The sequence below is a fragment of the Tympanuchus pallidicinctus genome, unplaced genomic scaffold (assembly GCF_026119805.1).
Source record: "Tympanuchus pallidicinctus isolate F22 unplaced genomic scaffold, pur_lepc_1.0 scaffold9, whole genome shotgun sequence".
In the NCBI taxonomy this organism is placed as follows: Eukaryota; Metazoa; Chordata; class Aves; order Galliformes; family Phasianidae; genus Tympanuchus; species Tympanuchus pallidicinctus.
The window spans coordinates 6268394-6412572 of NW_026294813.1; the positions used below are offsets into that span (position 1 = coordinate 6268394).

Below are 144179 nucleotides of genomic sequence, written 5' to 3' on the forward strand. Positions count from 1 at the left end.
TATCAAACACTGTGGGATTTAATTTACAGTTCAAAGGTCTTCAGAGTTTTGTGATGTGATCCCCAGAAGGAATGATGCAGCTGGCTCAGCTTTTGCAATTCCTTTCCTTTACTACCAGTCATCCTTGGAGAAAGGAAATTGCACCACATATAACCAACCTAAGATTCATCTGTGTGTATTTGTAAGAGAGATTTGAAGCATTTCAGTTTGCTCATTTGCTGAAATGTCCCAGCAAAGCTGAAAATTCTAATGCTAAATGCAAAAGCTTAAGGAGACTAAAATCTACCACTTTTTCAGCTGATCTTTTGTCTGCATTTGGCCATTCTGTGATTCTGTGGTTCTCCTGTCTCTTGCATGGTTCTCTCATCTTAAATGTTTTAAAAAAGTACAAGGAGATTGATGGTGCTAAAGACTGGGAAACAAAGTCAAGCACAACTGAAATATTTTCCCAGATTTCTCTTCTGGAGTATCTAATGCTCTTTTCCAGATCCCACTGAACAAGCTTCACAGACTTTTATTTTGCTCCTTCAGAATTGGAAATTAAGAGAGTTCTGACCGGACACTTGTCCAACATAAGCAATACTCACACTCTTACACAGTGGCATTTTCGCATGCCACTATCAGAAACTCCTGGTATAGTAAAAAAAGGGGAGAATGAGTCAGAATGTTGAACTGCTGAGACGCAAACTTCAATCTACAGAGATCACGCTATTGTTTTACATCAGCATTTTCTTGGTTTGGTTTTCACTTCTGCCATTAATCATGCATCAGGCTTTGGCTGGATTTTTCAACCATTCTGTACCTTAATTCACGTATTTGCAGGATACAATTACTTGTTTATCTTTGTGAACTTTTTGAAAGATAGTGATGCAGTTTCTCATAAATTTGGTAATTATTGTCTGTTAAACAAAATCGGCAGAACAAAAGTAGTGTGCTTCCTGCACAAGAAACGTTCCTTCTTATTCCTTCCAAAACAAGAATAACTTTGCCAGAATGCCTAGTAGCATTACTTTCATAAATAAAATCAAGTTTCCTGCAAATATTGTTAAAATCATGGTGTCTGTTATGGCTTTGCTTAAAATATTCTGTGAGATACTGAAAAAAACCAAAATGTATTATTTCTTCTTGTAATGTGACAAATCAGCTGATGCTATGGAATGAAAATCAGCAAGGTGCAATACTGTTCTTACCAGGAATTGTTTTCTGTCATGCTTTTAATTGTTTACAACTTAATCACATCCTTACCTTCTCCTTAAAAATCTCCTCCTTGCCCAGCAGTAAGGTATATAGGGGAAGTACTTAGTCATGTTTTTCTACACGTAGCTGGCTAAGATTTGTTTTCAGTTAGTTCACAAGTGAAGTCATATGCCAGCATGCAGACATGTTGGGCTGACCACAAAATCAGAAAGCTGCCTTATTAAGAAGGGTGGCTTTTTTGGGGAGATCAAGGCTCTTGGGATGCATGAGGCTCATCCCTATGCTCATCCCCCCATGGAGAATGAAGAGTCTCATCACAGATCCTTGGAGAAGATGGAGAAGGTTTTTCTGTTTGGGGCAATCCCAGATAAAGGAACAGACTAGGAGAAGAACTCATTAACAGCAGTGCTACCAGAAGGACCTGGGGGCCTCCTGGTAGATGAAAAGCTGGACATGAGCCAGCAGTGTCTGCCTGTGGCCTGGAAGGCCAACTATATCCCAGGTTTTATTAAAAAAAAAGAGTGGTCAGCAGGGTGAGGGAGAGACTTTCCCACTCTGCTCTGCCCTCATATGGCCCCACCTGGAGTACTGCATCCAGGCTTGGGGCCCTAGCACAGGAAAGCTGGTGGAGTGGCCCCACAGTGATGATCAGACGGCAGGAGCACATCTGTGAAGAAAGGCAGAGGGAGCTGGGCTTGTTCAGCCTGGAGAATAGAAGGATCCAGAGAGACCTCACTGTAGCCTTCCAATATTTGAATGGAGCTAATAAACAGGAGGGAGACTGACATTTTATGTGGTCTGATAGTGATACAACAAGAGGGAATGATTTTAAACTAAAAGCATGGATATTTAGATCAGATATTTGCAGAAAATTCTTTACTCATACTGTGGTATGCACTGGCACAGGCTGTCCAGAGAAGCTGTGGATGCCCAGAGAAGGTATGGACGAACATCCTAGGAGGTGTTCAAAGGTAGACTGGATGGGCCCCTGGGCAGCTTGAGCTGGTGGTGGCAGCCCTGCCTGAGGCATCATATAGTGCCAGTCTTAGAAAAGGATGGCGAGAAGCTCCATAAGCGCTGCTGCTCACCCTGCAGCATTGGTAAATCATGCAAGGGGAAAAAGAAGAGGTTCATGGGTCCTGCAGTCAAGGGCAGACAGAAGCAAAGAGGGGCAAGATAAAGAGAAATACAGAGAAGCGAACTTAGTTCAAAGTCTGGGGCAGACAAGCACAGATGAAATAGTTTCTAAATGAATTCTAGGTTCAGGGGATGATGATAGTCAGCAAGAAGATGAAGTAAGTCATCAAGAAAGAGATTATTTAAGTCCCACAGCAGGACAAACATGGAGGAGGGCTCTAAGGATTGTAAAGACGCCTTTGAGGCAGGCGGTAGGACCCAGCAGACCAGTAATGGTAAGAGTGTTATTTTCAGTGACAGATTTATAAGCATGGAAAGAGTTGGCAGGAGAGTACACAGAGGATCCAGATAAGCTAGATAAAGTGATGGACACTGTCATTAGAACTCAAGATTGGAGTGATTTGCTGTTATTGAATGTGCTGCTGACATCTGAGGAAAGAAATAGTTTTGGTAAAGGCAAAGCAGAAAGAATCTATGCTCAGAGAGCAGACCAAAGAGCAATGGACAGTCGTTTTCCCTCAGCTGATCCTAAGTGGCACTCAAATAATCAGAGTCAATGAGAATTACTAACCAAATATCAGAGATTGATCTTATTCAGGGTGAGGCCTGAATTCCTACCATTCCTAAAGCAAAGAATATGTCTGAAGTATAACAAGTGGTGCAGGACAGGAATGAGATCCCATCAGTCTTTCTCAGTAGATTAGTTACCATGTTAGGAAATACACTGATATAAACATGGAAAAAGGAAGAGATATGGTGCAACCAGCACCTATTTCTGTGGGGCAGTGGAATTCAGATGTTAGATGTAACTTAAAGAAAATAGGAGAGAATTCCCGATCTCTTAATAAGTTACTGGAAGCTGCATGCAAGGAATGTAATAAAGAGAGGAAAATGAAAGTAAGATCTGGAGAAAAAATTTGTGATAGCTTTACCACAAAAGATGTAGAGATGAAGACCACAAGGAAATATGTGAGACAATGAGCAGGGACAACCACTGAGGCAGCACTTAGAAAGGGATTAATGTGCTAGATGCAGGAATTGGGGTCACTGGTAAAGGAACTACCCAATCAGCAAATACAGCAGCAGACATGAAGAACTTTCATGGGGCTTCCAAGCCAGGCAGAAAAAAATATTGACTTCAGATGAAGATTGAAGGGGGCTGGGGATGGATTTGAAGTTATCCCCAAAGAGCCCCTGGGTACAGGAAGGATGGGGAAAGCAGATTTAAAATTTCTTATAGATACAGGAGCAATGTACTCAGTTATTAATACTTGTAAAGGGCATTTAATTAATCAGAGAAACCACAGTTGTTGATGGTGCCACAGGGTGCCAATCTTTCAACTTTTAAAATTCAGGATCGGGGAGAGGTTATTGGCTTATCAGTTTTTGTATATGTCTGAATGCTCTGTGCCGTCTGTAGGTAGAGTTATACTAAGTAAGATAAATGCTCAAATTACATTTGTAGTTGGAAAAATTCAAGTACGTATTCCAGAGGATAAGGCCATGGAGGCCCAGGTCATTGTGTTGCAGGAATCATCTCTGGAATTTGAAATAACTGAAGAGGTAGAGAACACAGTAACACCATTAATGTGGGCTGCAGGAGTCCTCAGACAAACAAGGAAGGCCAAACTAGTCATTATATATCTGAAGCCAAAAGCCTGACTGGTAAGAAAAAAAAATTGAATTGTTTGTGCATGAACAGCAGCACATTGCCCTAGGAGTCCTGGCACAGATATTAGGACCTTGAAAGAGACCAGTAGGGTACTTTTTAAAGCAAGTTGGTGTCAGCAAAGGATGACCATCATGTGTTAGGGCAGTGGTAGTCAGTGACCTACTGTTGATGAAGGAAGCTGGAAGCTGACTCTAGGAGAAAAGATGACAGTATTTATGCCACGCATGGTGACAGCTGTCCTGAAAAAAGGAGGCCATTTTTTTCCCCCAGCAGAACGCTGAAATACCAAGCTGTCTGACTGGAAAAAGAAGACATGGAACTGAAAGCTACTAACCTTTTGAACTCTTTTCAGGAAAGTGACAACAATGTCCTAACAGAAGGCCTTTCTGTTGCAACTTTTGTTGCAAACATCATTCCCGCTAGTACATCAGGAATAGATGTGACTACACCTTGAGCTGTTGTACAGTTCGGAGATATCTGAGTTGTTTATATAATTGAATTGGAGGAGACTCAGCAGTGTAGCATGTGACAAAAGTTTATTCACACTTTTTCTGGGAGCAACAGGTACCAGCAGAATAAATAAAGCCACACAGAATTCCACTACTTAAATACTTGAATTTGTTTGGGTTCTCTGCAGTTTGCAAGCCCAGCTCTCACTGCTCTAGTCTGTCAGTAATAAGCAATAGAACATATTCGTTTCCCATTGTTAGGTCTTGTTTTGCTTGTGATGGCAGTTGGTGAGTGATCTCCGTGTCCTTATTTCAAATCTTGAGCCCTTTTCCCATTGTCTTTTCTTCCCTGTTCCTTTGAGGAAAGGGAGTGAGAGAGCCAGGCGGTGAAGCTCAGCATCTCATCAGTGTGAAACTGCACAGTCCTTTTCAGCGCCCAGTGTGGGACTCAGTTTGACATTAGGATGATAATTGGGAGAGGAAATTGGTAAAACATGGACTGGACACTGAGAATTAAACAGTTCTAAAGAATTTATTATCTAAGAGTTGAACATTTGTCGTTTCTTTGGTGAAGGGACATGGGCTAGAGTTTGTGATCTTACAGTGATTTTGGTGTGAGGAATTCTTTTTTGTTGACGTGAGTGAAGGTTGTGATGAATGCAACTTTTAATGATAACTCTTAAATAATCTTACCACAAGGTTGAGGGTGGAATGTATTGGGTTGCATGGTGAGGTTTCGGTGGCATGGGGCTGTAGGAGGGCCTCTGTGTCTAGGAATTATTTTTGGTTGACGTGAGAGAAGGTTGTGATGAATGTATCTTTTAATTATGATTCTTAAACAATCTTACCACAAGGATAAGGGTGGAATGTATTGGGTTAAATGGCACAAGGCTAATGGTGGAACGTATTGGGTTAAATTGGGTTTAGTGGGGCTGCGGGGAGGCCTCTGTGAGTAGGAGGTTCACTTCAGGGCCTCCTGTGTGCTCAGGATGGGATTGAGACCTGGAGCTCTCCTGCAGCCCTCAGGCAGACCGTTGCTCAGTACTGGTGTGGCAAGCACTGTCCTGGCTGGTAGCAGAGACGTGTAATTCCAAAGTTAAAACATTTCTCTCTCACAGTCAAGCTGAGGGTGGTCAGATTCTCACTTGTTGTGTAACAGGACAAAACATATCACTAAGAATGGAGTAGATATTCCTTTGCACATAAAATACATCCACTTTTAAATACGGAAAACCGTACAGTAAATCACGTTGTATCTTTTTAAGTCTCGGCACACGAACAAGAGCACGGTGTGGAGGCTTCGATGCCTTGCTTCCTAATTTGAAAGTTTGAACAGAAGATGCATGAATAACCACTCATCCTCCGTTGGGCCGGACACGGAGACAGCAGCAAGTAACGCAGACGGGTACCAAACGGGAACAGAAGCCGGGGCGGCTGTCGGGCTCCCGCCGCCCGCGGAAGGGGAGAGCCCCGCACAAGGTGCCGCGCCCCCGCAGCCGCGCCCCGGCTCGAACCGAGCGCGGACACCTGCCGGGAGGCGGCGGGAGCCCCGCACGGCCGCGCCTCTCACGCCCCGGGCTGCAACAGGCGCCCAGCGCCCCCCTCTGGCGGGGCAGGGCCGGGGCGCGGCGGGCGGAGCGCTCTCGGCGGTCGGGGCGGGAGCGCCGCGGCACCGCCGGAGGTGGGGTCCCGGGGCTGCTGCGGCCCCGGCGCCGCCTCCTCCGTCCCAGCCCGGTCCCGCCGGTCTCTCCGCTCCCTCCCGGCCGGCTGCGGCCGGGGCTCGGCGGCTGCCATTGGCTTAGCGGCCCCATCCGGGCACTCGGCGCGGCGCCGTCGCTCGGCCCGATCGTCCCAATATGGCGGAGGTGAGCGGGGAAAGCGGGCCGGGGCGCCGGGGTTCGGCCGGCTCCCCGCAGGGCTCCGCGTCCGCCCGGCCCCCCGCGTCCGCCCAGCCATCCCTGCGAGGAGGCTCCGGGGCGGCCCGGCGGCGCGGGGGGGCCCGGCGGGCCGAGGGGGCGGCCCTTGGGGCGGCCGGCGCCGGGGCAGCGGGAGGCTGCGCGAGTAGGCCGCGCGGCGGGCGGCGCTGCTCCGTGCCGGGTTCGCAGCCCGCGGGAGGCCGGCGGGGCCCGGCCCCTAGAGATGCGCGGGCGCTGCGGTGGGGCCCCGGGGGGGGAAGCGGGTCCGGCCGGAGCGGCCGCAGCGCGGGCGGAGGAGAAATGCCCGGCGGGAGGGAGGAGGAGCGAGCCCCGGGCTGCGAGCCGGGGAGAGGCGGTGGCCGGTCCGGCTGTCTCCGCCGCCGCCTGCCGCTGTCAAGTCCCGCCCGGGCTGGGGACGCGGGCGGCCGGAGCGCCGAGTCGGGTGTCTTGCTGGGCGGCTCTGGCCCGGGGGTGGAGGGATGGAGAGAGGCAGGTGGGGCGCGGCGAGCGATGGAGGGAGGGCTGCGGGCGGTGGGATGCAGGGACCGCGGGTGGGAGGCAAAGGCCGGCGGCCTGCGCGGGGAGAGTGGCAGAAGGGGACGGAGGGGAGAGGGGAGCGCGGGGCGGAGAGGAGAGACGCTGGGGCGTGGAATGGAGAGCTCGACCTGCTGTATGGGATGCGGACCCGTTCTCACCCGCTCGCCCGTCTGCTCTCCCCGCAGGCTTCCTTTGGGAGTTCGAGCCCAGGTTCGTCCTCGCCAGCCCCGGCCCGGCACCCCGCCCGCCGCCACACGCCGTGCGCTCCTCATGCTCCTTCCCGCAACCATCCCCTCTTGCCTCCTAGCCTTTCTAGCGCTTCACGTTCACGTAACTAATCGTCTGCCTGGTTTTAAGGAGAGGGATGCGCGCTGTGGAGTTCTTCCCATAACTCCAGTCGCAGTTAGTAATTGGCTGCTTGGGGCCCAAAATGAAAACAAAGTTTTATGCGCTTTTCAGTCAGCATCTTAGAAAAGCTGTGCAGTCATGAGAGACTGAGAGAGCAAGTGCTTATCACTGATAATTGCGAGTTTATGTGAATTTTTGCCTTCTTTGTAATATCAGAAAATGTTTAAAAGCATAATTGCACACAATATTGATGCTGGAACCACCTTCTAGGTTCTTTGGAATACTTTCCTTTCCGCAAGTGAATATGTGTAATGTCAGCTGGGCTTTTCATGAATCCTTACGTGGGGAGTGCATTTGTTTGCATCTAACTGCTTTCCACATTAGTTCTTTTTTTTCTGTTTAACTACTCTAGCTTAATTTAATGACTTAATGTTACTTGAGTATGTTCTTAAATTGGATACTGAGTGTTAGAGCTGCTGAGTGGGAGTTTTTTATCTGAAGTCTGAAAGTTGTGTCAACGTTCCATTTCAGTTATTCAAACATAAAATGAGTTAGAACAGCAATGAGAAAGAGCAATCATGAGCATATATGTATGTATGGGTAAATATATTTAAATAGTAGATAAAGATAGCTGTCAGTTCTTGAAAAGCTGCGGGATCAGGATGTAAGAGCCTGCAGAAATATCCAACATGTAATGTATTTACTGTAATTGCATTACTACTATCAGCTGTGCTGAGTGATCCATGAGGCCATAATATGAATTGCATGTGAATAACAAGCATTTGGGGCTTGAATTTCCTTATGGCAAGGTATTATGAACTTGCACAGTATGGTCTTGATCAAGCTAAACTGACAAAGCGTATATTAATTACTTGCATGTAAGCAATGTGTGCTGAGCATAATTACTGAAAAATTAAGTAGATGCTGTAAGACTCAGAAGTGTTAGTGTATTCAAGAATCTCTTTGAAGGCCAGAAGCAATGCACTGAGAAATACTGCTTAAATTTTTTGAACAAGAAGATTGAAGATTTATTAATATTTCCTTGATTCTCTAAAGATCTTCTATGGGAATAATTCTTACTATTTTTTTTTCCACTGCTCTTAAGCTGAAGATTGCAGCAGAGCAATAATATGTAAAAACTAGAGGAGGAAACTAGAAGTGAAAGACTGATTTCCCAATAATTTTGTTTTCTCCAGCCCTAAAGCTATAAGCAAGTGAATGTTAAAGAAAAAGACAACCTAATATTTCGGTAGTTTTTACTGCAGAACACTGACTTTGTGGTCTAGAATATGCACATCTATAAAACTTGAGTGTTCTGTGAAGTTTTTCAGCAGTTGACAAAAGGCATTACAAATGATAGCAGTACTTTTTTTTTTTTTTTTTTTAATGAATATCCTGTTGAGTGCTGACCACAGAAATATCACAGTGACTGGTTGGATATTGGAATCTATCAGAAACACTTTGTTATATCCATTATATTTTACATTATATTTCCTGAGATTCTGACATGCTTGTTGTTTCTTTCTAGATCAAGTGCTAAGAGTTGAGCTAGTTTTAACAAAATAACTCATCTGTGAGGCTTAATTAACCTGAAGTGAATTTCAGTCTTTATTTTGCAGTTAGTAGGAAGTTGATTTGGAGGCTAAGTTAGCCATGTATCAGTGAAAAACTAGACTAGTTAGTTACCATACAAATCATGATAAACAGAACCAGAAATAAAATATCAGCGTCTTCAATTTGTGAAGTACAGCTGACATGCTTGCAGAATCTGGAATCTTTTAGGATAACTTCAAGGATGCTCTGAACAGTCTCTTCTATATTTTTTGAAAGTTTGTTTCAGTTATTTGGATAGTTTTTCCAAATATTCACTCAGTATTGCTAGAGGAAAAAAGGTACCTGTTCCTTGTAAATATGAGGAGGGAATGCCAGCTAAAGCAGCTGAATTTGTAAGGCAATTAGGAGTTTGCTCTAATTATTTTGCTGAGAATTCTGACCTTGCATATAAAAGTGCTTATGTAACCTTAATTTTTTTCTGTGATGTAACTTTGTATGTTGTAGAAGATATGTCTCATATTAGGCTTTTTTGATAGTTGGCTCTTTATCATCTGAAGATCATGACTTTGACCCTTCTGCTGAAATGCTGGTACATGATTATGATGATGAACGAACTCTTGAAGAAGAGGAAATGATGGAAGAAAGTAAAAATTTTGGTTCTGAAATTGAAGATTTAGAAAAGGTAAGAGTAACATTTTCAAATGTCATGGTGTGTTGTGCTTTTTTTTTTTTTTTTTTTTTTTTTTAAACTTAAAAGAACAATCAATCAATTCCTCAGTTTGGGTTGTGTAATGTAGTGTCCTGCAGAGTTTATCTGCAGCTTGTTTAAAAAAAAATAAGAAAAGGAAATCATAGTTAGGATGTAGCAGTGTATCCTCACAAAAAGGCTGAACTAGTTTTTCAAAAGTTTTGTGTTAAATTCAAGTTCTTCTTTTAAGAATGCTTAAACTTTAGAGGGAAATTACTGGAACTGGTTTTGGAGTCATATTAAGTTCATATTAAGTTTTTGGAGTCATATGAAGTTGGATGCATTTTGAGTAGTAATAAGTGACAAGTAGCTGTATTTCATTTTGCTGTTCAGTTGTGTTTTTTTGGTCTGGAAAACATTCATGTTTCAGGCATGATAGATCGTGTTTGCCTGCTGTGTAAATTTCTGCCTCAGTTTCATTGGTTTGGTGTTCAGTGTTGTACAGAGTAACCAACATGCATGTTTGCTTTTCCTGTTGTATTTTATGCTGTTGAATTATGTATTTTTCCTGTTTATACCTCTTGTTCATCTGCATCAGTGGGTCACCTGTTTTAAGTGTCTCCTGAGTGCTGAACACCCATAAATTGATGCTACTTGCATTGTCATTCAGTGACCCACTTAAATCACTCAACATAACTGCAGATTTTGATAAAGAACTCTGAAACACTGTATTTTCTGGGTTCAAATACAAAGCTGTACTAGGTTTTTTTTTTTTCCCAACTTAGAATTAACAGTCTTTATATTACTTGGTTTTTGTTGTGATACCTTTATAATTATATTCTTACTTACTGTGAGCTTGCAATTAAGATAATTAAGCAGCTTGCCAAGTCTAACGGTTAAACTGGAGTTACTACTCCACAAAATGGTCTTATTGCCTCTGTAACAGAAGGAAAAAGAATCAAGAACAACTCATTTTAAACACCATTACTGTAAGTGTGGATCCCGAAAGACTTGGACGTGTGTTTATGTGTGTCTCTTGTGAAAAGTCTTTGCAGGACTAAAACCTAAACTGACTAAAGAAAGTAACTTAATCACCGTATGAGTTCACCAAGAAAATTTTTAAGATAATTCAACTTTTAAAGGTATATGAATATCGGAAAATATTCCTAATTCTTTCTTGGCTTTGATAAGGCAACTGTCTACAAATCATTGTTTTATTGTCTTAGGAAGCGCATGTAAAAAAACACATTATAAGTCCAGCCTTTCTCTTGACATTTTTTGCCTTTTGAATTGTTAACTGCGTTTCTCCTATTACCTTCTCAGTAGCAGTCATTATAAAATATGTCATATAGGAAATGAAGAGTAAAAGATTGGTATTTTGTTTTACTTCTGTGGGGTTTTGAATGCACACATGCATTTGTAAGTAGTTCGTAGTACTAAAGTGTGTGAGTTTTACAGCAGTTGTCTCTTCTATGGGAGTTGTACATCTAGTATATTGAAGAAATACGGGTAAATCATGCTGTGCAGTACGAGTCAAGTTTGGAGCAAATGTTTAATAATCAAATATTGTTTAGTTTCATCTACTAAACATGTTTTATTGGATAGCTTGATGGCAAATAATGAAGTCCCAACAGAGAAACAGTGATAATTATTTCAGTACTGTGCCTGAAAATATTTTAAATCCTGAATCTATCAGAATACATCTTTTCCTTGCAGGTCTGAACTGTTCAGAGGTATTTGGTAACATGTTGAAATGTTTGTAAATCCTCTTGTATTAGGAAGGAAACATGCCGTTGGAAGATCTGCTGGCATTTTATGGCTATGAACCGACAATTCCAGTTATGGCAGGTTCCAATGCAGAAAGCTCTCCGAGTGAACTTGCAGATGAACTTCCAGATATGACTCTAGATAAAGTAAGTCAGAGCGATCTTCCCCAATGTTACAGTACAAAAGCAGAAATCCTAGTGACCTCCGATTACGTTTCACTATCTCTTGATGCTATAAAATATGTATCTTTGTCAATTTCTGTATACAATCAATAATTACTATATTATTCTGAATTTACTAATTTTCAAGGATGTTGAAAATCTGTTGTACTTATTGCACTTAGAAATGCACAGCAACTTCAGTGGTAGTGTATTCAAATTAAAAATACGTTAACTATTACTTTATAACACATCAAAAAGGCTGCATTTGTGTGTGTTTTTGTTTATATTTTATGGGGAAGAGAAGGGATTTTGTGGTTGTTTTTTTTTTTCAGTATAGAAGTTTTCTGCAGAGATACATGTAAGTTGCTCTGAAAGCTAAGGCTCCTATTTATTTCCACGGAAATGAGAACAGATACAGAGAGAGTGATAATACTATATGATAGAGCAAATTCCCACCTAGAAAACACTGTTTTTCAACTCAGTCGCCACTATTAGCTGTGCATTTTCTCCAGCTATGAGCAAATGCCTGCATGCTGCAAATAAAAATCTGCACAGCCATCTGTAATGCAGCTTATCTTTCACACTGCTGCCACCACTGCTGAAATGCACCAGCCTCTGCCTTGTGGTACTCGCATCCACTCTTTGGTCATCATAAATGTTCAGCAAGTATTGATGAGTGTCAGTGGGTGCCATTTTTTCCACGTGGAGAAATTCAGTGAATACTTTTGCTTCGGATGCACTTCATGTCAGACTGATCACTTTGTCAGACTGCCTCTCTGCTGAAGTCTGTTGCGTGGCAACAAAAGCGGTGGTAAGGTTCGACATGTGCTGCCATACCACAGATTTTGACCTCTGACAGCATGGGCCAACGTAATGAAATAGGAGGCAATTAGTTTTGGAGCAGCCCTCCAGCGTTTTATTTTAATGTATGCAACATGCAGAAATAATAATTCTGGATTCCAGCATACGTATGCTGTATCAAAATATACGTGGGTAACTTGACAACACACTTATGGATGCTTTGGAGCATCCCTTTGAGATGTGCATCATTCGGACAGATCTCAGCTTCTTGGCTTTCTTTTTGTAAATGTTATGTAATGGTAAACTCCACAGAAAGTAGGGTTTAATGATGGCTCTGTGCATTGGATTCTCATCAGGATTCAGAATCGTGTTGAAGCTAAAAAATGCACTTGTGTCAAATGCAGTTCTTTCCCTTTCTAACTTCTATTCAGAGCAGTTCAAACAGGTCTGCTGGTGGAGGAAGTGAGCTTTTCCTTCCTTTTCTATTTTTTGGTCTTTTTTAACTGATGGATACTTCCATTTTTTTGTTGTATTTTTGGGAAGATAACAGATTGTCTATTTTCTGTAAAGTATGCAAAAGTGCCTGTCAGCTTTTTTCTTTTTTCAGAGTTCAAGAGATATCAACCTCTCTGAATTTCATTGTGACGTAAAGAATGTCAAAATTCTGAAGTTTTTTTGAGGCAATTTTGGTGTTTTCCATTGGAAGCAGTTGGAGAGACATCTGAGATGAATCTAGATGCTTCTCCGTCTATGCTTATAGACATTTCAAATTTTGGGTTATTTATCTTTAATTTTATTTTTCTTTTAATGATACAGGAAGAAATAGCTAAAGACCTCTTGTCGGGTGATGATGAAGAAACACAGTCCTCTGCTGATGACTTGACACCATCGGTTACTTCCCATGAGGCTACTGACTTCTTTCCTCGGCCACTGCGATGTAGGAAAACTGATTTTATGATAGTACTCAAAACAGTCCAAGTGTTGCATACAGCTTACTAACTTAAAGTATAAAAATTGTGGAGTACCACTGATTTTACTGGAAGTTGAGAAATAATGCTTTGTAGGATGTTGTACATGAATGCTATCTTTGGTTGTTATTACTAATTACTTGAAAGACCTGTACTTGATACTGTATTTGATACTCTTTTTTTTACTCAAAGCAAGAAAGACCAACTAATAGCTCTAAAAAAGCCATAACTTTTTGCAAATACTTATTAAAGTGATGTTGAAGAGCTCTGTGGTTTTTCACCATTTTAATGAATAACATGAATATAGTACCAATTCTTTTAAGTTAGTCTTTCTCTACTAAAATTTAGCTGCTGTTTTTAAACTGAGTCTTCCATTCAGCCTAAGGATGTGAGTAAGGCTGTGATTTCTTTGTTATTATTTCCTTTCACACATAACAGCACATTTCTATAGGACTTCATAGGGTGAGTGAAAGTGGTTTTATATGGGATGGGGCCTTTGAACGCTTGATCACCAAAACTGCATTAACTACTGAGCAGTGATGGAAAAGATTTGAGAACCAGTGATTCAGTTATCCAGCCTGACCCAGGTATTCTTCACTGCTTACTGCAGTTTGTTTGTTTGGTGGTGTTCTGGAGTTAGAACAATGTGAAGAATTTTATCATGGTTTTAATTTAGCTATCTTAAGCTATTTCTGGAAGAGTTCATCTTTCTAGAGGACGGTGATGTGCTTGCTCAGTCACTTGCAGTTGTGGTTCTTAAACTATAGCATCAACAGCACTCATGTTGGAAGAGAGATAATAAAACCTTAAAAATTATAACACCCTTCTAAAATTAAATTTGCTAGCATTTAAACGTAGGCAGTAAGGTTACTTGTGAACTGTTAATGAGTATGATACTGGAAATGTGGCAGCCTTGTGGGAAAGAATAATGATCATCTTGCTCAGGATTAAAAAGCAGTCATCTTTGTTTTCAGCTACCAACAAGAGGATGTTACTCTTTCTGTATTTGAATTTTTTGATTGGACATTTTAAAATCAAATGCCCGCTATTCAGGATGGGAAGCACTAGTTTTGTGTACAATGGAAAGTTTCATCTTTTCTTCTGTTTTCTGCCCATTTCTCTAATAGTAAGATAATATTAATTTAACATTCCTAACACCTAATTTGGATCAAATGGAAGCAAATGATTTCAAGTCATCATCTAGGCATATCGCTATTTCTAACAGTAAAAGGAAGTAGACTCGTGATAGTAATAATGACCGAAGATGAGCCTCAGTCTGTACGTTGTTAGGTATGTCTCTGCTGATGATTCTAGTTATGTATGATGAAGTTAAAATTACAGACCTGTTTTAGAGAACGTTGTACTTTGAGAAGACAAAAGTAGCTTTTGTTTTATAATGGTAGCTTCCATTCTACCAACGGTTATACAGCTATAAAAAAAGAATTACTTCAGAACTCAGTACCAAGATCTTTTCCAGATCCTAAAATATGATTTGTTCATCAGAGTACTGTATTTGAATTATATAAAATGCTCTGCTGTTGTTCTTCCCGGGAAGGGGGGGAAGTACAAAACAATAATCAGAGCTGGCTTTTTTTTTTTTTTTTTTTTTTTTTTTTGCTTATTCTATTTTGCGTATTGCTGCTCCATCTTCACTACTTGTTGTGACATTTTTGTTGTTTTGTTTAAAAGAATATTTTGAATGTGTGCAGTTCAATTAAAACTTCTGATTATGGACTTTGCTAGATAATGGATACTTGCCTAGCTAAAACCAAACTTTTTTTTTTTTTTCTGCTTGAAGCAAACACTACATGTGATGGAGATAAAGAATCAGATGGTGAAGATGTAGAAGCAGACAATGGTAATTCATCTGAAGATCTGAGAAAGGTAATAACTATTTCTTCAAGCAAACAAGAAGTTAAAATAAAAACTTTATTATTAAGAAAAATGTTAAGATTTTTAGTACGTGCCTAAAGTAATGCATTTAACTCTGTAATTCTCTGCTGAATGCCAAGTTAATAGCTTTTTTTATGCTTCCATATGAAAAATGTTAAGCTAATATTTTTCTCCTTTTCTTTTGTTACATCTTCAGGAAATAATGGTTGGTTCACAGTATCAGGCTGAAATTCCACCTTACCTTGGCAGACACAGTGATAATGAGAAAGGTGTGTTTTTCTTACTATACTATTTTTTATCATATGCTTATGTACAGCAGTTGATGGAAAAAATAGAATTTACGTTTTGAATGTAGTTAACGTCTTAGTTAAAATCTCAGAGATATTCAAAGTACTGAAAAACTGAGGTTATGCAACCACATATTGATTTCTCAGATGTGTGATTTTACAACTCCAAGATGACATACTCAAGAGTATACAGGAAGGGGTATTACAGTGTTTGTTCTGAAATATCTAGTAAGTGAAGGAGACAACAAACACTAGGTCAGGAATGAAATACTTTCCTCAGATTATCCTAATTGGGCCATGAGTGTGTAACTTAATTAACATTTTATATGTTTCAAATGTTGTTTTTCTTCACTTGTGTTTTTTTGATAGGCAAAATAATGTGGGCAATAGAATAAGAAAACAATGTAGTTTGTGATATATTTTGCCATCAGTGAGATGTGATGTTTTCAGTATGATGCTATTCTTTGCACGTTTAGGTTAAAAACTGTAGTTTTGCTAGAATAAAAAAAAAAGTAATGAAGACTTTTATTTGGTATCTTTTAAAGTCTTCCCTGTGAGAAAAATGCAGCAAATGCAGCTGTGAAGTTAAAAATAAAAACAAACCTGTAGGTTTTGAAATAAGTTAACTCATGTGTGAAACAGTTGTGAAATTAAGTAACCATTTAGTAGGTAAGATGATAAATGGAAGGTGGTTGGTGGTTTGTTATTTGTCGTGTGTTACATGGCCAGTAATGAAGTAGCACTCAGATTGGAGAGCGTAAGGGCTGTCTCCTGAGAATATTAGGCATGAAAATGCTGCATTATTGTGGCTGATTTAAAAAAAAAAAAAAAAAAAAAAAAAAAAAAAAAAAAAAAAAAAGGTTGAAACTGAGCATCAGCAGAATTCTGAAGGGTTGGACTTGACTATGGTCTGTCTGGAAGTGCTCTGGAACATTGCATGTACTGTAATAAGTAGGCTTCAGAGTTTTGGAATACTGCAGTAATTCAGAAATTGTTCCCCACTGTGTAAAAAGTCACTCTGTAAAAGCCCCATCTGTACTCCATGAAGAAGTGGTAATATTATGACAAGTAGGATTATGTCTTTGTTTCGTCATCCCAGCTAGTGGGGTCAATAAATAGAAGTTTGGTTCTTCTGTGAACATTACACTTGTAACATATCTCTGTGAAAGCTTTTTGTATTCTTACACTATAACAGCACTTTCTGAGCTGGGGTGATTCTGTTTCTCACCTTTGCATTGTCTTGTTTCCTGCAGTTTTATGAGAGATTTGAGAATCCTCTTTGCCTCTTCCGTAGTAACAGCCACTGTGCTTTTGTTTGAATAACTCTGATTTTGCATTGCTAAGAGAATGCATGAAGCATTAAGTGCAATGTTAGTCTTATGGAGTATAAGATTTATAGCTTAATCTAGAATTTAAATGTGTGCACAGACTGGCACAGTTTCAGGCCAACTCTTTCATATGGCCATTAAGCTACTCTCTGTCAAATATGCTACTTAAGAAGTGCTTATCTGATTTCAGTGTACTACGAAGGAGGACTGTACATATTGTTTGCTTGTAAAAGCTGTTTACAGTATTTGGTTGTTAGTAAACAGAAAAAGAAATTACAGTCTTTAGACCTGAATTCCATTCTACTAAATATACTTTGACAAATTTTAGTTAAAAATGACTAGTTTGTTACCTCCTTCTCTCTTTTTCCCCCTACCATATAACATTCAAAATGTTAAAGTATTATGCTACATCCTTTTTTTATTAAATACAGATTACTTGTTGGAAACAGCTTGTTGGAAACAGTGCTTTGCACTGATGGCTAGCTAAATTTTACTTCAATGTTCTCTCATTTCCCCTCCTCAAAGGATGAGGGGAAGAAAATAGGATGAAAAAGGGCTTAAGAATTGTGATAAGATAGGGAGATCATTCAGCAATTGCCACTGCAGGCAAAACAGACCTAGCATGGTAAGGTGAATATTATTTATTGCTTGTTACTAACAGACTAGAGCAGTGAGGATTAAAAGCAAGCTGCCAAAACCTTCTACTTCCCTGCATGCTGTTCTGCTGCCTCCTCCTTCTCCTGAGTAGCACAGGGGAATGGGGACTAGGGGCATCAGTGAGCCCGGAACACTTTATTGTAGTTCACTCTCTGACCCTGTTCCACTTGGGTCTCTCCAGAGAGATGCTGTTCTTCCCCAGCTGGCTGCAGCTCTCCAAGCACTGTTCCAGCACTGTACAAGGCCTATCCTTCAGGACTGCAGTGCTCCAGCACAAGTCTCCAGGAACAGTGGTTCCCCAGCTTTCCTGTCCTAGGGCAGGGTCCTCTCCACAGGCTATGCTTACAGCCTTGGGACAGCTCCTTTTGAGGTCTTACAATGGGCTGCAGCATCCTCTAGTCAGCATCTGCTGCTGCACCACTGTGTGATCCACGTGGTGTCCATGGACTGCAGGGGGACAGCCTGCGCTATCATGGGCTTCTCCTGGGCTGCAGAGAGCTTCTGCTCCGTGCGTGGAGCACCTCCTGCATTGACCCTGGGGACTGCAGGACCATTTCACAATCCTCTCTCCCAGCTGCTGTTGTGCAACAATTTTTTTTTTCCTTTTTTAAAGTCTATTCCAGAGTGGTGTTGCTCATGGCTCAGCTCAGTGTAGCAGCATGTCCCTTCTGGGGCAGCTGGAGCTTCCTCTGATCTGATGTAGGGCTGCTGTGGGCTCTGCCCAGAGAGGGCACCCTTCCAGTCTTTTGCTTGCAAAACCTTGCTACATAACTCCAATGCGTTCTGCCTCTCACCTCTATGAAGAGCAAGTTTAAGAACTGTCATTAAAATATACTGTTAGCACATTCATCATAATCTTCAGAGACTCCACCTTCAGTAAAAATAATTCCCCACACAGAAAATGAGCATAATATCTTCACAACACCAACAAGGTGAACAGTTTACACACAGCCCACCCATTGCCCCTTTACCCCATTACAACAGATATCACATAAAAGTTTTGAAGAATAAATTCTTCGCAGCAATTCTCAGACAATAGCCAGTCAGTTTTGCCTGCTAGCTCTCAACTGTCGTAGAGTTGTTCAGATTAGAAAAGACTGAAATCATGAAATCCACCCATCAGCCTAGAACTATCTAGTCCCACTAAATTGTGTCTCTAAGTGCCATATCCACAGATCTCCATTGCCTCCAGGGATGGTAACTCCACCCTTTCTTGGGCAGCCTGTTGTAATGCCTAAATAGCCTTTCTATGAAGAAATTCTTCTCAATGTCCAATTTAAAGCTCCCTAGAATTACTCGAGTCCATTTCTTCACATTCTTTCACTTGTTCCCTGAGAAAGAGACCAGCACCTACCTCACTATACTGATCTTTCTGGAAGTTATGAAGAGCAATGAAGTCTCCCTTAACTTTGAAACAGCCCCAGTTGTCTCAGTAACTCCTTATATATCTTGCTTTCTAGTCCCTCCTTACCTCACATTCCTTGAAGAGTAAGAATTGAAAGCAGATGCCTTCTTCCTATCCATCCTGTTCTACCTCATCCCTGCAATTGGAATAAGGGAATGAACAGTGGGGCTGTGATTAGTATATAATGCTTTGTCTCTGCCACTGCCTGCCACTTCTCCACATGGGGTCCCTCTGGGACTTCCCGCAGGCTGCAGCTCTCCAAGTACTGTTCCAGTACTGGCCTGTACTACCAATGTGGGGTTCATCCTTCAGCAGAATGCTACTCCAGCATAGGTCTCCTTGTGCAGCAGCTCCCCAGGATCTCCTGATCCACCATATGCCCCTCCATGGGCTCCTGAGGAACTTCTGCTCTACACATGGAGCATCCCTTCTTCAGTCTGTAGGACTGTTTGTCTCACATTTTATCAGTACTCTTTCTCAGGTACTGCATACTGTTTTACCTTTCTTAAATCTTCTCCCCAAGTGCACCCAGTGCACTTCGTGTGCACCCAGCATCACTTATGTCTCAGCTGTGGCAGCGATGGGACCCCTTTGGAACAACTAGAGCAGGCTCTGATCTACCATGGGGCAGCTGCAGGGCTCTGCTCATAGAAGCCAGCCCTACAGCCCCTCACTACTAAAAGCTTGCCATGTAAGCCCAATATACATCTGAGTAAAACAGGGCAGGCTTGCTGATTTGTGTGAAGATGATGTATATGCTTGTATAATTTGACTTGATCATCTATCAGTCAATAAGCAAGGCCTCTGTAGACTGAAGAGTTTTGCTCATTATCTGATTTTCATAGAACCTGAATCACTTCACCATACCATTCTGCGACTATCTCTTAACGGAGGCTTTTGGGCAAAAAGTAATCCGTAATTTACAAGCAATGTGATATTTGGTTTCTTCTGTATTCTCTGTCTTTGCACAATAGCTTTTGATGTTACAGTCTTTAAAATGTCATACTTGGTGTTAATGGATTTGTGTTTTAGCAGCGTATGAAAATGAAGACCATTTACTTTGGAAACCTGATGTGATCTCAGAAAGCAAAGTTAAAGAATACCTTTTTGAAACCTCTGTAAGAACAGGAAATGAAAAATTAATTGGCAGAATTCCTGAAGGACTACATACACGGGACAACGAACAAGTATGTTTTGTATCCTGTTCTATTTGTGACACATTGCTTTGTAATTAACCTGCTTTTCTTTATCTGTCTGTATTGTAAAGGTATACTATTCAGTTTCTTTGATGCGTTGTTTCTGTGTTTTATTTTAGTTAGATGTTATCAGGATCTTGTTTGTCATTTTAAAAATGTGTAATTACACAAATTATGTTGGCGGTGGTGTAATGTTTCTGATTGCTTTTGACAAATTCAGATTTTCTAATAATTGCTTCCAACATCTTGTATTTGCTTCAACTCTTGGAAGGTTTTGTTTTTGGCTGTTATTTTAATGTTTTTATCATCTATAAAGACAGATTCTCTTTGACATGAGATGTGCTCACTGAAAAACTAGTTTTGTGAGTTTAGATTCAATGTTTGCAAACTTTTACTTCTTTTATTTTATAGGCATTGTATGAACTTCTCAAGAGTAGCCATAATGTTAAGGAAGCAATTGAGAGATACTGCTCAAACGGAAAGGCATCCCAAGGTGAGGAGAGAGTTCTTGATTTTTCAGAAAAGTGTATTTGAAAGAAAGAATTTTAAAAGCTGTGTAGACAAACGTGGAGGAAGAAACAGATTAACAGGCGTTTTTATTCCCATGATATATTTAGCACAGACAGGTGTATTCTGACTGGTCATCTGGAAATTTCTACTAGAGAAGTTTGCAACTTTGTACAAGTTTGCAAGATCAGTTTTTACACCTTCTATTTCATTCTTTCCTCTGCTCCTATTGGAAGAACAGCACAGACTGAGGGATGGGCAGGAAGCTGCAATTTTTCTTCCATGAGGCTATTCTCACTCTTATGATAGTACCTTTTTGAGATCATGGTCAACTATAATCTGATGTTGTTTATACCAGATAAGGCACAACTGAATGGGACTATAAGGAATATGAGAGCACTGCTTCAGAAAGCTCATGTACAAGAAGAGTGCTAAACAATGTCATCCCTCACGTCTCCGGGATTTGATTTCCTCTTCTGGGACTGAAATACAGCTCTGCCTCCTTGTGATTCAGAAGCTCTGTTTTGTAAGGACTAGTACTCACGCTCCTCACCCCCACCCAGGTCAAATGGGACTTAAGAGTGCCCTCATTAAAAATAGCAAAGAATGATAACACTCTTAGTTCCTGACTTCTAGGGTTAGCATCATGGTATGACCTATACTACTTGCTGATGTTCACTGCTTGTTCTCCTGATTAGAGTTAAAATCCACATCTCCCGAGATGTTTTCTTAACTGTGAGACTTTACATGGGGATTTTCTCTTCTCTTTGAAGACTAAGAACTCTGTAGAAAGTACTGGAAAATTAATGGGGTGAGAAAGAAAGAAAACAAAAACAACTTTGTAGTCATATACTTACAACCTTCATGTGGGAGCGGAAAGGTCTTTGTTTTAGTGTTTGCTTCCAGAAATGTTTTGAGATGTGATTTTTTCCCCGATTGACTTTAAAGGACAGCCGAACCGAAGCTTTCTGAATTATCATTATGAAAATCTCTCCTTTTTTTCTACTTTTATTTACCTAGATCCAAAGCCATAATCAAGATAGGAAGGCAACAATATTTGAAACTGATGTACTCAAATCAGAACAACCTTGCTTAGATCATATATTAGGAAAAATATAGAGAACCATATTAACCCTTTGCTTGCGTGCTTTTTTTTTAGCAATTTTATTTTTACTTTTAAAACTAAGTTCCGTTTTATAGTCTGCAGGTTTTTGAAACAAAAAAATTGTTCCCATTTTTTCCAACAATCACTGCTTTTTGTGTTCTATGCAAAAGAAGTACTTCAGAGGAATAATCTCACTGATATCTTAGTGATACTTCAAAGTTTTTGTTTTTTTTGATAACACATTTCTTAAGAAATAACATATCAGAATTTTTGAATGTCCTTTGCCATCAAGGATGAAAGATTTTAGAAATCAAACTTTCACGAGTCTTTGTAAAAAAAGAGATTTCAGAGAGGATATCTAAATAGCATGTTAAAAAATGAATCCAGAGAACTGACCTATAGTTTTAGAGTGCATTTGTGCATTATCAAAGCAGTTATTTTGCTCTCTGTAAAAAGTTTTTTGAGCAAAAATAAATTCTTTGTGTTATTTTTGTTACTGACTAGAAGAGATGACAGCATGGACAGAAGAAGAATGCAGAAGTTTTGAACATGCACTTCTGATTTATGGTAAAGACTTTCATCTCATCCAAAAGAACAAGGTTAGTGTTTTACAGTTAAGTGAAAGAGTTGGAAGATGATATGATGCTGAGCATCTGTGACATTCATGCAGGAGTGTGAAGAAGTACCATGTTACAACCAGCTTGACTTTTTTGTTTTAGCTTTACAGCAACTATCTTTGGAAAGGCTGAATGAGTCAGTGTATCTCTGAAGTCGACTTACATTGACATCACTTATATTTGCGCATTTACATTATATTTTAGTTAAAATGTCTTCTCTCTTCTAGAAGCATAGTACTTCTGTATTAAGGCCGTGAGAGGGGAAACTGCGTCTTTACTTAACTCTCTTTATCCTCAGGAAGGTGTAACTGCACAGCAACAGGCTTAGCTCTCTGTGTTTTCTGAAGAAAGTGATGGCATCATCCATCAGGACTCTGTTTTCTGACTAATGAAGGAGCTTGAATCTTGATTTGGATTACTTATAATTGACTTTTCTGTACATGAAGAATGAGATTTTTTTTAAATAAAAAAATAGTATTTTGTGGTACAGGATATTTCCAAACTTTATGTGTACCTCCTTTATAGTTTGATACTATCTCGAGGATATTTTTTTTTAATTGGCTGGGGTGTTTGCAATATCTTAGGTAAACTTTACAGCGTTGTGGTTGCTGTTGAACAATAATCAGCTAGTCCTGCTCGGTATCTGTCTTCACCTGTCCTGTGACAAACATTTGGGCAGTTCAGACTTTAAATGCACCTTATCAATAAATAGTAATTCACTAGAGATACGAAGAAATCATTTAAAAACACATATTTTTAATCGTTTTTACAACATGTAGCAGGGCACATGATTTGAAGAACTCTTCAGGAGAAAATGTCTGCTCATGGCTTTGATGCGTGCACACTTCATTGGGTGTAAAACTGTCTGAGAGGCTGGCCCCAAAGAGTTGTGGTGCAGATAATGCCACCCATGAGTGTTCATTTGCTTAAGGGTAGGAAAGATCTGCAGAGGGATCTGGATTGGCTGCATTGAGGGGAACATCCAGTTGTATGGCATTAAACAAGGTGAAATGCTGTGTGCTGTACTCAGATTAAAATAACAACCCTATGCAGCAATGCAGGTTTGAAGAGATTTGACTGTAGAGCTGTGTGGCAAAAAAAGACCTGGTATACTGTTTGACAGCCAGCTGAATATGCAGCAGCTACGTGCCCAGGTTTCAGAAACTGTGTGGCCAGTAGGCCTTTAGAAGTGACTGTCCTTTCAGACTCAGCCATGGTGAGAAAGAACCTCAAGTACTACATTCAGTTTTGGGTCCCTCACTGCAATAAAGACATTGAGGTGCTGGAGAGTGTCCAAAGAAGGGCAGTGAAGCTGGCAAAGGGTTTGGAGCACAAGTCTTACAAAGAGCAGTTGAGGGAGCTGGAGAAAAGGAGGTTCCAGAGCAAGCTCATCACTCTCAGCAGCTACTTCAAAGGAGGTTGTTATGAGGTTGGAGTCGGTCTTTTCTCCCCAACAACAAATGAGGACAAGAAGAAATGGTCTCAAGTTGCACCAATGCTGGATATTAAAAATTTCTTCAGTGAAAAGGTTATGAAGCATCAGAACTGACTGCCTGGAGAAGTAATTCTTACCATTCTGGGAGGCATTTAAGTGAAATGTAGATGTGGTGCTTAGGGACATGATTTAGTGGTAGATTTGATAGTGCTAGGTTAACAATTGGATTTGGTGATCTCAGAGGTCATGTGCAGCCTAAATGATTCTATATTTTGTAAGAATATAGATAGAAGTAGCAATTTCTTTGAGAATCTGACTTTGCATAGCAGTTGCCTATTTTGGTGAATAAGATGAACGGTTAACATAGATCAAAATGAGTTTTGCAAGTCCTTAATATCTTTTCAACAAGGAAACAATTTTTGTTGTTGTGTAAGTATTTACTGTTGCGCATTCCACTTTTCAAGGCTTCCGCAGTTCCTGACTTTCCTAAAAGGAAAAGTCTTTACTACCCAAAGTCTTTACTATGTCAGTTCTCTTAAGTCATTGATCTGATGAGCTTTTTCCATCTTAAGAGAGTCTGTCTTACAGTTTAAAAATTGTTAAATTGGTTGCGAAATGAAATGCTTCATATTTACTCGTGGCTTCAGTCTATTAAAAAAAAGCCAGCACATGACAATGTAATGCAGTAGAACAGATAAACAGTTATTTGAAGCTGCAGGTCTCTGTTTGATCTCTTAGTTGGTATGTTCCAGACAATAAGTAAAGCTAACAGCATTTCAGGGAAATGGGAACTGGGCAGATGATAAAACGGCTGTACATTGGTCTTGTCAATTTTTCTCGCCTCCCTTCAGGTAAGAACCAGAACGGTTGCTGAGTGTGTGGCTTTCTATTACATGTGGAAAAAGTCGGAACGTTACGATTACTTTGCTCAGCAAACAAGATTTGGAAAGAAGAGATATAACCATCATCCGGGAGTTACGTAAGTAACGTGTTTTTGGAATATGTAGCTGTTGCAAATCTTGAATGTAGAAGATTTTTTCCCCTCCCATCGTTGTAGTGTGATGCTGCAGTAGCTATGATAACTGAAATGAAATCCTCATTCTAGGCCTTGACTTCATGTTAAATAACCCATGGTGAATGTATTATTGTTCTAGAGATTACATGGATCGTTTGGTAGATGAAGCAGAAGCCCTGGGTGGAGCAGTGCATTCTTCAGCCCTAACATCTAATAGTCGAACAGAAACCATTCCTGATCAGCAGCTAAGCATTCTGAACTCCATCACTGCCAACGAGCTGACAGGTAAACCAAGGACAAAAAAACCAAAATCTTTTATCTTGTGATTTCATAAGGTACTATTTCATTTACATCGGTTTCATTTTTTTCCCCAGCATTGACAAATAGTGTAGCAACAGTCTGCCACACTTCAGATGTGAACTGCCTGGATGATGCTTTTCCTTCTATGGACAGCTTACCTCGAGCACCAGTTAATCACGTGCCTGTTGGAACAGAAGAACTGCTTAACTTGCCAAGCAATGGTGAAAGCGATTGTTTTAATTTATTTGAGACTGGCTTTTATCATTCAGAGCTAAACCCAATGAACATGTGCAGTGAAGAGACAGAAAGACCTGCGAAGAGATTGAAAATGGGACTTGCTGTCCCAGATTCTTTCATGAATGATGTCTCTGTAAATAACCTTGGTGTGGACTTTGAAAACCACACACATCATATTACCAGTGCCAAAATGGCTGTTTCAGTGGCTGACTTCAGCAGTCTATCTTCAAACGAGACAAATGGTTTTATCAACACCCACACTCTTCACCAACACACTGCCCTTCATTCAGAGTGACTGTGAAACAAACAGTGGGTACATTATGCAGTAGTAGTAAACTTGATGGGAGCTATCAGGTTTGCTTAGTCTTTCACTGGAAGTTTGAACTTTATGACATCAGTGATGTCTTTGTATGTATAGAACTATATCTTGATTTATCAAGAGTAATTTCTTTTTTCAGTCCATAAATGTGGAAATGTTGTATGATATTTGGCAGAGTTTGGGACTAAGAGAACTCTGTGGTGCAGCTTTAAGCTCTGCTTCAATTTTATTTTATTATTATTTTTTTTAAGCCTGTAGACAGAGGCCACCAATTCAAAACCAGCACAGAAGTTCTGAACTGATTGGAGTGGCTTTTTAGCCTAAGTTACTTTTGCTGTAACAAATACAGTGGAATAACAATGTTTACAGGTACCTATCCTGATCCCTGTGCAATGTAGCATTTTTTTTTCTTATAAAGGCAGGGATAGGCTTCTTTAATTTAAACTGCACAAACACACAAGGATGTTTTTTAAATGGAACCTTCTCTCATGTGATACTAAACTAGAGCACTTCAGTTTACAAAGCAGCAAGTTCATCTTGGTGGAAGCTAGCACAAGGAACTTACCATTAGTAAAGTATGAAGACCTACACTTGGATGCTGTTGCAAAATTACAGGCCATGGCTACCATACACAAGTAATTATACTGCCAGGAGTGTCTGTGTACTTTAAACTTACTGGCTTAAACAGAGAATGTGTTTTAGGCTGTTGTTTTCTGGTGTGTTTTGTCCACAACTTTGAAGAATAGTGTAATTGTATAACTTTCCTGAGGCAGCTGATGTTGCATAATGCTACAGTCTGCACAGCTTAGGATTTACCACTGAGCAGTCTGTTTTGGAAGACAAACTATTTGGAGCACTGCAGTTCAAAGTGTTAGAGGAACTGTCTAGTTTGTGTAGAAGTATTAGAACCTTGAAGTGTATATTTAAAAGCCTTTCTTTAGTGTGGATTTCATTTGTTTGTTTTGGCAAGGTCATGGGCTGAAAAAAGGCACTTTTCTACTCTGGTTAAATAGGAAAGGATGAGGAAAAAGCAGCTGTTTTACTTCAGTAATTTTTTGTTTTCATCATGGAGTGTGATTCACCATCCAGAAAGTTTACCTTGCAGCAGCTTGTTCTAATTCTTGAGGTGGAGTTGAACCAAACCAAGTAAGATATTTGTAGCATAAAAAACATGCAGTTTTAATGAAGCTCAGAACCTTATTTCAGTAAGATGGCCGCTTTTCCTCATGTTACAAATTTAATTGCCACTAACTTGTTTTCATTATTCAAGTGGTTAAGTTTGCCTTGTTGATATTTGTAATAGTTGCTTCAAGGTCACGCTGAGTAACTAGAAAATAGTGACTTTAATATTTGAAAGGGAAGAGGGTATTTATTATGCATACTGTGAACTGCATTGACATCCGGAATTTTGGATGCAGAGCATGGAGTTCTCTTTACAGCATTGTAATGAAGATTGCTTTGAAGTGTTTACACAATAGCACATTTACCATATTAAAAACAAATTAGTTTAGCACAGTGGACAAAAGTATAGAAAATGTTGTAATCCGTTTTTAACTGACACATCTGAAGTATGTAATTCTGGTGAGTACACAGTAACTAATAGGTAGCCCAGGCCCTGTGTTGTACTCTGACATTTTTTAGCCAAGTTGTCAGCTTCTTGTTGCTGTGTTTTGTGCTGAACCTTGTACCTTGTTTCCTTCTGTTGATGAATCAACACATTTTATGTAATTTTGGAAAATACTGCCCATAATCCTTTGTTGTTATACATTCAAGTTTCATGTATGGGTTTACAGTGAGTGGCTGGTGTGTATAAAAATCATTATAGAGAGATGACTGAATGCTTATACCAGTTGCACTTAAATGAACATGCCCATTCTCATTAGCTGATGCAGTAATATATTCAGTTTATCTATGCATTGCTGGGATCTTAATGTAGACAGAGACTTGTCTAAGGTATGGATTGTCAGCAAGTTGAATGGACACTTTAGTTATTTAAATAAAGACTTTTGACCAAAATTCAGAAAATGGTATGAGAGAAAAATGAATTCCAGCTAGTCTGATAGGTTTTTAAATGCTGATCTTTTTTAGCCTGTTGGCTAGCTAGCTGGTATCGTTTACTTTTAATTCCTTGTTAAAATGAGGCAATAATTTGCAAGAGTTTGTAAATATGTAAATTCTTCATATCTTTTTAGATATCTATTTCAATATTTTCGACTACTTCTGTGTATAGGAACATTTTTGTGCATGCTTGATGTGACATTCATAAATTTGTACCACTATGACTTTATCCATGTAAAATAGCTATTTATTGAAATTTTCTTTTAAAAGCTGGACTTACTTATTTTTCTCTCAGTTTAAACATTTAAATGGAGAACTTGTTACTGTTTATTAAAAGAATTGTGTTTTGGAAGTCAGCACAAAGATAACTGAATTGCAAGCATAGGAAGAAATTGTGTTGCCTTGTTTCTTGGATGGTGGAGCACAATTCTTATAACAAACTGTGATAAATTCCTTGTCCTTTGCCACACTCTGTCTTCGAACAAACAAACCAAAAATCCATAATGGCCAATTGCAGTGTTGGTAAATGTATCCTTTTCACACACAGGGAGCCTGACGAGGATAGCTGATTCATTTAGAAGTGTAACTGGTGCTATGATTATAGCAATACCTTTACTTTTGTTACTCATGCATCGTCTTCTCATGATAGATTTTTAAACGTTTAGTTTTTCTCTTGTCACAGTCAAACTGCTGAATTACTTGAAGGATGTACAATACTGTCTGAAGAATACTAAATTGTGTACAATTAGGTCAATGAATTGTGCAATTGTTTTGTTTTAATTTTTAAAGCCAAGGGTCAAAAGTGTATGAGAAATTCAGATTCAGTAGAACATAACGATACTACGTAATTTAACCAAAGTCTCTAGAGAATACTTTAGCTTTGAATGTAAAGTAATGGATCAACTGACCAACAGGGTCACTGCTTGCCCAGCATCACAAGCACATTGCCTACAGATGGGGAAACTAAATACAGTATAATTTATAAAATGATTACCAGGTTACTATTTTTTTTCTTTCATTCCTATTCTTCACTGGAAAAAGGAAAATGCTATCAGTTGTAAAATAGAGTCTGGTCATAGTCCTCTATGATAAAGCAGAGATCCCAGTTATTCTCAAAGTGAGTACCCTGTGCATAACAGTAAACTTAGTGACAATCGGAACATGCTGTAGTATCAGTCAGATGTTCAAGAAGAAGTCGCTATCGTTGCATTGGTTTTAATATTTGTACATAAACACTGATTTTTTTGAGCATTATTTTGTATTTGTTGTATTTTAATACCTGGTGTACAGTTCCAGAAATAAATGTCTGGAAACCTTTCTTTACTTGTAAAGCTTTTCATGCATCTGTCCTTAAAGTGAGTTTCTGATCTTAGGCAGCTGCTCACTCTGGCAGGCACGTTTCCCTCTTCTGTAGGCCTGTTTCTCCAGAGCACCTGCAGCTCTCCTGCTGGGTTTGTCAGCTCAGCTCCTCTGATTTTCCAAGCATTTGAACTTTTCTGCCATCCCAAATCAACAGGGAATTCAGGGAGCAACTTAAGCTCTTGGAGAATTACCACTGCAGCTGTTACAAGCTTCACCTTTGCAGTTAAGAAGTCAAAAGTCAGAGCTGAGCTGGCTGACCTTCCTCCAAAGGTCCTGCTGAGACTGGCTGCGTGCCTCTTGCTGGTAATGCCCTGTTAGGAATTCCAATGAGATTAAAATAATCTTTCAAGAGATACAGCTCACTCCAATAACAGGGTATTGGCTGGTAAGTGGCCACTCGGAAAGCGCTGGTGCTGTACCTGAGATGGAACAATGCTGGACACAGGCACTGATGGGAGGCTGAGCTGGGGAGCAGCACAGCAGAAAAGTATCTGCAGGAGCTGTTGCCAGTAGCTCAGCATGAGCCTGCAGTGTGCCCTGGCAGCCAAGGAGTAAACTGCATCTTGTGGTGCACAGCCAGATGGGCAGGAAATCTCTGAAGACCCCTTCCAACTTAACTATTCAATTCTATTCTACAACCACCAGCAGGCAGATAACGATAGCTGATGCCAGTTTCAGGCCAGATTATGCTTTCTCATGCGTATGATCCATCCTTAAAGCAGGCTGCCAGGTGTCAGTATTTGAGCAAGGAGAAACCAGTGCCACACATCCTCTTAGGTGCCGTGCAGTCTGCACTTCATCTCTGCAATCCTCCACTGCTTTGTTCACATCCAGAGGGCAGCCACTTCAAGAAAGCACTCTAAACAAAATAGTTGTAAAACTAAGTTCCACAGTCATCACATAGGAGCATACCTTTAGATAATTTTAAAATTATTAACAGGTGTGGATTGAGAGAGCTGAACTAACCTGCGCCCTTGAGCAACAGCATCTCAGCCCGGAGAAACATGAAGAGTGCTGCATTTCTAGTATACACAGAGCACTGCTCCCCACGTAACCATGAACCTGCTCAGCTCTGCAGCACTGCAGAGCTCTACAGACTGAGATGAGGAAGGGGCCCTGTTCAGCAGAGAAGGGGTCTTCAGAGCGATGAGCAATGAGCTGCAGACTGGAGTTCACCGATAGCTCTGACTTGCTACCACACCACAAAGTCACAGTAAGAGCCACCACTGTATCTCAAAGTAGTCACAGCTGAAGGGAGAGGCTCTTCATGACAGCACCACAACTATATATTAACAGTTCTGAAAGGTTTTATAAAAGGAAACTGCCTACACTGAAACACTTTGTGAAAGGAGACATGCACCAAAGGGAGTGAAATCAACTCCATGAAAACCAGAACAAGAAACTACTGAGAATTATTTGGGGAACGCTTGTTGAGAAGAATAATTTTCAGAAATTGTGCCCATTGTAAGCATGGGAAACAAAACAGAAAAATATCAAAACTGCGTCATGGTGAGCACTGCAGTGGTCTATCTTCTTCCTGCTAGGTGACATGATGCTGTATTTGGATGACCATGAGAACACCAGTGGTAACACTGATGTTTCAACTGTTGCAGAGTGGTGCTAAGACAGAGCCAAGCACTCCTCAGCCTCAGCAACGAGCTGGGAAGAGACAGAACCCACACAGCTGACCCAAACTGGCCCAATACCCTGCGATATCCCACTGAACAATAGCTCCAGAGGACTTGGCTGGGAGGCAACTGCTGGTTGGCCAGTGATTGGGCATCCATCAGCAGGTGGTGAGTAACTGACTGTGCATTACTCATTTTGTATATCATTTTCTATTTTTTTTTTTTTTCCCATTCTTGTTCTGTCTTACTGTATAGTCTTTATTTCAACCCACAGATTTTAGCTTTTTCCCCCATTCTTTCCCTGATCCTGTTATGTAGCCTGCAGCAAGGAACCACAACACCGTTAGAGACAACTGTGTAAAACACAAGATTAAATGCCATTAACTTAACATTTTCACTTGCTGAAGCTATTGTACAGACAGTTGAAAGCAATAAACATACAAGTTAGCTGCAAATCCAACAAGTTGAGCCTCCACCACGGCATCAGTGTGGAGAAACTCAGGGAAACATAGGCCTGCAGCCTGATTTCTAAATGCTGAAATTACAGCTCATTGTGCAAAAATGCTTACAAACTTGAGGTACACAAATGGTATTTTACTGACTATTTAAAATTTATTACTTCAATTGACAATAGTGTAGTAATTAGAAAAAAGTTCTTCTCCTTGCTTGATGTCTCTGAGAGTGACAAGCACTACGCACCTCAGGTGACTGAAAAGCAAAACATGGAAATACACAATTAGATACCAAGGAGGGTATGAAAACAACTCTGAAATATAGGCAAACAGATTCAAAACCAACGCCAAGAAAAAGTGCAGTCAGTGTGGGTATGCAAGTAAAATTTCTATTTGCACAATTACTCAGAAAAAAAATGAATTAATCAAGATAGAGGAAAACCTTATGCACCAAAGTTAACGTAGCAGAAAACACTCTATTAGATGTGCACACTCACACGTACCAGTCAGCTAAAGCCACTCTCACTGACACAAAACCCAGAAAGACAGCTCTGAACTACAACAAATAACCTGCTGGGATGCACAGCAATGAGTGAACTTTCCAAAAACCCCAAGATGAAATCAACGGCTGCTGAACAGTCTTCTCATAGAACAAGTTAGAAATCTGTCTGTAATTTCCTGCAAGACTCATTAAGAAAATGATCATGTCCTGGAGCTGAAAAATCTGTTCTAGGAAAGAGGGTACATTCTTCTGAGGAACATTAAAGCAAAGAACAGCATCATTCCAAATAATCTCCACTGTTAAAAAAGTGAGACCATTCTGAAACAAATTAACCAACATCGAAGATAAACAAGTGCTAAGAACTCTTCTACAATAGGGAATGGTTTAGAAATTAGATTAGCAATGTCATTAGAACTGTATTTATCAGCATCAGATGGAAGAACGCACAGAGGAGAGGATGGGATCACTTCCCTAGTAGCTGGGCACCAGCAGAACTGATAAGACAATATTTTCTTGGACTGATCACAAAGAGTACAGCAAATTTCCCCACCATGAAGCAGCCCAATAGCTTAATTTTCCTCACTGTGCTTTCACACTTTAAGTACAAAACCCATGGTTTCTTAAAGTTCGTATCACCTCTTCTTTTACTGGCATTTCTTTATTTATCTGCAGTTTACAAGTGCACATTTAGCCTTGGCTCAATAAAGTCTATGATCAGTCAGAAGAACCATTTTTCCAATATGCACCATAACTCTCAACAACCAAATTTCAGAGTTTTAAAATAGAAACAGAATTAGATTAAAAGGCTGAAATGCCTACGAAGTCCTTACACAATCTTTAGATAAAGAGAACTGTGGTTCCCATAGGAGCAACTGGACCAAAAAGGGCAAATTCTTTAGTGTTCAAATTCAGAACCAACATTACGACTCAATTCTTCACAGCTTGAAAGGTATTCTTGACTATGTCATTGTATAGGACACTCCCTTCCACAGAGCTCCATATCTAATTGTCACTTTTTCCTCACAGCTCCAACCAAAAATCTGTCAAAGCTTTCAAAATATTTTAAGTTCCAAAAGCGATGGGATTTCAGTTTATACCAAGAATGCCTTAATTGCATAATATAACCAGAAGGCATATGCCTTTATGCTGCACAGCATTTAATTTGTCTCACTACAAATTCCTTTCAGATTCCTCAGCTGTTCCATAAGCAGAAGACCTGGAGAACAGGAGTGAGAAGCTCAAGTCTCAGCAGCCTTAGAAGAGCTTTGACTGGTTGCAAGTTACTAACTAAACTTGAAACACATACTGAAAAGCCTCATTTCTGTTACATAAATGAAATATAAGTAGAGCTTAATGGGATTCTGGAAAATCCCACTGTAGTGGTAAGATCACTGCTTGTAAAATAGTGCAGTCAGAGCTATATTGGTCTCTTCTGCAAACACAGAAAAAAAAGAACAGAAGGAACAGCCTTGTAAGTTACTTTGAATGCATCTATTCAAAGAGCTAAATCTTCCTTACCATCTTCTCATGGTCTAATATTCCCTTCAAACACGTTTTCCTTTTTCACACATGCAGTATGCTTTCTATCACACAAATCTACGAGCTCTTTGACTCACTGCTAACCTCTCTATCTCGTGGCTGTAGAGGATGTTTGGAAGGTACTGTTTCAGTTCTATAGGAAAATGTCTTGGCACATCAAACTCCTGATAACATACATTGGCTGCTTTTTCTAGAAAAAAAAGAAAAAATTGATTTTATAATGCTCAGTAAGTCTTAGATAGGAGTAAGAGATAAGTAAATACTGCAAAGATACCAGATGCTTCACATCATCTGAAAAGCACGCCCCTCACAAGAGCTACTACACTCATCTGGAGTCCTGCTCTGAATTTGCACAAAAGATACACAACCAGCTATTGAAGGTTGCCTTATTCTCACCACAATAAACAGGATGACTGACTTAAGGATAGAGGTGAGGGGGTAAAGCACACACAGCACCAGGGACAGTTTACAGTGTTGATGATATCTATGACAATATTTACTGATAATGTTAAAAAAAAAAAAAAAAAAGTATCTAGGAGATGACGATTATTTTGACAAATTATGTTGCAAAGACAGTCATGGAGAAAATCACTACCTGTGCAGAAGCAAAAAGGGAATTTTCCTTACACGAACACGGGGCACAGAAAAAACGGGTAAATGTGAGAGCTTTGCCTTCATGCCAGTTAGTCTGTGGTTCATAGCCCAGAAACTCTTCTCTCTGTTGCATGGGCAGCAGTTATAATGCAAGCTTTGAAAGCCTCTTACAGACTAGGGATAGCAGCCATTAAACTTTCTGTACCCCTTGATCATCTGCATGAGTCACTTGTTTCAAACCCCCAAATATGTAAGGGCCAACACATACTGCAAGGCAGAAAAAACAACATAAAAGCTCTCTTCACGTCCCACTGCTGTAACACTTATTATTAGAACTTGTACACTCCTTTCTTATGCTGTTCTTCTTAAACAGCATAAGTTTGCCAAACTGTACAGTTTGCCAAACTGTACAGTGACAAAAGATGTCACTTCATGTGTGGTTTTCTCAGTCAGTCTCATGGAACGGTACTGAGGAACTCCATCTGTAACTCTGTGTACTGCCTCAGTCCAGAACTTTTTTGCCAGATATCCTTTCTCACTGAGTTGCATTTTTCACTCTGCTTATCCTTACGGAGACATCAGGGGAGTCAGCAAGAAAAGCTCACGGATGTTTGAAGGGTTATTGCACTGAGGGATTCTGATGCCCAGATCTCACAAAAGACCTCCTAAACAATTTCCTGAGTCTTAAGCAGCATTTCTGCACCCCATCACCCATCAGTATCTGATTCTGTGCACCAACTGCAAAATAGTCTATTCCCACGCAAACAAAGCCAACCCTTGCAGTGACTTACCATAGGAGCAGTTGTTCACATACTGTCCCACCGCCAGTGGGTTTTGTGGAGCAGCTGTGAGCCAGCTTACGTCGCTCATCTGAAAGGGGCCAAGCTGATCCCTCCAGCTGCAAGACCTGAAAGGACCCACAGCGTTAACATGTTTCACCACTCCTTCCTTACCACAGAATGTGTGCTTCCACCTGTAGAAACAGCCATCTGGAAGCAAGGGAGAGCAATGCCTTGGTCACACCTTTAAGGTACATTTAAACCTCCCACCAGCACACAGCAACTCTCAGATGCCAGCAGAAAAAGTGTGAAAACACCATACCAGAAATGTACATCACGCTTCATCATCACAGGAACAGCAATACATATTGCTGATCTCCGAAGTTGTGAAGGCTCATTACAGCATCAACAACAAATTTGTTCTTGGTTTTCAAAGCCGATATCAGCTAGCCCTTATTTTAGGTCTTTTTTTTGCTTGTGACTAAGTTTATCTGCATGCTGTATTAGAACACAAAAACTGCTCCACAAGAATTCTGCAAGTTGCATTTAAGATAAGATAGAGCAGTCCAGTCAGCTTCATGCTTACTCCAAAGGCTGCTGCTCCCTCAACGTGCTGTCCATCTGCAGCCCCAACATGGAGTTGCCAGATTCAGCCTTCTGTTGTTACCAAGTCCATACAGAAGCTGTTTTTCTCCATCCACTAAGCAGATTTTATTGAAGAGAATTTTTAAAAAAAATTATGCTATGTTCTGTTTCTATTAACTCTTTTCATTATAAGAAACTGCCTCTTTAAGACCCCTTTCATCAAAATGCTTCTTGTTGGTATTACAGATGGGACCCAGGTACGTAACATCACAAGCAGCAGCCCTTACCCTTGTGCTGTTTGTTTCAAGAGATACACAGAACTGGATAACATTTCAAATAAAACTCAAACTAGGGTACGCCAAGAGAATGGACACTATCTGCACTACCTTTCAAAATTCCATTTTGAATACCTTTCCCCTATTTGAGTGCTTACCTGTACACTGATCTTGACAGTCCTTTATCATTCCCATCAATAAGAATACCATCTATACACCTAAAAATAAATGGATTGCCAAGCGACTGGAAAAAGATGGGCTCATGCTTTCTGTACACTGTACCTGTTGCAAGACAGATATGATTATTTCAGAAGAAAATAAGAACAGATCCAAACGTCTTCCGGCCTCCTCTGTACAGAAACTCAAGAGACACTTCAAGAGGAGCGTGAGATCAATTCTCCCAGCTGAGACTCTAAGACATTGCCTTAAAGCCTCCAAGCATTTAGATACATCTTTCTGCAGTAAGAAAGACCTGCGTCAGAGGAGATAATCCAAAGGGAAGGCGTTGTGGGAAAGCATGAAGGAGGACTGTGCACAGTATTTGTGAGTGGCAGATAAAGCACCACAGCCAAGCGACCTGCTTCAGAAGGTAATGACAGAATTACAGATCATTTTCAGACATGTAAGCAAATAAAGTTCCAAGGAATGAGCAGCAGGAGCGGAAGAGTGCATGTTTGTAATGATGCTTATGGCAGAGCTCCAGTAAACGAGAGCTTCAGTTTCACTCTCCAGGAGGTACGTGTCTGCTCATCTGTCAGGACACCTCTGAGCCGTCTTTTTCAGACATGCATACAAAATAGAAACCCCAAGGAATTAACCTACGCTGCTCAAGCTGTTCCCACCCATTTGTGTTTAAAGAATCTAGAACAACTTATCCAGCAACGTTACGACCTGGAACAACGAAAGGCCGTTTGATTTTCCTACAAATAAAATTCCCTCCCACCCCTGACACACTTTGCTTTCTTCAAAAACCTACACGGAAATACCCTCACCCATCCCAACCTGCGCTGTTGTTACAGAAGCAAAACCTGTGAAATAAAAGTCAGTACAGAACTTCGGCATTCTGGTGAGATGGCTGGAAATGACGTGAACTCAATCAACCAGAAAGCCTCATTACCGGGATACATGGCCACAACCGCCCCTTTCGGCACAAAGCCCTTGCTAACGAAGACTCCGGTCCCGGCAGAAAGCAGGGAGCTGCGGTCCCGAGTGACGCTGAACCCCAGCGTCCGAAACAGGACCTCCTCCGGGCCGAGCAGCGCCTGCCGGCTCTGGCGGCTCCGCGAACTCCCAGCGTCCGGCTGCAGCTCATCGGACCGTAACTGCGCGTACCTCCGCCTAACGGCGGGCAGCAGGGGCAGCGCCGGCACCTGCCTGCCGAAGTCGTTCACAAACAGCGCTGTAAATACTTTCAGCAGCGTTTCTAAGACGTCTTCGTCGGGGATTATTTTGTCCTGGGAGCTTTCAGGAACGTACCGAAGCGTCCTGTAAAGAAACAAAGAAAACGAAAACCTTATGAGACTGCGCTTTTCTTAAATAGGATGCAGAACGGCTGTCCGCACAGCTGCTGTAAACAGACCGGCGGCCCCGGGCAGCACCGCCTCGGCCGCACCCCGCCCCTCCTCACCTGCGCTGGCGGCGGACATTGAAGGCCAGCCAGGGCACGAAGCGGTACTTGTAGGCGTTCCAACGCCGCCGCAGGCCGCGCAGCACCACCATGCCGGTCCCCACGCCTCCCACATCCGCGCTCTGCCGGCGGAGCCCTGCAGCGCGGCGTTATTTGCACGCGGAGCTGCTACCGGCGGTGGCGCGGGACGGTCAGCGCGCTGAGCGCGGCCTGGCGCGGGGCGGGACGTGCGCGTGCCGGAAGATCTCGGCGCGGTGCGCGAAGGGAGGGCGGGGAGACGGAGCGTACGTCCGAGTGCACCGCTAGCGTAAGGGGTGGAACGGCCTGTCCTCAGGGGAAACGCGAGTCACGAGAAAACTGCGCCGTGCTCTTTCCTGCCTCGTAAAGCACGAAGGCCTTCCTCTGGAACCGATCTCCGCGCCCGGGTTGCGAACGGTGGCTCCTGCGGGGCTCTGCCGCTCCGGGGCTGCGCTGCCTCCGCCTCCTCTTGCAGCGGCACGCGGGCTCGGCCTCCCTTCTCTCGCTGGGGGTCTGCTGCCCCGAGACCTGTCTTCGGATGCTGCTTCCCCCCTGCAGCTGTAGCTGTGGGCTGCTGCCGTCCAGAGAACGCTGACGAGGAGCTGGCGTTGGGAATTGCTTTTGGGCACTGCAGAGAGAAGAAAGGCTGCCGGGACACGCAGCCCCCACGCCCGAGGTCAGGGTGCTGCCAGGCCCAGCAAGAGACAGGCAGAACCCGCTTCCCATGGCAGAAGCTTGCATGCATAAATACGTCACCTCTTGCTTTACTCCGCATGGCCTTCAGTTCTGTTTCTGGCGCTGCAATTCTCTTCGAGCGCAGAAACCGCGCGAGGGCGTTACGCGGACTGAAACGAGGCGGCCAAGCGCCGCGAGAGCCGCCCTCGTTGTCTGTGCCGAGCGCTTCTCTGCCATCTTCTGGGCTTCCTCGGCAACGACGCTGGAAACGCCTCTCGCCCCCTGAAATTCAAAGCCGTGTGCCTTAATGGGAGAATAATACACGGACACAGTATGCTGCGGCTCCTAAAAAAGGAAGATTGTCGATTCGCTCAGCAAGGAATGCTGCCCGCTGAGCAGGCCGTAAGGGGAGGCGTGTGTGCTGAACAGCCCTGCCTACCTGCAGCCGTCTGTAAAATAGCAATTCTAGCATCATTCTCAGCAAATAAACCACAACGAGCATAACCTACTATTTGCTGCTGGAAGAGCTGAATACAGCTTTTGCAAACGAAGACGTTTCCTGGCAGTAAATGCTGCTTCAGCTCCCTGCTGAAGTTGTTGAAAAGGAATGCAACACTCAAAACTTACCTGTTACTCCACTTTTGTCATATATTTTCTTTCTTGACACATCATTTAATGCATTTTCCAGCTTTCAAAAACCATAATTTAACAGAAGACGACTGCCAGGTTTTTCTGGAAACAAGTGATGAGGAACAGAGAGACTGATCAAATTAAACATATCTGGGGGGAAAAAAAAGGCAGCTGAAACAAGCCTTAGCATTGTAATGCATTGTCATACATACATATCAGCCCATACTCGTTCATATGCTTAATTTAATATTAGGCACTGTACAGGAGATGTGTGTATAAACAGATGGACCAGAAACACTTTATTCATATTGGTAAACTCAAATTAGTTAAATTAGAAACAACGAAAGACAAAATTTGTTCAAAAACTTTTATTTACTATAAAGACAAGAACACCAAAATAGGTACAAATTATACTATATAAAATTGGTTCAATGGGGTAAAAACTTTTAATTAAAATATCTTGATATATTTAAAATAACAAAGGATACAATGAAGCCAAATTTCTTAACCCAGAGATTTCTGTAAAATTTGCTTGCACAGTAAGGTGCTAATAGAAGTTAGCCCTTAAGCCCTGGAAATCTTAGGAATCAGACACATAGCAAATATAATTTCATTGTGAAAGTGAACTTTGGTAGAAGAAAATCTATAGGACACCTGAGGTAGTAGAAAATGGAATAAACAGCAGTAGACGTTATTTACAACTTAAGTACCAAATAACATTAAGAACACAAAAAATAATTACACAATACAATTTTCAGTCCAGCTTTGATCCAAAGAAAATAAGAATATTACATCACATCTGCATTTTAAAAACACCACAGTTACCAGCAAGCTGAGGGAAACGCAAACAAACTCAAACAAAATGCATTTGGACAGCTAGAGGCAGTTTGAGTTTGAAATGTGGTAGGCATGGTGATCTACAAAGTAATACTGATTAGCTGAGGTTCATCAGTTTATACAGTTTACAGATCTGCCAGAAACAGGATTAATCTGACAACTGATCTTCCAGTACATGAATTGGCAAGAGTGCATCCTTTAAAGCTTGCACATAAGAAAGACTTGGAAACAATCTTATTAGAATGAGAAATTCTAAAGTGGTCAAAAAAAAAAAAAAAAAAAAGTCAAGTACAAAACAGTTAGAGCTACCAAACTTCACATTTCGGTATTATTTTTTTTAACTCTTCAAAGTCTGCCAATCTTCCAAAACAAAGGAATGTAAAATTTCCAAAAGGAACACAATCACAACTAATGACACTGCTTTCTTTTTTTACTGTTTAGAATGAGCACTATCATTCCTGTAAACTTATCTTTAAGATGTTTCACTTCCAATTTGTATCGTACATTTTTAAATGTACTGTAGCTTATTTAGTTTATCCTGAGTCTTTGAAAAATAACCAATTCTGTTTCAGCCCAACAACTTAACTGGCTTCTGAAGAGTTAAAACACGAACAGTATTTTTAAAGAATTAAACACAATCAATATTCGATTTAAAAAGATCCCCATCATAAAAAAGCAAAAGAAAAGCTGCCATTTTCCTTCAGAATTACATGCATCAGAATCTAAAAACCTGCCTTAAAAATAGTTTTAAAAATCTGTTTTAAAAACACACCTGCTAAAAACACAAGTTTTGCACTACAGGTGAAGCTTTACTTCACATTTTACTTTATCTTGCTTTTCAAGTCCAAGATCATTTCTTGATAAAATAAATACCTTTCTTAGGGTAATATTTTTTTTCCAACATTTTGAAATAAAATTATCACTAACAGCTACAGTAAATAGATGATGTATGGCAGAAGGAAAACAGCAGGTAAAACTTGTTATCATTGAAGAACTTGACCTCAAGGTTGTTACAGAAAGAATGAGATCTAGTGATAGCTGGCGCCTGCTCCCACCGAAGTACAGAACATCTGCAAACCTCAGTGGAAACAGAGTCTGGCACCTTTGACATAACTTCTGCATAATTTGCCATATGAAAAGAAGGCTCAACGACTTTTCACATGATTCAGAATCTAAATTGTTTCACGCAGAACAATCTTTATTATTTTTTAAATGAGCTATACCGTCAGAGCCTTAAACACTGACTTGAGGATGGCATTTCAGATTTCCAGCAAATCTGGTTTTAAAACTTGTGTCAGCAAGATGTTCAGTGACAGTTTGCATCTTTCTAAAGACTATTTTAAAATATCCCCATTACCTGAAAGTTAAAAATACAATGAAAACAGAAAACTTTAATTTCAAAAGAAATTACACAGCCAGCAGTAAATGCACAGTGAAAGACAACTGCCTGCTCTTACTTTAAGGAAGGCTTTTTTTGTTTTTTAAAGTATCCATCAACATTTTGATTTTTACACAGAGATTTGTATAGTCAAAGAGACAGATACAGAACTTCCTAGTTGCAGAATCCTCTGCTTACATCTACATGATGTGAAGCGGAACAGTGATTGTTATATTAAAATAGATCCTGAGCCCCTCAGCTGCTAATATTGCTGAAAAAGTGCTCCAAATAAAATAAAAATCACTTAAGTTGCTAAATAGTCATGCAGACTTAAAGAAAAATGCTTTTACATTGACACAGAGCCACGTGTTTGAAAAGGCACAGTTTACAAATCTCTGCAAAGTTGTGAAATGTTGCATACTGAGTTTAGGTAAAGATCTCCATTTGTCAATCACATATTTAGGTAGGGTCCTCCACTGGCCTTGAGTCCGGGATGTATCTGTCATCAAGGCCAGCAGAACAATACCAGTTGCTGTGCTTAGCTGCACTGCAAGAGAGTTATTCTATATACAGTAGCATCTTCGGTGTGTCCGCCTTACACGTAAGTGGCTACCATGTAGTACGGAAGACTGGGTGTTTCAGCAGCTCCCGCGATGGGGGTCTGTCCTGAGGTTGAAGTTCTAAACACCGGAGAGTCACATCCCTCAAGCCAGGAGACAGGTGCGAAGGGATTGATGGAGCAGTGGTTGCACTAGCAATCTGAACAGAGAGAAAACTCCTTTCAAGTCAGTGACTCTTCAGAGCCCCACCTCTTCCCCAGACAGTAAAAAGCTGGTCATTTTCAGCTGTTATGCTACACGCTTTTATCCGCTCAGCACAGTTCCCACTGCAGTTTATAGGGTTACATTAATTTCTGCCTCTCTATAAAATGGGTCTCAAGTTCCTTTTATGACTCTTTCCCCAACAACATGTGCTTGTCACAGACTGCCTCTCTCCTTGTACTCTTCTCTCATTTTTCTTCTAGCAATATTCTGCAGCAAACAATTGCAGGGCAGTTCATAAGAAGTGGCTCTCAGGCCACGGGTGTGGGTATTCGGAAGTCTACTCCTTGCCATTGGTGTTAACTGGCATAGCAGAAGCCAGCATGGAGACAGATTGTCCTTCAGGGTGGCAGCAGAAATGCAGTAAGGACAAAGAGAACATAACTAGCTTAACATATTATGTAATATCAGTTAAATCTTTCTGAGATGGAAGCAAGTTGCTCCCTATCATATTGATTTTTACCTTCTCTAGATCAGACTGAGAAATATGATGGAGAACACTTGAGTGTCACCATCAGATTCACAGACATCAACTCGTTAAGATGATTATCTCTCTTATTTAAATACTACCGTATTACTTCTGCTTCATGGAAACACTTTCTTTACTGATTCCAGTGGAGATGCTGATCACTTTCTTTACTTCTGTCAGTATTTTCTTCACTCATGCCTGGAGCTGAACTAGATTTTTAACTAATGATATATACATATGTATGTATATGTCTACATATGTCTATTTGGCTCTGGGCAGCCTGGTTTGTTAGTTGGCAAACCTGCACATAGCAGGGGGGTTGAAACTAGATGATTGTTTTGGTCCTTTTCAACCCAGGCCATTCTGTGATTCTATATATCTAATTGGTTTTACTAAGAAATGTGGATAGACTAGAAAAGGGAGGGACAACATTTTTTTATAGAATGGCATAATGGTAGGCAACTTTCAGCAAAACCTGGTCATGGAACACATTTTTCTGAAGGATGTTTCTCCCCTATGAAATATGAATATAAACACAAATGTTCTATAGTAGAAACACTTATTTTGCTTCCATATTTTGTAGGATCGTAAGAAACAGTTCAAACGCTTGACTCTAGGAAGATTTGATTAACTCTACTCCTATATGTGTGTTTTTTCTTTGCCTGTTGCATTAGTTATATTAGAATAAAGCTTTTTCTACATACTATTGTAGATGGCTCAGGAAGAAAAGTCATTAATCAAAATGATTAGTATGATGATATTAGTATTGCTTTTAGACAAATTGTTCAGCCCACTGTAGCAATAAAGAACCTTACCTTAAAGATCAGAGCAAGATGATTGGAGTGTTTCTCTGCGTTCCAGGGAGGTTTAGCACAAGCCATTTCTATAACAACACAGCCAACGCTCCACACATCACAGCTCCTACCATACTGCTGACCTCTCAGAACCTGCACAGAGAAATCATAGCCCAGTTTATCTACTGCAAAGTCTCCTAAGTTCAAGAAAAATAAATAAATAAATAAAAGCAACCACATGCATTCTGATCAACATTTTATTTTAACAGAGTGGTCAGTAAATGCCACTAAACTTACACAGAGAGCCAAAAATATAGTGCCTGACTGAAGGACCAATCAAACAATCTTGCAGTCTTTTGACCAAATGGTCATTTGTGCTTTCTTAACAATAATCATGAAAGGTCTTTCAACAAACCACTTACAACGATTTTGATAAGAAGGAGAAATCACTATTGCTATGTTGAAATCACTCCTACTCTTTAGAACTAGTATATTTAAAATTAACTAGAAGCATTTATAGCAGTTTCTATGTACTTGGCTGTATGAATCAGCTAACAGAACTCAAACAGCTTTTTGAAGTAATTTGCAAAACTGATTTCTTACCTCTGGGGCCATAAATGCAATAGTTCCCAACAACTGTCCCTGGAACTCCCCAGCACCAGTTCCTTTTGATGCCAACCTGGCTGCAGCTCCAAAATCAGCAATTCTTAATCTATGACCTGTGCTGTCAATTAGCAAATTGGCACCTGTCAACAGCATAATAAAAACACTGCTAGTTGGTTTTCTGTTAGGAGGCAAAGGCATGCACAGGCAGTTTTCCAATTTCAAGACTACGGATGTTCCTCACCCTCAGAACCAAGGAAATCTTACAGTCAAGGGTAAACGCAATATTGTCACTTTTTTGTTATGCACAAAACTGCTGAACACAGCTTGAGGCCAGATGAGATTCAGAAAAGCAGTCAAACTTTCAAAGTAGGGCAAACACAGAATTCTGCAACAATGTCTGGAGCACAAGCAACAAAAGAAAATGTCAACTTAGAACTCTGGAAGTTTTCACTGTCTGCAGCTATCTGTTGAAATTTAAACTTATTTCATCCTTAGCTAGATTGGAGATGTCTTAAAGAGAACTAGACAGCAAATAAAAGTTTTCCTGATTCAAGGAAGAATATTAAAAGGCAAGAGTGTTTACCCCTGTTATGTTGCTACCTATCTGGATCTGTTTCTTGTTTGTGGACAACTGTAGCAACATGAAAGGCAGAATTTTAATAGAACTGAGATTTTCCAATAAATTCCAAGTTGTGTTCAAACAGCACAACTATGTTTATGTTCGATTAGGATGACGAAAGAGATCCCAGAATGTTTTTATACATTGAAACCTGACTACTTCTGGCTTGTTCACAGACTGTAATGTAAATATTTGCCTTAATTTAACTAATTGATCTCTAAAGCTATATGGCAACTTTATATTTTATTTGAACAAATATCCAGAAAGCTGATTTCTTCCAAATAATTGGCACAAATAGCCAGCATCCCTAGGAATACTGTGAATGTTCTGATTAATTTCTGTTACAGTTTTTAAATACGATCAGACAAACCCAACAGAGATACAACTCTTGAGATGGCATCCAAGAGAAACAACAGGTCTCAAGCAAGAGACTTGCTTGAGAAGCTGCTTTCAAAACAGTATGCTTTAAAAAAAGTTTTAAGTAAATCTTACCTTTGACATCTCTGTGAATTATCTGATTCTCATGGAGGTAAGAAAGGCCACGTAACAGTTGTTCTGTGTAATTAATAATAACCGATTCTTTGAAGGCTCCATATTTACTCAACAAATGAGCAACTGATCCCCCTAGAAGAACAGAATATATCAACACTTCTATTTCGTGATATAGGAATGTGGTACTGCTTCCTAAAATTTGAGTTCTCTAGGTAAAAGAAACATGATTGACAACTTAATTACTTTCTGCCTGAAACTGTACATTCTATTATGATAGAGGTTTTTACACTTCCTGAAAAAAGAATTTTATTCTTAAGAAATGTACCAATTCTTTAATTATCAAGTACTGGCATGTAGATCATCAAGGATTTGGATTTTCCACTGTGCCCTTCCAAGTAATATAAAATAACTCAGCACTGAGCGATGTAAAGACAGCTCCTGACAACTCATTACCGAAGTAATATTATTTCAGGAAAGAAAATTTACAATCAGCAGTGCAGAAAATAACACATACTTGAATTTTGCTTGTTAGCACTCTGGTATTGCTAAGTGGTTTATGTGAAAGAAAGTAAGTTAAGGAGCAATGCTTTCTTTCATGAGAGAGAAGCATGTGTAACACACTAAATGTATTCTTGATAACCAGACTGTAACAATTTAATTCAAGTCATAAAATAAAGCTCCTTCTCAAAAAAAAAAAAAAAAAAAAAAAGATATAAAACTTTTTCCATGCTATATACAATAGCAAGAAGAAAATACTACTAAATTAACACTTAACAGATTTAACATTTGAATGTTTTTTTTTCCTGAAGCATATTTACTTGCTGCCTACCATTAGAAATTTACTGTAGGTTCGCAAATGCCTTTGCATTTTCCTCACACAATTTTAAATAAAGGAAAATGTAATAATATTTCTTAGGGGCTCTCAACTGCAAGTTAGTCACAGAAAATTCCCAATTTAAAAAAAAAGATTCCCGGTAAGAATACTGCTTAATCTGTATTATACAAACTTTCCTTTTCAATCAGCACAAATCTTTAAATCAATAATGAAAAAATAGTTTTGCAAACTAATGCAATCCATGGAATATTTTGCGGTATGAAAGTATTTAGTTTCAAGCCATTCAATACTTTCATTATTTTTTCACATGTAGCTTTTTACCTGCCATCCATTCAATAAAGAGGTTATAGTTGCTCTTCTCACATGTAGCACCCAACATGCGAATAATATTAGGATGGTTTAGATGACTCATCATCCGTATCTCCTCCCTGAGTGCTTCCACTACCTCTTCTTGCTCAGATGATGTGTTCCTGACATATGTCACCTGTTTTGAAATACGACATTCAGATTTATCTTATATAACTGCCAGTTCTGTATTTGTGCCCCGTCCTCCTGCCCACTGGTAAAGCAATGAGAGCGGATGTCTTTCCATCTCTGCTCAGTACCCAAAAGCTGCAAGTGTTCTTTTAAAGAATTTCAAGTCCCTTCAGCTGAGAATAAATCTCCATGTGAGACAGCCATAGAGAAGTAAGACCAATCTTCTGGTCCTACCAGCAGAATCCCTGCAGTGGAGAAATTTCCCTCTTCACTTTCCTGCTTGAACTAAGCTATATATTGCAAAATGTGTATTAGAAAGTACTGTATTTCTTAAAATCAGAATAACAATAATAAAATGAAAATATTATGTTAATACCATGCATAGAGTTTGTATTATGTGTTAGGTGACAAATGACAGCAGAAGACACGAGCAGTTTGTGAGAGGACAAGGATTTAAAATATATAAGGTGAATATTATATCAAGAGAGCTGGGATTGTTTAGTCTGGAGAAGAGGAGGCTCAGAGGAGACCTCGTTGCTCACTGCACTCTACAACTTCCTGAAGGGAGGTTGTGATGGAGAGGAGTTTGGCCTCTTTTCCCAGGCAACAAACAGGATCCAGGGAAATGGCCGCAAGTTGTGCCAAAGGAGATTTAGCTTAGACATAAGGAAGAACTTTTTCTCTCAGAGAGTGGTCAGGCACTGGAATGGCTGCTCAGAGAGGTGGTGGAGTCGCCGTCCCTCGCAGTGTTCAAAGGCATCTGGATGAGGAGCTACACGATACAGTTTAGTTGCTTATGGTAGCAATGGTAATGGGAGGATAGCTGGACTCTTGTAGATCCTTTCCAATCTTGTGATTCCATGGTTCTATAATATCCCACAGAAACACTGAAGCAGAATATGTTCAAGAATGTGAAATATTTACCTGTTTTACAGCCATTAATGTCCCTGTTCCTACATCTTGAGCTTGGTAACAGGAAGAGAAAGCTCCAAGACCAATTTGCTGACCTTTAAGCCATTCTGCATCTTCCCTGTAATGATGCTTTGCTTTGGTATGTCCAGGCAGAGTTTCTGGTGTCTGCAAGTTACATTCCAAATCATTTACTTGTTTATTAGCATGCATCTACAATGTTTATGTTCTTGAAGACTATTAAATACTCAAATTTATAAGCCTCTCCTCTCCCTTACAGTTACATATATTGCAGTATTATACATACTTTGGATGAACACATCCTTCCACAACCCACACATTTCTATTGTATGTTAGAACATAGCTGCTCTTCTGCATTACTAACTTAAAGTGAAAAGCAAGATATAAAAACATGAATAGGACCAAGACTTTTCTATTCCTTATCTCATTTCTAACAACCTAACATAAGCAAAATTACACTTTCCATTTAATTTACTTCTGCTTCACCTGTTGTTGTCTTACGCAAGCAATCACAAAAAACAACTATTTCGTTCATTCCAGCAACACTACCAATTCTGCTGCCTTTCCTAGGCATGTAGCCTCACAGCATCTTACTTCCTTCAAGTCAAAATACTTGACCATTTTGTGAGCTTCCATATAACTTCTTTCTCTATTCTTATTTCTTGTGCTTTTGCATGCGTACAAACAATGGCCTTTTGGGTTTTAGCAGTACCTTAGGTATCTTGCAGCTTTCCTCTCAATATGTGCTGAAAGGAAGATCTCTTCCTACTCTGCTTATTCTTTCAGAAACTAATTTGATACCATGTGATGGCTTTTAAAATAAATCAACACCAAAACCCAGTACAGTTTAATTCCTAAAAACTTCACTCTCATTTTCTGCTTCCCCCCCTTTCCTTTACACTTTCTTCTTCGCTATTTTAAGGAGAGCTACATATCTCCTTTCCAAACACCTTCTCTAAACTCGTTAATAACCATGGAAGGATTCTGCAGCACCCTCAACTTGTAGACTGTTTATATTCCAACTTATAGGAGAGAACACTGAGGCAATTCATGTTTGTACAACTCTGAAAACACACCAGCACCACCTTAAACTATGCAACTTCAATTCAGATGTTTATTCTGAATTCCCATGTGCATACTTACATCCTGCTGAATAATTATGATATCTTCACCATTTTCGACCTGTAGTTGGGGAATTATCGGCAGGGCATCTTGAGATGCTGACATTGCCATAGCAATAGCTAAAGCTTCCTCTTCTTCAGCTTCCATCTTTTCCTTGCATTTTTGATTATGATTTACATCATCTTTGTAAGTATCATCATTTTCTGCCCTCTCAGGAGAAAGAACTGCAACTTCGGACTTGAATGTAACTGTGCCATCGCTTGTTGGCATGGAGGCCTCAAGTAGGTCCTCAATACTAGAGTTGAGCTCTGCACTCACATCCAACCGACATTTCTCATCTACTGGTGTGAACACCGTCTCTTCACTTGGTATAACTGCACTACTGTTACTACCATTGCCATCACACTGAGAAGTATCATTCAGGTCAAGAGTCATACTGTTCTTTGAAGTTTCTCCCTGCTTGTTCATATCATTTGGAGTGGGTCGCGATGGCTTTGGCCTGTGTATGTGACTAGATGGCAATGGCCTGGCTTGGGTAAAAATTGGAGAAAGCTTATCTGGTTCTTTATTTTCAGAGCAGCTTCTCTGAAACTGGAGGGAAAGCTTCCGTTGTGTTTGAGGAGAAGGTGAGGAGATTTTGCAGGGAATGAATCCCTGAGGTCTGAGTTTAGAGACATCTGTTACAGTGCCAGCTGGTACAGATGGGTTTGAAGGAGAGAGAAGAGTTGGGAATAGTGACTGGGAATGACTGGATGAGGGAGAAGAGTTCAAACACTGACTGTAGGGTTTTCCTTTTGTTTGAACAGCTGGCTTTGGTTGCTCAGTGGTTACTGATGAAACAGGAAGTCCCACAGCTAGGCCAGCCAGTGTCTCAGAAATGTCCTCTGGACTGGCACTCAGTTTTTTGTCACTTAATCCTTTCCCACTTTTCCCTGATAACTGGACAGTATTGTTAGGAGTATTATTTTCTGTAGCTTCTGGAGAATTGTCTGGTACAGGTAGCTGCAGAAAGTCTTCATGTCGACATTCCCCAGACTGTATTTCTTCCATGCCTAGCTGGATGGCTTCTGCAACTTCCATTTCATCTGCTATTGCCATCAGACGTCGACGCATCCTTGTGTAATGAGTTGAGCTTGTCACACTCAGCATTTCTAACAGCTTTACAAACACGTGAGGCACTCTTGCCACCATTCTTGCTGAACTCAAAAATACTCTCCGTGATAGTTTACCGACCATTGAGTGGGAATTGTCAATTGACAGCAAGGCGAAATTTAGAAGGGAGAGAAGTTTCTTATACCTGTAATTAAAAATAAATACATTTTAAAAAAATCTGTTTTATGAAGTGATATGCTCTGGTTAGCCTGTACTAAGAAAGCCGTTTCAAGACCATGTATTTAGCTGTTAGTTCTGCAGTAGCAAAAGGACTTATTGCTTGCACTGCTGTTTCAGAATTGTTTGATAGGTCAGAAACAGAAAATGGCAACCAGTTACTCTAAAGTAGGTGCACTTTTACATGCAAATATTTGTTTACAGGAATTCATCATCCCACAATTTTTTGAAGAGATCACCAATGACACCATCAACCACACAGAGCATTAATTAAACAGTGTAAGCAAGTACCTGCCTACTATGGTATCAGCCTGTAAAACATCTCCACAGACAATGTGAGGATAAAATTCACCAGGAAATTCCAACAGAAGTCTGTCTATAAGACAAAGTCTCCCCAGTAGCGCTTGCCAGTTGCTAGGTTCAATTTCAGTTGCAAGAATACAATTTAAGACATAATCAACATCCAATGGACCAATACCAATGGATCCTAAAAAAAAAAAGGTGATAAAAATAAGGATTAGATATATTCATAGTTCAAATTCCATAACGATCAAAAGTTTTACATGGAATTATATCTGTGCCCAAAATAACTCCAGCCCCAAACTCCAAAGAAAAACATTTTGTCTTATGTTTTGGATAAATTCTGTACTTAATTAAAAAAAAAATAAATCAGTATATTTGCTTGGAATGATAACCCATTTATATATGAAGAACTATTATTACCTGATTTAAGTATTTCTCTCCCAACTGCCAACTCTCCTGCTTGGCCTTTACACATCTCCAATAGTGTTGAGACTGAAAGTTGACTTGTTCGACTATAAGAAATTCAAACCAGAAGTAACTCCTTTAGCTGGTGGTTTTTAGAAAAAACTTTATAACATTTCAATAATCATTAGCTGGAAATTGTATTTGGATATCGACTTCACTTTATACCAATTCATTTGTACAATGGCTGCTCCGAAAATAATGCCTCTTAATTCATTATGTTGGTCCATGATGTTAGAGGCAGATGTTGGTGGTACAGCAGTAGAGGTTGAACCTTCCCACCAATATCCTGTTGTTGCTGTGCGACAGATGGCAACACAGGGGCAGTCTGACAAAATGGTGTCTGACATGGAAGCGCATATGAAGCAAAGGTGTCACTGAGTTCTTCCATGTGGGGGAAAAAAAAGTATCCATTGACATTCACTGATGCTTACTTAATGGAGATCAATGAATGTGAGCATAGTGAGGTGGTGGGTGGTGTGCATCAGCAGTGGAGACAGCAGGTCACCTCTATTGGTACAGATTTTTACAAATACACCCTGCAGGCATTTGTTCATCACTGGAAAAAATGCACAGTTAATGATGATAACTATACTGAAAAATAATATTTTGTTCCTAAGAATTTGCTCTGTGAAATGCAGCTATTATGCTCTTTTTATCTGTTGTAGTTTCCATGGAAATAAACAAGAGGCATTAGTTTTGGAGTAACCTACATACAATAGTGTATCTGCAAGCTACAAAGAGTTGTGCTGTATTTACAAGGACATTCCCAGAAACTTCATATATATCACCAACAAATAAATAAAACAGATAGGAAGCAGCTTCCTTGTTTCTCAGTACATTCCTATTTCCCAAGTTCTTAGAAACCTTAGGCAATAATCTCTTGCAGAAGAAATCACTCAGGTGCACATTAGGACCTTCTCCTCTTGTAAGCACAGGCTAAATTCAGAAATCCAGCAGCAAAAGAAACGGTTCAATTTCTTTTCTTAAATTTTACATGCTTTATCATTAGACAATTGCTGGTGGGGGAAGGGACCATTGCTAGCTGGTTTTAGAAGAAATGCTGCTTATGATAAATTAAAATGAAAGAGACAGTGATCATGGTGATTATGTTCTGCAAATAGTTCACTGTACAGCTGAAAAAATGGTTGGCCTGGCAGAGCATATAGGATAGTTCAGGACAGGAAGACAAAGCCTAGCTGATGATTTCACCCAACGTATCTTCCTTAATTTTAAAGGAAAAGGTCTTTACGAAAGCAAAGCATCATTTAAGATATCTAAATGCTGGACATACATAATCAGATGCGCTCAAAACCTACATCCTTCAAGATCAAAGTTGGTTGTAGCAACTAAACTAACAAAACCATATATCATAGCACACTTACACTTATCATCCACACATTTTACTTCACCACATCTTATAAATGCTCTTATTGTTTCACACAAAATATCAACAAATGAAGATTCAAGATATTTCAGTAACAACCCAAAATAAATTTGAAGTTAATGAGACCATACCTGTTGGCATCTGCACATTTAACTAATATTGTCTCTACAACTGGCTTCAGAAGTCGCTGTAGTTTAGTCTTTTCTGCCAAGCTATGACAAGGAGTATAGACCAGCATGGCTCTTAAGGTTTTCTAAGAGAAATGAGGAAAATCAGTAAATATAAATCAGGTCAGTTATAGAATTTTTTAATTAATGTGAATAACTTCACATAAATTGCATTAAAAATATTACAGAATTGTTAAAAGGATAAGGAGCTAATCAGGCATCCGCAGTCGAAAGTAGTAATGCATGTGGAAAGGACAAGAAAGGAAATTAATATAGTGAAAAGAACACAGACATACCATTACTGCTAATAATAACCATTTCCCTGTATTTGGCCAGTGGATACATGCCAATTCACCCTTGCTAAAGACTATCCATTCTGCTTTTAGACGATAACTAATAGTCAAGTCATGAGTAATGCTTAACAACAATAATTAGGATTCTTGACCTTACACATCTCCTTCTCCTATCCCTTAAAAAAAAAAATGAAGTAACTAGAATACAATGAGTAAACAACTACTTACTAAAGCAGCAACATACACTTTGTAGACAGGGTCAGCACAGACCATGGATAGCACACTGCAGCAAGATTCCACCACAACATCTCCTGAGACGGTGGTCTGAGATGACCCACTCGCTACTCCCAGAGCTCCAGCACTTGTGTTGTGTCCATTGCCATTTCCAGAATTTCCAGTGCTTTCTCCATTAGCCAGTAATAGAGCACCACTAACATCATGGGAAAGACGTCTAAGTGCCATCTCTCGTATATTCCAGTTTCGAGAAAACAAGCAGCCGACTAACTCCATTCCAAAGACCTGCCAAATAGAAACCTTACATGAGTCAAGTTGAATAACATCACAACTGATGAAAAACCACCCTAAGACATCTGTCAGCCAGAAGTTATATGCCAGAGGTTATACTATCTTAAAATACATAAATAATTTTTAAAAATCTATGATATAAATTAACTGTCATAAATAACGAGTCTTCAGCTCTTCAGAAACTCTGCTAGGCCAAGTGGGGGTGGATAATTTCATTCACTATACTTCAGTTACTCAGTAATGCAGGTTTTAGACAATGATTTAAACAAAGCTGAAAACTAGGTCCAGCTATTTTTGACAAAAATTGACAGCAGAAATATAGGGCAACAAGTTATCCCATTCTTCTTTTCAGCACAAGATCCCTACTCAGTTGAATCCAACTTCAGCCTAAGGAGTATTTAGGCTGTTTGTCTCTTGCAACCCAACTTAAGTAACAATAAGTGCCAACTTGGTTTTTATATGACACTTGCACAATAAATTGCACAAAACATTGTGTAGACGGACATGGCATAACAAGAACTACTGCTGATTGGTGAGTGGCTGGATTGGATGATCTTGTAGGTCTTTTCTAACTTTGGTGATTCTATGACTAGACTAAAATTAAGAATATGAATTTTGTTACGAGAATCTTCAGTAGGAGGCCCGGGATGAAGTCTGAATGATAAGGCACTAGAACTGGCTGACCAGAGAAGCTGTGGATGCCTCCATCTCTGCAGGCATTAAAGGCTAGGTTGGATGGGGCCTTAAGCTGCCTGATCTGGTGGGTGGCAACTCTGCCCACAGCAGGGCTGCAGGAGTGATATTGTCTTTAAGATCTCTTCCAATCCAAACTGTTCTATGGTTTTTATGATAAGATACAAAGATGGTCAAATAATGTTTTGCTAGACTATCTCAAGAAGCTTAAAACATACAGGCGATCAGTCCACTTCAGGGCCATTTTTTTTATTTCAGGCAAGTAATTTAACCACAGTATAGCCCAGTTTGGTGGTTAACCTAGGACTAATAAAATAACAACACAGACAAGATACTCAAGATTAGTTGCTTCCAAATCCTAACACAGTATCTTTTATACCAAGATTTTTCAGAAGAAAGCTCCTTTGTGCCAGTGATTAATAACAGCAGTAGGAATGAATACTTAGAAAGTACTTCTTTGCTGGCCATTAAGCACAATGATCATAGCTTCTTCTGAAGAAAATGCAAGTAGTTTTGCATTTATGCTGTGCAATATTATATTCACTAGGAACAAGTTTAGCAACATGGTTTAAAAATCAATTTTTACATTTGAAGCTCCTTTTACACTGTAAAAATTACCTGAATCCATGGCTCAGCTAAATCTTTATAGGCAGAAGGAATCTGCTGGACCCCATAATGAGTAAGGTTAAAGTTAGTATCCTGGGTTCTTCTCTGTGATCCAACTGTTGACTGCTGTTGAGTTTGTTGTTGAACCACATGGAGAACAGAAGAATCCACAGGGCTTGGCAATTCATGACTACAGATTAACAGCAAAGAACAAAGATTAAGAAATGAAACACTGACGAAGTTAAATATTTTACCACATTCAAGAATGTCTCTTCAGAGCCAGAAAGATACACTTACATTCAGACTGAATGCCTACCTGTAGAAATCATGAGACCTCCATTTAGATCTACACAGAGGACATATAAGTGGCTCTCTGTTTCTTCTACACTCTTCTGCCCCTGGATAAAAGCAACAGGAGAACATTTTCCAGCTTTCCAGTGCATAGACCAGATGTCTAAGAACTAATATGTCTTAAGTTACACTGAAAAAAATTCATTTTCTAACTGAAACTTCTAGACTGAACCATGTGAAGCATTCTGACAAATATGTGCATTTAAACATTTCTTCACACAAAAGTGCTTCATGTTGGCTCTGTAATTGACATTGAAAGACATGAACTGAAATATGATTCTTTTTATGCCTCTAATAAAAGTAATATCTTTTTTGTGTACAAAAATACAGGAGACTGAGCTTTATTTGTTGAAGTTATTTGTTGAAAGTATTTACACACTTTATTTAATGTAGCTTGTACAAGTACTCTTAATTCACTACATAATCCAAGGTTAGAGTAGACAACTTTCATGTACTCTCATGACAAGTCACAGTAAATCTGCACCTAACCTTATTCTAATTGTTTAATAGTCTTTTCAATCAGGTTAAAAAAAAAAGTTCTAACTTTTAGCCCTGCAGTTAACTTTTTTCTCAAAGCACTAAACTACAAGCTTGATTTGTGAATAACTGATAAAAACAGGTGTATCGGTGGTATCTGAATGCTGATAAGGTGTCACAAAATTCTACAGTCATCATCTAGGAGCAAGTTTCTGGTTTTGTGAGTATTTTTTCTCCACTTTTAAATAAAAAAATCTACAAAACCCACATTGGATTACACTAAATTGTAGTACTTTTGCATACCTAGAGTCACAAGAATTTAATGAGACAAATATGAAAACATACATATTGACATGCAGTGGTGGTGTAATTTGTTCCTGCAGCCATCTTCACACACAGTCAGGCTCTCTTCATCCAGCATGCCTAACAAACAAATGGGGCACATCTGCTCTTCTTCATCTTTCATACTATTGAAAAGAATATATATGGATTTGTGATTTTAAAATAGCATATCGGAATTCAGAACAGGTTTTAGCAGTTAGAAAGATTAATTTACAACTACTTCTAAATGACTATGCGCTATTCAGAATAATTTTCCTAATCCTTGGTATCAGTAAATAAGCAAACAATTTTGAATGTGCAAAGAAAAGACAACAGCTTGCTGAAATGACATCTTTTATGACATCTTTTCAAACTAGGTCAGATATTAATTAAGAGACAGAAAGGTCCAGCACTTACATTTTTATCTCCATAAAGGCTTCTTTAAACAAAGTTTGTTTTTTCAATTATTATTATCAGTTTTGAAAAATTAAGGAAGTTCTTGATTTTGAAATCTGCATACATTTTTTTCCCATCATAACATTGAGTTGTAAGATAGTATTTACAGATTTCTGTATTGGTCTAAAGACTACGTGATAAACATACGTAAAAAATAATACAGCCATTTGAGTCCTCTGACAGAAAACAACGTAGTAGATTTGCATAAATGCTAACATACCAACACTGTAGATCAGTAAAAAAATCACCTATTCTGCATGTTAATTACATTTTATTTACCCCTTCTTTTAAGTTAATGTAATCAGAGATTTCGAAAGAAAAAGATATTTTAAACTTAGATAACATTTAGTGGAAAACAGATTTAATATTCTGTAATATTTCTTGAATGTACTAAGCTGATTATCCATACTACTGATTTAAGTTATAGTTGGTGTATGTCTAGAAGTTTGCAGAAATCCTGTATTTGTTCAGCAGCAGTGGTTCTTACAACAAAACTATATTGTACATATTTGTTTCTATTTCTTTGCAAACTGGTGACATAATTTTTTTTCCAGTGTAAGGTTATTTTTGTGATTTTTCAAGGAAAAAAATAACCTCTACAGAACAACACATGTACTAATTTAAAACATATTTTTGAAGAACTAGTACTAAACTAAATTTAACTCAAATCATAGCAAGCATCAGAACTGAATGAAGTTTTATCTTAAACGAATCTGATGCTCAGTGTTCTCCAGTATAATACAAACACAGACCCACAAAATGGCAACCTATCTCACTGCACCAGTAGTGGTAGGAGCTACCTGATGGCTAGGAGGTATACTGGCAAGCAGTTGGAAAATGTTTTTTCCTGTCAATAAAGACAATTAGTGAAGTTCACAATCCAATGAAAGAAATACATCTTTCCAGACAAGGTACAGAATTAAAGAAACTGACAAGACAAATGGTTCTAGAGTAATTTATGTATTTAACTGGTTTATTTATCTTATTTATTTATAATGACCTAATTTGGAAAAACAGATAGTGGGAAACTAAGGTCGTAGTCTATAAATCAGAATTATAAACCTGTCTGAATATATTCAGCTAGCACCATGGGAATGATCACTAACATATCACGGTAGTTCTTATATTAGCTTTCACTTCACACATAAGAAAGCCTCAGTTCTGACCGCCGTCTGTAGTTTGGCGTCTCTAGAGGATGTCTAGTTCACTCAACCCACTAATTCAACCCACAAACTACTTGTTTAAGAAGTAAGATCTCTGCAAAACCAAGAAAAGGACAAGCAAGAGCACCCAAACTGTACAGGCTGAAAAAAAAATAATAATCACTAAAAACTGAAATAAAGTCATTTTAACATAGTGTAAAATAGAAAAATCATACTAGTTAGTAACTCCCTTCACTATAACCATTCACTTTTCATGAAGAGTTTTCTTCAAAACATACTTGAACATGTGAGCATACATCTTTTATTATGTGCTTACATGCACAGTGTACACCCAGAAAATTTTCAGTGTATTCGCATGTGCACAATATCTCAAAAATAGTATCAATTTATTAGGAAAAGAGAAAAAAGTGAAATCCTGTGTCTTGATTTGTCAACATCTGCAAACTGCTATATGTGAACAAATAAAAGTGTCAAATAAAAACAAATAAAATCAGTCTTACATATAAAAACATTTTTCAAGTTTGTTTCCCAAACCAATGAAGGGTAAAAGTAACTCTTCTCAAGTCAGTAACTTTCAAACAGAAAGATATAAAGCAAATATACCCATTTGGTACTGCAGTGACAAACACATGCTTAAGTTTGCAAATATAAAGATTTAACATGGCCTGAAATGAAAGCAGCTTTGAACAAAAAGAATGTATGTGATTCTAAACCTGCAAAATCAGAAAAAAAAAAAACCCAAAACACTACAGAATTGAAGCTTTTAATTCTTTTAGAAAAATACTAACCTGTTTTCTGAACTAGATGTAGAAGTACTAGATGACAATGTATGAGAATTTGACATGCGTGAGACAAACTTCTGGATGGTGTTACGAGATGGAGCTTTGATCCTCGAGCTACGCCTACTGTGATATTTCTGGAACAAACTCTCAACCTAACATCAGAAAAAGATAGCAACAGTCGTATTTATGCTATGAATAGCTTGTATTTAAAGGCAACATTATGGAAGCTTAACTACAGCTGCAAGAGATCTACTGACTTCCACAATAATGCATTAGCAGCAGAAGTATAAGGAAATTTCTAAGTCTTATTATATAGTTCACAAGAAACATGGTTTACAGCAAAAATCCATTTACTTGTTAAGAGAAACTGAAAACTTTAAGGATACACACATCTATAAAGATCTCTGCTCTGCTTACATTTCAGCTAATCAGAGATAGATATAAGTAAGCTTGACTAGAAAATCTGAGATATGAATAATTCACTGAACTACAGTTTCTACTGACATTTTTAATTACACCTTTAATTTGTACATTCTTTTTCTACCCAGACTTAAGACTAAATTAAAAACAAGTAAAAACACAATCTTGTTGCTTAGAAATACAACAGTTTTTAGTATTTTTAGGATAGCATCCTAATGACTTTTAACTGGAGCAATATTTTATATCTGCCATTAGATTCTTATGACATTGATTACCTCAAAGTTTTTCAGTGTCTTTCTCCACAGCATTGGGTCTGAGGGCTCAAGCTGGAACACTCGCAGCATAACGAAGAGCAGATGAATACAAAATGTTCCACGGCCACAGCTACATGTCTGCAAAGAGAAGCACGTGCTAGGACATCACTGACCTTATAGTTAGATGGGTCATTCTTCCACACTGAGGTGCATTATGGAGGGGTATATTACATTAGGAAGGCCCATTAACCCCTTTTGTTGTTGTTGTTGTTTTTGTTTTAAAAACAGATAATTTACTGCAAAATAGTATTTTATATATGGACATAAATCCGAAACATTCAGGACAACTGTAGTATCTGTTCTTTCTTTCTTTCTTTTTTTTTTTAAATGAACTAAAAATTATACTTTTACTGCTCTTCATACAAAAAGGAACTTATGCATATAGTCATAACACAGAAAACTTACATCAGATTCTTCTGTTTACACAAAAACCTATATGTCTCCAATGTAGAATCACAGTGGTACTATGAAAGTCTCTAAAAAGAACCTCTTTATGGATATTAACAATACCATCACTCCACTAGAGGAACTGTGATATTGCTTGTCATTAATATGTACTCCACAAATAAAGGAAAGAATGCTTTTCACTTTGAGAAACTAAAACGAAATTAAGCGGCCACATTTTAGCAAAAAATGTTTAATAAGACATTTAATAAGCCACTTGCCCTATATATTTCTTATTCCTACATTAGTGAAGACTTTTTAACTAGGCTTTTTTTAAAGAGGATTCTGAACAAAAACAGTGCTTGGCACAGGTTTAACAAAAATGCAAGCTGATCATTACATTACACAAGCACAGATTACAACTTTCAAACATTATTTTACAGAACAATTAGCATGGTTTGGTGACTAATTTAACTTGCTTTTGTACAGTTTTTCAATATAGACTATAAATTAGTAAAAGCTACAGACAGCACAAACATTCTTTACCTGAGGTCCAATAAACACTCTGTATTTATTATCAGGGCTATCTCCTCCAATTAAGAAAGAGTTGGGTCCTATCTGCTGCAGCAAGTACAGCCTGGCTCGCATAACTTTGTTGACACGACGACTTGTTTCCTCAGGGCTGTATGGAGAGAAGCCATCTGGAGATGGGGCTCTTCGCGGTGGTGTTATTCGTCCACTCTGAAACTACACAAGTGGTTCCATCATATTCATGACAACTGAAAGTTTAGCTATGTATTTTTCCAGAATGATGAGCCCCTCTAGACCGAAAAAACTATAACCTGATCAGATTACAGGAATTTAAAGAGGACAATCTTCTTCTGAACAGAAATAGAGCACAGAAGAAAAACTAAAATTTTGTAACTGAAATTTTGTTTGGCATTATGTCAGAATAGGAATCTCAAGATGCTTCAACATATGTTCTCACCGGTAGACTTACATTATTACTACTAAATTGTCAGGTATAATTCAACTGGAACATCTTAGGTTTGCGACTCAATATTAACAAGTTACTGAATAAGTTCATAATGCTAATATATTTAATAGGTAATGAAGTCATATGAGTACAGTGTACAAAACAAATATTCAGTCAATGAGGAGTTGACTTTAAGAAATGCCAGTGAAAAAGAAAAGGAGTGCAGCTCCCTATTCTTTACAACACTGGTGCAACTATTGGCTCAAAAGATTATTTTTGATTATGGAAAAAAAAAATCACTGGTCAAAATTTTTTAATTAAAAGTGTCTTCATTTAAGGTCTTCACATTTCTAACATTATGAATGCTTTCATGATTCTATCCAATTTCTAAATTTCTGCTTTGATATAGATCCAATCTGAATTATAAGTTACAATGCAGAAGGTCACAACTGTCTGAATGAAGTAAAAGATATCTTCCAGTTTCTTTCATGTGAAAAGTTAATAACAAGAAGATGAACAACTTAGCATCTGAACTTCTCTCATCAAAAGGAAAGAAGTTGTTCTACAGTGCTGTGCTGTGTGATCTTCATCTCTAAATTGAATGGAATAGCAGTACACATTTCAGCGATTTTGGAAATCTTGTTTAGAGCAATTGGACAGTGAAAGCTATTGTTCCTTCTCTAATTATATGAGTCAGCACATTCAGCTGTGGACAAGTATGCTAGTATTATCTGTTAAACATCATTCCTCAAAATATTATATTCTCAAGCTTCTCCAATAAAGTGAGCTTTTAGTTCTTGAAACATTCCATTCCGTATTTTCATTAACATAACAGTACAGATTTTATTTTCTAAGAATGCACACCTAAAACTTCCCCAACCTCTGTGTAAACATCAGTCCTCAAACAAAGGATCACAAGTAACATACTGGTAACTCTTTTCTACAGAACTCTAACCAACAATTCTACCCTCAAAGGAATATTCCTATCTGGAAAGCTGAAGAAAAACTAGAGAAAGAACAAACTCATGGTACCTCCTTGCTCAAAACAAGCTAAGAGAAAAAGAATATCTGCATTTCCTTATTTATTTCCTACAGAAAAAGTCCTTAGAGGACGACAGAACTAAAAAGAAGAAACACCCCTTAAGAGCAGAGAATAAAATTCCACACATAAGAGAAATGTAACATGATACATGCTCTGGGTATCTCTCTCTCTCAAGTGATGCTGTGTCATAACGCCATTACATCAGCATCTTGTCCTAATCACTGAGGATGATGTACTAACTGCCTCTTTTTATGCATAAGGTTGCAGAATATACTCAATTCAGTCATTACATCACACTTGCAACTTACAGGTACTGGAGATACCCTTTTTCTTCTAACACCTGGTGACTCAGATTTAACAGTCCGAGAGGATGATGAAGAAGAACTGCTAGGAGAAGGACTACGCCGTCCTTTCTGCGTAGGTGAAGAAGCAGTGCTTTGTCCTTCAGATTGAGGTTCTAAAGATAGCTTGTTCATTTCAGATCCATCTCCCTTCACAGGGATAGGTTTCACCACCTTGCAGGAATTAAACCATAAGGTTAGAATTATTTAATTACATTAAAACAGTACAAATACATCAAAACTTCTTTTGCTAGCATTATACAATTAGTGGCCTTGTGCTGCCTGAAAGAGTAAAGGCCTATGTTTATACCCCTGATCTGATCTGCCAATACACTTTAAAATGTCATCATATTGAATGTGTACTGCTTGCAAATCAGGACTTTTTAGAAACCTCTTTTGTGCTGTTTTTAAATATATTGCAATTGGATTACAGAAGTAAACAGCATATAGAAGTATTCAAAAAGCAAACTTTTCCTATAGATTACCACGTTTTTCCCTTCCTGGAAGGTCAGAATGTAATTCATGGGCATATGGACAAATTACTATTATCAACAGCTACAATCTGAAAAAAACCCTAAATATTAAAGTGGTAGTAGCAGAATCTGGAGCTAGAAAGTTAAACTAAAAAAAGAGATGCCTCAAAGGAAGCAGGTTAAATAGTGAATCCATTTCAAGCATTGCAGTAACCATGACACAAAGAAAAAATCCAAATTAAAAATTATTTTCTATAAGAAGTTTTGAGATATTGCTTTTTTTTTTTTTTTTGGTACATTAATTACCAAATACCAATTACCAACACAGTAAACTTGGGTAATGCACAAGATGGCCTTCAACTGTGCATTCCCACCAAGTCACAGTGTAAGTCATATTAATGCAACTACATTCATATGCAACAAATTACTATAAGCTAGCCAGCATTAGTTAGCTTCAGAATTACCGCTGCGATGACTGAGTTTGATTTGCCTGCAATTTCTTAAAAATAAAATTCCTTGAAAGAGGACCTGAGTGAACAGCATGGAGCTGTGCCAGGGGAGGGGTGGCCGGGGGGTGGGGACAGGGTCTGCACCAGAGGGTGGTCGGACCCTGGAACAGGCTGCACAGGGCAGCGGTCACAGCCCCGAGCTGCCAGAGTTCAAGGAGTGTTTGGACTGCGCTCTCAGAGGTGGGGGTTGGATTTTGGGTGGAGCTGTGTGGAGCCTGCAATTGGACTGCATGTACTATGAACCCCTTCCGTACTACAGGGATATTCTATGGTTCTATCATTCTGGAATTACTTCTGAGCTATTAATACAGTTATTAATACTGAAAGAAGCTAATACAGATGCTCTGGCAAACAAAATTTAGCTGAGTTGAGACTTACGTAAAGGAGTTACTCAGGTTTGTTTGCTTTTTTTGTTTGTTTTCAGTACACTTGCAGGGTAGTTTTTGTTTTCATGTAACAAAAATTCCATACAATTACATTACAACACCTTGAAAATTTCTATTTAACATTTTTAAGCTACAGAAATACAAATTAATTAAATCTTCAAAAAGGAATGGAGTGCAAAACACTATTGTGCAGTTCTACACTGATGTTTTCATGTAAGGAGAAAAAGCTACAACAGCTGCTGACATTAGAGAGCAGTACTGCCACAGCAGTTTTATAGTACAGACTCAGCAGCTACAACAGCTGCTGACATTAGAGGGCAGTACTGCCACGCCACAGGACTTTTATAGTACAGAATCAGCAGCACAGCTATATGTTGTGGTTTTTATTTTTGTTGTTTTTTAATAGTTTAAAAACATGTACATTTCAGAAAGTCAGCCACAGCTTTCTATCAAAGAAAAAAATGAATAGGAAAATCACTATTAAGAGCTCCAAATTCTCACGATAAAGAGGTTTCTAAAAGGAAAACTTCAGGAACTCTTATTTGTAAGTTACAGACAATGTCCTTCCTTCAGCATCACTTACCACAGGCCCTCTCCTGCTTCTTCTTTCCAGCCATTCATGCTTCCAAGCTGGCATACACGTTGCCTTGAGTTTCTCCCTGATCATGCGCTCTTCTGGGCGGTCATCCATCTTCTGCAAACCCCTGAGGGTTTCTTTATTCTCCATGTCACGACTACAGCAAAGAAAAAAAATTATAGTCATACAGTTATTTTTATTTAAGTTATAATACCATACCATAGCATTCTTAAATATTGTGCCATCCTATTCTCCATCTCCTTTCAACACACCTTCTAAAACATTATTTTCAACCCTGCAGATTATTATGCAACTGTTTCAGAAGTGTTGTGATGGTTCTTGCATGCACTGACAATTCAAAACTTGCCACTTCTATTTTTAAAATGGCTTACAAAACAGATATAAGTGAATACTGACAAACTTACATCCTCACTTGGTGCGCTAGCATGCAATTCATAGTGCCTCTTCCCATACATAAACACCTCCTCAAAAAAAGGGCTTGTGAAGCAATACACAAAGTATGTTTAAGCCAGGCACAGAAGTCAGGAAAGTAAGGCTACTGCCCCTGAGTGTTGCTTTCAGTGACTAATGACTCAAAAGTGCTGCCAGTCAACTATAATTACAACAGAATTCACAGCAAGTTCATATCTGTAAAATGAAAGCGTAATTCATCTGGATTGTACTTTTTTGACCTACAGCAACGTAGTTACTTGTGATTGCAACAACAAAGAAGCAAAAAAAATTATCTCAGCCGCTGAAAAACAAACATGAGCAGTCTAGAAGATTTCCTGATTCTGTTGAGCTATCTGCTAAATCACCCAGAAAACCACACTGTTAAGCAGTAGCACATGATCCCTGCCCACCTTCTTGATGTTAGATTGTTTTTATGCAAGCTTTATTAAGCCAATTCTCAGGATGAAGTTTCATTTCAAAAAATAAAGTCAACTTGAAGAGGAAGATAGCCCTAGATAATTTAGCTGCAGTGAGAAGCAGCTGCATATTTACAACTGCTGCTTTCACACCTGCAGTCTTCAACATCTAAAATAATTAGCTGTGCAGCCAAAACTACATTTATGTACTGCACGACGCATGACCTACAGCACATTCCCTACGACATTCCCTGGAATCAAAAGATGTGTTCATGAGCAGTATATTATGAGGTTCATTTATTATAAATTTGGACTTAGAAGAATGAGAATGTTTTATTGGTGAGAAAGAGAACCCTCTTGTTTTTTCTCCTCTTATTGTAGAGACAAAGGAAACAAAGTATTCTGAGACAGGAAATAACTCTTCCTGTTCAGTGCTGAAATGTAATAAGCAGATGGATACTGTAAACAAAGTACATTTGCTTTCAAGCAGCACCTCAATCTGCCATTAAAAACTGATTTTAGACACAGAACTGTGTCTAATGATTAAAGACTTAAAAGTATTTATAAGTAGGAAAACAACCCACCAAAGAATCCACTCCTCATCCCCAAGTGGCAAACCTTACATTCAAAACTAAAGCAAGTGACATACAAATTATGTTTGTTCCTGCACTGAAATTATGCTATTGTTTTCAAGAAAGAGACATAAGAAGTGATTCATGATTAACAAGAGAGATATCACAGCAGAAAGAAGAGTCCAAATGTGCCTAAAAGCTTAGAACAGGGGAAAAAAACAACTGTTGTCTCATCTTTCATAGGGCTGATTTCACATTTTTATCTTCACCTAATAAGTAAATAAATAAAGTCCAAAGCAAAGCTAAAAAAAAAACAAACGTGAATATATACAGACATATATTTATTTATATGTGTAATAGGCACACATATATATCTACAAATTTAAAACATATAGTCTGTTTGTTTTTTTTTTTTTTTTCTATGAGCTGGAGACCGTTTCACTTGCATGAATACATTGTATACAAGAGAGAAAACACTACTGCAGCAGGGAAAGAATGGCACAGTATTTCATTTGTCTATATAGGCACGATTAACTTCCCAACAGATACAAAAAAAGTCTTTTAGAGGCCCTTGGACTCGAATTCATGAACAATGTAACACAACAGTGAAGGCCTCACAATCTGCACTTGTTCTCCAAAAGCAGAAGCAGCTATCTTCCTCTCATGTGACAGCTAAACCAATCTGCTCTTGTCTGCACAAAGACCTCTTGTGCTTTTCCTCCACGCAGGTGGGAAAGACCAACAGAGTCTGAGAGCCCTTGCTTAGCAAACTGAGATTATCTTTTGGCAGTTTACAAAGTGTTCTGGAAAGTATTCATATTTTAACTCAAGCTTGGCTAATATTATCATTTAAATATTCTTACACTTTTGCATCTGTGCAGTCATAGGAAAAAAAATACTTATTTCATAAAGTCCCACTGCATACTGCAGCACATCCTCATTTTGCAGCTTGAACGTACAGGGTTGTTTTTTGGTGGTTTTTTTTTTTTTTTTTTTTTTTTTTTTCCTGTTGTTTTTCTTTTATTTATTTTCAAACCTAACACAAAACCTCATCTATTCCAGTCCAGCTGAACCTGACAGTTCACCAGGTTGTCAGTCCTCAAATCAATGCATATTAGCACAAAATACAAACAGTAAAAAAAACCACACCATATACAGCACAGAGGACTTCAAGGCACAGGGTACCCTGATCTTCATATAGAAAAACCCATTCTTGATACAAGAACACAACAAAACCTGACTGCCAGGTGGTACTTGATTTAAATAGCTAGGACAAACAAGGGAGCAGTCAAAAAGTAAATCTTCATTTTACAAGAAATGTTGCTCTGGAGAGCCTGACATTTCTTGACATTGAGATTAATGCAGTGTAAGGGAACAGACTAATGTAACGCTTTGTGCAGCACAGGAGGCAAAACTTTGTCCTTCGCTGCCATCTTGATTTTGAAGCCTTGCAAACACTAATTGAACAGTTAGATTATTAACAAGTAGATCTCTATGGATCAATGATTCAGTATTTTAACACGAAATATGCAATACATGCTGTTCAGCAAACTGTTGTGAAATACACAAGTTTTACTTCTGAACAGATCAGTGAATTTCACACCAATTCTTTGCAAGTATTTTTCTTGCAAAGGGCATATATGAAAATGCAAAACAAACAAACAAACAAAAAACAAAGAAGCAAAACAAAAAAAAACCAACCAGCTGAACTGTCACTCAAATAAATTTTCCTGGGCTTCTCAATACTTAGGAAAGCCGTGGCTTCCCTGCTATTTTGTTTGGGAGACTTTATCCAGAAACTGCACTGGACCAGATTTTCTCATCAGCAGTACCAGTGAAACAGGAAAGAGGTCTGGAAGGAAAGATCTGTCTGCTGTATCCACAAAAGCTAAATTGCAGGGAGGGAAAAAAACAAAAACCAAAAACAAACAAAAAACAAACAAGCTGGTAACTTTTTTTTTATTTTAATATTTGTCTGAAGTAAATTATCAAATATAACTTGTATTACCAGCGCGGTCAAATGATGGATGACCACAGCTGTAGTAAAATATTTAAGAAAAGAAGTGGTCGTGCAGCATCTCTACCAGAGAGCAATCTAAACAAAGGAAAAAATGAAGTATGGCACATTGCACTGAATTGAAAAACTTCACAGGGAACTTTTTCAACCTGACACTAAAGGACAACTGCCACAAGACACCAATAAACACTCTACGTCACAGAGACTAATGAATCTGGCTTCCGAGAATAGCTATGGGGATTTCAGCCAAATGTTATTTAAGTGTGAAATGAACTTCTATTCTTCTCTTAGCGTAGCTGACAAACACAGAAGGAAAAACAATAATTATTTTTTTTTAATTTTTTTTTCCCCCCTATCTGCCTTGGCCTTTCCAATAGCTGTTCTCCCTTGGGAACAATACAGACTCTCTTCACTTGGCCAACACACTGTCCTCTGAAGTTCACAAGAAGAATGTATTGAGTGGTATGCTGTATCTAAGGTTTGCCTTCCTCTCACATTAGGAAGAATGTCTCTTCTTCTTGTTTGTGTGAATCACTGATGAATATTTTGCTAAGCCTCCCCTAGTCTGGCAATACTCATGATTTACTCAGTTTAACAAGACCCTCATCTTCTCCCCCCCTAAATCCACTTGCCCTCAAAGGGAACTACAGCCAAACATATCTCTGACTGACATGTCAAAAACACGCATCTCTTGAAGAAGACATATCACTGCCAATAAGATAGTATTTGCAACAGAACTCTACAGCTGAGCCATCAACTTCAGCCGAGTTCCACAAGCCCTCTTCAAGAAGAATCAGTGATGAAGACTCAGATCTTCAGATGTCTAAAGCTAAGGAGGTATGCTATCCACCTACATTTTCTAACTTGTAGAAAGTCAGATCTATGTGTTGAGAGGACAAAAAAAAAAAAAATAATGGCTGGACAGCATGTTCTGAAGCCACCTAGTCATAGGAACTATTCAGAATCACTGAAAACAAATCCTACAATCCTTCTGCAGGCTTCCTAAGAAAGCCACCAACTTCTGACATGAATATGACAAGCTCAAAGGTCTCTCATCCCTTCTGCAGTTATTCAATCTCACAATACCAACTCAGACACGTAAAGGTATATGCTGTGCTAATTTCAAGATGTAAAAATGGCAGTTCTATTACATTATCTCTAAAACTTTTTGCTTTCATACCAGTGGGTTTGCAGAGCAAATTTAGTCTCTTAAAAAGCTTATTCCATGATTGAACACAATTTCTAGAACCTACGCACAATTGTAGTGGGAAACACACAATTACGTATACTGGTCAAGATGCAAGGCCATTAGATTGTGCAGCTTAATTCTTTACTTAAAAGTATATATTTGGACATAATTATACAGCAAACTCCAGATGCTCAGCAAGAAAGATCCAGTTCATGCCTAGTTCATATTGGGGCAGCAAAAGAGAATCATGAAATCATAGAATGCTTTAGGTTGGAGTGAGTCCTGCACAACATATTAGCAGGCATTACTCTAGGAACTGCAGAAACATTGAGAACAAAGATCATAATTTGAAGTTTACAGTCAGCTATGCAATTGACCCATCTACATACAGTTATAGGTTTGCAAGCATAGAGTATCAGAAAGGGATTCTCCCCTATGTCGTTCCTCCAGAGCCTCTCTTGCTGAATACAACCAAGTATTTGCTCATCACCAATCCACTTTTGACTATCATGTTATTTGCTCATGTTACAGTTTAACCTCTTAAACACTAAAGTGAACTTCAGCTTCAAATTATTTAAATCCATCATATTCTAACCAAGAAATGCATTTGGTGAAATGTAATTGGCTAGGACATAGAAAACATCAGGTCAGAGCATATGTAGTCCTTGTTAATGTAGAAGTCTGAAATCATTAGCAGAAAGATGGCACAAAAGGTATGAAAACTGAAAACAGACATCAAAGTTCTCGATGCACATCATTTATTACATGTCTATATATGAAGTTCATGGGAACATTCACTCTGTTTTGAGTCCATACTGGTCCTGCTTTGGAGCTGAGATTGTTTATTGCGAGTTTGATGGCTATCCCATGCATTCTGTACAAAGTTTAGTGAATAACCTTGCATCTCTACCCCAACAGACAACAAAATCAGACATTTTACAGAAAAGCTATACTTTGAATCAGTTTAAGATAATAGGGGTAGGAAAATAATACATTCCCACCTCCAAATGTTTTGGGAAAATAAAGCATTCGTGTAAGTAACTTGGATAGGATGAGCTGCACAGATTTTTCCAAAGATATAACCTATTAAATCATTTCTGGAGGAGTTATAAACAAGAAAGGGCATTCAGACCATTCTGGCCCTGCAGAATTATCAGATGGTATCAGTTATTCCAAGATTTTGCTACAACGAGAATTTTAAGGTTCTCTCAGCAAAAGAAGATCATAAAAATAAATCATGTGAGACAGCAAATAATTAAAAAAAAAAAAAAAAGCATGTAAACATGTTATATCTAGCAAAGAAATGTAACAGTCTAATTTTTATAAGTCTTAATGACTAGTTAGGCTGTGAATGGTAAGCTAGGCAAATGGAGAACCGCAGAAAAACAACAAATCTTCAAATGACTTTAAGCTAAGTTCATGAAGTTAAAAAACCTAACCCAGGCCTTGCCGAAGGAGGAAATATACTTTGAAAGACTTAAACAAGTTCACTCTTGTTTTTTTTCCATGAAGAAAAATCTGAACTCCACGATTCCAGAGCAAAAATGAGGTTTCTATCCAGTCGTATTTGTTTCATGGTTACATTCTCCTGGCAGTCATAACAAATTGTTATCTACTAGTTGGTCTAAAGCAGTATTTGGGAGGCATGAAGAAGAACTCCATTATGCTAATCGTCCCAGTTTACTTTCTTATTTACATATCTTGCCTGTGTCTGCTTTCATTTCTTGATATTCATTTCTTGATATTTTTCAAGTTTATGCTCTAGTCTGTGTAGAATAGGGACAAGAAATATGAAAGAGAAGAAAAAACATGAGTTACACTGGAATTACTATCACTGAGTTTATTTCTATTTTATACAAGAATTCAGTATTAATCTCTATTAAATAAGCCCTAAAACTTGCCAAGAGCTGCCTGTGTTACTGATATCCACCATCAGAGGCTACTCAAATGTCCTTGTCTTGCAAAGACTTGTGCATACACTGAACTTTCCTCCAATATCTAAAGCACACTAGACAGTACTACATGTTTCTGACTCTGGCATAAAAAGCTTTCTTGGAGCACAGAAGTAAATTACAGAATTCCCTGCCAGTTTATTCTGGGTAACTGTTAGGTGAAGAAACACTGGCATGCCTGTGGAAACTAAACATCCTTATGCTCAATCCATCACAGACCTCTTATTTCTGATCAGCAAAAAGTCATAGGTAAAATGTGCTCCTGCCATGAAGACTGAGGATCTTCAGTTCGGAAACTCCTGCATGCTCTACAAAATACCATGTGCTATATGAGAAGAGCACTACCTTGCTATGCAACAGGGAGGGACAATTTGGGGATGTCTGTCAACCAGTCTAGACACAAGCCAAGCACACAGTAACTACACCCATTCTAACAATGGCAGCTGCTATTAAAAATGTTTATTTTTGTAAGATAACAACAGGCGAGCATGACAAAAAATGACCGGAAAAGGCATTCAAAGCTTCTGCAGGCATATGGCTAAAAATGGTTATGGTCTCCATAACTCCTCAGCTTCTTTAAAATCCAGAATATAAAAAGAAAATAAGAATGTGAATGTTACCAGATGATGGATGAGAATACTTAGCAAGGTTAACTCAAGCAACTGAAATAAAGAAAAGAGCAATAACCAAATACACCTATGACAATAAACCAAGGAAGTCAACTATGAGACAGCAAGTACTTGGACCATTCCTTACCAAAAACACACTTCTTTTTCTTATCCTCAGTGCATTTCTGATGGAGTTTTTTATTTAGAAACTTTGCTATTAAAATGGCATAGGAATGCAATGTATTTATGTTTTTAATTTTTTTTTTTGTATGCATACTTCTTTAGAAATATAACTCTTGAGAGTAAATAACATACTGTCAGAGTTAAAAAATGCAGTGAGTTCACATCCCTTCCACAAAGGCTTGCACAAATGTGTATCTTCAGGACTTGCTTAAAAATTGACAAAAAAATGCCAAAGCATTCATGAAGTGGCATGAAAGCATACCACTATAGAAACATCATTTTACAATGGTTCCAGCAACTTGAGGAGCAACGCAATGATCCATATAAGAAAACTTGATCAGAAAGGCCCTATATGCAGTTTTCAGAAAAGCCACTCCCTTCCAGGATGCCAAACATAATACATCTTCTTGCAAGTTAAGCACCTGGGAAAACTTTCACAAATGACGAGCACTTCGCTATGGAAGTAACATTACATACATCTAGAAAGATGCATGAGCCCAGACATACACTGCACTTATGAAACGCACACTAACAGATGAAGAATAGTCTAGCTCCCTGAAGACATACTATGCAACAGTAACTAGAAACAGTACTAAACTTTCAGAGAAATTGATAGAGGATTTAAGAAGTCAGAGGTATTCGGTCAGCTGACTGCAATTTTTTTTTCTTCGCTGTGACACAACATTAGTAAATGCAGCAAGCACAATTTCTTTATCTAGCAAAATGTATACTACATCTACATTCATGACAAAGCATTAGTACTTGACATGAAAGTGTCATGCCTTTGTTTAAAAGAAGATATTAGTCGAATTTCTGTAAGTAAAAATGCCCTCATTACCTTCAGATTTAGGTTAAGACAGTGACTTGCAATGGATAACTGCCAACATTCAAGAAGTCTTGTGAGCAATCAATTGCCTCATCATCCCTTTGCTTCCTGAGACTCTGCTCAGTAGAGGTATGGTTCTTGATGCTGGCTCCACACTCTGTGTTTGTCCAGACTAAAGGCTTGTGAACCAAGGGAAAGTTATACATGAGGGAAAAACAACAACAACAACAACAAAACAAACAAGCAAACAAACAAACAGAAAAAGCAAGCCTACATGTGCTGCAAGAAGTCAGATAACAGGTTGGACTTGAGCAATGATCTGAGCTGTGCAGTACTGTCTTCAGTTCTGTCTGTCTACCAGAAAACACTTCGGCTGCTTCTCACTTCTTGCTTTTCTTTTTGAAGCTCTTTGAAACAGCAATTTCTAATTTAAAGATGGCTTTTTCAAGATTTCCATGCTTTCCAGCTACAAGAAATCTTTCCATCAACAGTGAGCAGTGTTCATTTTGTAAGATCTTGTGAAGGATCACCACCCTGATTAAGCCACCACACTATTCTGAACATTGAAAACAATTCTGTATCTAAGGAAGTACAGATATACACGACCGGTGCAACAACACAAACCACGATGTGGAGCAAAATGCTGCCTCCCAGCTGCTATATTACCCAAATATTCTGGTGTATATATCTACACGAAAGTTGGATCAGATCTGTCCCTAATTTCATCTGGAATTTTAAGGTGATAAAATATACTGAAAATAATACTGTTGTAAATAAGTAATAAACTTCAGATTGTGACCACTGCAGAAACATTTGGCAGAACCATGAGCAATTTCTTATGGCTACCCAAAAAACTCTTTGAATAGGAATGGAGGAAAGTATTTCAGAACTGGAGAGTATTGGCAGTGACTCAAACTTTCAGATACTTTACTGTTAAATAAAATCAGAGTAGCTGAATTTACAGATGTTACCTTTTTACTGATTAAAAAAAAAAAAAAAAGAGTTGTGAAAAAAAATGAAGTTTTTAAACAAGCAGGCAAGCAAAGAACATAAGTTCTCTGGACATACAAGAGTGTTCAGAAAACTGTGTAACTGGAAAACAGTCAAATAATTGCAAGTAATATTTTTGACAGAAATCTCAAAAACACTTATTTCACCTGCAGCATTCAGGTAGTTTTTTTGAATCTGATACTAATTTATAGCAGTAAAGTGACTTATATGGAAGCTTTTTCATACAGCCTAACCCACAACTGAAAAAAAGAAATGACTGTTCTGTCTTAGAAAAAGAAGCTGAAACTACATCCATGTATAACTTAAAAAAAAAAAAAAAAAGAAGAAGCATTTACTTGCTTATTGAGAGAACTGTTTATAAGATAAGCAGCAAGGGTATTTTCAGTGAGATGCACACCAAGCGTATAAGACATTTGGAGCACTGGTACAGAAATATTTGTCAGATTCTTACCTCAAATTACCTGACCATAAAATCATATATAGAGTATGATAGACTGTTTTCAATCATTCTGTAAGCAACCTCATATTTTAAGATTCACAGAGCATTATTCCATCTTATAATGAAACCCTATATCTTAAATTTCAGGAGATCCTGATTCGTTAGTACTAGAAAAGATATTCAGGGCAAGTGATGACTGTATATCTGTCTCCAGCATTACTTTTTATCCATTTTGCTGCTGTACTGTCACATATCTTTGGCTTCCACTACAAATGCATAAATGCTTTCATTATAATTGCCTTTGTCAGCTTTTTATTACATTTACCTTCTCTCCTCATAACGTGTACTACTTCATACCTGTACTTGTATTTATGATGCAGTCACATAACTTCAATAGAACAGATAGTTTGTTTTGGACAATTAACAATACAAAATCAATTTTAACTGGCAAGTAAAAGAAGGATATTAGATAGGGGTAAACTGGGATAATCCAATAAATGTGCTTCCTTTCCCATTCATGCTGCCATGGGCTGATGACAGCCTCCAGTGCTGGTAGACACACATGGGGACATTGTAAGCAAGGTTGCCTACTAGAGCCCCATTCATACTCCCACAGAAACGTAAAGGAGCAAACCCAAACTTCTGATACAGCAGTAAAATAAAACTTCCTTATTCAGAATTTCTCAAATCACCATTTATACCCTTGCAGAACATCTTTTGGGAATGTATTTTCTTTGCCCATTCTGAAATATTGTCAGCTATCCAGTGGATTTATTACGTCCTGTGTTTTATGTGCATGGTTCAACAGTTCACAACTGTGAACATAATACCAAGGCTTCACACTGAATTGAGAAAAGCGTCCATGTTTAAAGAATATATTGCAAAGATACTTAGTCAGAATTTTTATCCTTAGTCAGATACTTATCAGCATTCAAGCTAATATCCAGTATGTTATTGCTTAATTATCAATTATCATTTAAGACCAGTGACATTATAGGGAAAACAAAATGGTTTTAAGAATGGCCATGCAGGCAACCCACGATAAGGTTTGGATAAGAAATAGCTATAAACCGCACAGCGTCCTCAAACATTACTTCAGCTGTGACAGCAGCAGCATTCAGTGAAGTAGTGAAGTCCACAGCATCAAAGAAAAGGTATGAACACAGATGTGCTTTCAGATTTTTAAATGGCTCTTACACAAAGCTCCCCCTACCTCACATCTATCCTTTATCTAAAAAAAAAAAAAAAAAAAAAAAAAAAAGGCATTTTCCATCAGTAAGTGTGTTAGTACTCTAATAGCAGGAGTTTTGCTTCTGTGGTTCATTTTGCTCATTTGTATTTGACGTTTGAAGCCTTTAGCACAGATGTCCACTGTTAACAACACACTCAACTGGAAGCACATCTTCATTCCTATTATAATTTTTTCCCATTTCTCACTGTGCCTCCCTAAAAAACAGCCTTCTCAATTACTGTCTTTGTGGAATCATGTGATAAAGACATAAAACCAAAATACAGATATTCTTGTATTATACTTAAAAAGCTTTAGAGAAACTTAGATCCTGACATTTTATTCAAATTATCCCTGCATGCTTTTATAAAGCATCAGCTTTGACTTTCAGTTTCACATGCACAGCCTTTTTTGATTTTTTTACTTTTTGTTTTTAAAGCAGCAGCTTACAGGGCAAGTTAAAGCTATATGCAGTGAGTAAGCTGACAATGTCAGTCTCTGTACGATGCACGTTTTGTTTACCCAGGGATCATGAAGAAGCATGCCTGCTACACAAAATTCGGTGTAAAGGCCAATATTTTCTTACTCTGCCCCTTACTCTGCAAGCTCCCCAAAAAGACAGAAGAATCAGAGATGCTGCCGTAAGCAGCATCATACACTGTGTGTATCCATCCTGATGAACTTTAACACGAACAACACGAACAACACACGAACAGATACACTGCTCATAGAATTGCCCACATATTCAACTTTAATGCTACAACACTGCAACCACACAGGATTTCAGGGAGTTTGAATACACACAAATCAATGCTACAAATCCTATTTATAGAAGGACAAAAGATAAGAAAATTGCGTATTGCTTACAGCCGCACATACGTGGTCTGGAGGGAAATACCACTGCAGCCTTTGCATGACCTCCTCTTAGAGAAGCTGCCAATGCTATGGGTCCCTGCTTCTGTGAAATGCCTTAATGAAATGACAAAATACAGTTGCAGTGGAGCCCATCAGGCACTCAGAGGGATGAGGAGTGCTCTGTTCCTTCCAGGTATGGGGCTCTGTGATACATTTTAGGCAGTCAGCTTAGTACAAGCAAGTAGATTTCAAAGAGAATCTTCAAGTGATAACTGCTTTCTACACAGTTCAGTTCAAGAAAACTACTTTTCTGATGACAGTTTTTAAATTTGATTTCATAAAGATCAATTTATTAAGAAAATATTAATGTACAGTTAAAGAAGAATCTCTGTATAACACACGTTTCAAGAAATCTGCCATTCATAGCTTAACCAAAGATGTAATATTTTCCCTACTCAGTACATTAGAAAATACAAAAATAGCTGAATAGAAATACTGAATTTTAACTCTGCTTCTAAAATAAAGTAGACATTATTTGCCATATAATCCTAATGGGTGTTACAACAAAAGGGATGTCAGACAAGTCTATCTGTACTTCAGCAGTTGAACAAAATAAGTCAGTTATGACCTTTAAACAGAATTGGCTTAAACAAAACATGCATTTAGTGGCTGCATGCACCACTGGGGACCGAGATGATCTGGGCTGGTAAATTCTCATTTGTAGTGAAATGTTATTGGCAGACTCAAATAGCAAGATCAATTCCATCAAGTCTGCTTCATCTTGGATTTGATTTTATTTCATCTCACTTTAATATCCTAACCAAGGGACTTACATTTCATCTTTTATCACTCCCATATCTGCAATACCATATCCACTAAAGAAAATATACTGTTGCTATGGGTACTCCAGGTTTTTCAGTTTTGTTACAGATCTCAATGTCAGCCACAGTCTACAAAACTTAGAAGTGTTTAAGATGCTTTTAAATACAAAAAGCAACAAGAGTATTTTTTTTAAAGATCAAACAGTAGAGTGTCCATAAAATACCGTACATAAATAGTATCTTTGCTGCTAGAAATTTGCTGCTTGTATATCTGCCAGAATACTTAAATCAAGTACCAAAGTCAGAATGAGAGTGATAATAACCATGGAAACATACCAGGTAATTAAATACCTATGCTCAGAATAAACAGAGGAAGAAGGGATCTGAAGCTGTCCTAACATGGGCAGGTAACTTATGATGACCAATCTTACACCATCTTCTCAACAGCAATATCAGTTTAAGCACTTCCTGCTCCCCATCTCAATTATTCATTTATATTCCTTTCCACTGCTGTGGATAAGACTTTAAAAAACATTCAAACTTGAAGATGGAGTGGGAAAAGGAAAAATGTATAGCAATGAACATGATTTACTCTCCCAAGTAATTTACCTGTAAGTATTTCCCAGGAAAACAAACAATGTTGTTCCCGATCAACAAGCTTCAGTTATACCTGCAGATACAATCTCTTACTCTTCTGTTTTCACATAGTATGTACACACTGTGATGCACTTTCTAGTAGATAACATGCCCCAAACACAGCAACTGAATTTAGCAAATTGGAGAACACTCTTCTCATTGGATGGAGAAAGTTTTATTACAATAGAGAAACTGTAAAAACAGATATAACAGCCCCTCCCAAAAACTGGCCTTTCAGCCTGTCTTTATTGCACAAGACAGCAGGATTGCAACCTGCAGTCAGGAAGTTAGGTGTATTCTAAGACAATAATACAAGAAAGACACTGAGGCCCCGGAGTGTGAAAAACATTCTGAAAGCAGATATTTTTAAAATATAATTTATTATTTATTTATTTCTTACATTTCTATTCAAGAGATCACCCCTAAAAATATCTCTTTTCTTTGCTCAATGCAAGGGAAGAACTGTAGGAAGAACTCCTTCTCAGGGCAGAAAGGAAGCGTGATAGTATGATCGAAAGACAAACATAGGAATCTGCTTACATGCAATTATAGTTACTGCAAATTCACAGGGCTTACAACTGCAGCCTGTGACTTCACAGGGCCTCCCATGACAGCATTTTTATTAAAACTATTCTATAAGAGCCAACAAAGTCCCTCAGCCTAATATCCTACATCAAAGAGCAGCTACCTGTGCACAGCATGCTAAAATCACAAAAATTTGGAGCAATCGCCCCCTTTACCAACAATTGGTGGCTCCACAGGGGTATCAGAGGAGGATGCCTCCGCATGAGTTTGCCCAAAACTTGATCTCTGATCTGCTATAAACTTTCACCTCCTTGTCTGTATGTAGGCTGTATGCTAAAAACCCACAGCACATCACATGTGGTGACCCAAGATGTTAAAAGATTAAGCTGACCTCAGGGGAAAAAAAAAAAAAAGTTCACTTCGCACACCATAGAACACAAAGATTGCTGTTAGCCAAGATTAATTGTAGTACATAAAGATATGTTAGATACATATGCACACTGTTTATTATTTCACGCAGTTTACACAATGGTTTGCATTTAAGTGAAGGCTGGAGAACAAAACCCCACAGACAGCAAACAGAAAATGGGAGATCTGCAGATGCAGTAACTTTGAAGAATTCCCACAGACACATACAGCTTAGCTCCCAAATAGATCTGGGGAGGAAAACATAAGGTACAGGCTCTGCTTTCCTCAATGCTCAGAAAAGCTATTAAGCACAAATACATTTAAACTACAAAAACAAAACAAAACAAAACACACAAAGAACCAACTACCCCGAAATAACAAATAAAACCAACCCACAACATAGTTAACTCACTGGAGTCAGTAGTCCTCCACACTTCCAGAAGACATACAGACAGCACTACCCAGAAATGTGTATATATACATATATATACATACGTATATACACCTATATATACGCATATATATATACATACACGAATATACACATATATATACGTATATATACATATATATATAGATATACACATATATATACACACACACACACGCATATCTGACCACCTTAGTTTTCCTCCAAGTTTTTTTCCCTGTAAAGCAGAGGTGGATGAAGAGACACACAGTACTTACAGTTAGGGCATCTCATATATTCTGAATCCAATGAATGTTTCACTCAACAGATCAAACCCACAGTGAGGAATTCTCCTTACTTTTTGGGGAGCAAATATGTACAGCTCCAAACAGCAGAGCAAGGAATGCAAGTTTTAGTTCATGAAGGCTTTTCTCTATGGTAACTATACTATAGCAATGTAGTCTTCAAAAGAAGGTTTGATTGCTCCATGGCTTCTGAAAAGACATCATACCTGAACTAATCAGAAGATGTGTATTTTTGACAGCTTACAGGAGTTGCTAAGTTTACTGCATTTTTAAGCCACTTAAACCAGTTTCCTTACAAGTGTTGAAACTAGAAGGGAGACACCATGTGTTTTTCCCTTGGAACACATTCTTAGGGATCTTAGCAATTCTTCCTGCTGTAAGCATTGAAGTTACTGACAAAGCATAAGAGCCCTGTAATTTCCTGCCTTGCAAAACTATCTAAACTATTAAGTCACTTTCTCAACATGTAATAGGCTGACAGGAATAGATTAATGTACCTGGATGCTGATATTGTTTCATTATCACCCTGAAAATGGTACCACAATTATGAAGGAAAGTGTACATCAGAATTAAAGATAATTAAAAACATAACCCAAATTCCTGAAAGCATAAATAACAAAAAGCAGTCTGTTCCCAAAGCCTGAACAGAATAGATTAAATGCATCTTTCCTGGTGAATGTCAATTCTCTCTGTGAAACATAAATATTGAAAGGACAAATGCAGAAGGTTTGATAGACCTACGAAAGTTGTACTTCAGATACAGAACGCATGAAGACAAATTTACTAGTGGAAGTTAATGAAGGCTTCAGAAGGAATTCCCACCTTGTGGAAGTGGAAAATGAAAGCTCACTGTGCAGGAGTCAGCTGCACTCATTCAGATTCTCCTGACTAAGAAAACCCCCCTCTCATTCCTGTGTAACACAAGATCTCAGCTCATGGGAGGCAGAAATCTGGGAAACAGTCATTATTTTTATCAGCTGCCTTGATGCCTGAGCACATTTTACGTAGCAATGCCCTTTCTATGGATTCTTACATTCAAACTACAACAGCAGAAAACAAAACAACAAAGTGGTTGGTTTGGACAATGCAGAAATACAGCTGCTTGTTTTAACAACTATAAGAAGGGAAATGTGTGTGACAAACAGCATTACGTGACTTTTACACTGAATTGTTATGAACTGCACAGTACACAGCTGACTCGAAGTACAAACCAGTTTAATAAAGTTAATACATATGATCAGCACAGACCTGTGTTTTGCTATATGGCACAATCTGTTGCACTCCAGCTTCTCCTTGAAGACCTGCTTAAGTGATGAACAGTTTACTAGAGCAGAGATATTAAGAAAACAGCAGGAAATATTAGGATGGAGATCCGCACTTTGTTTTCTCTCACAGAGCACATTCATAGGAAAGTGTTCTTTACAGTAAGCCTTCAGTCCCCTTGCATCAACTCCATGGCAAACTCAACAGGAACTAAAAGATTCAGCTGCATGAGGAGAGCTCAAAGTACAAGGCACTTCTTGTCTGCAGTTTATCTTGTGAGACTTAGAGTGTTTGTGTTTTTTGTTTTTTTTTTTCTTAATAGCTCATTTAGGAACAAGAAATTCAGATCTGCTTTTTTTCAGTGGAGAAGGATGACTTATTTCACTGTTCATAAAATGCAAACATTTACCTTACAAAATTATCCTCTTTACAGAAGAAATCTAGTGTCCAAAGCATCCAGACAAAAATGGCAAAGGAAAACACTAGCTAATCTGAGAGATGCGAGTTACAGTGCAAGGAGCAGCAGGCTTCCATGTGCTAACCACCACCTTTAGGTTCATTGGACATCACATGCAGAGCAAACTACACACACTGATCTCCCGCTCCCCATCCTCATTCCAAGAACCCATAAGCAAACAGAAGCATTCACATCTACGTAACAGCATCAACTTAAATTCAATATTATCACAAACAAAGCAGGATGAAATTTAGCCAAAGCAACAAAACCAGCGATCAATACGATAAATTAATTATCATTTCCTTCAGCACTTCACAAACTGATTTCTTCATCAAAAGCAAGTCCTCTAATATAAAACATATATAGGACTTATAATGAAATCAAAAGACAGAGCTATCCTAATATGCCCTGCAAAGCAATTAAGCAATTTTCTAAGCAAACAACACTAAATATGGAAAAATACCAGAGAAAGTTAAAGGAAATCAGTCCAGCATTTGAATTTTTGTTCAAAATCCTATACAGATTCTTCCTCTGCATGTTATTCCATGAAAGTGCACCCACAGTTTCTAACTTACAGTAGGTTACAAAAAATGGTCTTCAAATTATTGAACTATCTTGTTACTGTCACTAGTTCCATAGCAATGCATGCCCAAGCTGGACGGTAAGCTTCGTGCTTGTTAATAACGCAATGAAATAAGCTGAGGTAGGAGACAGAAGCATAGAAGCTTTTTTTGGTGTGAAGTTAATTGCCAATACAGGCAAGTATGCCACCCTATCATCATTCTTACAACTTCATTCACTCCCCTGAGTTGGAGCTGAACCCCTCATGAAAACAACCTACTCCACAGGTTTAAAAGACAATCCTTACTTAACTGAGCCTGAAATTTTCTTGATAGATATCAACTACGTCACTGCTCAGGAACAAGAGATCCACTCTGATTCCTCTCTAGCCATTTTGATTGCAATTAAACTTCTCAAAGATTTAAAAAAAAAAAAAAAAAGAGGAACTACAATGCTGAATCCACTGAGCAATGGAAATTAAAAACTGTTCTTCTTTCCCACTTTTCTTTTTAACCTTTACTCTTTAAAAGTGGCCTCTAGAATTTTCACTTAATGGCAAATGCTGTGTTTTCATGCTTGTATAGCCAGGACACCCTTCTAACTCAGACATGAAATACAGTGCAAATGGTATCTGATCAAAGTCACACAGCAACCTGGAGGCTAACAGTTCTACATCTATAATGAAAGCAAACTATGATCCCGCAATTTTTTCAACTCTAAAAATTTAAGAACTCACCCCCGAAAATAAACCCAGATACTTTATAACATCTCCTGACAGCAGATACTATTAAAAATATTTTCAAGGGTAAGGGATTAAAAATGACAGGTACTAAGTCTAGAAATTAATAGAATTAAGGAAGAAAATATATATATATATTTTTAAATCTCACATTTCAAAATAATAAAGATGGGTTCCATCTAGGGGCTTCATTTATTAGAAGGAAGTTTTCAGTTTATTTTGACTGCATTCACAAAACAAGATTTAATTACATCTTGCAACTACAGAATTAATTTAAAAAAATGTATTCCTTGAGGGTCTGTGCTTTCAGTTAAAAGGAAATGGAAAAAAACATGAAAAAACACTATCCTCTGAAAATCTAATACAGATCCCAATTACAGAAATATCTACCCTCAACTTTCACCCTACTGTTTCACATAATGAAGAATAACAGATGGAACACACTTGAAATGTATGCCTACAATAAAGGCAAAAAGAGAATAGAGCATAAAGGACAATGCTGATCTAGCTCCAGAGTTTCAGTAAAGCCAAGACCTTTTTCTTTCTCTCTCCACATCCTGCTGTCAGAAACAAACGCATAACTGCATAGTATACGTTCAGAGGCTGTCTGTGAAACCACTATCTCATACAGGAAGTACAGAAGCCTGGTAATTTGTAGATTTTGACATTTCACTTTGCTAGTATGCTGAAAGAGTTCCTCAACCACTTCACAACATAAAACTCATGAAATAATTCATTTTCTGTACTGCTGTTTTAAGAGGATTTTCTGAAGCTAGTGCATATGCTCCTGCAGTACGTTCCTGTTTCCATTTAATAACAAATTATCATCAAAACTCCTAGTAGTTTAAACATCATGGTATCATAAAACTAGAAGGACTGAAATCTGTGCTACTAAGTGTGTCTTAGTCTGCCTTCTGAAATTACTCTGATTAATCTTAATTCAGTGGTATAACAGAAATTAAACTAATGCTGATTGAATCTTGTATGTCTGTTCAAAGCCCTGTCATAACTTTTTAATAATCTGGCATGTGAACAAAAAGCTATCTAGTCCCTTTCCAAATACAGAAGGTTAGCAGAAGGCATCTCAAGCAAGTTACACTTTTGAGACAAGTACGATTCTGCCATTATTCTTGGAAGGCTCTTAATCACTTCCAACTTCAAATTCAGTGCAAGCACATTAATTTTCTTAGAGTTGAGTGCTCTCAACTCTATATAACCTGTGTCACTTCAATGGAACCCTCAGCAGCACCAACAGCTTTTGAAATCTCTATCAGGTTTAAGTAACTAACTGTACCATTCAGATGTACTTGAAATCTTAACCTTCACCTTCTGCATAAGCAATTCTAAATAGTGCTCAAAAAAGAAAACATTGGAAAATTCATTCATCTCGAGAAAAACGTATAGCTCAATTATCAGCAACAGAACTGCAGAACTATAAACCTAAGTTCAAACCAAATGTAAATTGAGCAATTTATTTTGCATGAGCCTTTAGCTATATCCTTGACTGTCTTCTTCCAGGATGACACCCACCTTTAAAAATGACAGTACTGATTTGTGGGGGAGAACATGACAGTTACTTGGCAAAAAGCTGAGATACTGAGTAAATGACATTACAGTGCATAAAAATCCAACTGGATATGAATAAAATGAAACAAGGAGCATTAACTCATAGAAGTTATATTTATTAGGGAGTAACGTGAAAGCAAAACATTTTTACCACTTCTTAGGGAGAAGAAATACTGTGGACCTCCACCATTTCCAAAACAACAAATCTGTTACAAAAAATTATCTTTCACAACATCCAGCTCACTCTACCCTGAAGTCAACACCCAGATTTTAGTGGCCAGCAGCAAACAGCCATAGCTATTTTACTTAAGGAAAATGGAGATAGAAGCTACTTATTTTCAAGAACTTGCACTCTTGTTTGGAAAGATTAAGTTTTCAGATTTGCCTTATAAGCTTTCCTCCAGAAGTTTCATAAGCATTTCTTGAGGGAACAGAACTGAAGTATCTCAGTGCATAGCATGTTGCCCACTCTTGGACAATCTATGTGAGAACCCATGTAAAAATCAGTAGCAGACTGAAGATTAGAAGTTAGCCAGAAAGTTTCTTTAATATGTCACACAGACACTTTCACAATATAGGAGAAGACTTCTTAGGTAGTTATCTATTACATTTCCTTAATAAACATCAACTAAAACCTTAAACTAGCTTCAGTGCAACCACTCTGAAAGAAAACATAGCAAAGATGAAAAATCTACTGTAGCTGTTCTCATTCCAAAGTTACACATTGTGGAGCATTTAAATTATTTTTTAAAATGCAATACTGCTCCACGTCCCACTGAAATCAAACTGGCTGTTAATATCATTCTTTGGGGCACGTTTTCCAAACAGAGAGAGATCACCAGCGGTTTTGCCATGATTTTCAGTGGTGCCACAGGTACATAACATATTAACCTGGAAACAGAGAACAAAAATTTTAAGCATGAATTGCTCATTACCTGTTGAAACAGTGCAAAAGACTATGAGACGTTACGCAGATGGTCCTTCTCTGCTTTTACAATTATGAAGTATACTATCTGATTTTGGGGGGAGACGAAGAAAGAAATTAATACCAACAACTGAATCTGAATTTCCAGAGGTGCCACAAAGACAGCTTTTACTCAGCTGTGCTTCAGCATATGAAAGGATAAAGAAGCAACAAACCAAACAGTGGATTACGGAACGCTCTGGGATGTTCACAGCTCTATTACTGTAGTTCTGTCTGTGACCACCCTGCTCTGTTATGACTCTTCTGAAAGGACTTTCAAACTTAGAGTTAAAAAAAGCAATTCGTGTTATCATGATATATCAAGAAATTTACCCCATCATTTGTCCAGGGCTCTTATTAGAATGTCATTACTCATTTTCTATACTTTGCTACGAAACAAAAGTTCTGTATCAGAAGTTGTTAAAAGAAGTGCAAAAAATAAACATCTCTTACAACTTTGGAAGGTGCTTTAGTATTAAGCAACTACAGGAAGAATTTTGATAAATCAATGCATGAATAGAACATGGAAACATTTACTGTCACCAAAGCACCTCTGAAATATGCTGATAATAAAATCACTCAAAAACATACTATTCTGAAAGACATTTAAATGAGAAAAGTGTACAAAAAAAGATACAAAAACATTTCTTTGATACAGAGTAGATTACTTATTAGGATTAAGTAAAGGTTTCAAAGCTAATGCAACCATTCTTATGACTAAAGACAGCTTTAACTCACTTTACTTCTTATCTTGAGGACTTGTACCACAACAGCAGCCTCTCAAAAATGGGATAATAATTGAGAAAGCAGCAGGCTCATTTCTCTTAACAGGTGCACAAGAACTTTCCAGATCAATGCAAAACTACACCACATATATAAGAGCAGAAATAAAAGCTAGTTTCCAGGAAATACTACTGGAACCAGAGTTGGGGAAGTCTGTGCATGAAGCAAAGTCATGCTCTGGTGTCTCAACAGTAGATTGTTTACAGAAATACCTTTCCTCCAAAGGTTAATCTCACACTAGTTGCTGAAAGTGGCCTGACCGTGAGCTAGAAGCTGAAGACTGATGTCACTGACTGGATTAACTGCTACACTAAATCTAAGACTAATGTGACTGACCCCAAGCCCACTCAGATACCAGAAGGAAGAAGTAGTCTTTGAAACTAAACTGGAGCGAGGCTGACTTCAGTCCAGATCCTACAAAAAAAATGAAGGTTGCATTGTCAAACAATTATGTGCTGGAAAACAACAGCACAGACAGCTTAAGTTATATTTCTAACAACAAACAAGACCCAAGCTGCATCTCTGACCACTGCAAACAGGAAAGGCCAACACCTTCAAAAGAGAGCTTTTCCATCTACTTGCTGAGGATGTCTGGATTAAACATTAGCCAGCCAGCCACTCATCTACAAAAAAATTAACGCAAGATACCATATGATTACAGAATAGCACAGTCCTCACAACTTATACCGACTGTCCATTCATAACTTCTGAAACCAGAAGAGTTAAGCATTGTAAATCACATAATTACAGATTACTTTAGTGACTGCAAAGAAACATACAGTATCCCAACAAATCCTTATCAAAAATTGAAATGCTAAGAACTATTTATACTGGCCACTTCCTTCTTAAGAGCCAAATTTCTCCCCTCCCAGTTATAAAAACATGTCGTTTATTTGAACATGGAAAGGAGTAACAGTGCTAGACCTAGATTGTATCATTTTCTACTTCCTCTTAGGTATCAAAATGCCAACCTCGCCACAATAAGGCTCAGAAATGCAACAAAGCAGACAGTGAACATTCAGGAGCAAAAGTGACATATTGGCTCTCCAAAGGGAGCTCACAAGAAAGAAAGACCAAGTCTTCACAGAATCACAGAATGGCCCAGGTTGAAAAGGATCTCAAAGATCATCTAGTTTCAATCACCCTGCCATGTGCAGGATCGCCAACCATTAAACCGGGCTGCCCAGAGCCACATCCATGACTGTTCTATTATCTAAAACTGTTTGTAAAGAACGAAAAGATCGGACAGACACTCTATCCCTGAAAAACAGCAAAATAACCACCTAAATTGGCTAATAATAACTGCAACGAGAAATTCAACTGCATTTATGCTTACCTGCTAGATACTTGCGGCTTCAAACAAGAAAATCTAGTTTTAAGCATTTCTTCAGGACAAGATCCATTGGCCTGCTTTGTGCCTCCATCAAGTCATAAATTTGTCATCGCAGTGGTTACATAAAAGTATTTTGAAATCCAGAGAGGGGAGACATGGCATCTTCTGTCCCAAAGATTAAACAGAAATTAAAAAGGCATGCCCTGTTGAAGTACCAGCTCCTGTAACATGAGCTGTATTTCTCCCCACGGAGGGGAGACAAAGCTCAGCTGGTCCCACCAGTAGAACCAGAACAGCTCTTCCGCCTAGACGGTTTCTCTGACCTGAACATGCAGCACTTGCTTATATTGGGCTCCCAGCTATTTCCGGCTTTGTTTTAAGCCAATTCACCAGATGTGCAAATCAAAGAGATGTGTAGGTGCTTCAGCTTTAAGATCAGAGAAACTCAGTATATATTTTGTAAAAACAGTAAACGGGAAAATTAGTGTGTTCAGTGGTCTTTCCCTTACAGTCCTGAACTGGAAAAGAGTGTTTTCTCAAAAATCCTATGACTCCTAAAGTATAATTACTAGTAGTTAAAGAAGCTGTAGGCATATCAAACTAAAAAAAAAAAAAAAAAAAAAAAAAAGAAAAAAGAAAATCATTTTCTTCCTTTGTTGTAACTTTTGAATTCAGGTTTTTAACTGTGATACAAATACACAATTTATAGATTGTTCTCAAATCACCATGCATCCAAACACTACTAACAAAAACTAGACAGCCATCTGTAAGTGCTAAATACACTCAAATTTAAATACTCATTTACTCACAGAGATTCTGCTAGACAAGGAGGGCTTGCTTTCGTAACACGTACTGCAGCAACATCTTGCATCCTTCCTTCCTTCAAGCTCTATAGGTGCTTTCCTCTCAAATTTTCTTATTTCAAGCACCCTTTGAAAACTCTCCCAGCTCCCCAGTCATAGATGCACAAGGCTTTGTGTGTACTTCCATTTCCTCTAAGACTCTGTGGAGTTGTGTTCTCAGTCCTTAAGCCTTCACTCCATATCCTCTAGCTCCTTTCCTCCACTTTCAGTTCCTCTCAGGATAACCAACTGCCCTACTGCCACCTCTCTCTAACTCACTACTTTGCTGTTTTTCAGCTTACTTATACACTCCTTTATTCCCTGGCTTTCAGTTAACAGCTTCTCCTTTTTCAGTCCCTTTTTTTTTCATGCTAGTATCCCATTAACTGACGTGTTACCTCCTCCACTTCCTTTCATTTTCTTTCAGTCACGCTTCTGTACTCAAGCCTTTGCTTCTCTGCTCTTTGGAGCTATTCTTGTCTGAACCACAGACAGAGCACACAAAGCTCTTACCACCGTAAGTTCTCATCTTCAGATAGCAGCCACCAAGAAACATCTGAAAGATACCTGAAGCATCAAAGTTCTGTCACCTCTGATAAGCCATAAAAAGGCACCTCTGATAAATCTTATAAACTCCATACAAAGCTTTTATGCAGCTGGGGAGCACAACATGAACAGCGGTTACTGCAAACACAATAAGTATCATGCTAGCAGAGCCCTGCTGACAGTAGCTTGATGGTGCTCATGAGCGGAGAAGTTTCACTTAGAGCACTGCAAGCATCAAATGCAACTCCATGGTGGACACGGTGATAACCTGGGTCCTGGTTTCCATGAGTTGGGATTCAAGTTTTGAGTGAAACCCAGATTAAAGAAGCATCACCTACTTTGTGACAAACACTGCTTTACCTCTGCCTAGTGCACCAGTATCACAAACCAGTTAGATACACAACACAAGGACACTTGCTTACAATGAATCCCACATGGGCCTCTAGGGCACCACAATTGCATCGGGGTTTAACTAGGAGGTTGATCATAAGATAAAAATCTGTGTTTTTCTTCCAGTCCCAGCTGCATACAGTTATTTAGCTCTTAATATATTTCTACATTCGTGAGTATTGCTAAAGGCTATGGAAATACTTATGAGAACAGCTAAGTTGCAGCCTGGAAAGAAATACTTCCTTTTTAAAAAGATATTTATCAAGTAACAAAAAAGTCAGATACCCAATTTGATGAAGTTCCATAGGAACTTAGTTGACATGGCAGAGGCTGGCAGATTTCCTGCTGGTTACCCTTTCTAGCTTCTCAGCAGTCTACTTTGTGGGCTGAAAGGAAGCCAAAAGCCTAAAATCTCTTGACTGTGCTCTTCCCAGCAGTCTTGATTCCCAGGGTCTGCAAGTGGCCTGCCCTGGCACTGGATATTTATTCCATTTGCAGTAACTTTTAAAATATATCAATGCGATTCATACATAGCTGATTTCAAAATACTGAAGCCATTGTTTTTCCCCACTTGGCTTCACTGAGCACCTTTACTGGTAGCAGAACTAAAATACCATCACACACACACAAGTCAGAACAAGCAAACAGCACAGCATACTAATTTTCTGCTGAGGTACTAAGGGGAATGATATGCTTCAGCATATTTGCTGGGACAAGACGGTTTACCATTGTACCTGAACATGCAGGAACTAAGCTACGTGAATAGAAGAGATGAGTGAAGATTCAGCAATCCTGCTCTTCTTATAATATGCAGGCATACTGTACAGAGCTAATCTATACTTCAGAATTTTGCAATGTAAATTATCAATTATATTTGGTAATTTCAAGGCCAAGTGTAATTATACTTCAAATGAGTTTAAAAGATGACTATCAAACAATGTAATTAGTTTCATTTTATTTAATTTGAGAAAATAGAACGGATCTGTGTAAAGACAGTGCTCTTTTGAGGAACACCAGCCTTCCTAAAGGCCCATAACATTCTCACTAAAACTGCTTTATATACAGAATAATGGGCAGGGAAAATCACTAGCATCAGTATGAGAGTACAAAGTGCAAGCACGTGAACAAGATGGCATCAAGATCTCATTGGGCAGCTTTCAGCTAAAAGCTTTCACATTTCTGTTTCCTTTCAGAAAGGGAAGTGTATCTCCCTCTGAGGTGGTGAAACAGGATTTGAAGGGTAGATTAGGACTGCAGTCAGCAAACCTTGACTTACTTCTCATTTGGACAGAAAAAAAAAACTTGGCATAAAGTAGTATGGGTCTCAGGTGCGTGGAACTAGCTCCTGTTTATTACTTCTCTGCTCCCTCTGAATTCTTCTGTCATGCTCTCCAGTTCCAAGACAGTCACTTGGACATATCTGCCCTTGTAATACCTGTACAAGGAAAAAGCTTTCTTCTGCTAGGAATCAAATCTTTCACTGCAAACAGTAAAGCTGAAATGAGCAGTAACATTTTTCAGTGGAGCCAAGAAGTTCTCTGGCATCTGAGACAGCAACCAGACGATAGAATTTCCGAGTTAGAAGAGGAGAGTTTCCTTAATACCTGCTGATCCTCTTCCATCTGACCTGCTGTTCCCTCACAGAAAGGCACATCAACCTCCAGCAGAAGCCAGATGACCAGGCACAGCACCGATTCTGAATCTGTGTCACCTGAACTAAACACTTTGTCAGTCCTTAACATTTCTCTCCCCTCAGCAAGCTAAGGATGTCAGTGAATATCTGTTTACAATACTTAACACATTCCTACATGAAGGCACTTTCCAACTTCGCACAGATGGGAGGCTTCTTAGTTTAATCTAAAATATTTTACTACTCAATTCACTACTCTGCTCCCCCCCCCCCTCCCCCCCCCCCCCCCAAAAAAAAAAGGGCAGTTTCAGTGTCAGTCTGCATATCAAATTTCACAGTGAGAGAACTGAAAACCACCAGTCATTCCATCTTTTCTGTATCAGTTTTGGCACAACATATTCCTACAATGACAACCCTGCAGATTATCTACACTACTGTCTGCCAGAGATCTGCGTGGCTTAAGGAGATTGGTCTTGTGCTTTCATACACAAGGCGGGGAGAGAGCTCCTTCCCCTCCTTCCTGTAATGCAGATTTAAAACAAATACAGAAAACAATCTGTGTGGCTTCAGGACTTCTTCCTACCATACCCTTGTTCTTCAGGAACAGGAAACACACAGCTCTAGCTCTGAACAAGTTTTTGTCAGGGGACCACAGGAGATCCCAGTTAATTTTAGGAAAAGGCCTGGTGGCGTGAACAAGGCAACACGGAGTGGGAGAAGTGGGAGAGGAAGATCCTTGAGATGAAGAGAAAGCCTGCTCAGCATGTTCCAGCAGGCACAGCTGCAGGGCAGGCAGCTCTGCAGGATGGAAGAACGTGTTTCCACACTTTGGTTGGAAGCCATGTGCTCCCTGCAGGCTGGGGCACCTGGTGTTCCCCCAGAGTGCAGCGTGCATCGAACCGTTCACTGCAAATGAACGCACGGCTTACAGCTAAATATACCACAGCAATGTCATGCCTGCTCCGCACAGAAAGGCTTGTTTTCCAGAACTACAAGATGCTGTTGATAGATCTTTTTAAAAATTAACTTATGCATATTCATATTTACATTGGAGTTCTAAGAAAAACTCCATCCAGGCCCGCTGTTTAAAAGCCAGTTGTTCGCATTTCCATCTCAGGATCGAAATTCCTCAGAAAGAACCTCACACAATCATAGGCACCATCACACATTTTATTTCTATCAAAAATCAGCATAATTTGCAAGAACTACAAATCCTTAAGATGGCAGATATACTTCCCAAATTTTTAAGAACACATTAACACTATTAAAGTGAATTTCCACACTAATCACAACTGCAATATTTTCACAGATCAAGCAAACAAATCCTTAGTCAGGAGCTAGGCATCTGTATCGATATTTACTTTAGTGAAAAAACATTTCAGATGTATTTTACAGGAACATTTACAATTCTGATTACATATCTGGTGGCAAACTTAACTTGCAACAAGAGAAAAAAAAAATTGAATATTAGTGCCAAACATTACAACTCAGCAGTCTAAAAACGGGAAAAAATTGCAAAAGAATACTGTAATACATTGATAGAACTGTCCCTGACTACAAATGAGCTTTCAAAGTACAACATTTAGTGAACAGAAATTACTCTGTCATGATTCAAAGCAATTAGAATATTGTCTTGGCCATGACAATAAACAAACACTTGCCTGCTACAGTGTATTAATCTGACAAGGTCAGTAAACTCTATATGAACCACAAATGGGAGGTCACAGCACGAATCATCACACACTGCAGATATTTGCATTTTATGACTCTTTGGATTCAGACAAATATTACCTGAAGGTACTGGGGAGACTGTATTATTAAGTAGCTTATGAAGTTCCATGTTTAAAGAACTATGAAAACAAAATTCTATACGCATTTATTATTAGCAGAATGGGAGGTAGCACTAATAATTTGTTTTAAAACTCAATAAATTCATTTCTCAAAATACTATTTTCACAATTTTGATTTGTTTCCTTCAGTACTTCCAATTCCTTTCAGTATCCAAGAGGAAAAATCTTGCAGAAAAACATGATGGTCATATAGGATATTCAAAAAAAACCCTCAGGGCGTAAGAGAGTATTTGACAGAAACGACTAGTGAGATGCAATGCATATTTGTGGTTAAAGTAAGGAATATTAGTTGCATTCCTTTGAGCTTTAACTAACAGCTCACAAAGGGCCCTAATCATCACTGCTGACAGCTGAGCAAAGGATCAGTTCAGTTTGCTCAAAAGAAAAATGACAGGATGTTCAAAAAAGGATGAGGAGAGCTCAGAAAACAAGACATCAGATTTGGTCTGATGTCAGTCTAGTCTAGGAGACAATGCACCTCTCCAGTGCTCCAGTGCCACCTTCCGCAATGACCCCAATATGTTAAGAGGCAGGTGGGTCAGGCATCAACAGCAGGTTAGTAATAAAAGCTGCACAAAATATGGGTGAGGCACTAGGAAAGAAATGAAGTCCCCTGGTGCAATAATTCCATTACATTCCAGAATATTAGGACAAGGCAGATGAAAAATATACATGAATTATGCAAACAGTTCACACTTCACAAAAGATATGCTCAGATACTACGAGACACAGTAATTCGTGTTTCACCTCATACTCATACTGCTGTTCCTGTTTCACCTCATAGCAAAAAAATGGAAATACTCAGTGACACTCTAAGTTCATAGAAAAAGGAGGAAAAAACATTTTGCAAACACCTTGAAGTCAGATGCTAAGCAGCACTGAAAAATGAGAAAATGTTTCTGCAAAAAATACCTGTGATTAAAACAATTCAAAAGTTCTTTCAGACCCCGGACAAAGGGTAAAAAAAAAAATACCAATTTCAAGATGATTCTTAACCATTAGAGATACTGGGTAGGGTTTAGGACATTTTTCAGACAAGATCTAACAGAACAGATATTTCAAAAACAAATGAAACACTACATACCCAAAACACCCCAGAGAATCCTCAAGCTTATCTTACGGGAAAAAAGCCCAACAGGATTCACCACAGAGCAGGGTTTTCAAGTTCTGATCAGGCAGGAACTAGAAAGCATTTGAGGCAATATGCAGATGCTAAGTTTGAGATGAAATGGGACGGAAGCAACAGGAAACGATATACCATTTAACAGCCTTTTCTCAGTCACCTAGAGACAAGTAATGAAGCCCTCCTTAAAGGGTTTCTGTCCACTATGCCTCAAGCAGAAGAATAAACTGTAATTTCAGTTTCGAGTGAGAGCAGAGTCGACAAAGTAAAATAAGATGACCCTTGGGTTTTCACAGAGAGCTCTCAGAGAACACCAATATTAGCATTAGGAACTCCAGAGCTCACAGCAGATCCATTCTCTTATCATCACTGCTAAGTACAAGCTTTGAAAGCTTGTTTGAAGGGCAATTATGTGGCAATGTATAATTTCTATTTTAAACAAACTGGAGCCAAATTTCACAGATACTGGAAGGCAGCAAAAGCTAACAGCAGCCTTCCTAGCACCATCCCACCCCAGCTGCTCGCTTCCACCTCCACACTCCAGGATATGCTCCGGCACAGCTGCACTGCCGCCTTCACTCTGACCTCAAACAAAACAAGTATTTCAGCACAGTCAGATCTTCATCTGCAGAAAAAAAAGGGATCATTGGGGTGTTGAAACTTCAGGTGAGGTGCATACATCTACACTCAGGTATCTCTGTAACAGTACCTGGACTCCGCCAATGACAGCAAAGACTGAACCTACAGCATCACTAAATCCAACCAGACAGAAAGCTCCAGATTAGTTAGTTACAATCTATTTACTTTGCATAGGAACAAAGAAACTGCCATAGCAGATCAAGCCATTTAAGCAGAACCCCACCACTTGCAATAACTAAGAGTGATAAAAATCAGACATGGGTGAGGGTGACCCTCTTCCTGAAATACTTTCAAGCTCAGAGCTGTAGAGATAGGAGGTAAAATTCCACTCACTGTATGATTCAGCTTAAATCAGAAGCAGAGAACGTGCTGGCTTACTTAAGCAAACAGTGAAAAATACCTAGCACTACGAACTGCAGTTAAACACACATAATTTTATTTCACCTTAGTTGAAAATAGTCAAGTTAAAAAAGCTCTCTCTCTCTCTCTCTTTGTCTCTCTCTCTCTCTCTCTCTCTCTCTCTCTATATATATATATATATATATATTTACTGAAGGTACATTTCGAGAATACGAAACAAGAATGTTGTCATTTCAGAGGAAAGAAAAAACCACAAGTCAGACGTTGGCTGTGTTGTAACTGTACTTGCTCTCGCTGTCCCCAGTCCACTGCCCCAAATCCAGATTGTTAATGTAGTCATGCACTCATTTAGAAGTCACCAAAGGTGCTAGAATTTACAAGCAGATCCCAAACTAACAAGCTTTATCAAGTACTCACAAGTACGTAGTCAGAACTCAGGTTTCACAGTGTGTTTTTACTGTCTCTAGCAGGCGCCAAAGAGGAATTGCAGAAAACAGTACAGATACCTTCACTGGTTTTCCTGCAGCTGAACTGACACGTTTGCTGTATTTGCACACTCATTTTTAAATTGGAACGCTGCGTTTTCATGCACGTCATACATCCCTGTATACAGAGCAGACAAATCAGAGCACTTCCTGCTTGTTTCTTTAAAAGAGGAGTTATGGCAGTACAACTCATTCTGCAGTCAGGAATGCAGTACGTTAGCCACACCAATTTCAGACACAAACAAACATCACTTAAACTTTCAGTGCTTTAAAACTCAAGTTAATGAAAAGAGGTGCATATTCCTGTTGTGGATTTCTGCCCAAATCAGATGTTACAGTACAACAAGAAGAAATCATAATACAGTTACCACTGACCTCAGTGCTATGATCTTTTGATATAAACCAAATCGATATACAGTCAGTACAGAGAAGGAATAAAAAGTCTAAAGTGTTCTATGCCACAGTTGTATTTCCCAGTAGCACAACTCCCTTCCCTTACACTGTTATAAAAAGAGATAAAAGTGTCACAGCTTTTAGCAAAAACGTTATCTGCTCCTGTGACAAGTACAATGCTTAAAAGAGTAAATGAAAAGGGTGATATTTACAACTTCACAGAAGAGTCAAAATCACTTTACAGCTTCATTCTAAAGCTTGTGCATGTCTTCCAGCATAAATAGAAGGTCTGTTTAGAGAGAGACTGTAATACCAAGGAGACTGACAGGGGGACTTTGGAGCAAGTACAGTACCGTTTAATGAGTAGTAGATCTTATGGGAAAGCATAGCCACTCTGTTTAAGAACAAAAAAGAAAAACTCTGCATATTGCATCCTTCAGCCTGCTTTTTAATAAACGTCTGGGCAACAACTCCACACAGTGACTTAATATTTAACATATAACATGCTCACTGCTACTCAAGTACAAAGAACTCCCTCCCGCTAGAAAAAGTTATTATCACAGTGACAGAAGAGATGTTTCTTGAGGTTGGATATCTATTCCTCTGCTAGACCAGATCTGCTAACTAGTAACAGGACATGCAGAATTGCTGAGATTTGCTAGAGTATTTCCAAAGGACAGTTACAATTAAAGCTGCCAGATACTTCATGATAGGCTATTTAGAGTTCATCATAGTGATACAGTGAGGAGATGAGCAGTTGCCACATAACTTTCTCCATTATTTGTGAACATTTTGTGTTCATTTACCAGAAAGAATTTGTGGGGGGCAGAAGGGCTTTAACCCATACACTCACTCAGAACAGTAACTTGTGAGTGCAGGTACTTAACATGTAAGCAATCTGTCCATGTAAAGGGAAAAAATTCCATAGCTGCTCTGTCATTGCTGCCGTGGGACAGGCCAGCATGGACAGTCAGTGCTTCAGCACTTATGTGATGTACACAGAACTTCCTGAGCCTGATACCCAGCCTAAATCACATTTAATATCATCATGAGACACCAGCCTATTCTGTGTTCTGACACTAATTCTTCATTTTCTTTGAAAGCTACGGATCTAGCTACAGTTGCATTAAAAGACACAGCACATTGCACTTTCCTGGTTGACAGAGATGATGGTGCTAAGAGTCAGAGAATTTATAACCCATATGATTTTCTTCCCTTCCTGAATACTTCAGATTTCTGCTAATCCTTCTGTAACTAACAGAGGATTTCTTATCTGCTGGGACCAGACCATCTCAAGTGTCTCTGCACTGCCCTAGAAACAGCCCCAAACCCATTACGATTTCTCAGAACTCACACAAACAGGACATAGCTTTAGAAGCCAACTCTCAACACAGTACTCCCAAGGTAAGCTGAAGTTGAAAACAGAATCAGTGAGATTTAACTGGCATAGGGCACAGCTAAAAAGCATACACGTCACCTCTTAAATAGGGAACAGATCTCTCAGAAGGTTCAATTAGCCAAATAAACAGAGAGGCAGCATTAAAGGAGAAGTGCAGATGCACTTCCCTGCACAGTCAGATACCTGCAGGAGCTCAGTTGCACATCATCACGGCACTGCTGTGCCCTCCTGCCCGTACACTGAAATGCTCCGTGTACCACCCTTCCCAGCGTAAGTCAGAGGCAATTAAACTGCTTGCACTCGGAAAGTCTGCACGTAAATCGGCGAAACATGCATGTGAGCAGTTCTATAACACCTCAATATACTGGATTTACCAATCCAAGCACAGAGACAGCAAGCCAAAGCTACAAGCTCACGGGGGGGTAGATGAAATCACTCAGATGTATTACCTACAGTAACCACTACAGAACAACTTTGATTTCTCTCTGAAACAAGAGATCGAACATTTCCGCTCCAGAGCCATTCTCTCCTCTCTCAATGAGAACGAGAGAAACGCATTCTGCAGTACCGTGAACAGTGCAGACCGGAACCGGCTACACAAGACTTTTTTTTTTTTTTTTTAATTAAAAACAAACAAACAAACAAACAAACAAATAAAAGCTCGGCGCAGCCGGGACAGCACGGGAAGCTGCGGGATGCCCGGCCGCCCTGGAGCAAGGCAGGGACAGCCCCAGCCCAAGAAGCCCGCAGCCGCCCGGCCCGCCTGCTCCCAGCCCCGCGGGCAGAGCGCTTCCTGCGCCCCGCGGCGCTCCCGGCCCCGCGCTGACAGCTGCCCCGGTCCCGCGGCGGCGCCGCGCTCACCTCACGGCAGGGGACGGCTCCATCCTTCTCTCGGCGGCGGGGTCGGCGGCCGCGGGGCTGCCCACCGGCAGCTCCAGGAGCTCGGCGCCGCGGCCGGGGGAGGCGGCGGGGCTGGCGGGGCCGGAGCGGGGTCCGGGCAGGTAGTGCAGCAGCAGCGCCTCGGGGGGCTCCGGCGAAGGGGAGGAGGACGACGATGAGGAGGTGGCGGCCGGTGTGGCTGCGAGGAAGAGGGGCGCCTCGGGCAGCCGGTCCAGCTCCACGCTCCGCACTTTGCGCAGCTGCTTCCGCCGCCAGTCGGAGCGCTGCTCCCGGACGCCGCCGCCCGCCTCCCGCAGCAGCCCGCCGCTCCCGGCGCCGCTTCCCTCGCCCGCGCCGCCCTTCGGGCTCCCGCACGCGGCGGCGGCGGCCCCTTCCGCGCCACCGCCAGAGGATAATCCCGACGACGAGGTGCGATTCCCCGCCGCCGCCGCCATTTTCTCTGGCGGGTCACATCGGGCTCCCGGGACTCGGGCGGGGGCGGAGGGAGGGAAGAAGGAGGGAGCCGGCTCTCCCGCCCGCTGCGCAAACGGCGCTGCCTGCGCAAACGGCGTAGGGAGGGGGACGGGCGGCGGGCGCCCATTGGAGGAACGGGCGGAGCGGGGCGGGGCAAGCTCCTGTAGGTGCGGCGGGGCGGGGCCCGCCGCTGTCCCGCCCCGCCCGCCCGCCCGCCTCCGCGCAGGTGTCGGCCGTTGGAGGGCCGCGCCCGCCCGGTGGGGCCGGGCAGAACGAGAGGCAGAGCACGGCCGCCCGCCCGCGCTTCGGAGAGCCGAGGGGGGCCGCGCCCCAGAGGCGCGGGCGTGAGGGCGTCCCCGCCCCCAGGCGGCCCTCCTCGGGAGCTGGAGCCGCCCCGTGGGGAGAAGCTGAGGGGCGCGGAGCCCCTCGTTCCCTCCGAGCCGCGCCGTGCAGCTGTCCGCGAGCGGCAGGGGAGGAGAAAGCCGCCGCACCGCGGCGTATGCCCGGTGCCCCAGCCTGCCTCGTTTACCTGCTCGTTCTCCGCAGTCCAACGCGCGGAGGGATGTCAGCGTCCTGCCTGCCGCCTCACGCGGCGGGCGCCGCCTCCCCCATCCACTCCATGTCCGCAGCTACTGAGAGGCTGGCGGCGCACCCGCCTCCATGTGCTCGCTCGCCCGCTCATGCGCTGCGCCGCAGCCCGCCCAGTGCACCTCCTGCCGCGGCTCCCAGGGGTGGGACGGGGCAGGCGGGCGGCAGGCATCACATGGGCCGTGCGTGCCTGGGGAGGCCCGAGCAAATCCAGCCTGGTCTCGGATGCCTCCGCCATTGGAAGCTTTTTTCTTTCAGCCTCCGAGCTGTGCGGCGGGGATTCAAGTTTTGCAAGATCGGAATGGCATGCATCGCTCTCACAAACGTGCTATTTTCTGTCATTAAGCACTCCTGCCTGTCAGGGTGCTGATATAATCTGAGAGGAGGAAAGGAAACCTGAGTGTCACTGTGCATACCTGGCCGTTTTCAGTTTGCTGTCATTTTGGATACAGCAGGACATGCAATTTTATTGAATCATAGAATTGTCTGAGTTGGAAGGCACCTTTAAAGGTCATCTCGTTCAACTCCTGCAATGAACAGCATCACCTACAGGTCGATCGGGTTGCTCAGAGCCTCACCTAGCCTGACTTTGGGCATCTCCAGTGATTGGACACCCATTAACTCTGGGCAACCTGTTCCAGTGCCTCATCAATTTTATCATTAATAACTTTTTTCTTATATCCAATATAAATCTCCCCTTTTAGTTTGAAACAATTTTCTCTTGTCCTATTACAACAGGCCCTGTGCCATTCTTTCTTACAGCCTCCCTTTAGATACTGAAGGGCTGCTCAAAGGTCTCTCCAGAGCATTCTCTTCTCCAGGCTGAGCAACCCCAGCTCTCTCAGCCTGTCCTTGAAGGAGAGGTGTTCCATCCCTTGGATTACTTTTGTGTCCCCCCTCTGGATGTGCTCCAACAGGTCTGTGTCCATCCTATAGTGAGAGTTCCATATCTGAACACATTGCTTCAGGTAAGGCTTCACCAGTGCAGAGCAGAGGGAAGGATCACCTTCACCATGCTGGCCATGCTTTCTTTGGTGCAGCCCAGGATACAGTTGGACTGCAAGAGTTCACTGCTAGCTCATGTTTACCTTCCCATCCACCAGTATCCACAACAACCCCTAGTGCTTTTCAGCAGGGCCATGCTATATCCTTACATCCTCCAGCTTGTGTTGATATTGGGGGTTGCCGTGACCCAGGTACAAGACCTTGTGCTTGGATTTGTTGAATCTCATGGTTCGACAAATTGTTCCGGTTCTGCTGAGCCCACTGGGCCAAATTTTAACCAGTTTTTCATAGCTGAGCATCTTAGACTTGCTTCACAGAATTTGCTGTGCATCCTCCAAATATCACACCATGCAGCTTGACAGTGGTATTTTGTATGGTCATTTTGCTTGGATTGTTGCTTTACACTGAAGTACCAGTAGAATGAGAAACGCCCTCTAACAGAAACATGCTCTTCCCTTCCTTAATGTCTATGATTGGATGCTGACCTAACTGAGTCGTTACTTAACTACACGATGGACAAATTGGAAATTACTTCTATTTAGACTTGCAGAAGGACAACCCCAAGAAAAAGTTTCATATAGTACTTCATGTAATTGCAACATAGTATCAACACGATCATGGCCTCAAGGTCACGCTATGTGAGTCGCTTAGATGGTCTACCAAGATGCCACACCATCTGTGTGAAAATTTTCCAGTGAAAGATACCGTGACAAAGCTAACAGCATTCACTGTCAACTTTTAAGCAGGGCACTTCTCACAAGAATGAATGTTCATCTAAATGTCCTAAATAATGTACAACTTAGAGATGTACAGGTAAAGAGAAAATGATTTTGCATTTCACAAATACAATATTTGACACTTTTCTTATTTAAAGTCTCAATTGTAAGTAAAGGAGGAACAGTTTTCTGTGAGATTCCTAAATGAAGCCTTATTATCGAACTGAGGAGAGTGTCAGTGAGTGTGGTAAAGAACAGAAAACAGAATTTGTTTTGCAGAAGCAGGTGTTTAGCTGCATGTAAATTTTGAATTTTGAAGCAGGCGATTGAAATGAACCCAAATTATTACCAGTTGTTGGTATTGTGACCTGCATGTGCTCTACTCTTCAACATAAAAAAAGAACAGTTCCTAATTATACCTATGTATTCCTCTGTGCCATAAAATCACATTGACAAAAAAGTCTTCTGATTTTACGGTGTTCTGAAAAGGAAAAAGCAAAACAGCTTTATGAATTTACTAAACATTCATCACAAGAAGAATAATAGCCTTGAATAGTAATCTCTTTGTTAGAAAGGAACGTGGAAAAGGAAAAGAGTAAATTTCTGATAGCACTAAATCTAGGAGGTAACAGTGCAACGCACATCCTTTTGTTCTGACAGAATCTGAAGGGACAGTTCTCCCAGAGTGCCAAAGCTCCAACATGGCTTAAACGAGGAGGAAACCTGAGGCAAAATGTCAGAGTGGTCATGAGGTGCTGAAGCATGTGCATGTGCAGTGAGGTGAAACAGTTTCTGGAAAGCAGCTAGGAAAAACAGGGCAAAACATGAAATAAGAGAGGCAGCGGAAGCCACCAGTGTGTGGACAAGTGCTGTCACTATCCATCTTCAGGCATAGCTTTGCCATTTGAGGAAGGTCTGCACCAGCAAGATTTTGAATTACTTTTTGGTTAAGATGGGAAGCTTACTATTTACTCATCAATCCATGTCTTGCCTTATAAGGGTTTGTCCCCTTATTATGGTTAAATCTAATTAATGAAATGCTTGTTGCCAATTATACTTACATTTACCAGCTGTTGCAAATGGATGTCTCTTCACTCTGCCTTAACCAGAGGGATGCAGCAGCAAATGAGAAGACACTTGCCATGCCTCATCTGAGAGTGCTAGATAATGGTGTGCCTGTATGCAATGTGGATTTATGCACAAGACAGAGACACTGCATGGCAAAGGCTCTCTTAGAAGCCTTCAAATTCTGAAATCATTGATTGAATATTCAGTGGTCTGTGTTTTCTTGTGATCACCTCTTAAATACCCTTTTATATTTAAGAACACCAGTTGACCTGACTGTAAAAAACATAAAACTTAGTGAGGAACCAAGAGAGTTGTTGAGTTACCTCTTGCACATATTCTTTCTCAGTTCATCAAACTGCTGAGTTTCAGTGTTCCAGTTGAAAATACAGTTCTGGAGGGTAATATGAGACTCGTAGCAGTTTTCAGTGAGCCAGTTTGCCCTCAGCTGTAAGTAGTGGCACTCAGTGTTTGTTATGAAACAGAAGCCTTTGGCCTCGAATTAGCATCGTGCAACATTTGGAACATCAACTGTTGGACACAAAGAAAGTTCTGTTTGGGAATGCACTAAGTTTTTGCAAGCCAAGGAGTTTCCTTGTTGCACAAAACCTGTAACTGTGTCATGAATAACCAACAATTTTCAACATGCTAGAGATAGGAATCTTCCATGCCTCTGAATGTATAAAGTAGGCATAGTCATCCACAAACAAAATTAATCTGAAAGATAACACAGTCCATAGCTTCTGGTCTTGACTAAACACGCAAAAAGTGCTGTAGTGCCTGCATTATTCTTCTGTTTAGAAAAAACATATTGCTACCTCAGTCTTCCATTCATTTTTCCCACTGCAAGAAAGAGAAAGCAAACCTGCTCACAAGCTTCAATCCTTTTCTGTTTACTTCTATGTGTAATGGAGAAGTCAAGCAACTAAATGAGGACATAGAGGCTGATGTCCTTTCCATTGTTTCCATGGACTGCTGAGAATCTGCTGGCATCTCTGTTGCCTTTAGAAATGCTTTACCATCTTGCAGATGCTCAGCTTTTACTTCAGAGTGTAATAAGTGTGCTTTTTAGAATTAATTCTACCTCTAGATCAGGACGCTATATCACTTTTCAAGTGAGAGAAAGCTGAGGAGAAACAGAATCTGTTATAGGCATGTCTGGCTTTATTTTGGACAGCAAGAATATCTAGCCTTACTGTTATTTTTATGTGTAGTTTACCTATTAATTTCCACATTGATTTCTGTGCAAAAATGTGTTTAAAGATTTTGTGTCACATTTCAGTTCAGAAACAACTGTTAAAAATGTACTTTGGATCCACAAAACCTAAGATTACATCTTGACCAAGGTGCCACACATATTATATAAGAAAATAGCTGTACATACAGCCTTCCTTTTCTGCCAAAGTACATATTCACAATTCCCTGTTTCTTTTGATGAATTAATAAGGATATTTTGCTCTGTAGTGTCTAGTCACGTTCATCACAATTATTGGTTTTCTTCCTGTAGTTGTAGTCATGATCAAGTGCACTTTTTAGTTTGTGAACCATGCTGTCCAGAGTAAAAAGGAGAACTGTTCATTAAGTGTGTTCAATTTAAGTGTGAAAGGCAGACAAGAAATGGAATAATCAGCAAGCTAGATTGCTGTCTTCGTGCAGCTGTAGTCTGTCTGCTGCCTTGTACATTTTTTTAGTCACTAATTAGTACCTTTTACTAAAATCAGTTTGTCATCTCAAATAGTTTTTGAAATATTAACAATTTGACACCTGATTTGGATATTCTTTTTGGTTGTGCTACTGAGGATTTTTTTTGACCTTAAATCATTATCCTTCAACGGCTATATTTTTTTCTTCAACTATAAGAGACTAACAAGAACATTCATCTACCTGACAAAAGGGTGAGGGATTATTAAAGAGTTTCCAGGTGATTCTTTGCTCTAAGAAAATACAGCAATGAAATAGGCAACACCTGTTAAACCTCATACATCACTTGAGTAGAACTACCAAAATCATTGCAGCCAGCAGCTCCTTTTCTTATATTTTTTCCCTACCACTGAATTGACAATGTAACTCTCACTCTAATCAGCACTTACATCTCTTTTAAGCACTACTATCTATTCCCTCCGTAGAGTAGAGCAAATGTATCATTTTAGACTCAGGAGACTGGCAGTAGCTTAGTTTTTCTTTACCCTACTGCTGCTATTGGTGGTTACATCGCTTCCAGTCTACTTCCTTACTGTTCTATTCTGTAACACCAAGGCACAGAGAATAAACACAGCTACTAATTTACCAAAAAAGCTGTTCTCTATTGGAAGCTATAGATTTCCAAATTTTAAGGCAATAGTTGCAAGAGCTTCACTCTTGTTTTTCTCTTTAAGATCAATATAGCTACCTACTGAAAGAGAGTGTGAAGGGTCAGGATAGAAGAAGGACCACTTCCTCACTCCTACCAAAGAGGACCCCATGGTTATTCTTCCTCTCTGCCTGCAGCTCTTTCATCTTTCTTCTGCCAACAGCATAATTGTACAGCACCAACAATAAGCTGCAGTTACTAAAGGACAGTAACAGGACAACAGGAAAAACATCCAACTACTGGCAAAAACAGAAATGAGTGTCGCAGAATGTGGGCTGCAAACCAACAGTCTAGCATGATGGGAATATTCAGCACATACCACAAAAGCTGTTCAAGGATCAGCTGTAGAAGAGAAGCAGACTGGAGAGACACAGCTTGACAGCTACCTTCTGTCTGGGTAGTTGCCTCCTTTAATAATCACCAGACAGGGAAGGAATTGGCAAGAACACCCTCCGTAGAGTACCTTACTTGCTTTCTCCAGAGCCAGGGCATAACTTGAATAATCATTTCTGGGTACAGGAATGGCATCCTGCCTGAAACATTATTTTCCTCCTATTTATTTCTGTCCATTCCACCCAGTCCCTCTAGTAATGCTATCTGTATGCTTTCATTCATGATGCCTAGCATGATGGCAGTGCTGTTCCTCTTAAATCCAGCAGGCATGCTTTGCCAAGGTCCTCAAATCTGTCAGAGAGAATAACAAAACTCAGCAGTGACACTAGTGCCTGGTTCATCATGTGATCCTTTCCTGCCAAGCCTGTCCATTTTCTGGCACTGGCAAAATCAAATCAAAAGCCTTTTGCTTTGATGGTGTCAGGGAGTCTACAGACCTTAAAAATAGTTATGGGATCTGTTATGTCTGAACAGCCAAATCTTTACTACTGCCCCTTTTTTCGAAAAAAAAGCAGCTTGGTATTTATCTCAAGCTATTAATTAAGGTATTCCCTCCAGCAATTATAGTAGGTCCAAGACTACTTTCTTGCTTTTGTGCCAGGTGCAGTCCTGAGAATGTTTTCAACACCACTTTATTATGTGTCCCAAGCTATTATCTATATTAAACATCCTTGAAAGCCGAAGGTGATCTGGACATGAGTTGTAGGCATTTGCCTATTCTAAGGCAACAGCCCAAAAGTCATGAGAAATTTCCCAAGAAGTTTCTGGAAGAAGAAATATGCATTAAAGAATTTTGAAGAATTTGTTTCATTGTTATTAAAACTAAACATCTTATCTTTTCATTGAATGAGTAGCTACCTCCAAAATAAATGTAACGTAATGAAATATATCTTCGCAGGACAAATGAATTTTGAGATCTGATTTATTGATAAAAAGATGTTTCAAAAAATATAATGTGTATTCCAACCTAACCCGTTCTATGATTCAGTGATTGCACAGTTTAAGCCTAATTTCTGAATATTTTGCTGTTCATACAATTCATTTATCATTCTTTGGGCTCCTGCCATTCTATGCTGTAGCTTCCTTTGTTATACTCAGTTCATCTACATTTTTTCTAATTACAGGAACTAATGAATCTCACCTATCAATAAATGCTAAGTAAATAAATCCACTTTGCTTTCAAAATCACAGAAAATAGTAGTTGTTATGTACTAGTACTAGTTATGTACTAATGTACTAGTTGATCATATATATATACATTATATATACATATATAATGTACTAGTTGATCATCTTTGGCATCCACAGAGGTAGCTGGCGTATGAGGGAAATACGGATACGTACTGTAAATGTATGTATATATATGTAAGTCTATACAAATACATGTGTAATATATACTTCTTCTCTGATAGATCATTTTATACTTTACAATTTTAATTCTTTTAATTTCATTTCATCCTGCTGATAAAACCTCAGAACACTGTCAGAGTATAAAACTGAGTTGACTTCACTTTCTGCATATTTTGTCTATGGAAGGGCCTTGAAAAGCCTAGAATGACCTTAATAGATACTGTTTGTGTGAATGTGGGGGAGGACGTTCATTTAGCTCATGACACAGGGATATACATTTTTTACTCACTGCCTCTCTTCCACTTTCCTTGTGGTTTAAACCAGAACTTCCCAAGTTATGAACAAAAGCTTGCAAAGAACGTAATAGTTTACTGCTGAATGTATTGAGCATGCAAACCACTTCCTGTGAGTTATGTAACAGCTTTTCAAGAATGGTTCCCTGATCAAGTTTAGCATGCATATTACTGATGGACAGTGTGAGTTGGATCATTTCAAAAATACATGGCACTACTTTCTCTTGAGCTTTGTTAGCAAATGAACGCAACTGAGCTGCCACTTTTAGGTTCTCATCCTGTAGACATGAAATCTGGAGGTGATTTTATTTACTGATGTTAACACCAATTTCATTATACTAATGTAGTCTCCAGCATCTTAATCAGAAAGCTGCATGAACCATCTGCCTTTTAATTTCTAAAACTGCTTGTTTTAACCAGAACAAATGATCCTGCTCATGACAATAACATACCTTTGAACCTACAGTGAGAACCAATGCAGGACTTCTTCAAATAACTTCTTGCACCCTGTGGGTCATGCCCATGTGCATTTTAAAAAAAGGAGAAAATATCAATTGTAAAAATAAAATACGGTGTAAAGAAGTTAAATAAAGAAAATAGCATCTCCTCTTATTTTCAGTTTCCTAAAAGAACTGATTTATTCCCAAAGTCCTTAGTATATTATAACTTCTTATGTTTACTATCAGTTGAAGTAGTATATATTCCTTCACCCTTTTATTGCAGTTAACTCAGATTTATTTGGCTTTAGTCCAGTAAAAGCATTCACCCATAATTGAGATAGTATTTTATTTTCAGTGTCAGGAAAGCTCAGCTCTCATATCAGTTAAGCTACAGACAGTCATTAAACTCCTATGTCCTAAGGGAAGATACTTTTATATTTGTGTATTGGAGCAGTCTCGTAGTTCAGTTTAATCCTTTTTTATTATACTAGTTAGATTTTAATAGATTGCCACTCACTGCATCATTAATCAACAGCCGTTTTTCTTAGCTCCCTGGCTAGTAGAGTCTCAATTCTTATTCATTTCCAAAAATCTCCTGAGATTTTCAATCCTCAACTTTGGTTAGGAAAATCTTCGGCCTCAAACGCTGGGCAGACGCATGCTTCTGCAATACCACTACATGTGTGCACATGAAGCTTCTCTCTCTTATTATGCTAAAAGGTTTGCATAATAAATATACCCCAGAATGTCACAGTTGATATTTTTCCATCCTATTCAGTGTATGAAGCAAGATGCAGAAAAGTAACACTTCAGAAAAACTGTGAAGGAAAAGCATGATCAATTGGAAGTGCCCACAGAAAACAAAGATCCTGCTGCCTAAACCTAGCATTTACCCTAATATGAATGTGTGAAGCAACTAAAATAAAACATGTATTTCTCTCACTTGTGTGAGCAGTGTATTTGTATGGGGTTTTTTTGTTGTTTTTTGTTCTGCCTTAAAATGATTTTTAGTTCTTACTTTTCATTCTAAATCTATTACTAATGATGGCATATTTGAATGATACATAACATAAACTCCAGTTTTCTTCCTCCTTCCTTCTTTTTTTTTTTTTTAATATACTGAAAGAATCACAGAATCACAGAATCACAGAATCACCTGGGTTGGAAGGGACCTCAAGGATCATGTAGTTCCAACCCCCCTGCCTAGCAGGGCCACCAAACGTACACATTCAGATCAGGTTGCCCAGGACCCCGTCCAACCTGGCCTTGAACACGTCCAAGGACGGGGCATCCACAACCTCCCTGGGCAGCCTGTTCCAGGGCCTAACCACTCTCCTTGTGAAGAACTTCCCCCTAACATCCAACCTAAATCTTTCCTCCTTCAACTTTGATCCATTTCCCCTAGTCCTGCTGTTGTCAGCCCTTCTGAAGAGTTTACTCCCCTCCTGGGTGTAGGTTCCCTTCAGGTATTGATAGGCTGCAATGAGGTCGCCCCGCAGCCTTCTCTTCTCCAGGCTGAACAAGCCCAACTCCCTCAGCCTGTCCTCATAGGGGAGGTGCTCCAGCCCCCTGATCATCTTAGTCGCCCTCCTCTGGACCCTTTCCAAGATCTCTATGTCTTTCTTGTACTGAGGGCTCCACACCTGGACACAGTACTCCAGGTGGGGCCTCACAAGAGCCGAGTAGAGAGGGACGATCACCTCCCTGTCCCTGCTGACCACCCCTCTCCTGATGGAGCCCAGGATCCCATTTGCCTTTCGAGCTGCCAGAGCGCACTGCTGGCTCATGTTAAGTCTCTCGTCCATCAGGACCCCGAGGTCCTTCTCTGCCGAGCTGCTCTCAAGGACCACTCCTCCCAGCCTGTACGGGTGCCTGGGGTTCTTCCGGCCCAAATGCAAAACCTTGCACTTTGCCGTGTTGAACCTCATTAGGTTCACCCGAGCCCAGCCCTCAAGCCTGTCGAGGTCCCTCTGAATGGCATCCCTTCCTTCCGCCGTATCAACCGCACCACTCAGCTTGGTGTCGTCAGCAAACTTGCTGAGGGTGCACTCAATTCCCTCATCGATGTCATTAATAAAGATGTTAAAGAGCACCGGTCCCAAGACAGACCCTTGGGGGACACCACTTGTTACCGGCCTCCACCTGGACATAGAGCCATTGACCACCACCCTCTGTCTGCGGCCTTTCAACCAATTGCTTATCCATCGGGTCGTCCACCCATCAAATCCACTTCCCTCCAATTTGGAGATGAGGATGTGGTGGGGGACCATGTCAAAGGCCTTGCTCAGGTCCAGGTAAATGACATCGGTCGCCTTCCCTTCGTCCACCAATGCCGTCACTCCAACATAGAAGGCCACAAGATTAGTCAGGCATGACCTTCCCTTGGTGAAGCCGTGCTGGCTGTCTCGGATCACATGCTCATTCTTTATGTGATCGAGCATGTTGTCCAGGAGGATCTGTTCCATGATCTTCCCAGGCACGGAGGTGAGACTCACCGGCCTGTAGTTCCCCGGGTCCTCCCTGCTCCCCTTCTTGTATATGGGAGTGACGTGACCCTTCCTCCAGTCATCCGGGACGTCACCTGACAGCCACGACTTCTCAAATATGATGGAGAGCGGCTCGGCGACCACCTCAGCCAGCTCCTTCAGGACCCTGGGATGCACGCCATCTGGCCCCATAGACTTGTACACATTCAGTCTAAGGAGGTACTCTCGGACTTGCTCTGCCCTTACAGTGGGGAGGGATTTACCTCCTTGGTCCCCACATAGAGGTTTGGGGATGCAGGGTTCATGGACGTGAAGAAGACTAGAATCCTGGCCACCAGCGAAGACCGAGGTGAAGAACTCATTCAGCACCTCAGCTTTCTCTTCATCTGTTGAAGCCAGTTCTCCTTTTAAATTTACCAAAGTAGGTACGCCCGTTTTGGCCTGTCTCTTCTGACCAATGTACCTGTAGAAGGTTTTCTTATTGTTTTTCACGTCCCTTGCCAAGTTCAGTTCTGCCTGTGCCTTGGCTTCCCTGATCCCACGTCTGCAAGTCCGGACGGCATCCCTGTACTCTTCCCAGGTGACACAGCCTTGTTTCCAGAGCTTGTACACCCCTTTCTTCGCCCTCAGTTCTCTCAGCAGGTCCTTGCTGAGCCATGCCGGTTTCCTACCTCGCCTGCCCACTTTCTTATTCAGAGGAATGGAGACCTCTTGTGCTTCCAGGAGGGCATCCTTGAAGAGCCGCCAGCTCTCCTCAACATCCCTGTCTTTGAGGGCAGCGCGCCAGGGGATCTTGGCCAGCAATCCATTGAGTAGCTTGAAGTCTGCTTTTCTAAAGTTCAGTGTCCTGATCCTGCTCTTTGCCAAGCCCACATCGCTTGAGATCACAAACTCAACCAGGGCGTGGTCGCTGGAGCCCAGGCAGCCTCCAACCTTGACGCCTTTGATGATCTCCTCGGCGTTGGTAAGCAGCAGGTCTAGCAGCGCTTCACCTCTGGTCGGTCTGTCCAATACCTGAACCAGAAAGCTATCGTCAATGGATTCCAAGAGCCTTCTGGAGCTCTTGCAGCTCGCCGTGTGGTTTTTCCAACAGATGTCCGGATGGTTGAAGTCCCCCACCAGGACAAGAGCCCGTGAGCCAGACATCTCACGCATCTGGAGCAAGAAAGCCTCATCAACAGCCTCCCCTTGATCAGGTGGTCTGTAGTATACCCCTAAGACTAGCTGACCTATATTAGTCCCATAGAAGAGGAGCTAAATTTCATTTGATGATGTTATGAAAGCCAAAGTTGTAGTTATGAATAGCAAACCTTTCTATTTCTCCAGCTCCTAATAAAGCATGAGGTAAGTAGCTGCTACTTAGAAAAATGAAGATTTATATATGAAATTTAGACTACCTTTACAAGCCAGTAAATTATTTTCTATTAAAACTGTAGACAAAAGTGGATTTGTTGTCAAATTTACAGAAGTACACGAGTCTGTTTGTGGTCTATGGAAGGGTACATGGAAGGGCTTTCTGACCACATTATTTTAGTAATTGCACCACACCAAAGACAACAAAAGCTGTCCTGAGATTGAAGCGTATGATGCTTTCAAAGCAGCTTTATTGTGAATATTTGGAAGGTCATAGGTCTGAATTCCAGTGATGTCTCACATTCTAGACTAGCTGCAGAAGATGGGAAAGCATGAATGAAAATTTTGGTAGTAAGCCTAAGTCTGCTGTATGATTTATTTTGGCTTTCATTGGTTTAGAGAAAGACAGATGAAGGCTTTGAAATTACAGAGAAGAGAGAAAGTCTGTCCAGTTCTACTTAGCACTCCTTCAGCTAAGCTGATGATCCAGATGCTTGGGGAAGAATGCTGCAACCTTTGTTGCTGAAGTCCCTGGGATCACTGATAGCAACATCTCCCTAAAGTCCTCTCTTTCTCAGACCCCACATTTAAGTGTTCTGGATTTCATCCCTTTGGTAAGTTCAAATTTAGGGAAGCCTCTGCAAAAATGGAAGTTATTTTTCCTAATGAGGCCAGGATAACTCAAAATATTGTGTTTCATTCCATGTTCCTAGTGAAGGGCACGTGGCATATTGTATCGTTTGCTTCAAATGTAACACCTTACTTCTATGGAGACTGCAACAAATACAAAGAACACAATGACGCTATTTGATAGAGCAAATTCTCAGTTTTTCAATACAATATTTTTCAGCATCACCATCACCATTAGCAGTGGATTTTCACCAGTAATGAACAGAAGCCTTCATGCTACAAGTGTAAAAAATCTGCATGACTGTCTGGAATGTGACTTGTCTTTCATGTCACTTTAACCAGTGCTGAAACACACCACCCACCACCTCACTGTGCTCACATCCACTGTCTGGGCTCCACCAATGTTAAGCTCCATGTCGATGGGTGCTATTCTTCCAGAATTCAGTGAAACATTTTTGCTTCATACCCACTTCCACCTCAGGTACTGTTCTGTCGGTGTCCCTCTGCTGCTATCTGTCACACAGCAACAACACGTAATTGATAGAGGCTGTTCAACCCCTACTGCCAAGCCACCCTTTAACACCATGGATCAACATAATAAAATAGGAGGCATAACTTTCAGAGCAGCCTACATATTAGTACTGTTGTGAAGACCTACTGAAGCAAAATATTCATTTTAAGGAAAAGCATTAAGTTTGCCCCCACAACTTTAATACTGTTATTCTTTGAATATTCAGGCTCTATGTGGACAACTACAATTCCTAAAGCACAACCAAACAAAACAACTTACTATCACACAGAAAATCTTTGGCCTAAGCTCAGCATAGCGTGAGACCTTCTGCTCTGGTCAGCAGACACATGCATGTCCCCTTGTGCAGACAGAAAAGATGGGGCTTCCATGCTGTGGCATGGGCTGCCTCTTTGCCCTCGTGATGAGTGTTTTGAAGAGAGAGATCTAATGTTTTAGGCAGTGCTTCTTAGGTCAAAATGCCATTGATTACAATTAAGGTAGATTGGTTAAATATTTTACTCTTGGATTCAAGTGCTGAGACAATCTTGCTGAAGTTTTTTTTAGATTCATGTAATGAAGAGTGTGTTTAACTCCCTTTTCTGCAAATATGTGTACTTTCCCCCAGAATTAATAGAAAAATCACCCAGGACTAAATTAATTCGTCTAGTCCATCAATTTCTACTTCACTTACTTCCTGTTTTAAGCTCTAATAATTTTTGATAGCATGATTACAGAAGAAGTTTTGTGACTGTGTCACAATGAATCACATAGCCTTCAAGAATCCACACAGAAATTACAATTCCAGTACAATACACACTGGACAATGAATCTAGCTCAATTTGAGCTGAATCCAGGTAAGTAGAAACCATGACAAAGGAGGTAGGCAATCTGCAGAATAAAGAGGCTGTAGTGGTCACACCCTCCTCTGCCAGCACTGGGCTCAGCAAAAACCAAACTGAACTGGCCAAAAATGAGTTGATTCAGCATGCTCTGCTGAAAAGGCACTTATGCTGTTCCAGACGGAACTATGAGGAAGGATGACAACAACAGCACCATCCTTCAGGCTGAGTTCCCTGCAGGCTTTGGACTGCTGCCAAAAAGAAACATCCCTACTTTAAAGTATGCTAGGAAGTCCATGTCTGGCACGGGTTGTTCCTCAGTTCTTGTTGTTTGTCCTCCATGGCCACACAGTCTACAGAGTAAAGTTACAAATACGGCACAGGATAATGTGGGTGAGCTCCAGGTAAAAAGACTGGCTCTCATTTTCTACTCCAGTCATTTCTCTACCATGATCCAATGTCAAATGGGGAGGTCAAAGCCAGTGTAACCTAACTTCGGAGGATTTTACTCTGCTCTGCAGGATCTGCCTACTAGTACATTCCCTTTTCCCTGTACTTACTGCTTCAGATTTTTTCTTTAGGCTTGTGTGTACCCAAAAGTTTCACTGATTTAACTGAATTGGCTTCTAAAGGGGCATATTTAAATCAGAGCGATCTTTTGTGTGAACACTTGGAGCATAAGAATTTCCCAGAAATAAACCCTTTTATTTAGCATTTGCAAAGTCTCTTGCTTATTATTTTTTTTTTTTTTCCATCAGTTGATCTCAAAGCACTTTATAAAGTAGGTCACTGCCATTTACTCTGGTTTGCAGATGGGGAACAGATGAAATAGTTTGCCTACTGTGGGCAAAAGCTGGGAATAAAGACCTGTCTCTCCCCACTTCAGTGCTTCAGCCTCAAAGCCACGTGGGGTTTCCAAGCTTCCCTGCTGTGGATGTGCTTTGAGGATCACATTTTGGCTAACCTTGTAATGATGTACCAGCAATTTTGTAGTAGTCAGAATCAACTTAGAAAATAAAAAGCCACACACAGCATAATAGGTCTTATCTGGTGGACTTGTAAGTGTTTTTATACAATGGCTCCTAATAAAACCTCCATCTCTCAGAACTTAGTTTTTGCCAGTGTAACAAGTATTGGATATATCTGTCCAGAGCTTCTCTCCCTACACCATATTCAGGCCACAGAAAATTCACCCTGAAGTTATGTTCGGATGATGAATAAACATCTAAAAGCCAAACTACAGCACTGTAATAGCATATAAATCAACAAAAGAATGAGCATATTACAAATTGAATGAGATTTAACAAGAAACAATAAAAATGAATATATGGGAATGCTTCCCTTCCAGAGACAGGTTTAGTTTACTTTTAGCCCCAACTCTGAACTATCAGGCAGTGGGCTTCTAGCAGGTATATATTTTTTTCTGTTAAACCCTCTTTGTCAGTGGAACAGGGCATGGTCCACTGAAATTTCCATCCTTCAGGACAGCAAGACAGACAGCTGACCAGGCTTAATGCTGGCAAGTGTCGTGCTGCGAGCAGGAGGTTGGATGAGAAAACCTCAAGAGAATGCTCCAAACAACAGCCCTACAATGTTAGAATTGGTGTGCATGCAAGTAGTGTTACATTTGGATTGGCTTCTTGTGTCTGAAAAAGGCTGAGAGTGGATGATCTGCATGATTGCCAAGTTAGTAAAATTCTTGATCTTGGTAAAATAGAAACACTTGATTTATTATGGTTTGCTGTCTGTTATATTAGGAGGCAAATCATTCAGTTTTTCATATTTGCTAACTCCAATATTATGTAGAAGGAGATGCTGAAGCAGTTCATGAACAGGTCACAGTCATTAACCCAGTTTTACAGATGAACAATTTGTGTTCTTGTTACAAATAATAGTTAGTCCTTTTCTCGATTTTGGCATTCTTCTTTCCCTTAGGAAAAAAGAAAAGAACTGAGGGAAAATTGCAGATAAGCACAGGCACTGTGATCTGTAATTCTTTATCTTATCCTTTGTCCAGGACTTTTGAAGAGTACTGGCTTGACAAAAGGAGCTGAGATGAGAAAGAAACCTTGGACTCGTTTTATCAATACCTTTACTGGAACTGGGAAGACTTTTTTTTTTTTTTTTTTTTTTTTTTTTTTTTTTTTTTTTTTTTTTTTTTTTTTCCTGTTTGGTCATAGGGAAAAGCTAGATCAATAGATCAAGAGAAATGTACAAACATCCATCTTACATACTATGTAGTGCATGGCTAATATGATGCTAACATTTTTACATATATACATGCTTTATGCTAACTAGGACCAGGCAGAAATAATTAAGGGAACCATTTTCTACCGAGAAGTATAATCACATCCAAATCAATGTCTAGCATAGAGATACTTCATTGTTTTTTTTGTTTTTGTTTTTGTTTTTTTTTGAGTGAAGCAGATCTACATGGGTTGTGATAAGGTCTAAATATCTAAATGTACTACTGTTTTCTGTATTTTTTTTCCGGTGCATTTTGAACTATGTTATTATACAGTATGTAAACTGGTCACATGGAAATTACCCTTGAAATAAAACGTTCCTCTGAAAAAATTGTTTGTGTTGATTACAGCTGAATTTTTTCCTTAGATTTTTCACTTAAAAAAAAATCCAAGTCATAAGGGAGCCTGATTTTGAAGTGAAGAAATAAATCCTCCTCCAGACAGAATTCCTTTTTTCATATCTGTTACATGCACAAGCATCTGGAGATCACCTACAGATGAGGAATTTCATCTCCCTTTAAGTCACTGGGAGTTTTTACTTCGAACATAATCATAGCGTATGGGAGAATTTTTGTTTTTTTTTTTTTTTGTAAGCAAATAGCATACTTACTTGGATACACCCAAAATATACTGGGTTTCAAACATTTCTATCTGTTGCTGTACAACTGCAAACAATCTTCGTGTGTTGCTCAGTTTTCCCAGAGAATTTAGTCAGCATGATGAACAGTTTCTGGAGCAAAAATAAAGCCAAATTAGGATAGACATTTATCAAAGCTATCAAAGTTATTTTGCTTAAAGTGAAAGCCAATAGTATTTATTCAGTGTCTCCTGATAAGCTCATTCACAGAAGAATATCTTACTGGAAGAAATATGCATACATCAACAGAAAGTCACGAGCAGACAGCCTCAACTTGCCTGCTTTGCTGTTTTTCTCAAACGTGGAATCATTAAGGTTATTTTACAGCTCTAGAAGTTATTACATCAGATAGAAAAGTAGCAAGATGTTAACAAGAAAGCATACACAAAGTTATTTTACTTTTGTGCTGAAAAATGAAATTAAGTATCTAGCAACAGATATGTGTTAGGCATTTTTTAAGGCTGTAAACCCTAAGGGTCCTGCTAATTTTTGTAATTACATGTAGTACCCTCAAATAAAGAATAGCTGGCAAGCTGTTAGTTCCTGCATCTGACAGGGCTTGATGCTTCCAGAAAAACGGATAAGCAAGACATTGTGTTACAAGTTCAATAATTTTATTTTTGTTAAAAATTCTGAAAGATACATAAAAATAATTTCAGAAGGAATAAAGATGTACAGGTTATGTGACAATGTCTATTTAAAGAAGAATGCAGTACCAGAAATGAAAATAAACCTTATAAGGCAATTTGTACAGGAATAGGCTGGTGGTTTATAACTGTTCACTTCTAGCATTTCCTTAAGTGCTGGTGTATGAACAAAGATCTTCTGTGGCTTTATCTTAGATTAAACAAACTTGTGTTTTTTGTCAGTAGTTTTAAAGTTTTCTCTTTTTTTTCTTTTTTTTTTTTCTTTTTTTTTTTTTTATGAACAGTAATATTTTTTTCTCTGCATTAAAAAAAAAAATAATAAATAAAGACACACAAAAAACACAACTAACCACAACAGAATTTGGGGAGAATAAAGATCCAAACAGTGGCACTGGAGAACACATATATTTTCCTGTTTTTTATCCTTCTGAGTTGCAGGCTGTGTCACATTTGGATCCCACACTTTCTGTGTGCAAACTGGATTTGCATTGCAGAAGACTACACTGCTGGGAGCAGACTCATTCAAAACAATACCAAACTTATAAGCCAAGCAGCTTGGTCTTGATATCCAAAAAGTTTCTGTCCCCACAATTGTGTCTTTTCCATATCTTCTATGATTTGCCTAAACTAAAGTTGTGCTGTGACCCTGTTTTTAATCCTTACAGCTTCTGCCAAAGTGCCGACACCTGAGTACACAGGGCATGGCTGAGGCTTGTGACTCAGAGCACTTCTCTGCACACACAGAAGCTGAGCTGCTCACAGGTCAGTTGCTGAAGAACTGCAGATTACACTGTGACATTTACCTTTGCATTTTGCTGTAAATAACGCTGGTTTAGCACCTCAGCTGTACATCTCAGCCATGCCTGCATCTGGGGAATGAATAAAATTTTCAATAATCATCTGGTCAGCTGTCCTTAGGCATGCTTTTTCCCCTTTTTGAATCAGAACCTTTTTAAAGGTCATTCTTTTTATTTGTTTGCTCTTTCTGTGCAAGATCATAAGCATGATGATTTTAAAAAGCAACTGCAGCAACAGCTACTGGCATGACAGAGGAGATAGCAGCTTCTAGCCCAGGAGGCAGCAACAAGTGGGCATAGCCTGATAACCTCTAAAGCCGCATTCTCTCTTGACAAGATCCTGATGTATAGCCACAGCTCCACTCTATCACAACTGCTCACTTCTTTGGCCATTTATTGCCAATATGCATACTCAATCATTGCTATCTACAGGGAGATATACTCAGCTGTCCTAAACCTGATAATGTAACCTTTAGTCAGATGGTCTTTACAAAGCATTTCCAGCCTCCAGGGGTGATCTGTGCAATGAAAGCCTCATTGTGGCCCACAGCACACATGTGCAAAGGATGGCATACATGCAGGAGACCCTGACGCAACCACATTCCAGTGGAGCCCAGTAGGAAATCATCAGGGTGAGCCTTCATGCTCACAGGGGAGACTGTAGCTCAAAATGTTGATTCCCAGCTCTGTCAGCTGTGGCTGCCATGCTATGGAAATCTGGGTGGGCAGGGTGTGCTCTCACGGAGCATGTTAAGTACCCATGCCTATTGCTTCTGTAGAGACATAAGCCAATGCTGGCTGGCAGAAGGTCTGGGCCCAGCCCAGTTCACCCTGCAAGAGAGCAGTGGGACACTGAGGTGTTACATCATTTCTGCCCACGCTCTTCTAAATCTACTTCTGCCTACCACAAGAGCCAGTAAACAGGATTAAGAAACTGAGAATCAGAATCTGCTTGCATTTTATGAAGCAGTCACGTGCATACTGTATGTACAGAGTTTCAGCAGTACAGTGCCAGAGCCTACAAAATTAGAAGTGTTGCTTTTTCCTTGTCATCTGAACCACGTAAATAAATGCTGCAACTACACATATTTAAATGTAGTTCAGAGTCTTACTGACTTGAGGACATGTTGCATGGAGGAAATTAATTTATTTGAGACTGAAACATCAAAAAGACTTTAGGAAGGCACTACAGATGAGTGTCACCACAGCTTTGTTCATATCCGTGACTTAAAATGCTGCTATCTGCAAATAAAAAGAATGAGAAAACAGTTTAATGTCTGCAGACAGATCATCATACCTGCTTGTGCTTTGGAGACAGGCATGGCTGTCCTTAGAAGAAGCAAGGCCAGAAGTGCTGGCATAGCTCACAGCAGGGCGCAGGCAGATGATGGACAAGTCCTTCCACTTAATGCACTGATAGCACACTGAGATGTGTACCTGTTGACATCACAGGTGACCTCTCCACCTCAGGCCTTCTGCTCCTGGAAACCATGAGACAAATGCAGCCACTTGCAGGGCAGATACAACAGCAAGAGGATATGTGTTTTCCAGCAGCACATGCCTTCCTTTGGAATTTCATCTTAATGATATGGCCACTGTCAGCAAAGCTTGCACCCATCACCTGATCTATCCCACCTGCAACCCACAAGGCCATCTCCTGCGTTTGCAGAGAAAATGCTTAAAAGACCAACAACCTTTATTGATCATGACTTGTCCTAATTTCTTGCAATATTATCAAAGTGTTAGTCTCCTCTCTACCTCAACACTAATTATACTATAATTATACTATTTTTCTTTTATTTTTTTAGCAAACTCCTTCCATCCTAATTTTCCAGCAGTATTTAAAATGAAATGTAAACTGTTAGCAACAGCTGTCACCAAGAAAGACTACTTTGTTGCCTCCATGTTGTGAAACTGTAGTTATGAAAGAGCAGTTGGATGAAGCTCAGCCTAAAGAACAAAACAGGAGATTTCTGCTACTAACTTGAGAAAGAAAACTGTCCAGACAATTTAAAAATAAATAATACACTGGGATCTTTTAACTTATTTCTGTGATTATTGCCAGCCACATACTTATTTCAAATCTTTTTTTAATGTAAAACTGCCAGCAGAGAAATTTGGCAGGGACTCAACAGCTGATGAAGAAAGAGAAGATGCATCATGACCATATAGATGCAGTGCTTCACATACCTAGCACTTAAAGATTTGACTTTCATAGATGCAAATTGGACACTCAGAGTTCAATTATTCTTTCAGTTATGATTCATCAATATGCTTTCAGAACCTGCAACATAAGAAAAATTAGAGTAGAGTAGAGTAGAGTAGAGTAAAGTAGAGTAGAGTGGAATGGAGTAGAGTGGAATGGAATGGAATGGAATAGTTCAGATGCAAGAGACTTTCAGAGATCACCAAATCTGGCTTCCTGTCCTCATAAGGTTGAGTATATTCATGCCTCTTGAACGCTGGCTGGTGCAAGGCCCATCCATCTCTCCAGGAAACCTGTGCCATTGATCAGAACATGTCTGTAGCATCACATTTCTCTAAAACCAAAGGGAAGTTTATTGACACAAAGGCTGAGTTTTCTTTTGATTTCACTTATTTTCAGCATTCCTGAACCATCCTCTGTACATTTTTATGACCTATTCAGAAACTATGAAAGAGACATGCCGAATAACACAGGTAAGAAAAACAGGGAAAATTATTAAAAAGCATTTTATAGATTCATTTAAATAACTATTGATGTTCTTCTTTTTTATCTTCATACATGGATGGTCAATTAAGTAAAACTTTAGAGAAAAGTCAGTGATAACTATTTCTGAAAATACAAAGTAAAAGGTATTGAACCTTTTGCAGACTACTAGAGCAGATGAATAGAAGATTTTCTTGTTCAACTATGACTAGATCACAGTAGTAACTAATTTCTGGGATTTCCACATGCCCAACACCTTTCATTTCTTGAGGGATGAATATCTACAAGTCTGCTGCTATATAGCTGGCAGACTGAGGCCAAGGAATGGTCATGAGCAGAGGCAGTCTTTCTATATGGGACACGAGTGCAGGAAGCGGTATCATCAGTAGCACTGTATTCAGAAACTGGTATTTACTGTCATCTAACCTGCTGTGTACCACTTAGATAAGGGAGTGCCATAGTTGCTCCAGTCGTAGCATCAACAGAGTACTTTTATTAAAGGCTGAAACAACTTTATGAAAAAGAGGCTTGGATCCTAATTTAAGTGGTTTATTTTCTGCCAAACCATGTATGGCTTTTTGACATAGCAGGGAATGTTTCAGGCTTAATGCCTGTTTCTTCTCAACTTCTTTTTCATTGTAACAATTACCCCAACTGAAAACTGTGGGAATAATTATCTTCATGTCTAGAAAAATAAAATAATCAAAGAAGGATTTTTTTTTCCTCCAGGGCAACACAAAAACACTTTCTTTTTGCAGCAGTTTAATGAACGAAAAAGCATTATGTTTAGGGAAAGGAATTTACAATTTGTATAAGATCAGACTGTTCTTACAGCGTATTGCTGCTGCACAGCATGGGGTGCCTTGACTGAGTGCTATTGGAAGACTATATTGGCTTCAGCCCTTCTCTTCCACAATATACCAGATACAGTTGGGGCATGGACAAAGGGTGAGAGGATATTCATTTTCATTACAAACTTTGGAATAAAATATGCATTGGAACAAGTGTAAAAACATATTTTTATGACACATTAAAGGCAGAGAGTGGGTAATTTTCCTTGAAAAACATGAAGGAGTGAGTATAGACAAAAGGAAGGCAGAGGTGTTTAATCTAAGTAGAAGTCCTTTACATAGTAATGTAATTGTTCAAGATGTAACATACCCTGCTTAGCTGAAAAAAAGAATGCAAAGTTCATAATCTGACACTTGCCTAAGATGCACTTTGTAAAATACTGATGGAGTTTACAGCGGGTTTCATCGCTAATTTGTTTTGTTGGAAAGAGCTAAAGCAGCTGGTGCTGATAGTCGTATCTGTACTTGAATGCCATCTGATGTCCTGTTGTGTGAGGAACATTGGATGGATTACTTGGCTGGCTGTGAAAGTTCCTATTTGCAGGAAGTAATTAACAAATAGGCATATGCAGAGTTTAATTACCCTGAAAAACCTTTACAATTGTCTATGAATCTGTGATAGGACTTAAATTTTCATGTCCTGAAAGATTACAGAATGCATTATATCTGAATTTCTTTAACTTGATTTGAAGGCTGCTTAGTTAGCTGGTGTTTCAAAGCTATTTTATCTTTCAGGCAACTCATCGCTCTCATCAGATTGAAGCTTCACTGAAAGCACAGCTTAGGACTTCATATGCCCCCATGTGTAACAGGCTCTTTAGAAGCTGTAAGCCAAGAGGAGCAGAGTTGCTCTCAGGGTTAGGGTCATGTGCATGAATGATGAAATATTATTAACCCTTTATTTCACTTGGAGTAAAACTAATTTCTGCAATGAAAAATTACCTATAAGCACATTCAATTTGATCTACTACAAAACTACGCTTCAGATTAAATTCTTGTGGAATTGCGAACCTGAACATGAGAAGATCTGGTGCAAGATGTGCAAGATTATGAACTTGTATGATGCTGTAGATGCAAGGCTGATGCAAGAGTATCATGATCAGTGGTAGGATATTGTGCACTAATTACAGACAAAATAGGTTAGCCTTCCAAACTAGGGGCTTATGCTGAGCTGCAGGATTGTGTGATTGTGCTGTGCTCTGCTATTCATCTTATACTCCCTTTAGACAAGAAGTTACCTGCAGGCATTCAACTCCCTAAGCTATTCTGTGAAATCAAAATGTAGAGGAGAAAGAAAAGGAGAGAACACAGCACAAATAGCACGGACTTTGAGATTACGAAATACCATGATAGCTAAACAAAAATACACAGTTGGAGACAGAAGGCAGGCAAATTGAAAGTTTGATTCTTACCTTTCATAAGACTACATGTATCACTTCTGCATACTTGTTTGCTCTGATCACAAACACAAGTTTACCAAATTTGGGATGTTCTTGCCCACATTTTGGAGAGCAAATTTGAACCCCAACAAAACAGAAAAGTGACAGTGATGTAAGAGTGTATTTTATTCATACCCATTGGAAGTTTGCATCTTTTGACTGGTCAGAGAATGTCGTTAAAACTGTTAAACATTTTCGCTCTCTGAATTTAGTAAAAAAATTGAGCAATGAGCATTATTTCAAACTGTGGTCAGAACGCATACAAGGCCTTTTTAAAAATGTAAGTGCTGTCAGAATCTTGTCATACAAGAGCTCCTGTAGTAAAAGTCTTAACAACTACAAACCATGCCATAAGCAATTCTTATGATTAATTTTAAATGCTTTATTATATAAGAAAGCAATGTAATCTACTATGGATGTCAAAACATGAAAGACTTTTATGTTTGTTCTTTTCACTTAAGTCCAGTTCCTTTGACAGGAATGATCTACTTACAGCAAGAAATTTTACAGTCTAAGTATGTTATGAAGGAATTTTCTCCTGTTGCAGTGACTGACAGTGGAAATTTTAGGTACATATCTGGGTTTCCTCAAGCCAGTCTTTCTGCATCTTTACATTAATTCAGGGCCCACTGATGCTACAAGAACTGCAGCAGTAATTCTATAATGATGTAAATTATAACTTAAAAACTATTTCTTTAAAAGTCTACAAGCCAACCTACTCCACAAAATGAAGACAGCCTTGTGTTTCGCTTCTCCAAGAGTATTTGTGTGCCTTGAAACATGAAACAGAGCTTACACTCATCCTGAGCACTTAAATCAAGTGCTCGAAAAGTAAATGGGATAAAATAATACCACTTGACCAGTAATAGAAATGACATGTTGCTGAAAATTCACCATGAGTTACTATTTTGTGCACATCAAAAAGCAACTTTCCAGCTTTCACAGGATGAAAAATAGAGATAGTGTTGTGGCTTTCAAAATGTCATCTTTAATTCCCCACCCACAGAAAGATATTGAAAACTTTATATTAGTTCAAAAAGGTATCATCTTAACAGCAGTTTTTCAGACAACAGCTAGATGTTCTGACAACTGGAAATTGTCAGTGAGATGCACCCAATAGCAAATATCTATTTCTATCTCTTGGATTTATGATTTGAGAAAAACAGGCTTTGCAGCTCTCTGAATTTAAGAGCACTGGATGCTGAAGTGTTCATTCTCCGATATGTCCTAAGGAATGAGGAATGACATGAGAATAAATCACACCAAAATCACACCCATGGCATCATGGCAAAAGGGACAAATTGCTAGCGGGTTCTCAACCTGCCACCCAGAGATGTGCTGGCAACAGTGCAGCACATTTGAATTCTTACAGCAGAAGACTGTTACTTAAGACACTACTTAACTCTAACAACCCTCCACTAAATCATGTCCCTGAGCACCACATCCAAACTGTTTTTAAAAACATCCAGGCATAGTGGCTCAACCACATCCCTTGGGAGCCTATGCCACTGCTTAACAACCTTTCTTGCAAAGAAGTTTTCTTGATATCCAACTTAAACCTCCCCGGCACAACTTGAACCATTTCTCCTCATCCTGTCACCTGTGAGAAGAGACCAACCCAGCTATCAGTGTAAGCACCTTTCAGATACTGGAAGAGAGCAATAAGGTCTCACTCAGCCTCCTTTTCCCCAGACTAAACAGCCCCAGTTCCTTCAGTCCCTCCTCGTAGGCCATGTTCTCCAAGTCCTTCACAAGCCTTGTTGCCCTTCTTTGGACCTGCTCCAGCACCTCAGTGTCCTTTCTGTACAGAGGTGCCCAAATCTGAACACAGTACTCGAGGTAAGGTCTCATCAATGCTGAATACAGGGGCAGGATTACTTCTCTAGTCCTGCTCACCACACCATTCCTGATACAAACCAGGATGCCATTGGCCTTCTTGGCCATCTGGGCACACTGCTGGCTCATATTCAGCTGACCGTCCATCAGTACACCAAGGTCCCTTTGTGCCAGTTGCTTCTCCCCAGGCCTGTAGGCTGCCTGTGGTTCTTGTGACCAAATGTAGGAATCAACACTTGGCCCTAATGAAATTCATACAGTTTACCCTGGCCCATCAATCCAGTCTATTCAGTCTGAGCCTTGGGAACACCGCTTGTGACCAGCATCAACTGGATTTAATTCCACTGACCACAACTCTTTGGATCAAGTCATCCAGCCAGTGTTTCACCTAGCAGAGCATATGCCCATCCAGACCACAGGCAGCCAGCTTCTCTATGTTGGGAACAGTATCAAAGGCTTTATTGAAATCCGGGTAGATCACATTGACAGCCTTACCTTCATCCACTAAGCGGGTCACCTTGTCATAGAACAAAGTCAGGTTTGTCAAACAGGATCTGCTATTCATGAACCCATGCTGACCAGGCCTGATCCCTTGGTTGATCTTTTATTGATGCATGGCGGCTCCCAAGATTATCCATTCCATAACCTTCTCTGGCACTGAGGTGAGACTTTTAGGTCTGTAGGTTTCACCAAGGCCAGTCCTGACTGACCAACCTGCATCAATGGACATGGGAAGGGCCACTGATATGATCTCTATGGACTTTAGTAAGATCTATGACATAGTCCCCTACTTAAAATTTTTTTCTGTATTGGGAAGAAATGAAATTGACAGTGGACTGCTTGATGGTGAAGAAAATGAATGGACGACTACTCAGAGAGTGGTGGTCAGTGGCTCTGTGATTCACATGGAAATCAGTGATGAGTACTCACATCTTTAAGGTCTTTTCCAACCTGAGCAATTCTATGAAATCAGTACTGGGACCAATGCTCTCCAATATCTTCACCAGTGACACTGACAGTGGATCAAGTGCACTCTCAGCACGTTTGCAGGTGACACCAAGCTGCAAACAATGGTGCAGTCAACAAAACCAAGTGATGGGATGCTGTACAGAGAAATAGACAGACTCAGGCAGCTAATCCAAGCAAGCATCTTGAGGTCCATAAAAGCCAAATGTGAGGTCTTGCATGAGGGTTGTGGCAACCCCCACTATTAGTACAAGCTGGGAACAAAAGAATAAAGCATAGCCTTTCCAAAAATGATATAGGAGTACTGGTGGATAACATGCTGGACATGAGCCAGTGATGTGCCCTTGCAGCCCAGAAAGCTAACCGTACCTTGGGCTGCATCAAAAGATATGTGGCCAGCTGGGTGAGGGCAGCGATGCTGCCACTCTGCTCTGAACTGGTGAGACCTCATCTGAAGTACTCTCTCAGTACAGGAGAGACACAGACCTGTTGGAGCACGTCCAGAGGATGGCCACAGAAAATGAACCAAGGGATTGAACATCAATCTGCAAGGAAAGGCTTAGAGAGCTGGGGCTGCTCAGCCCAGAGGATAGAAGGCTCCAGGGAGACCTGAAAGTGGTCTTTCGGTATCTAGAGGGAAGCTATAAGAAAGAGGGGGACAGAGTCTCTAGCAGGGTCTGCTGTAACAGCTCAGAGGAAATGGTTGCAAACTAAAAGATGAGGGATTTAGATAAGCAAGAAGTTTCCATGACAAAGGTGGTGAGGCACTGGAGCAGGTTGACCACAGAGGTGGTGAATGCCCTGTCCTTGGAGACATTCAAAGTGAGGGTGAATGGAGCTCTGAGCAACCTGATGTAACTATAGGTGTCCCTGTTCATTGCAGAGGGATTGGATTAGATGACCTCTAAAGATTCCTTCCAACTCAATTCTACAGGTCTATGATTCCATTCAGAAACATTTAACTGTCATACTGGCAGGTCCACAGATAGTCTCCAAGCGTGCCCAGTCACTGAATTAATTGCAGCTTTGCAACTCAGTCTAACAGGAAACAAGATTATGACACAAGGTATGAAGGCCTGTGCAGCCTCTCTCCCCATGTACACACTGGATCATTTAAGCCCAAATGTAGTGCTGAATTTAATTGAAGCATGTGACATAACTGAGTTTTTATCTGCATCTGAAAAGGCTAAATGGCTTAGGATTTTGAAATGTATGTTTACATTCATACACCAAAGTCCGTATTTAGATATTTAATAAATAGCCCAATTTTCAGAAATGAGTTCATTTATCCTTATAGTGCTAACAGCTAGTAGCCCATGAGCTGCATATCTTCAGAAGAAGAGACTGCTTTTTAAAATAACTGTTTCAAAAATATCTACAGATTGCTTTCCAAATTAAAGCACTAAAAGGAATTGTGCATCACATTAAAAGCCATGACAACCTTTACTTGGATGTAAGCCGATAAACCACTTTGATTCAGATAGCTTAAAATGTTGATACAGAATAGTCTGCTCAGTCCTCTCTCAGGCATGTGCAGCTAGATTGTCAATTGCGTTTCTCTGTTCATAAAAAAAGTGCCAAGTTTTGTTATTTAGAATTTTTGACCTTGAATAAATTCATTTATAACTGAGGTAAAGATAGGTTTAGTTAATTCATTCTTAATAAAAGCTCCACTCAATACTTACTTGCATAAAAGTTCTTCAATAAGATGAAGTTTATTTTAGTTAACTGAAAACAGACCAGCTTTATATTTAAAAATAGCTAGATAAAATAAAATAAACAAATAAAAACAGAGCACAAGAAATGATGAAAGTTTGTACTTGTTGCCCAGCCAGGAACTAATAATCCTGGTGCCTTGGAAGAAAGTCAGGGATTCTGTAACTGTACAGGAAGTAATTTTCTTTATTTGCCTTTTTTGTAGTGCTTGAAGTCTCCAGCTGAGATGTGGGACCTACTGTGCTATCCAAAGCCAGTGAGGCACTACCTGCCCCAATTCATTTGCTTACTCACAATCTCAAATGGCAAGGCTGCAAGGATTGTGACAATCTGTGTTCCCCCTGCTAGATCCTTGACTCATGGGACTGCTGAGCTGAATTTTTCTGAATATTCTTTAATTCCTGGCTAGTTAACAGGGCTCCATGGTCTGGGTGCCCCATAACTCAGGGACCATGCCTCACCTCTGCAGTCCAGGTTTTGTAGGAGTCTGATCATGAGTGCTTCATTTCACTGCTTTACCCCTGCAGACAAACTTCAAATGACAAACTCAAATGACATACTAAACAGCTAAAGAAAATACATAAACAACAACTTTTACGTTTTCTATAAGTTTGGCTTCAGCACTCTGTGATCAAAATCTCCACTGTCTAAAGAGTTCAGGATTGTTTCTTTCTCACTGATTTTCTGAACACAATTTGTCTTCTAAAATGTGTGATCTCTAATCTTTTCTTCCTCTAAGAAATTACCTTTCTTATCTCAATCTTCACATAACGCATTCATTTCATTAGCTGTGTTGTTGGTTAGTTATTTCTCCAGACATGTTCAAATTCAGCCTTTTTTTTTTTCTTTCTTTCTTTCTGGAGCCATTTCATTATACACCACCTTTCCCACTTGAAGGAAGGTCTTGTAACTCCTCACTCCCCATTTGTCGACTCAGTTCATATCCCAGATCATCAACATGACAACACTGACATCTGTCCATCATAAACCAAGAGGAGCCTTTTAGCAGTTTCTTGTCAGAACAAAACCCATCATCTCATAATCTGGGCTCAAAAGAGGAGACCTTAATTTGCAACAAATACTTTAGTCCATTGCCTTATTACCTTGGACATCTCTATTGCATGTTCTCATCATGTTCTGGATACCCAAACTTAACAGTGATTGGAAGTGAAAATGTATCTTTTTTTTCTGTTAGAAATCGAAAACTTTCAAGATACAAGCTTATTTGTATAGTCAAAACAAAATGTTTGGCAATCCCTTCCTACGAGCTGAAAGAAGAATAAGGAATTCTGGGACAGACTAACTCCAATCCAAAAGCGGATCGTGCATGCAGGCACGTTTAAACCTGAAGACATGTAATTGAGCATTAAAGTGTTTATATGTTGTAAAGAGTATACATATATACACACATATATATAAATTGCCAATATTTTATAGTTTTTGTTTTTTAATAAGAGTAAATAACTTTATTTGGAAATAACTGTATTTGGAAAGGCCAAAATGTGCTTAATGGATGCAGATTTCAGACCACTAGAAATTATGCATCACTTTTGCACACCAGGTGTTTTAATTTCTCAAATGATGCATCAAAGTATCTTTATACTATAAAATGGCTACATACTAAAACCGCTCCAACTTTTCAGTGCATTTTCTCTGTGCGGTGTTGATGCACTACTAATGAAAAAATGTGAAGAATATCAAGACACAGGAGGATGGAAAAAGTTACTTTCACATGTAATTTCAAAAGCTCTCATTAATCAAAAATAAGCAAGTATTTCAGTGACCAGTCTTGATTACTAATGCTGAAGGCCAGAGGCTCTTCAGTTTAGCAAGAAACTTACTATGATTCACCCTGGAAAGAAATTACTATTTCTTGAAGCTCACAGAAAAAGAACATTTGCATGAAATGAATCTTTGCAGAATATTTGCAGAAGAAATAACACCTACAGTACGGATGCTTTTTATATTTAAATAGGAAATAATACTGAAGCCTAAAATCCCTCTAAAAGGTTAGGTAATGATCCCACATGTCTAATCCTCCAAGAAAAAAATTAGAAGAGAAACAAACTGCTTAAGGCTAGTTTTTGAGTAGGGGCAGATTATACATATGTTGATATGCTGACCATTATCTGTGTTGTCATAGAGGGGAGGCCTTTTTTCTCTTATCTACAAATGGGATGACATGTAGAAAAGACCTCTACCAGGTACATTTTGAGGAGATAAAAGGAGGTAAATTTTCACAATATTTATTGCTTACATTTTAAAAAATGAACTAATAAGTGATCTGAGAAAGAAAGCATTCAACAAATCACATTATGCAGCATTATTGAGCACCAGAACTAATGCAAGCTGTTACTAAGAATTAAGAAAGACTCTATCTGAAGTACCTCATCTCAGTCCATAGTCACAGGAAATATCAAAGTATTATTAAAGCTGTACACAAATTACCCAGGAAAAATCCAAATATTAATACAAAAATTACCCATGAAAAACCCAAATAAAGTCAGAAAATACAAATATTGCTTTTCTTTGCAACAGCTTAAACAAGGATTATGCTTGAGCATGTTCTTGCTAAAAAAATATCTTTTGAATGGTTAAAATCTTGGTATAGTATGTTCTCATGATAGCACATCATGAAGAGCCTGTGGCATCTTTTATATAAGGGAGCCTTATATCAATGTCCAAGCTTAACAGTTACTCCTCTGAAGGATTCACAGAAGACAACTCAAACACAAGTACAGGAAAGAGCAGGAAAAGAGCAGGAAATTTTTTTTTTCTGAAGTGCAGTTTTCACCCACTAGCAAATTTTTAGGAGTTTCCAAACAGAAAGAAATTCAAAAGCATTTGCTCCAGCTAATTTCCCACTGCATAATTAACATTCTTCTGACATTAACTGTCCTCAGTTTTCAGTGTTTCCTGCTTCCTGCCACAATGAACAATGTTATATTGCAGTTCAATAGTTTTAAGGATGAGAGTTTCTTATAGATGTTGCTGAAAAAGAGAATCAAATCATAATCAAAACAATATTGATCTTGTCTTATTTCAAAGAAAACACAGAGATGAGTCACACAAAAAGCTCACGGAAGACACTGAAGTTAAAATCTAACAGCACTGCCCAACTTGTTGCTCCACTTCCCAGAGATTTCCAAGTGTACAAGTTTAACCTCAAGCTCTACTTTTTGTAGAAACTCTCAAAGATTCATCCAAAGCATCCTAGGATCACACATCCTAGGATAGTTGAAAATCGAGTGGAAATTTTCACAGTTAACTAGTGTGACGTAACTGTAATCTGAGGCCAATTAAAAACATGTGAAAAACTTGGTTTTACTTTTTTTCCTAATGAATGTCTAATGACAATCAATATTAGGCTTTTTGACCTGGTAATGTATGTTATTTGATTGATTTTACATGTACTCTTGCTAGCCATCCTAGTCTTGATGTAGAGCTGTTGCCAGATATTTTACAAGTGTGTATTTACTATCTGTTATGTTTAATCACCCTGCTAAAGCAATGATGCCTCAAATGCCCCATAATTATACGAATTTTCCTTTACAACACCCACACGATGAAGGGAGTATCATGCTGTACAACCTGCTTTCTATGGATCATGGCAGTGGCTCCCGGGCTCCAGGTGAGATGCATGACATTTCATCTGGGCAGTAATTACATACTAGCTGAAGAAAATGCCACACACTGATGCTTTCCATGGGAATTTGGACTGCATTCACTTTTCAGGCAGTGGTCTGAGACTATTTTTGGAAGCTTTATTGAAAAGAATGCAGGAAATCAGTTTCATTTTAGTAACAACTTCCATTAATGAAATGCATGTGATTTCAGCCTGGTTAACTATCTTGTACCTGAACACTAAATAGGAAAGCTCTTCAGAAGTTGACCAGTTTACATCCAGCCTCACTAGCAGAGTTAGCTTTCCACAGCCAGTTAGACAATCTGTTTGTCTCTATGCATTTGAGCATTTCTCCTTCAGAATATGCTAGGCCATGTTCATTTCTTCCATTTATTCTGTGACCTTAAACAACAATATCTTCTTGGTCCCAGAGGTTGGGGCACAACAGTGGCTGTTTATAGAAAATGTAATTGCCCTCTGGGGTCTGTTTTCCTTGCTAGATTTAATGCTGGTCATTCTACAGGTTTTTCATAGTCCTGCCTTCTGTTAGGTCTGTTGCAGATAAGCTTTTCGTCACTCCTTAATTTTTCATGTTCTTTAGTCTTTTATGGCAGATGTTTTTATAAGTGAGCTTTCTGTCTCCTTTACGTGCACATGTGAGATCTGTCTTCAAGGACAAGCTCAGGCTAATGCATAAAATAGAGAAATGATATTGTCATCATAACATTACCTTAGATACCTTTATTTCAGCATTAGACCAATGCTAGTCTTTCTGCCACGTTTTTCCTCATTTGTGAGAGAGGAGAGACTCAGTTTAGTCTACATATATCCTCTCCTATCCAGGGAAGGTCTGCTCTGTAATTTACAGTGAGCTGTGTTTAGCTTTGCCTAAGAGTTTGTTTGTTCTTACAGCATTAAAACAGTTTGCTTGAGGTTAAGTTTCCTTACAGGAGAGTTTTTACTGAACCTTTAATTGGAGTCAAAAGGAGACCAAGAAGTAGCTTGTGCTTTATCAGTGAGTTTATTTCAGGATATGCTGAAGCTTGCTGGTATTGATACATTTTAACTACTGTCAGACTCCCCTGAAAGAAGTTTGAAATACTATAGAAAAAAAGAAAAAATGTTGATTGCTTACTATTGGAGGAAATAATGCAAACAAGTGGCAGTCGTGTATCTATCCAAAATAAATAAATAAGCCTAATTTTAAACTCTAAATCCCCTCACAAATACTCATCCCCTTAGGAAGGTATACTGGGAAAAAAGTGTACTCTCTGTATGTAAGGGAAAGAAAACAACAATTTTATTAAAGTAAAATGCCAGAAAATGTTTTGGTGAATACCTTGAGGTTTACATATAGCAATTTTTAGTATTTGCTTTTATAGTAGTTCTACTCAGAAATGCTGTGAGACATAACATTGTTTTCCTTTTCCCACAAGTAACCAGGACTCACCAAGAACAATTTCATAACTGAAGCATTTTTAAAGTTATGTGGAGGTTTTAACTGTAGCAACTCTCTCCTATAAGAGGAGACAGAAAGCTGAGGAATTTGTAAAAAAATTTTAAAAATCTATCTTTGTATGTGTGACTGCACAGATAGTCTTTTTTTCTTTTATTTTCTTCCTTCCCACCTTCCTTTCTGGTGGATCCTGTTGATGAGGCCTTCTTGCTTCAACTGCAGGAGGTGCTGTACTTGCAGGCTCTTGTCCTGATGGGGGATTTCAACCACCCAGATATATTCTTGGAATGCAGCATGGCAGATGGCAGACAATCCAGGAGATTCCTGGAGTCTGTTGAGAACAACTTCCCAGTCCAGGTATTAGATGGACTGATCCAAGCTGAAGCCTTACTGTACCTGGTGCTCACCAATGCAGAAGAGAGCATTAGAGAGGCTAAGATTGGAGGCTGCAGTGATCATGCCCTGATGGAGTTTGTGATCTGGAGGAATGCAGGCCTGGCAAAAAGCAGTCAGGACCCTGCACTTCAGGAGAGCTCAAGGCTGCTCAAGGAATTGCTGGATGATCTCCTGGGAAACTCTCCTTAAGGACATAGGAACAGAATAGAGCTGGCAGCTCCTGAAGTACACCCTTCCATGAACATGAGATCTCTCCATCACCCAGCAGAATAAATCGAGCAGAGGAGGTGGGTGACCAGTATGGCTGAGCAAGGACCTGCAGCTTAAACTGGGGGATAAGAGAGAAATGTACAGGAAGCAGAAACAGGGTGGTGTAGCCTGGGAATAATAACAAATGTTGTCCACATGTGTAGAGATAAGATCAGGAAAGTCAAGGCACAGATGGAGCTGAATCTTGGCAAGGGATGTTAAAGATAACAAGAAGGGATTCTACAAGTACATAAGCAGGAGGAGACAGGTCTAAGAGAGTTCTCCCCCTCTGATAAATGTGGACAAAGGACTGGCTTCATCAGACATGGAAAAACTGAGGTGCTTAGTATGAGCTTTTCCTCAGTCTTCACTGGTGGTAAGGCTCCTCCGTGTGTCTGCCAGGACCCCGAACTTCTAGATGAAGGTGTGGGGAGTGAATTCCATCCCACTGTAGAAGTGGAACAAGTCTGAGACATCCTCATGAAACTGAACGTATATAAGTCTATGAGTCTGGATGATATCCACCCAGGGTTCTGGGAGATATGGCTGATGTTGTGGCCGAGTCACACTCTGTCATATTTGAAAAATCATGGCTGCTGGGTGAAATTCCCAGTGAATGAAAAAAGGAAAACATTACTCCCATTTTTAAGAAAGGGAAAAAAGAAGACTTAGGGAACTACAGGTTGATGAGCCTGGAAGATCATGGAGCAGATCCTCCTGGTTACCATGTTAAGGCACATATGAGATGAAGAGGTGATCCAAGACAGTCAGCATGGTTTCACCAAGGGCAGATCTTGCCTGACCAATCTGGTGGCTTTCTTATGATGGAGTGACAGCTTCAGTGGATGGGGAAAGGGCAGTGGATATCATCTTGCTAGACCTCTGCAAAGCCTTTGACGTGGTCCATCACCACATCCTTCTCACACCTTTGGAGTGGTGTGGATTTGAAAGATGGACTGTTTGATGGATTAGGAATTGGCTGGCTGAATGCAGCCAAAGGGTTGTGATCAGTGGTTCTGTGTCAGGGTAGAGGCTGGTTGCAAGTAGTAAGTCTTGGGACCAGTGCTCTTCAACATCTTTATCAATGACACAGACAATGGCACTGAATGTATCCTCAGCAAGTTTGCAGATGGCACCAAGCTGAGCAGTGCAGCCCATAGATTGAAAAGAAGGGAAACCATCCAGAGGAACCTGGACAGGCTGGAAAAGTGGGCATGTGAGAACCTAATGAGGTTCAACAAGACCAAGTGCAAGATATCCTAGGTATTTCTATAATCTGGGGGAAGAACTTCTTGAAAGAAATCCTGTGGACAAGGATTTGGGGGTCATGGTGGACAAGAAGCTGGACATGAGCCATCAGTGTGTGCTTGCAGCCCCGAAGGCCAACTGTGTTCTGGGCTTCATTAAAAACGGGTGACCAGCAGGGAGAGGGAGGTGATTGTTCCCCTCTGCTCAGCAATTGTGAAGCTGCATCTGGAGTACTGTGTACTGTGTCCAGGCCTGGGGTCCCCAGCACAAAAAAGATGCAAAGGTCTTGGAGTCCAGAGGAGGGTCACTAAGATATTAGAGGGCTGCAGCACCTCCCCTATGATGAAAGGTTAAGGGAACTGGGCTTGTTTAAGTTGGAGAAGAGAAGGCTCCGGGGAGACCTCATTGTGGCCTTCCAGTACTTGAAGGGAGCATATAAACAGGAGGGCAGTGTCTGTTTACAAGGATGGATAGTGATAGGACAAGGGGGAATGGTTTTAAATTGAGACAGGGGAGGCTTAGGTTAGATGTTAGGAGGAAGTTTCTCACACAGAGGGTGGTGACACACTGGAACAGGTTGCCCAAGGAGGTTGTGGATGCCCCATCCCTGGAGGCATTCGAGGCCAGGCTGGATGTGGCTCTATGCAGCCTGGTCTGGTGGTTGGCAACCACAGCAAGATCCTTCCCTCCTTCCCTCCTTCCCTCCTTCCCTCCCTCCCTCTTTCCCTCCTTCCCTCCCTCCCTCCCTCCCTGCCTCCCTCCCTCTCTCTGTCTCCCCTCCCTTCCTCTCTTCCTCCCTCTCTCTCTCTCCCCACTTACCTGCTTCCTTCTTTCCTTGCTTCATTTCCCTTCTTTCCTTTCTTTTCTTGGCAGCCCACCATCAAAACATGATAGACAGTTGAGGGTAGCCAAGACTTGGCAAGCTGCAGTTCAAATCTGCCTTCCAACTGGTTGAGATGGGTATTCTGAACATTTTGCATGTTCTGCTTTGGAAAACTAAATGTGTCTGGTGGCTGGTGGCTTTCTCTGAACTGTATGGTTTTGTGCAAAATTGTTCTCTTTCAGATGAAACCCTACCCTCTGTGCTTCACATCTCAGCATTTTGCTATAAGCTTTCAGTTACAGACCATTTAAACTCACTCCAAAATACATAGTGATTCAGCTGAGAGAGCACTTATACGTAGAACTGAGAGGCCCACCTTCTCTCCCAGCCTTCTGGTTACAGAAGTTTTTCAACCACTGGCTTTTTGGGAAAGACATCTGCACCCATTTTGCTCAGATGAGAGCTGATTGTGCCTTTAGGTCACCTAAGTAGAGAATTTATTTTCACTCTTGTTTTGCTCCTGCTAGGCTTTGGTTGGAGTCTCAGCTCCAAGGCAAGTGGTCTTGCAGCATGGCATTAGTAGGGAACAAGGTGCCCAGAGAGGTTTTGTGTGGTCATGAGTAGTAGACATGGATGCACAGGCATCACGGGGAGCTGGAGATCTGTTCCCTGCCAACGGTATTTCTATACCTCAGGGAAAATCACATCCTGCAGTGGGCACTTCAGGGAAAACACCCATCTTCTGCTTTTTTCTGTAAAGCTCCCACTGCATTGACAGATGTTTTTAACTAAGTCATCCTAAAATATCTCTTCTCAGCGGCTGATCTTCATCTCCAAGAAGAATAATTGCTAGCCCTATTACAGAGATGGTGAAACAGAAATTTGGGCAGCTAAAGTGCTTTGTCTGAGGAAGACCAACAGGATACTAGCCACAGTAGATGTGAAGAAAACTCAGATTTATTCAGGTGCACCCCAAAACTCATGAAGGTGAATTAGTGTGGTAGGATTTAGCCTGTTACAGATGACCTGGTGTCACAAGCTATTCCCTGATTTCAGACAGCAAGAGTGGTTTTTGTGAGGTTTCTTTCTGTTTTCAAGCTGAGCACTCACTGCATAGAAGGCAAGCAGCTGTAGACTTCTGCTTTGTACATGTACTGCACTGTCAATTTAAAAAGAGCCATTTGGCTGTATGGGAATTGTTCCTGCTGTGTTTTGTTTTGTTGTGTATTGCTTAGATTACACTGCTAAAAGTTTGGCCATCTCTGATCTCTATGGGCAACCCAGGCATTTTTTTTTTTTTTCTGTTGCATTCAAGAAAAGTAGAAATCAAGTATGTCTTAGGTTATTAGAAAGAACATTCCCATATAGTCTCAAATAGATAATATCATACAGTGTGGAAACTTGGTTACAGAAATATAAATGGAAAAAAAATTATGGTAATGAGGATGTCAGTTCTCACAGACATAAACACTTCTGAATTCCAGGAGTGGTTTAAAGAGCATGGTTATTCATTCCAAAGCATAATCTAAAACATGTTTAGCAACACCATAAGACCAATTGCACAGCAATATCACTACTGAGTGAAGGAGAGTACCAAGGGACAGTTATAGATGTTCATCAGTAAATTCCTTATCAGTGGCACTGAGCAGCTATTAGGAGCCATTGCATGTCAATATTCATAGATGATATGCAATGCCTTCCATGGAGATGTACATGTGGAATTACAGAATAGAAAAAATGAAGTGTATATCTAGCACTGTTCGTATGTTTATGAGAAAAACTGGAGTTACCAAATACAGGAAAATATCTTCTGTGTGGTGTTGACTCAGTGACCCAAAGGTTAGGCTCTCAGCCAAGATCCTAAACAAAAGTAATGTGTCATGATGCACGTACTATTGATTGGAGCCAAAAGCTGCAGACTCTTGTAAGGACTACATGCCAGCACAAGCTGTGTGGCATGAGTACAGGCACTTGTCATGTCAGTACAGTGCAACAAGTGAACCTGCATCCTATCACACATCCAAAATGCTGGAAAAGTTTAACCTTGAGAATCTCAATGTTCTCAAGTCTGGCAAAATTAACCTATTCTCTGTGAGTAGATACCCACTGTGCATTGTACACTGCACATTTCACCAACAACCAGATATAGATAACAGAATCCATCCCTGTGTAATGACTTCCGAGACAGTGAATGTTTGCAGTAGTCTCTGTAAAAATGTATTGCTTGATGTCTACATGCACCCTTTGACAGTCACTGCATTTTCTGTTCTCCCTATTGCAATAGGCCAAATTTTTAAAGCGGCTCATATTTTCCTATATCCAGCCTTCTAGAACTTCAGAAAACATTCACTCAGCCATCTCTGCATGGAGGTGATGGCCATGTTCCATAAAAAATTCTCCCAGCACATAACTTTCTGTCTCCTGAGTTTGTCCTGAAGATCTGTGAGGAAATGTTAATGTGCATGTGAGAGATAACCTGGTTTGAAAACAGTTTTAGAAGGTTTTACAGATCGCTTGTAAACATTTTTACCTGTACCAGCATTCCTCAACAGGCATTTTCTGAGCTTCTTTGCTGACATGTAGGATTTGATACCACTGTACGGCTGTACATTGCATTTCATTGAGAAAGACCTTATATTTACTGATTCTATAACAAAAGAAAGCGATTCATATGAGCTGATCCACACATGTGGAAGTACTCTAACTAGAGTAGTCAATCTAAGTGTTATTTTGAAGTTTCTTCCCATCCGTGCGGCTCCATCTCTTTACTTACAGTTATACTTAGCTCATCTTGGAATTAAAAAATTGCTGCTTTCCTGTATTTGGCAGCAGAACACCAATTTAGATCTGCATAATCTCTCTGGACTGCTAATCCACACTCGGAAAAAGTAATGCATTTTTAGACCTCTCTAAGTTCTTCAGAAGGACTTTTGAAGTCTGGAAGTCAGATTTGTGTGTATATTTGCACTGCCAGTGAGCTTGTTACTGTTTCAACCATATCTTGATTTGGAAACATAATTGCAAAAGTGAATAATTTAAAGCAATTTATGAACAATTTAAAGCTTTTTTATGATTAATTGTAAGAAAATTAGACATGGGTCATTTCAGAGCATGAAGGGTCTTCAAGTCTATTTCAGCTCTGAATTTATTTTTAGATTTCTTCTGCATAATAAATACGGAGGAAAGAAGCATATTTCAAAACTGTGTGTTAAGGTCTGGGTCATATGTTTAAAACAATATTATCTCAGCGTTTTAAGTAATATTTCGGAATACTGACAAATTTTGTCATCTTTGCATATCTTCCCCATGCTACATACAAATTCATTTGATTTCAGAGGACTGGGGGAATAAGCCTGTAATAACACAATCCACACCAATGGATTTCAGATCATAGTAATGCTTTAGGGAAAATTCAAAGCTCCCCACACGATGTGCGTCTGAGTGTGGGGCTGTGGGCAGGGCTGTGCTGGTAGATATGTACTGATCTGGGAGCAGCTCCTGACTCCTGTCCCTTCTTCAGCACCAGTACAAGGGCCAGAATGCAGCTGCTGGCTCCCGTGAAGTGCGGGCACTCAGGGCTGCTGCTACTGGCTGAGCTAGCCTACCACATCCATGTTGTGCTGAGCTTCATTCAGCCAAACCTCTGCCTTCATGTTTTGCTGGCACCTTCTCAATCAATTGAGCTCAAAATTTCTGAATCCTTTCTATTGCATTTCTGGGATCAGTGGTGACTGTGGCTAAGAGACAGGAACTGAGACAGGAACTGTCCCGAAAGGAAAACCGTGCTGAATCAGGCATGAGAGCAGCAGTGACGAGCACTCGCTGTATAGCCACAATGGAATTCACCTCCTCTGTGCATAGCTCTTGGCAAGCTGGGGTGTGCAACATCTGACAGGCACTTAGCAATGGTCATATGGCAATTGTGTACCTCTTGTCAACTTTTTCTCATTTACTAGGATTCATCGAATGCTCCTGAGAAGTCAAATAATGTTTTTGTCTCTTCTGTTCTTAACTTGAGGGAGAACTTGAAAATGCCTTCAAATGTAAAGATTTCTCTGCTACCATCTGTGACTGTCAAGTACCATTGGAAACTTCTGGGAGCAGCACAGAAGCTAACCCATTTGGACTCCTATTGAGCACTGGACCTCCTTTTATCTAGGGACACCAAGCTTCCGGATTAACGAAGTATTTCTAAACTGTTGCTCTTCAACTTCTCTGGATGTCAGCCTCTGTGAAAGGAGACCACTTGGTATCACCATGTTCAGGATGTGAAGACCCTTCCTTTGCAAGTGTAGTCCAGCTGCAAGCAGGAAGCACTGCGGTGCTCATAGGACATTTTTACTGGTGAGTTTTGCAGACAGCCCAAGCTGAGTAAAAGTTTACTCTTTTGGAGGAGTTTATACTCAGTAGCATTTTGTGATCACTTTGCACTGGAGCAAATGGGATTAATGGTCTAGAGTGAATCAGAATTCTATAACACTCAAGGCATTCAAGGTCACATATCATTCACCTTTGTTTCAGTTCTACACATGAAGAAAGCCTGTGTCATACTCTGACAGTTATTCCAGTTACGCCCCATAAAATGTGAGAAATGCAGAAGCAAATCACTAGCTCCAGTGAAAAGCAACCACTCCAACAAAATCATTAATCTCTGAGCCAAGTCACCCCTCGTACATCTGAAGCCTCCCCAAAAGCCCAGACTAATAAATGGGCTGATTATACTATGCCTGAAGGTCAAGAATGCAGAGCTAATTCTGGCCATGGGGAGGAGGAGTGAATTCCACAACTGAAGAACCTTGCAGCCTCCCAAGATCCCTCCCTTGGCTGAAGATGCACCAGCCCCAGTCCCCCTTCCCCCCCTCCTCCCTTGGATAGTTATTAGTGCCCCTGGGACTGTCTTTGCAGACTGGCAGCTAGAGTTTCCCATGGGATTGCTTTGATTTTGTAGCCAGAGCTGGATGTTTTCACCCCTGCACAGAGAGCCCGTGTTTGGGGCTGTGCTTGGGCCAGCTGAGCACTGTGCTGACATATCCCTTTTGCATTTTCTGCTACTGCATTTGCTCCTTGTTGTTTGCTCCTCTAGGGTGAGAGAGGGTGGTTAAACAAAGAGATGGACAAGTTTGAACAGAGCCAGGCATCTGATGTTTTCCACCTGGGAGTTATTCATGAATAATCATCATATTCCAGTAATATAAAGCTTGCAAATCAGTTGAACTAAACAGTAGAAAATGCAATGGGATTTAAAAAAAAATTAGTCCAGAATCATCTTCAATGTGTAACAAGAAGTATAAGAGTATTGGACTCAGCAGAAGATGGTGCTGTATGTGGAAGGCCTGGCAGATCTGCTGTTTTATTCTGGGAAGAAATATTGTACACTCTAAGTCTGCCATAATCATCTTGAGTGGCTTGTCTGGTTTGTTCACAACAGCCCAAACCTGCCCTCAGAAATCCTGGGAAACTCTTTTAAACATAGCACTGATAAAAGGTTGAGCACAGTTAGTTAAAGTGTGGAGTGGCTCACACTGGGATGTACTCAAGCATTTGGCAGCTTGAGGTGTCCATAGCAGGTGCTGGTTTTGCTATAAATGGACAATTTATAAACAGAACTGACAACTGGGAAAACAGAGCAGAAGGAGTGCAGCATTCCAGGGCCATCATTGTTGAATGTGCCCCAGCACACTGGTCAGAAGTGGCCCTGCTTGAAAGGTTGGTTCATGAATGCAACAGGAGTATACTGCTAGGTATTTCAACAGGACAGTACAAATCAGTTTTTAACTTTGTTTCACTGAATCAGAGAATTGCAGGTGATGGAAGGGACCTCAAGAGATCATCAAGTCCAACACCCCGCTAAAGCCAGTACCCTGCAATAAGTTGCACACATAGGTATCCACATGGGTCTTGAATATCTCCATATCTCCATATTTCCTTAAGTAACCTTATATACTGGTTAGTTTCTGCATTAACAGCTCTTAATATATGCATTGTCTAGGGACAGAAAGCTGAAAACACTATTCCTCAAACCTGCTTTTAAACATTCTCAGGCTTTGCTATTTTCTACATAAGCATCTTGGACTGAAGTTTTAGCAATTTAAAGATGGAGAACTTCTTCAAGAACATGTAGAACAACAGGACTTGGACACATTAATAGCAGACATATCTGTATGCGAGGTACCTGCACTGCAACACAATCAGCAGGGAGTCAGGGTGTGCTCCCTCATCCAAGTAAACTTCACTCTTCATGGATTGCATGACCCTGGCTTTTATTTTTGTTTTTGAGGCCAAGCAAATCCAGCAAGAATACCAACAACTCATCATTCCTTCCACAGGTTTTGTTTTGTTTATCTAAAGCAGGCCAAGGAACAGAAGAGTAATGCTAGCTCTTTCTTTCCCTTCTTGCTTTGAGCAAGGATGCAATTGATCTGAGGAGGAGCTCTGTAATTGTGGGCAGAGCTCTGGGGTTGTGAGCACAAGTAGTAGTGGTGAACCCGTGGTGTGGTTGCATGCTCAGTTTCACTACTTCAGTCAGGGTTACATCTGCTTCAGCTTTTCAATAAGTTCTTCTCCATTCTGCTTTTTACTTCCACATTCTCCAAGAGTTCATATCCACTTAGTTCTTCTATAGTTCTGCAACAAAGGGGCTACAGCACATGGCATTTACAAGTCTGAAATTCTAAACTTAATGCTGTTTTCACTGTTTTTCCTTCTTTATCCAGAAATGGAAGCCAAAACTTTTATTTGGTCCCCATCAACAGCAGTGGTGTAACTCACTTTCATGCCAAGCACTCTTTTAGAGTACTGGAGACAGGTTTAAATCCTTTCTCCATTTGATTCGTTCTGGGCATTTATTTAGGCAGGACCTCCTCCTGCTGCAGTTGCTTCATACTATGTAAGTAATTAAATATTCATTGGGCCAAAACAAGGAGTTTTGCCCTTGGCACTATATCAATCACACAGTGGGATGATTTTTTCTCTCTAGGTAAAGATCAGCATATCCATGGTTCTGCAGCAGGACTTGTGTGTGCACTCTTTTTGTATTTCCTTTCCCCAAAAACTCCTTCCAGGGGATGAAGAGCATTTATTGCTGGAGATGGTTTGCCACTATTTTTGATTTCAGCAAGGACACGCTTTCAGGGAATTGCTGTGTTTAGTTGTGAGAGTGCTAAGCAGTTGTAGATGTGCTGGCCAGGACACTGATGAGTTCTGACAGATGTTGATTCGGGAAGAGCGATGGCAGGTTTCAGTGATGGAAATTTGGATGTTGCTCTTCTATTTATAGTCCCAAATCAGTAAGGCCTTCAAACATAGCTGCAGCCTTGTGATTTGGTGTGATCATTTACTTGCTGAAGATCCCAATGCTCACTGCTGGATAACGGCTGTGGAGAGCAGGCCACAAGCATTTCATTGCACACTATCAGATGTGAACCCTATGAGATGCAGTTAGATTTGACCTCTAAAGCTCAGAGATGCTATACAATAAATGTGCATAAACTTGTAGGCTAAACAGTAATGGTGTAATGGTGTCACCTACTACAGTGCAGGAATGATGTTAAATATTTGCCTAATTTTAAATGTCTGAATACCTGATAATAGCAATATGTTTTTCTAACCTCTTTTTTTCAGATGGATGCTAAAGGTACCAGGGAATCATTTGAAGATTTGCTTCAATTCAGTCTTACTCTGTGAAGTACTTCACCTTATCTTGAATATTAAATGCATGCCTATCAACTTCTCCAACCAGGACCATTTCCAGAACTGATCAAATTCCACTAAAGAAAAAGACAATGATAAATTATTCATTTTTCCTGTGCCATAGAGTTCAGTGAACTCTACATCACTTTTTGTTGGTCTCATGCTGACTGTGTTTCTGAGTCCCTGGAATTTTAAGGATGCCTCAGGAAAATATATATCCAGACCAGGAAATTCTGTATTAGACCTCTCATATGATGAGGTAAGAAAAAATGACAAAGTTGTGAGTTAATGGTTATTCATTCTTATGTGATCAGAATACATGGTTTTGTCACTGTATATAAGCAAATCCAGGCGTATGTGTTACACTGTGCATATATAAACAAATACATACTTACATATGAACTTTTCAGAGAACTATTTTTAAAACTTGAAAATAATTGTAAAGCAAACCATTGAGAAGATATTTTGTTGATAGAAAACTGTCAAAGAATTGAGACATTAACAAACATCTGTAGGTTAAAAACAGCAATCTGAGATCAAAACAGAAATTCACATTCATTTTAAAACCAATGGGTAAATGAAATATAAAAAAATACAAAATTCCAAGAAAAGGAGAAAAATAATCACAACGCATATGTAACTACGAGACCAATATGCTGTAAAATACTATCAGGGAAAGGAAAAGAGCACAAGAAAGAGCCTGATGTGGTAGCAGCAGATATACAGGAACATAAGTAACTGATAAAACTGTGTTTTGAAATAGAGAAATTGTCAATAATTGTTATGGAATATAACAAATGATAGGTATATATATTTTTTTAAAAAAATCATGCTTGATAATAGCAGTGAAACAATCTTTCTTGAAATATCTTAGAAGATAATACAGAAGTGAATATATTAAGAAGCCTTTAGTAAATGAGTAAATCAAGACAATTTATATCTGAACATTTAAAACAAAACAAAAGCAAAAACAAACAAACAAAACTTGTAAATAAACACCACTGACTTTTAATATCTTCTGGAGAACTGGAAAAATTCCAAAGAAGAGGGTTAGTGCTATAGTTGAGCTAATTAAAAGTATAAAACAGACAAGTAAGTCTAGGTAATATAATTTAAGCCAATATACAAAGAACTGCTGTAAATACATCTTTCCAAGGTAGACTGTTTTATGTTTTTTTATTTGTTTGTTTTTGAGGTTGCTTGTTGCATGTTTATAGTGTAGGTGCTGATATAAAGAGACATTTTATTTGGCTTCATACGGTATTTGTGTTTAAGTGTCAATAGCCCATCAAAGCGTTAAATAGATTAAGTACTCCAGTTTGTCACAAATGAAATTGCATATGAGCATTTACCAGTTAAGTGTACTTTTACTGAGCCTTATGACACTTTATAATTTGATCACTGGCCTGATAAAATGGTATCAGTATTGCAAAAAGAACTTCTAATCAACATAAAGAGGAAGAATTAGAAGAGAGACAGATGGTGATACGGAGAGATCTGGGTGGCCCCATGGAAAAGCAATATGCATTTCAGAAAAGCCAACTGTAAGATGGTGTACCTGGATGCAAATATAAACTAGGCTTACGGGACAAAAAATCAGTGGAAAGAGGTGCTGGGAAACAGATCCACAAGGTCTCTGGTTAGAGCAAGAGGATCTATGAGTTCTGTACTCATGGGCAAAGACAGGGAGGAGACAACAGAAGTGGAAACCTCCCTGCAGATGGGGCTTCCCTATCCTCTCCCATACACCAGGAATGCCACAGGATCTTCAGCTGTGTGTGGAAGGTAGATCCTATCCATGGTTACTTGTGAAAAGGAAGCCCTGGGAGGCGGTGCCAAAAAGCCACCTGCGATCACAGGACACATTCTGTCTCTCCCTGTGTTTGACACTAAAGAGGCTCTTCTTGGAGTGGTTTCTTCTCTTAGTAACTATACTCCTCTTGGTGTGATGCTGAGGCAGTGAAGAAGGAACAGGGAAAACCTCTGAGAGTGAATAAGAACCAGAGAAGATGCTATGTGTGGAGAGACCCAAGGATTTCCATCCACATAGGCTGCTGGAGGGATCACATTCCCTGTCTGTTCTTTCTACATCCTCCTCTAGAAGCTCTGTTTCCCTTACTTGCTGCTTCAGAGCATTTTCTTGTTTTTCTAGGGCATTCTGTGCTGTAGCCCTTTTCTCCCATGTTGCTGCCATGCTGCATGGAGTCCTGAGAGTCCTCTTCATTCTTAGGAAGCACAGACTGTAATTAAACTTCTGCATTAACTGTGGCACTCCCGCAGTCTTTTGGAGCTTCCCCTAGACTTTCCATGCACAAGAATGCACTCTGCACTTTCCATGTCCTGTTTTTAGCCTATACCTTTTTTCATTTTTCACGAGTTTTAAATTATGCAGGAAGAAGTCTCCATAAAATCTTCCAAGTTAACACGCTTAGGAAAGAAGAGTTACCTGTGACAGTAATGTTAAGTGACTGCCTCGAAGGAAGTCGAGCAAGCTTAAAATGAATGTAGCTAGGTCATAAATTAAAGTCGGTCAAGAAAATCTTGTTTTCAAGTGGAGCAACCACCAGTGGAGATGAGAAACTATAATAATGAAAGCAATGATAACTTGTATGCATACTTCAAGATTGATAATCAGAAAACTTGCTGCAGCAATAGCAGATCACCATGCTGCTTTGAAGCTAGACTGAAATAGTGTATTATTTGCTGAAGGTGAGAAAATGTCAACTGAAGCAACAAATCAGTGGACGCAGTGATTCCGAAGCAACAGCAAATCTCATGCTAAGATGCTGCAGTCATTTGTCTTGTCTTTAGTAAGACAAAATTACTGATTATTTCATCTCATCAACATTTTTTCCAGTGAAATAGTAAGAAAAGTTGAAGTACTTGAAGAGCACGTGGCTCTGTCTATGTAGAAACAGTGACTCAGTAACCAGTTGGTCAGTGCCGACTTACAGAATGTGAATAAATCAGAGTTTGCAGCTTTGTTACAGATGTCTCCTGTGAAAAAAACAAGGGTGTACAGGGACTTCTCCACGTCCCAGTGAATGGTTTCATGTCACTTCAAGTGACAAGGACAATGTCAAATATTCATTCCCTTTGGTTTCTTTTATTGCCACTTTTCCCTGTAAAGCACATGGAGAAACAAATACACACGTCTCCATTCACAGCAACAATGCAGCTCTCTTTAGGCATTCAGTTTTGGAGAAATGGGAAGGATCAAACTATCTCTGAAAGACTTACTGATAGAACCATGTGACTACCTTAGGTACCAGATTTTAATTAGTACAATATATCTATCAGCATTCTGATACGTATGTGAGAAGAACTGATCTGCTGACATTCTGAACATTAGGAGCAATTCTGATCCTACATATCTACCCAATACTGCATCTAAATTAACTCAGTATATAAATTCAGGATCAAGAATGAAATAGTTTTATATCTTTCTTACTAGATGATGGCCTTTCAGCTGTTCAAGTTCTTTGCAAACCCACTGATCTATGCAGGTTAACGAGGAGAAGGCATGCCAGAGGCTGCATTTACCCCATAGGTTGCTGGTCTCCAAACAACTTGTAGAGTTACTGTGGTGAGGGAACATCACCAAGTATGAGACCTCCTGGGTTCCCTGGGGCTGGATTTGTCTGCCAGAGTGCAGGTAGAAAAGATGTGCTCAGTCCCAAAAGACTCTTCTGCCTCTTCCATAGTACATAAGAAATAAAAACAGGAGACTTTATACTGTAGGAGACCTCGAGGCAAGCACTGGGCAGTGTTGCAGTTTGGGTGTGACACGTAACTCCATCAGCTGAATGTGTCTGACAGCCAATTTTTTCCTCAACACACCCACTGCAGGAATGTCTGTCTCTTCAGTATCTGGTCTTCCCCACCGGGGCAATAGAGAAGAGATCCATGCCTGCTCCAAGATCCTGCACTATTTTATTTGATCCTTGGATATCTTTGTCTAAAAATTCCTTGTTAGTTTATTGTAGAGAAACACTGAATCTTCTCCTGCAGCAACATGCATGAAAAAGGCAGGAAATCTAGATAACATCCTGTTTGATATTTTTTATTATGCCTATAGAGCTTAGCCACGCCATGGGAATATGACTATTTCTTCCCCTGTCTGCTTGTATAGAAGGCAAAGAGAACCATCCAGAATATACTCTCTGCTCTCTTGAATAATCCTGAACACACACTCAGATGTCTGCTGAAGGCACCTCTCTTTGTCAGTCTCTGAGTGTGCAGAACAGAAGATTCTAAAGAAGTGACTCACACTCTTATTTCTGCAAGCCATATTGCTGCTGCTATAGGTCTGTTGCCATCTTCATTACGCCTTGCATGTGCCAGAAGAAACAACATGCCTGTTATCTCATTTACACTACGTCACTGACATGCAAGCATCAAACTAGGAAGGTTCAGGTACTCTGTGCAGAAATAAAGCCCAAATCAACAGGGGTTTCTTAGCTCAGAAGGTGGGACTATTAAAGCACATGGAGTCTCTGTTGCTTACTTGCAAGACAAGCAGGCAGGACACCTCACAGTCTTGGCTACATCTTTCCAATCCTGGAAACATAAGAGGTTTATGTCTTTCCTTTCCTATCTGCTCCCTGGTTTTAAAAAGGGGAGGCTGCAAGTAGTGCTGCTGTCCTCATCATTCCCATTCTCCTATGCATCTCATCTTGGGATGATCTTGGAAGAAGATGAAATGAAAGCTGATGTAGAACTGATCAAATAGTTGTGCCATAGTCCAGATTGCCAAGAAAGCACAGTGAATTTGTATAGTTGCTTAGCTGGTGACGGTTGCGCATAAGAGCTGTTGTTTGTACAGGGCTCTTTGGAAATACTTATACACCTGTGAGCAGGCATTTCCTATTACAAGTCTGCACAAGCCCAGGAAAGATGATCATTTAACAGTTTGAAAACACCGTGCATTGTGTCAAAAATAAAGCCTTGGTTTCGGAGTGCGGTTGCTATGATAGTCTCTTAT

General features: G+C 39.7%; 3 protein-coding genes across 11 annotated transcripts; 1 reads left to right on the forward strand and 2 right to left on the reverse strand.

Moving 5' to 3' along the window:
- Window positions 1-6112: 6112 nt before the first annotated feature.
- Window positions 6113-28873, forward strand: MIER3 (MIER family member 3). Of its 6 annotated transcripts, none has more exons than XM_052670444.1 (13): window positions 6113-6320; window positions 7094-7118; window positions 9347-9492; window positions 11277-11411; window positions 13044-13164; window positions 14994-15079; window positions 15285-15357; window positions 19798-19952; window positions 20373-20454; window positions 22078-22172; window positions 24477-24604; window positions 24780-24925; window positions 25015-28873. In XM_052670444.1, exons 1-13 carry the CDS (start codon window positions 6312-6314, stop codon window positions 25470-25472), a joined length of 1659 nt encoding a protein of 552 aa, XP_052526404.1. In that variant the 5' UTR covers window positions 6113-6311; the 3' UTR covers window positions 25473-28873. The 6 variants fall into 6 exon arrangements, with proteins under 6 accessions (XP_052526404.1, XP_052526406.1, XP_052526405.1 ...); XM_052670446.1 differs by having other exon boundaries at window positions 22081-22172; XM_052670445.1 differs by having other exon boundaries at window positions 6114-6320; window positions 19801-19952.
- A 2-nt stretch (window positions 28874-28875) lies between these two features.
- On the reverse strand, window positions 28876-37123 carry SETD9 (SET domain containing 9). Of its 4 annotated transcripts, none has more exons than XM_052670469.1 (6): window positions 36888-37123; window positions 36388-36755; window positions 35429-35552; window positions 34423-34538; window positions 33122-33227; window positions 31135-31252 (listed from the first exon to the last, which is right to left on the reverse strand). In XM_052670469.1, the coding sequence occupies exons 1-6, from the start codon at window positions 37010-37012 to the stop codon at window positions 31165-31167; spliced, it is 927 nt and encodes a 308-aa protein (XP_052526429.1). In that variant the 5' UTR covers window positions 37013-37123; the 3' UTR covers window positions 31135-31164. The 4 variants fall into 4 exon arrangements, with proteins under 4 accessions (XP_052526427.1, XP_052526429.1, XP_052526426.1 ...); XM_052670466.1 differs by having other exon boundaries at window positions 36898-37101; XM_052670467.1 differs by lacking the exons at window positions 31135-31252; window positions 33122-33227 and adding an exon at window positions 28876-29775 and having other exon boundaries at window positions 36898-37101.
- A 1450-nt stretch (window positions 37124-38573) lies between these two features.
- MAP3K1 (mitogen-activated protein kinase kinase kinase 1) lies at window positions 38574-95993 on the reverse strand. Its single transcript, XM_052670403.1, is given in 21 exon segments — window positions 38574-41194; window positions 42541-42672; window positions 43123-43265; window positions 44237-44368; window positions 45393-45555; window positions 46473-46625; window positions 47622-48897; window positions 49221-49416; window positions 49653-49744; window positions 51213-51334; window positions 51770-52060; window positions 53378-53555; window positions 53682-53763; window positions 54539-54660; window positions 56922-57067; window positions 57611-57727; window positions 58580-58780; window positions 60360-60566; window positions 62344-62494; window positions 95375-95906; window positions 95909-95993. Coding segments are annotated over 21 exon segments (4671 nt in total). The 3' UTR covers window positions 38574-41044.
- Window positions 95994-144179: the final 48186 nt, after the last annotated feature.

Bases quoted from the DNA above. Each gene is read 5' to 3' on its own strand.
- SETD9 (XM_052670469.1), bottom strand. From the start codon at position 37,012: ATGTGGGAGGCGTGGGGACCGGCATGGTGGTGCTGCGCGGCCTGCGGC. The intron at 35,553-36,387 runs GTAATGAGGCTT...GTCTTGCAACAG, and splicing joins GGTTGTGGCCATGTATCCCG to GTACAGTGTACAGAAAGCAT. The intron at 31,253-33,121 runs GTTAGCAGTGAG...TTTGCTTTTCAG, and splicing joins TACAGCCACGAGATAGAGAG to TCACCTGAGGTGCGTAGTGC.
- MIER3 (XM_052670444.1), top strand. The intron at 11,412-13,043 runs GTAAGTCAGAGC...TTAATGATACAG, and splicing joins CAGATATGACTCTAGATAAA to GAAGAAATAGCTAAAGACCT. The intron at 19,953-20,372 runs GTATGTTTTGTA...TTTATTTTATAG, and splicing joins ATACACGGGACAACGAACAA to GCATTGTATGAACTTCTCAA.